Source organism: Vidua macroura, chromosome 7 (assembly GCF_024509145.1).
Source record: "Vidua macroura isolate BioBank_ID:100142 chromosome 7, ASM2450914v1, whole genome shotgun sequence".
Taxonomy (NCBI): domain Eukaryota; kingdom Metazoa; phylum Chordata; class Aves; order Passeriformes; family Viduidae; genus Vidua; species Vidua macroura.
Genome location: NC_071577.1, coordinates 32,316,094 through 32,460,272, shown reverse-complemented (window position 1 = coordinate 32,460,272; position 144,179 = coordinate 32,316,094). Strand labels below are relative to the sequence as shown.

The 144,179-nt window shown below is 40.0% G+C and overlaps 3 protein-coding genes across 3 annotated transcripts; 2 read left to right on the top strand and 1 right to left on the bottom strand.

The window, feature by feature from the left end:
- The first annotated feature begins 53,985 nt into the window (after positions 1–53,985).
- DDX18 (DEAD-box helicase 18) lies at positions 53,986–64,305 on the top strand. The gene is made up of 14 exons (XM_053982797.1): positions 53,986–54,146; positions 54,262–54,450; positions 55,432–55,566; positions 56,094–56,229; positions 56,536–56,636; positions 56,734–56,933; positions 57,019–57,133; positions 57,959–58,098; positions 58,297–58,458; positions 59,351–59,503; positions 60,153–60,266; positions 60,693–60,749; positions 61,732–61,909; positions 62,547–64,305. Exons 1-14 carry the CDS (start codon positions 54,029–54,031, stop codon positions 62,687–62,689), a joined length of 1,941 nt encoding a protein of 646 aa, XP_053838772.1. The 5' UTR covers positions 53,986–54,028; the 3' UTR covers positions 62,690–64,305.
- Positions 64,306–68,935: 4,630 nt separating this feature from the next.
- LOC128809914 (5-hydroxytryptamine receptor 5B-like) lies at positions 68,936–77,445 on the top strand. The gene is made up of 2 exons (XM_053982340.1): positions 68,936–69,814; positions 76,646–77,445. The coding sequence occupies exons 1-2, from the start codon at positions 69,041–69,043 to the stop codon at positions 76,976–76,978; spliced, it is 1,107 nt and encodes a 368-aa protein (XP_053838315.1). The 5' UTR covers positions 68,936–69,040; the 3' UTR covers positions 76,979–77,445.
- A 3,736-nt stretch (positions 77,446–81,181) lies between these two features.
- On the bottom strand, positions 81,182–116,360 carry CCDC93 (coiled-coil domain containing 93). The gene is made up of 23 exons (XM_053982573.1): positions 116,248–116,360; positions 115,076–115,189; positions 113,312–113,406; positions 110,701–110,812; positions 108,136–108,234; positions 107,022–107,078; positions 103,468–103,568; positions 102,320–102,359; positions 100,819–100,911; positions 100,308–100,358; positions 99,253–99,339; positions 96,095–96,211; positions 94,617–94,679; positions 94,361–94,434; positions 93,724–93,805; positions 92,554–92,625; positions 91,390–91,461; positions 91,010–91,118; positions 88,393–88,475; positions 85,281–85,318; positions 84,302–84,386; positions 83,534–83,647; positions 81,182–82,347 (listed from the first exon to the last, which is right to left on the bottom strand). The coding sequence occupies exons 1-23, from the start codon at positions 116,287–116,289 to the stop codon at positions 82,294–82,296; spliced, it is 1,854 nt and encodes a 617-aa protein (XP_053838548.1). The 5' UTR covers positions 116,290–116,360; the 3' UTR covers positions 81,182–82,293.
- Positions 116,361–144,179: the final 27,819 nt, after the last annotated feature.

Below are 144,179 nucleotides of genomic sequence, written 5' to 3'. Positions count from 1 at the left end.
CATCCGAGGTGACAGAACAAAGGTAAATTTCTTCCTGACCATTTAGACAGCTCATTATTTCCCCAGAACTCTCCTGTGCCATCACTAATCTCTGTGATGTATCATCATTCATTTAAAATATCAATTTTTCTGCAACCCATGCTTAACAGCACATTTTGTTTTCTAACTTTTTAATATTTTTGAGGACAACTTCCCAACTGAATTCTGTAAAGACCGACAAATGGCAACTCCCAAAACCCTGATGGCAAGACACCTTTATGAACTGGCTTCTCAGGCAACACAAGCTGTATTTTCTCCATTGCATGTGTTAGATCAGGACTTAGATTGGTTCTCACAGTAACGAAGGGACACAAGAGTCAACTTTATTTGGTACAAGCTTAACAAACTATCAGCTTCTTGTTAGAAAAGGTGAAAGGCATCTCCCTAATAAATGGTAATTCTTGCACTTACACTGTGTGCATCAAGTATGAGGTTCTGCAAACAAAGATGCAAATATCAACTTGCACTGCAATAGAAAAGCCAGAGAAGATAACAAAGCCTCAAAATAAACTACTTCTACAAGATTTCTTCCATTTTTTAATCTACAAGGTAATCAGTGTCAGGTGGGATCACCAGATTCCATCTAAGATAACGTCAAAAGTAAGTTTGAGAAGCAAAGGATGCAACAGGCAGCTGCTCCCAGTTGAGAAGCTGAATCATGAAACAGACATGGAAGAAAACTTCTCCATATCCACTGCTGGAAACAACTCAGCAGAATTACAATGATGTCTAAGTTTAACAAGTAGGGTAATTATAAATATTCAGAACTATGCATTATTTAACATTTTGCTTTATCACTTGAAGAGCTGTGATTGCTGGGGGAAGGAGGCAGCAGGATTGGCACAGTACCTGGGAGAGAGACTGCAGAGGTGCGTGAAGTTTGTGCATCCAGCTAAGGGCTGAACTCTTACAGTTCCAGAGCCCAGAGTGGGCTTTTCAAACACCATTTCACACCAAGTTTCAATAAGCTCCTACCATCTCTCCCTTTCCCAAGAGTCACTACTGTTCTTTGCAGTGCAAATTTGCTTGTCAGTTTGTCCAGCAACATAACTTTGGCTTTATCAGGTTCTCAGCTTAACTAGGAGCAGAAGTTTTTTTATGCTTCCTTTTTGGAACAAAGACAGTTGTTTAATTTTTTTTTTTTTTCTTATTGAGGAGGACAGCTGAGGGGCTGACTTGGATTTTCCCACAAATCTGCATAAATCAGTGGGAGCTAGGGCTAGTTCTGTGCCAGAGATAGCATCCCCTTCTGTTTAGAAGCATCTTTTCTCTCAAGATCTCCAACGAAAGAAATCTGTCTTTCATCTTCCTTTTGACAGAACAAAATAAAAGCTGCCAGCTCACAAACACCTAAACACACCTGCTTCAGCACAGAGCTGGTGCTAATCCATCAGTCTCTGGGCAGCAGAACAATTGTGCCTTCTGACTGCTTTCAAACTCGATTCATAACTTCCCTGCAAGAAACATTGCATGTTTCTCCATGCTGGATGTGGCAGGTGGAGAAGACATTTTTTTAAATTGACCTTTTTTTTTCTTTTTAATTGGAACACAGTATAATCAGCCTGTTCACACATCAGGGAGTACTCCTAGTATGCAGAGCTTTGCATGTTTTGAGACATCTTCAGAGAAGGAAAGTGTCTATCAAGAGCAGTGATAAGATATGTCCGCTTTAAGCCATGAGGTCCCTGAAAGGCACAGAGCACCTGTAAAATTGCCATAAAACTCCTGCTCCCAGCCCAGGCACAACAGAATCCTTTGTGTTGCACCCAGGCTGAGTGAAGCACAGAAGAGGAAAACGACAATTTTGATTTTCATGTTTTAAATATATTCCTAATCTTTTTGTAAAGACTTCAGCCTAGAAGATAGACAAGAGAAGAGACTGCTTGTGCTAGGTTATACAAAGAGGTGAATCCATTTCAGCACTCACATCATACTTGAAGAGCTGTTCAAGACATGAACAGTTTCACCAGCGCTACCAGGTTAACTTCAAGGGTGGCATTCAGCATGACTTAAGTTATGCTATAGGTTTGTTTGATTTCACTGACAGTGCAAAGAATTAATTAGTTAACAATACCTGAGCAACTTGAAGAACCATTAATTAAAAATGAGGATACCATAAAAACTCTGTTTTACCTACACTGCTCTGGTTTAACTGAAAATTCCTTCCTGACAGAAAACCTTCACTCTTAGACAATGTTGTTCTGTTTGAGCTGAGATTTTTGATCTGAGAAATTGATTTAGTGGTCTACAAGGTTTTCCTTGCCAGAGAGTACCTGTAGGTGCCATCATAAATACATGGACTCTCTTAGCCAATTCCAAATTAACAGGTGAAGCTCAGTTTTAAAAACTTATTCTACATATGAGAAATTTTTCCCATAGTACCTTGATTCCATTGATATCCCTTACTCAGAGCAGACTGCTCCAGAAGTGTTCCTGAAGTTACTTGTGCTTCAGATTTATTAAGTCTGAATAAACTGTCAAGTGTATTGACTTAACCTCTACACCTGAGGGCAAAAAAAGTCATACCAAATATTCCTATTTGAATTTATTCCATAACTGCTATTAACAAATGCAAATCTTGACTGTTTAGGAAATATCAAAATATCAAACTGATGTTAAAAGCTTTAAATGGGAAGATTTCTCACATTGATTATGAAGTGAAATATTTAATAATCAACAGCACACTGTAATACATCTTCCAGGCCAGAAACTGCTGATGGTCATTATCATAGCAAACTTGCTTTTAAGGAGAATGAATTAGAATAAAAGGAAATAAACTGAAAGAAATCACATCTGCTCTGCTTCCTTGCACTGAGGCTACAGAGAAAGGTAGGGTGCAAAAAAGGAGTTAGAGCTGACTTTCAATACAGAGTAAGTTTTAAGTTCAAAAAAGCCTGGAAGAAAGTGCTTAGCTTACTGAGCAACAGACACAATTTGCCAGCAGATATCAGCAGGCTCAGAGGAAGCAGCAGCAGCACAAGCTCGAGGGGTTTCTACAAGGAACAGCAGGAATCCCCACTAGCAGAGCTGGGGAACTGAGCACAGATAACTCAGTTTAGCCATATCCCCAGCACTTTGTCAGTGAGTAAAGACCATTTAGTTCACAAAATCCTCTGGTTTTTTTCCTTCCTGCTATATGTCCCCAAAGAATAAAAATATGAAGTGCAGTGATCGGAAGCTGAAATTCTGCCAAGAGTGCGGCTGAGCAAGAGGCAAGTCCTGGAGATCAATACCCCCCTGCAGGTCCTTTCCCCAGCTGTCCTGCCAGGGAGAGCAAGCATCAATCTGTGCCCAGCAAACCTGCCCACAGAGATTGTAATTAGACCCACGACAGCTCAAAGGGGAAGAAAAAAGAGAAAGCATGCAGCTCCAGAATGCAACTTCCAGTGCAGTTGTTCACAATCAGGTGCTCAGCTGGGACTGAGCAGACAGGTTTTAAATAAGCTCCGTGCAAAACTGAAAGACTTGAACTATATTTTGAGATACTAAATAGATGTTGGTTTTTTTTTTTTCTTTAAAAAGATACTCAAATCTGCAGGATTAAGCCTTTAAATCCAAAGTTGGCACCTAATGGAGAGCAGCTCCCCTGCCACGTCAGAGACCAGCCCAGCAGCACAGAGACCCCCCCAGGAGCCATCCCTCTGTGCCACAGCAAATGTCTACAGGCCACACAGCAGGGAGGACCAAAGGGAAAAACACAGCATGGGCATGCAATCCTGCAAATGGAGCCCCACAACTTAAAAATACATTTATGATACTTCAGTGCATCCAGAGGATAGCTGCAAAACAGACCCTCAGGCAAAACAGCAATGAGAGGAGCTGATAGAGGATCCCCTAAGAAAATATGACCTAAAGGCAGCCTTTAATCCACTAATAGAGACTGCATCTCGAGTACATTACTATATATGTCATATGCAAAGCCTTTAGCCAAGCACACTGAAACAGCAGCAGAAGAAATTAGAAAATAATACTTGAACCAAAAGGAGATAAAAATTCAGTAAAGACCAGAATGTGGTAACAGCATTCCTAGACAGAAGTATTAGTGAAGAAATAGTGTCCAAGTCAGTGCTGAAGTTTCCAGAAAGTCACAAAAATCCAAGTTACTTGTTATTTCTTCACTAGCACCTTAGCATTAGGTACAATACAGCTCCTGTGCTTACAGCTACCAGTAATAGCAGCTTTCAGCATTAGCAATTTCTATTGCAACAAATCTTGGAAGACCCAGTTATAGGAAAAGTCTTTAGCTAAAGCAAAGGTGAAATAACGGTTCAGAAAAAAAACAGCGGAAATCTGGCCTCAATTATTTTATATAGTCTGTACAAATAGAAGCAAGAGCTCCTGTGGGAGAAAAAAAGTCATAGGTAATTTAAAAGGTGTAATATCTTTTATTTTGTCCAAGAAAATAGTTTTATTAGTTTTGCTATTGAGGTGAAAGGAACAAATGAATCAATGCAATAATTCTGAAAGAAAAATCAAGTTTAATAACAAGCAGCTGTAATACATGAACTGCTACAAGAGAGGCCTTCAAGATGGTAGATCTGTGCCAGCTTTTAACAAGAAGTGGCTAGAAGATTATACAGTGCATTGTACACTGGTTTCTGCTAAATGGTTACAGTAAAATTGTGCTGTTCTCCATTGTCTCTGGCATGCCACTGCACAAAAATGTTTTTTTTATTAGTCTTAAAGTTACCAAATTGTGCTAAAAAAATACCATTGTACCTGCAGAAACATCAGCTCCTCCAGCACTTTTAATTATGAAAACAATAACCAAAAAAAATGCAAATTAAGGCAAAGCAAAACCAACAACTATTCACACAAGGAAGATACTGGGCTGGATACAATTAAACAGCTCAGTGCTATTGTTACACACAAGACAGCAGAAGAGTTTAAGTGGTATTTTATAGGCAATCTGATAAAAATCAGCCACCCTTACTCCACTGATTTCCTTGCTCTACCTTGGTCCCTTGATGTGTAAACCACCACTTGGACTGCTGGTCAAGGCAACAGGGCAGAGACAAGCAGATACCAGAAAAGAGAGGGGAACCCATGCAGAGAATCTGCCTCAGGACCATCAATTCAAAAGGCACAACAACTCACAAAGGAGTTGTTGAACACCCACTTGTTCAGATGAGGTCCAAAGATAACCTTCTTTATGGAACCCAGACCCCCACTGCACAGCCTGGAAGCCCCTGGGTCTCTTGGTTAAGTAGTTTCCTTCACAACTTACTGATGCATTATGCAGTACTCAAATGTTCTAGCACCCCTGCTAAATCCTTCAGTCTCAGGAAGTTAAGCTTTGTGTCTCATTTGTCCCTGCTTGAGGGTGTTTGGCTCTCCTTAGGCTCTGCATGCTCTTACAGCTCAATCACTAACACACAACCTACTTTATTCCACATCTGAGCTCCAGAAAAAGAAATAAACACCAAGACAGGCATTTTACAAACAGACAAGGTACCTCCACAGCAGCTTGTGACAGCAAACAGAAGGCACATCCCTTACCTTGCAGCAGGCAGCTCAACAAGCAGCATTCTTTACACTCCTTATTAACATGGATTATTAGAAAATCACCCACAGTTCTGAGAGAACACTGTAAGTCTACTCATACCTCAAACACTGCTGGTCTAAACCCAACCCTTTATCCTGCACCCCTCCCTCCAAGATACCAATTTTCCAAGGCAATTTGCCTTCAGGGGCTCCAGCTGTCCCGGGGCCTGGACACAGGAGACTCCTCACATGCATTTAATCTATAGGATTATTATCTCTGCCTCATGGTTGTGCACTCAGCAGCACCATGTCACAAGCAACGTAAATCCTCATACCAACCACACGTGAGGATACAAAGATTTGTCAGTGTGCTTAAAAGAAGTTTAAATTTGACTTTTACAGCAGGTGAAGAGCAGAAGTTCTTTGCTCTGTTCTCTGTGTGCTTGGAATTGATATCACTTAATTTCATGCATCTGGGGAAGAAAAGTATGCAATTAGTAGTCTGTACAGTTTGTATTTTGGGGTTTTAATATGCCTAGAGGAGAAGCTTTGGCTATTCCTGTTAGAACAAGCACTACTCACTCAGCTATCCTGAGCAATGTGCCAGGGTCGCTAGCCCAAAGAATTTAGCAATCCTGAGTTGGAAGCTTCAGAACCATGAGATTTCAATTAAAAATTGCAATTTTTTACTCTTTGCCTTCTGATTATTTTTTTTTCTTTTCCAAGGTTCAGTCAATACCTACTTGCAAGTTTCTTCACAAGCCCAAAAGCTTAACAGAAGCTGAAATTCTCATATTAATTGCCAAAAACTGGAAACTGATACCTTAAGCAAGACAGTAAATACTGTATCAAAGGCAGAAGTTGTGAAGCCTGAGAAATTTATATTTCCAAAACAGGCTTATGACTAAACTTGATTATTTAAATTCACCATTAACACAGGAGACTCAAAGCTACCCCCAGGGTTATCAGACTTGCTGCAGATTTTGAGATCCTTACTGAACGTAATTGGCAATTCATATTATGACTTCGGTGGAGCTGTGTTGGTGGACACCAGAAGGTGATCTAAAACTTCACCAAAAAGAGATGTTATTTTCAGTAAAACTTCTGTTCAGAGTTAAAAAGTATCTTGGAAGTGCCATTTTTGCCTATAAAGCAATCTAAATACAACTGCACCTTGACCATGCTTTTCTTGAAATATTTGAGCTTTCTTTGATAATATCAAGTTCCAGTATTTCAGAAATGCATTTATCAGTCCTCATTTTCTACTCTAGTGACCAGCTTTTTCCTTTGATATCCATGCAAGTGTTTTCTCCTGCATGCTCTTTGCTCCCACCTTTTCTGGTCTACTTCCAAGTACCAAACATTTTTAGTTCTCCCATTAGCTTTTAACTTTTGTGGATTTTGCTTTATTGGAACTGGCAACATGGTGCTGTTTAAACACAGCTCCATCTGTCAGAGTCAAGTCCTGCAGGTAGGGTGTCATGTTTGATTTCATGCTATCATTTGTTGTGTAGTCAGAGCTAAAGAAAAGAAATGTTTACTGTAAAACAGTTACCTTCACAAATTCCTTTGGGAATTGAATTAGGTTCATAAGGACCTACTTGTGTCCTTGTGAACACAGCCCCTTCTGCACTGTGGACAGAGAACAGAAGGGATGTGCTCAGCTTTACTTTGCTCCTTGTTTCCTTCCCACTTCTGCTTTCCATGTGTCCTAAGCATGTATGTGGATTGGAATGGCAGCATTGCAGCTGATGGAAAACACTGCAGGCTTAAAAGAAAGCTGACATTTTGGAGATTGAGTTTTCAGATTTGAAAAGGAATCTACTTTGATTGCCCAGCTTCAGAGCTGCTGCCTGGTATGAGGTTACATCTGACACTGAAAGAAGAGATATGGTTGATTTTTATCCCAGCAGGACAACAGTTGTATTTCACAGTCAGGGCTTTCCAGCCAGAAGGGGACTGGATAGGAAGCAAAAATTTAATTTCCTGGAGCCTTTCTGACACACATATCAAATAGGTCTGGTGAACACAATTATTTACTTTGCAGTCTGCTAGACTGCTTCCTCTGTTCCTTTTTCTTCTCAAAAAGACATAACCCCAAAACCAGCAAAACTATGATGTTGACCAGAGACACCACAGCATATCTAGGAACCTGTGAAACCCATTAGAGTGCTTGTCTTTTCTTTTCACAAACAATATGCACTTCTTGCCTTGCAGGTCTTAATGATCGCACATTAAACAAAAGCATCAACACTGGAGTTTTTTTAAGCCAGATAGAAGTGGCTATTCAGGTATAAGAGTTTTCCTGAATTTCTTCCTTTTCTCTTAAAACTTTCACAGTTGTTTTTTTTTTTTTTTTTTCCTTCCAAACAGCAGCATGAATGTTTCTAGCCTGACATTTTTTCAAGCAGACCTGCAATATACACCATGTACAGCCTCACCAAAGCAGTGGTGCCCCAAGGCAGAGAGCATGGCCAGCATCTCTGTGCTCTCCCACTTGGAGAGACACCATGATCAAGTGCTGACAGACAATCCATGTTTCAATAGTGAGAGAGAGATCCAGCACTTCCCAAAGGACTGACACATGTGTCCTCTTAATATTTAGGAGGAGCTTGAGTGCTGTGGGGCTGTTCCCTTACGGAGGATCTGGCGGTAACTGGCACTAAGAGGGGTGAAGAGGCAGAGCAGCTTTCCTGCCACGAGGACCCAGCAGACCTGAGCGGTCAGAGGGACTGGAAGTGTAAACATGGGATGCAGGTGGAGGGCTGGGTGCAGCTCTCACAGATGGCCCTGCTGGCACAGGAACCTGCCTCAGCCACAGGAGCCTGGCCTGACTCTGCACTTGGAAAAACAAACAGCTGGGGAAAGGCCGTGTCTTAAACAATCAAAGCTCCTCTGCTCAGTAAATGTGAGCCATAAATCTTAGGGTTTACACTGACATCAGCACAGCTGACCCAGTGCTAGACTGCTATCACAGGATCTGTGCTTTTAGTGCAAATAAAATACCATGTCAGGGGCAGGAATCAGCTAAGCCCTATGCTATTAGCTCTGCTGTCATTGTAAGCACTTTTCCAGGAAGTGCTGCTGGAAGCAGCTATGTCAATTCGCCCACAATTTGTTCCAAAGCAGATAGGACCAGATTCTCCAGACTGATGGAATGTAAACCATCACAGTGTGTCCAGAGCTGAGGATACACACACAGACTCTCATCAATGGTTGTAGTGAGCTGGGGATTTGAAGAGTGTTGGTGTGCAAACAGCACAAAAAAAAAAAATCATGTGCACCATGTAAAACTAGAAACAAAACTGCAAATGGATAGCTCCTATCTTCACATGTGACTTGTGCTCCAATTTAAACCAGAAAAGGGCAATCCAAGCCCTGAACTAATGCATTAGAGTTACATTAACATTGCCTTTGCTGAGGTAGGCTGCTGGGATTCTTGGGACACTGTTTCATGGTACAGTAAATTTATCCATGGCCATCTTCCCTCTTGGTTATTTAGTGGCTGTCCTGCACACATGGGAGGAACTGGGGACAGCTGAAAAGCCCTTACCCTGCAGCAAGCAGCTCCCAGAACCTCACTGCTCTCAGCCTGCAAGGCTGAGCCTGAGCCTGAGCCTGGCCTGCTTCTAAACAAAAGGAGACAAGAGCAAACTCTGGACCATGTACAGCTCATGCAATAGGCCCTGAAGCTGATAGTACAACACTGGAATTAAAGAGATCTTTCATTTTGTTTGCCTTGTATTTACAGCTGCAAACATCAAAGGCTGGCTCACTGCACAGACCAACAAGCACTTTAAGTACCAGGCTTTGCAGAACAGCTGCTGCCTAACCAGGAGAACCACCCTTCAGGGCCATTGTCATTAACAATTCTGTAATTTATACTGATGGCAGTGGAGGGAAAAAAAACAACTGTTGTTCAGGCACTAGAAATCCTCTGGACAGCCTGTCTCTCTCCAAGAGTTGTATACAGCCTGCTCTAGTTTAGGGAAGGATGGAAAAATGGAAGTTGCTGCTGGTCACAAACATGTTCCAAATACCTGTCCCATCCTTGGGGCCAGCAGAGCAAAGGTGATCACCAAGGCAGACCTGGTTGCACCAGCACCAACCAGGCTCTTTTTTAGCAGAATTAGAAGTTTGAGCTCACCTTCTGCTTGCTTTTAAATAACATGGGTGACAAGCTGATTCAGGGTTTGTGTGCAGTGATGTGTGAGCTTCTTGTCCCCACATCAAGCTGACATGACTGATGCCACTCAAGAAGGCTGTGACATATTTGGGATTTGACACCAAATAGCCTGAGTGCCTTCACCACCATGATTCTGACAGCTACAGACCATGGCATCCCACCAGGCACTAAATCCCTGCAGGGCTTGTACCAAAGCAAGCAGAAGATTTCCCTTTAAGGGTTTCTTTCTGCTTGTCATCTGTACCTTTCCTGCTTTTGTTTCTCTGTACGTCACCTTTTCCCATATTGGTATTTATAGTCTCTAATTCTCCAGACACTTCAGTTTCCAGGCAGTGATGAGCTCCTCCTCACAAGTCTATTTTGTCTCCTCTTTGTCTGCAGCTTTTAACACTGTGCTGCTTAACCAACATGGGATTAAAATAACCAGAAAAGCATTAGCATTTTTAATCACACAGACAACTCTGGGAGAGCTTCAAATACCCTGTGATTAATGTATAGATTCTGAACAATTTAAGGCTCCTTCCCAGGCTTTTGAGACAAAAGAATCTACAGCTCATCACTTCTTAGTTTGAGGAGGATAGAAGTGAGGTGCCCTGTCTATAGGTAACACAGATGTAAGTAGGTCTGTGGGAGTAAAACTGAGTCAATGGATATAATTCTCATTTTAGATAAAAGCAGCCAACACATGAGATACAACTCCTTTCTACTCCATAGACATTTTCCTTCCTGATCCCTCTCTATATCTAACCTATCTGAAAATCTCCCCTGTACCAAGGCAGAGGAGATTGCTTTGGTAATGATGTACATGCTTTTAATCCTATATTGTCTTCCTTTCTCTCACAGAAAGTTTTTCCCCTTTTTTTTTTTTTTCATACAAATGTGCCTAAATCCAACCATGTCAGACTACATAGCTGTTGAGCATAGTTACAGTAAATTTTCATTTCTGCTCAGGGCTTGTTGCTCACAAATTCTTTGATTTTCAGTTAAACTCCCTGCCTCAAATTTTAGCCATATTCCCCCAGACCCTCAAGATAGAGCACCTCCAAACAATTAGTCATTGAAAATAAAACCATGATTAGGGTAGAAAAGCAAATTAAAATGGAGGGATGAGTTGGCTGCTTCCATGTGGAACCAATTCAGCAAAGCCAATACCTGTGCATGTCTTACCCTGTTGTCTGTGCTTCACACACAGGAACACTGGGTCAGAGTTAGACATCAAGTCAGAAGTTGTCCTCAGAAAGGGAATGGGGAGGAAAAAGGAAAACATTCACTGAATGTGGGGAGCTGCTTCTTTTCCTCTTGAGATCTGTAAAGTTAGACCTCAGATCTCATAGTGCAGTAAAAATAAATCCTGTTCCCCTGAAATACGCACATTTTCAATGTTAGCAAAAATCAGGAGGATATCTCAGACCTGAGGCTGATTTCCAACTGGACAGTAGTGTGTTGTTCAACATTTTTCTCACCCTGAAAGAAAAACTTAAGGATGAGGCAGAAAATGTGGAAGCTTTTCACAAATTATAGCAAGTTACACACAAATGCAGTTGTGTGTTCTGTACAGGAAAAAGCACACAATGACATGACTGACATGATGTCCACAAAATAAATTAGCTGGGCATTAGATCCTTCAATCAGTTCCATGGGATCCCTCTCCCTCCCACTCCTCCTGTTACAGGAATGATTTTTTAGCTACTGATAAAAGGTGCAGTGGATGCAGGGAATTATTCCAACACATTTTATCAGGTAACCCACGGTGAAAGTGGGCAGTGCTCTGACAAGAGGCAGCTTGCAGTACATGAACAGGAAACGCTTCGGGAGGAAGAATGGGAAATTGAGCCTGAGTGATGATTTTTTTCTCTTTGAGTCTTTCTGGAGAACTATAAATGACAAAACTTCAGGTGCAGCAGGACTGTAGTGCAGCATGCAAAACTTACTCTCTCTGAAGCAAAGGAACAGCTCTGCTTTTATTTTTCTGTCTGCCTTGTGGGTCTATTCTCTACTGGTTAAATAATAGCAAGTGTGATGTGTCATTAATCTTGCATTGAAATCTTACCATTTTTTTAAGAGAGGAAGTCTACCTATTATAGAAATAATACCTATGATTATTATTATTTCTTTTTTGATGACTGCTCATTGGCCAATCAGCCAGAAGTATGGAGAGATTTTTGGTTTCCTTATAAATAAGTGTGTTGCAACTCTCAGGAGAAAGAGTCTTTCAGAATACACTAAAATTCTCAAAAAAAAAGAAAAAAAGGAAAAGGAGAGGACTAAGACAATATCTGATGAAGCAAAAACCACAAAAACCATTGCTTAAATAAAAAGCCTAGTTTCTTCCATTACTAGAAAAATGTTAGTAGTATTTTAAATGCTGTAGATTTCATAATTAGTCATGTTCATAAATGCACAATAATAATTTCCTACAAAAACCCGAACTGAGGCAATGATGAAATGCTGGAAACATTAAAATAATGAGAAAAATAAAGTTAAAACCACATGCATTTGGAGCTATGGCAAGACTCTCTGATGTGAAGCCTGAATGTGAGTGGAGAATTCCCATTACTGCAATCATTCACTCACGTGTTCACTTCATTAACTGTGTTGCACACCCAGAAATCATACTGCCACAGAAGTGCCTGGCTTAAATATTACACCCATCAATTTTACAAGTTAAAACCTAAACTTCTTCTCTTTCTGCATCAGGGTTTGTGCTTGGAGCAGCAATGGTTGGCTGGTACCAGAAAGGGAATGGGACCTGGGGACAGCAGGGCAGCAGGGTGGAAGGACCTGGCTGAGCAGAAGGAGGGACACTGAGATGGAAGTGCAGGTCAGGATCTGGCCCAGATGCACTGCTCAGGGTCTGTCTCAGTCCCACAACCACTGGGGAAGTCCAGAGGGACAAGGCAGGTCCAAGGTCAAGCCAGGAAGCCAAGTCAAGACTGAAAGCTCTCAGGCTGTGCTACCACATTTACACCACACACTGCTCAACACTAAACCACTTAAAAACGTTATCCATTTTTTTTAGGATTATATTACTTTATATTCTGTTTGTTATTTCAGAGGAGAATAAATTCTTAGCTAAATTTATACTTGTATTGCAAAAAAAATAAAAAAGAAAGGAGAAGTCACCACCATACTTTGAGAGCTGTGACTGTGCTTCCTGAGCGCACTAGACAAGAATCACAGAGCTCTTCAATATTCATATGCATTACAGATATACTAAAATAGAAAAGAGAAATCCCAGACTCCTTGGGAATCCAGTGTGAGGACAGTTGCCTGGGCTGTAAGAAGTCCAGGATTAACTCCCTGCTGAGCCATTCTCCCACTTCCCACAGGTAAATGCCTTAGCTCACAATGTCATGACTGCTCTAGGTGACATCAGCCAACTTCAGAAACCTTCTGCCCTGAGAATACATTCCCAAAACAAAACTACCCAAACTTTTAGTTTCAGGAAGAGCTTGCATTTCAAGATATTTTCACTTTGGGCAGTAGTTGACACTTTTTAAGAAATCAAACACCTCAAAAGAAAAAGATTCTGATGCAGCTCTAATTCTTACACAGCATACCTCTCAGCCTAAATGGGCAAGAAAGTAGAAAGAATAATTATAGTAGAAATAGTCTAGAAATAGTGGAAAGAATAATTATTCCTTGAGAGGAGGGAAACAGAGAGGCAAAGAATAAATCTTCTGGGTAACCATTTAGTTAGCACTTTACTCAAAAGGTTATTTCAGATATTTAAAATGCATTCCTCTCACTTTCTGTCCCATATAACAAACACCAGACAGATGCTTGTATTCTCATAAGTGTGAATTTTTAATTATTCTTCTATCATCTGTTTTAAATAATAGAGTCTGATCTTCCTGTGATAGAGTTGTAGAATCACCACATATAAATCTGTTTGTGATTTGTAAATGTCAGTACATAAGGTACTTGGGCATTTGATTACTGGCTGCCTCAAACATATAAACTAGCATATTAAAGCCTTGGTATTCTTGTCAGAATTAACTCGTCTTAATGCTTCTGAAAACAACTCTCACATGCAGAAGTAATTCCCTTCAAGGCTTTTCAAATATTCCTTCATTTAAGTTACTCTACTTGTCCTTGTAAATGGCAGAATTTGTTTCAAAAAGACCCAGTTGACAACAAACTCACAGTGTCACATGCACAAAGTATTTAACTCCTTTGATTTTGTTGGACAAATATGAAACAAGCAGAAGCCTAAAAATCTTCAAAGTAATCCCAATCAAAGTCATACACCAGCACTGTATGCAACTCCCACAGCTGTGACCAAAAATAGGTATTCAGGCCAAAGCTGTGAAGGAAAAACAAGTAAAAAAAGGTCCCTAATTCTACCTGACAAAATTTCAAATATTCACAAAAATATAACAAATACCATAATTTCTCTGCTGACAAAATAACTGATCTCTCCTCAGTTATCCATCTCTTGCTCCTCTTGTCATTTGATGGAGCCCCCTCACCTTTCTAATTCAGATTCTTCTCAGTGGAATTCACTTTTGCCTTCTTGTTGCTATCACTGAATGGCTTCTCTGGCAAATCACTTTTTGGTCCAGTACAGATGAAAATTAAACATCATCTTCAGCTCCACAAGCTTGTAAATTAGAGCAGCCTCCATGTACCTTATTTTACTTTCTCTGTACTCAAAGAATGTCACTTCAGGAGCCATGCATTCCACAAAGAGGTGCAGTGCAGCTCGAGTTTCAGTGCCAGAGGGACAGATAAAGCACCTTCCCTATAAAGCACCTGCTCTGCTCCATCTGTTCCAGTCTGTTCTGTCCTTACACTGCTCAAAGACACATTTATAAAGTTACACAGTGCAATATAATACACAGGTATGCAGTATAATGTTAAACAGAAGACTTGGTTTCTCTTGTCTAATCAAGACTACTTTTACATATTAGAGTTTAATCCTATTTTTCTCAGAGCTAATTCAGTAGTATGAAGATTAAGCACTAACTGATGAAGGTGAAAACATACTTAGAACCTAAATGATGTACTATGTCCATTAAGACAATCACTCGTGGATGTTTGCAAAAGTATTATTCAAAATTTTTTATTAAAAAGCTGGAGAAAAAAAATCCATACAACTTCCAGTAAGTTACTCATTGTTTTATTTGGTGGGTTGGGTTTTCTCTTGTTCCTGAGCTTTAATTTTGAGCCACAGCAATGCAAACCCATTTTCCATTTAATTTAGAAGTGGCAGCGTGACACACCTCCAGAATACTGCCTGCTGAAAATTCTTGGATTTTATGTCAAGGGTTCATTTTTTTTTCCAAGTGAAAGTGAGGGATAGTTAACAGTAAAACAAAATGTTAACCATTTGTCTAAAATTCTGCAATTTGTGGAAGCCTCACTGTGTCTCAGAAGACAATGGTAACAGTCCCTTCTATTCATTTTCAATTAAATGGAAAAGCCATTGGAATCCTACTGTTCTGCCATGGGATAGTGAAAGGTTTCCATGGTCAGTGCAGTATGCAATTAGTGAAAACCATTACTTTGGAGTACATTGCCAGCACCCTGCAGGGAGAATTAGATCTTCACAGTTGCCACTATGCCTAATTTTTCACAAGCTGCACAGAAAGTTTCCTGCACTGAGGATTGAGACTGAACAACAAATGAGAGTGACTTCACTTGTGCATTTTATTCTTTTTTTTTTGGTTCAATTAAAAGTAGGAATTGCACTGTGATGCAATAATATTGGACACATCCATGTAGACTGGCTTACAGAAGTGTGTTGTTTCTTTGAAAACAAACCACAGGAGCATTAAAGCAATGCCTAAGGATTCGAGAGGTACAGACATACCTGTCTATCCAGACATGTACTGGCTTTTCCACAGGAGGCTAAGGAATTAAATATCTATTGCAGATGGGTTTGATTCTAGCCACCTTGTATGCCTCAGGTCTGCTTCCATAAATTGTGACATCCTCAGTCTAGAAGGCCTCCTGAACATTGCAATATCTTCCTAGTTATTACAGGTTGATACGCATTAAGCACAAAAAAAAAGCTGTAGACACAGCAACTCAAGAAAGGACTAATAACATGAAAATCACTGCTTAGCCAACATTTAAAATCCCTTAAAATCTCAACAGCCTCAGGAGGCTGGATCTAGTGTGCTTGTAGTGTTATGGAAAACATGCAGTATTATCTGTTTCATGTTGCGTATTCTTTTCGTTAAGGGATAACATGCACTGTGCTTCCAACAATAAATCTGGGGAATTAATCCTTACTTCCTACGAGCTTGAATGATTGTAACTTCTCTTTAAACATTGCAGAGAGTAAAATCCCCAAGAGAGAAAATATTTCTTATTTCAATACTGAGGACTCAATTTCTAGAAATTCACAAATCTGTGATTCCTAATGTATGTGCTATCAATTTAGATTTTCTTACTACTCCCACACTGTATCAAAGTAAAGTTTTTGGAGACATGTATGCCATGAAGTTCCACTGGGCTATGGAAAGATAATTTGATTATATCAATCAGCCATTTTTATGGCCAACCAAAACTAGGCAACAAACACCAGCTGTGTTTCCTACACCGGACAGAGACTGGTCAATAGAGCACATGGCACATTGAAAAAACCCTGTAGGACTTTCAGAAAGGAACTCTAATCAAATAAAGCTCATTATGAGAGGCTAGATATTTTAGATGTCATCAGTGATGCTTCTGTGTTTACATAAGACTTTACTCACACCTTATTTGCACCAAGAGTCAGCAGCAGTGAGGTCCATTCACATGAAATGACCATTTTAATATAAATACTAGGAATATTCACAGAGATATTGATCTTTGATTTAGCCCTGCCCCCATGTGGTCTCTTATGTAGTTTTCTTTCAGTAAAACTACCACTGCCTAATACTTAGCAAACTCAATATATTTCTTGCCACCTTATATTCTTATTTTTAGCTTTCTCCTTCCACTTGTTCTACAACTTCCTCTTGATCTACCTACTGTCTTCACTCCTTCCCATTTTTCATTCTCTTTCAAGTCTCTCTAACTGACTGGCCATTTCTAATAGGTCCACACAAATCTTCCCAGATCCACACCCAGCTGTAGTGTACAACTGAGTCACTGCAACTCATATTGGTCGAGCAAAATTCAGAGGAAACTACAATTCACAGATATTATACTGGACAGGAACAAGAATTGGGACAAATTCTCAGGTGTGTTTCTGTGGATGAGCTCTGCTCTCAGGAATCTCTTTCCTTCCCCATAACAATATAAAGTAGTGCAACAATAATCCCATCAACCTGGGAAATTCTGAGTGATACAGTTTATTTGCATTTAAAACTCAAGGAAAGACTATGCAAAGGTTGCTCTTGCAGTGGAATGTATAGCCTCAAATTACAGGTGGGCATTTTCAGAAGACATGAAAGGAAATTGGGACAAGGAAGTATTATTAATAGTTAACAACATCTTCTTTTGCTCCCAAATTTTCCACCTTCCAGGAACAAGCTGGCACTGTGAACCTCATTTTATCAGAGAATGTTTTTTTCATCTTCACAGAACAGAGACAGGTTAGACTGAAGTTTAACAAAGAGGGATTCTGCTGATATACCCTAGTTGTGTTCTTTTCTTCACAAACTCATCTGGCAAATACTGTATGATCTTACTCAACTCCAGTTCAGTTCAGTGAAACTCCTGAACTTCAGTACAGGTTCCCTACATTCAAAGACTGCATTCAGACTTCTCTAACCCATTTTAAAGGGTTTTGATGTCATCATCTCTGGAGATACCATGCTTGCTATATCCCAGTCACATACCAGCTGTATCTCTAATGGTAAAACATGCTCATCCAAGCAACTTTTCTTTCTCAGAATATGCAGAGCCTTTTTCCAGACACCAGCCTGGAAACACATTCCTGCCTTCTGTTTTGTCCTCTTGACATCAGCTCTAAAAACACAAACCTGGAAATGAAAATGCTGCCTATGAAGTTTTTTGCCTTCCTGCCCTGATCACCAGAGGACAATCTTTCCTTTTTGCTAGCAGCACACCCCATTTCATCAGGAATATGAAAACTTTGTGTTGGCTTGAAACAAGCAAAGCAGAAAACCTGCCCATATGAAACAGAGTGTATTCAATTTCCCCAGGCAATGCAATACCCTGTGTAACCCCAGTACCAGTCAGAAATAGTTATAAATAAGTACTTATGACTACATAAGCTGACTTCTGGTGATAAACTACTTAATCATGAGCTAATGGCTCTCTTGCAGTGCCAGAGTCTGCTGGCTCAAGTTGCCCTATATGCCCTTGTGTTAATTACTTTGACTAACTACAGGAGTGACTTATTAAATTTACTGATTGCCCTGTCTATAAACCAATATTTTCCAATTCTTCTGCATCCATAACCAGAGTACTGCTCTGTTTAGCACTGATAATTTTTCATTGGCCTATATTGCTTTTTTAGAAATTCAGTGACATTTCCCTCTGTTTACAGGGCCAGATTCAGTGATTAAGTTGTGTTTTGTTATAGCCCTCTCCAAGGGGCAATTTTTCTTCAAACTCCGAGGTTTTAGCACTTAGCAATCAGTAAAATAGACAAATATCATATGCCTTTGATATTAAGATATATGGGACCTCATTCAATTTACATCTTCTTCTAATGCTGCTGAACCATTCTTGCAATTTGCAGGGATGCTGCAGCAGTTCATCATTATTCGCAGTGCCATTTTCAATTTCTTTCAAGAACAAGTTAATGTCGCTATCATCACTATGTATCAGTGCCCCACCTGAGATGACAATTATGAAAGGAAGAACACCACTGGAAAAAGTCAGAGATTTCCTCAGCATTACTAATTTTAATGCCAGAGTGCCTGTTAGTCTGCATATATGTATCAGGGAATAAATTATTTCAGCCTACTATTACATTTTCCATCCTCTCCCATCAGTAACTAGTTTCTGAAATTCCTGCTTATTTTGGTCTTCCAAGACCACACATTTAAATACCTTTGCTTAGTGTGTTTTGAAGCAGACTAAAAAGATCACCCTCCTGCTAGGTGCATTAAACTTGGGTCTCTCAGGTGCAGAGTTGGTGAGTACCTTGCTCCCCTCTCAATTAGTATAATTACTTATCTCTGTGCTTCACCAGTGGCAGAATCCAGAGCAGGCAGTGATACAGCATTGCTTCTGGTACTGCAGGGTAACAATGACAAGGTCTCACATTTATTTGAGACAACCTGAAGAGGAACAGAACTGTAATTTCTGTTGTCTCTAATGCATTACCTTCCATACACGTAATTCCCTTTAGCTTTTCAGACACTCTCCTGGATTTGGAGGTCGTGTGGCAGCACAGCAGAGCCTGCTCAGCACAGGAGAATTAAGGGCTCATTAAACACCTTGGGACCCCCTTCTGGAGGAAATGCAGCTTAATTAGGATAAGGACCCAGGGCTTTCTAAGGTACAGTAACTTCCCCAAACTGTTTTATGGCATTTCAGGATTGCCTAGAATTTCAGCAGAACAGGGGGGTTTTTTTTGCAATTCAATTCTCCCCATGCAGCACTCTGGATACTTTGCAAAGGAATTTTCAGAAGGCAGCACCTGATTATACCTAAGACAATAGAATATTTCTATGATCAAGTGACAGACTACTAGGAGTCACTTACCTTTATTTGGAGTAAGGAATGTAAAGAAGAGACAGACAATGAGGATTTCAGACCTTTCTATGTATAATAAAAATTGCGATACATTTTAAAAAGTACTAACGTTATTTATATGAAAGATATTTATACTGTATTCAAAACGTGGGAGCCATTGTAGAAGAATAAAACCAAAAAGCAATTTAATACATTTCAGTTTTGTCACCGAGCTGCTATTTTACCAAGCACTAGAATTTAATAATTACCCTGTATCATCATGAAGCACAAAGTTTTGTGAGTCCATGCTGTTCTGGAAATAAGCCAGGCAATGAAATAATGAGGGATTTGGATATGAGTCAGAGATAAATGACTCTGAATAGTAAAGAAGGAAAGAAAAAAAGAAAAAATAAGAAATATAATTGACCACAACAGAAAAAAATCTCAGTGTTTTAGAAATCATTGGTCATTCTTCTAATGCTGCAGCCAGGAAGATAATAAAGAACCTAAACCCAAATGGCTTTCTTTTCAGAGATTCTGAGCACTCTTTCATGCAGCTGGAATGGTTTCTGCTCAGTTTAAATGCTATTTCTTTCTAAAAGAAGTAATTTCCCACACTACTGTCTGTCACCTTTCATAGTGTTATGACTACAAGCAGTCAAAGCCTTATGATGACACAGACTTCTGTTGAAAAAGGACAATTAGTTCTAAAAAAATTTTGTTTCATGGTGAAGGCTCAGATTTGCAAATTTTATAAAGCTTTTCGACTGGAAACCTGGGTCGGACTTTTCAACTTTGGAGTACATTCAACTTGGAAATTTTTAAAATATTGCTTCCAAGGCACCAGAAGCATTATGGATCCCACTGTGAATCAAAGAATTTAGGGTCAAGGTAGTGCTTGGCATTTCACTGATCTAGTTTCTCTATCATAAAATTTTGATCTTAAAAATTACAAGCTTTCTGTTCCAAGATGATAATATTAAATAAAATTCAAAAATCTCAGGCCTATGAAAAACCATATTTGCAAGTGTGTAGTCATAAGATCCAATTATTCAGCAGACAGGTGCTTTTTGGAGAGTGATGTTTCACCTAAAATGAGATAAATTACATGGCTTTTTGTTCTAATCTCTTGGAGATCACAGAGAACACATTTCATTTCACAAAATGAAATCTGTCATGTGTCATTTATAAGCCTTTTTTCTCATCTTTCCTGGATTCCAACTCTGGACCAGACATAAAATATTTTTTAAAGTGTGGGAAGTTAAGACTCACAGCCAGCTTTAGACAGTGAGATCCCCAAGGACCACTTTATATTTCTATAGAGCTCCTTGGGACCTCTTACTAGAATGCATAAAAATATTCATTAATATTGCAGAGTTAAAGGGGTACCAAGACACATGTGTAAGCTGATTTGCAAAGAGCAGAAGATAAGGATTTGTGCCCTTTTATTTATTTTTTACCACAAAGACAAATCACCTTTTTATCAATCCACACTCCAAGCAGTAAATTATGTGTTATGGAATTTATTGATAAATATGCATTCATATTCCTTGAGTAAGCCTTCCACTCAATGACACTCCCAGAATCGGGAAAAAAAAACTTCTCTTGATACAAGGCACAAAGGATTGAGGGACTTTAGAGCCACCTATGAGGAAAAAAACCAGAAAAACTGATTCCTCTTCCCCAAATCTACCTTGCTCAAAAGAATGAAAGGCCCATATCCTAAGTTCCCTTCCAGACATTTTCTAAAGCTTGCTCTACTTTATCTCCTCAACTGTTCGATCAGACCTATTTGCTCCAAAAAAAAAAAAAAAAAAAAAGTTTATTGACTTCTAAACCTTCTCAGTACAGATAGATCAATAAAGCCTCCAATGGAAAAAGCAGCTCCTATCTCATTGTCCTTGCTGCATTTGCAGTTACATCCACTGAGAGTGATCAGAGACACAGGGGCCCTGCTGATCTCCTGAACTTCCCAGGATGTGTGCTAGAGGGAATGGTGTGTGTGTGGATGGATGCCTGTACATCAGACACTACCAAAAACACAACATAAAAATTTTAGCTAATACATAGCCTACATAGGAGAAAATAATGTCTTTTATGCAAATTTTGTTAAGAAGTCCTGAGGATTCTTTTCTGAAAGTGGTTTCATATCTTATCTGTAGATTTCTCTTTTCCTGCTTCTCAGTAATCAGCATTGATTGGCTGGGCTGTATAATGTGTTGTGCATGCAAACCAGGTACAGAATTGTTGTTAGCACTGGAAAATCACCTGCCTTCAAGCTGCACTCTGTGGATGCAAATTTAGCCTGCTTATAAATGGAAAGCTTGAGAGGGGTACAGAATGCCCCTTACAGCTACAGCTCAGAATATTAATTCGTTTGAAATATATTTAGACTGGATGAGCTGGGATTAATAACATCTCAGAGATAATAGATCTTTCTTCATTAGATAATCTATCCAGGTTTTACTTTATTACTGTTTTATAGCAGCATGATGGCCAGTGAAACAAATTGGAGGTCCTGAAGTTTTCTAGTGAACAGCTTTGCCCATATGTCAAGGTCTTTCATCTCAAGCAGTATCTGTGGTCCCAGATGAGAGCTGAAAGCTAAGTGAGCAAAAGTAGCCCAGGCTGGGATTTTCAAAGGCTGGATCAGGGCATTGTGTCAGACTCAGAAAGCTCCTCTCTTCCCCTACCCAGCTCAGGGTTAGAGAGTTCACCACTGTTGGAGAGGGCTGCTCTTCATCACCACATCAGCACTGCCAGATTCTCCACTGAGCACCAGCATGGCCCCAGCAGGGGAGGCTAAGAGGGAGGACACCTCTGAAATACAGTGGTTACGGTGTTCTCCTGGCAAGAGCAGAACACATTAAACATTCCTCTGCATGCAAAGGGAGATCTGCTGAGCCACATTTCCTGGTGGGTACAGTTGTGCATGAGGCCATAGGGCTCCTGCCCTCTCCTCTTCCTTGACTGGAAAGTCAGGTCACACAGTAAGAGGAGGTCCCAGGCACTGGGTGGTACAAAACACAGTGCAGCACTGTAGCTGTGCTGGCTCCCGTGAATAAATCTGAGCATTCCTGACTCAGTGTTGAAATCCAGCTCCACCGTCTCCTCCTGTGTTTTAGCTGTGTGCTTCTCACACACCCTGCTCTGACACTGGCCTTATCCCACAGAAAGCCAGTGCACCTCCCTAAGCATAAATGCTGTTCAGAAAACAAATTTTGAACTAAAACATTGGCTTAGCAGCCTATTGAAAGCCTTCCCCAAATCCTTTTTTAGGTCTGAATCCAAGACTGAAAGACACCCAAATTCTGTGTCTATCTAGGTCAGGCAGCACCTGAAGCAGCTTGCCTTATGGTCCCCCTTTTACTGTGTTTGACTCAGCATTCCTGAACCTCCTGCAGGCACTGGGACACGCACTAGGATATCCATATTAGCACAGGCTTTGCCATAGCTGCAACTCAGTACTCTACAGGTATTTACATGGATGCCTCCCATTGTTTTCAGATGAGTTGGGAGCTTAAATACCTCTCAAAAGGGGATCCTGCAAGCCCTCTTTTCCTAGCCTCAGCCCATCAGGCTTTTGTTCTCTATGCTAGGAACTATCATTTTTGGTTACAAAAGGCTTACACTCAGACCTTCCTGATGACCTAAATACAGGACTTCAGTTTCTGAGAAGTGATTTTGAAATACGAGATAAATATGTCACAGCTCTTATGCAGCATGGTTTCCAACTTATTTTACTGCTGACTATCAGCCTAAAATGAGATTTTATACAACCCAAGCTAAAAATGGAAATTTATCATAGAACTGCTGATGGACTCTCTGTAATATGATATATAGTAATGCTTTTAAAATTCCTTACCAACAATTTAATTTTAAGAAAAGGAGCAGAGAAGAATGAAACCTCACCACTAATACAGTCTTTTCACTGTGAAAAGATTCTCAGGATATTTCCATGCTTTACCCAAGGGTAATTCACCTTTCAGTTGCCAACCAAATATTGCTATCTCCATAAAAATAATTGCCTCAAGGAACTTGACAAAACTTGAACTATTCCATTAATGAGATTTTAATGAGCTACCCAGTAAAGATAAGGGAATTTCACAGGGACTTTTTTTTCTCTTGTTCCACAACTACAGTTATATCACAATAGACTAAACACATCTCCATGAAAACATTTGTCATTCTCCTAGTTTTACAGAAGGGCTAAATTAGACCTAATACTTCCTGTAGCAATTCGACAGTGCTAGTTACAAAAACACCTTTATGCTTTTCTCTCAGGAGCAGAAACCTTGCTATTCCAAACACTGAAAGTTGACATATTGGATGCATCTTCCAGGGTACGTTGTGCAAGTCTTGGCAAAATAACCTCAATGTGGAATTTCTTTCTTCTAGCATTGCATTTAGTTACAACACTTCAGCCTTTGTCCCTGAAAAAGGATCAACAGTCTTATCTCAGAAATTTCAGGTAATGCTCATGATCTAGATTTTTCTGATGTTACCTTCAGGTCATTATCAGTATGTTGGGTATTTCCTTATGTATGAACCCCTCTGGATGTTTATTCTGCGCCATGCAAATCCCCTTTCCATAGGATCCTCCTTTCCAGTTGTATTTCAGTTCCTGTCACCAGCATTCCTCTTCTCCAGCTTATTCTCTGTACCCAGGAAGGAAGATGGGATTGTGTGGGACTGGACAGCTGTGGGCATTTCCCAATACAATAACACAAAGATCTTACTTGTCAGCTATCATACCCCCCTTAAAAATCGAATGGGAATCTCCACAGACACCTCATTTGCAGTAGGAAAAGAGATAATATTTATAATATTTTAAAATCAATGGAAAAGGAGAAAGACATTTTTCTTGAATCCAAGCTATTTTTGACAGTTACAGCTTTTACATACTTTTAATTTCAGATCCTCTCATCTCCAGCTGTAACAAATTTTTTAAGCAAATAAATAAACATTACCACAGAAGCAGAAGAGTGCCACATACTAATTAGACTCATAATTTGTGAGGAAATTAAATTGTTGTGATCACTGACAGAGAAAACAATACACAATACAATATTTGTTCAGAACAAATATAAAAATAAAAGCCAAAACTAAGCAAGAGTAACATTTCTCTTTGAACTCCTAAATTGTTTGTTTCAATTAGAAACTGACAGGCAGACACAGCAGAAGCTGACCATCTCAGAGAGATCAAAAAGGACTTTTTCAGATCTCCTCAGAGGACATTTGCAATTGCAAATCAGACCATGGAACAAGCACGAAGCGGTAACAGAAACCTCTTCCAGTCTGAACCTAATCCAGCTCTGTGACACTAGTGAAGCTAATTTAGGCATCCTGGTTTAATAACCTCTTTTACAATAAAAACAACAATAAAGAAGGTTTAGCTACTAGTTTTTATGAGGCGTCTTAATATTTAGTTTTCAGGTAAGTTTAGAAATTGGGTTTATGTTATTTCCTTCATTTTACCAAAGGCCACAGCACAAGAGCAGCAGTGTTAGCCCAGGTGGGGAGGGTCAGCAGCAGAGCTGGAACAGCAGTGCTCAGCTCAGTGATATTCCATGGTCCCCTGGTCCAGAAGGCAATCAGAAAGCAGAGGCACCACTGCCCCCTGATCAGTTTGTCCAGAGGTGCTATTTGTACCTCTGGGGGCACTCCTGACCAGCTAATCTGGAGGGTGCACAGTGAGGAGCCAGAATCAAGTAGCATGTTTAAAATTCTTATCCTGAGCACTTAAGAAAACTATAAACCTCATCCAATGTATGTCCATTTTCCCTTTACATTAATCTACAGATGGGCCCTCTTCACCATTCTCCACCCCAGTCAGTGCATATGCATTACTCAAAAAGTCCCAATAAAATCCAAGTGCAGTTGTAATTTTTCATAAACTGTATAAAATCAGCTCCTTTTTGAGATGACACTTTGTTTCAGTGTTTGGTATCTCCACTCCCACACACATTTCAGATAGCCTACAATGGCACAAGGACTTTGTTGAGCATGATTTATTGCCTTGATTTATTGAACTGAGCAATGACAGAGCTCCCACTTGACAAGTTTTCGTTTCTTCATGGCAAGTAATTAGCCTTCATATTGCCAAAGGGCCCTTCAGCTGCCCTGTCAATGCTGCTCCAACCTAATGAAAATACATCATCTTATCATAGTAAGGCATTTACATTATTCACATGCTGCTTTCCAGTAGCCTCTCATTAGCTCCAGCCTGCTGCTTTATTTGTTGCAGCACAACAAAAAATATGATGCTCAAGGAGGATGGGAATCACCCAGCTGCAACTTTGCCTCTCTGCTAGGTTAAAATGACATCTTCTGACACCCCCATGCCAATGATTTTGAAGAGAGAATGTGAGGATATACACCCCAGCACACACTCCTCGCAATATATTTTCTTTCTGGCCTTCACAGAGCTGCATCCTGTCATTAGGCACAGTCACAAATAACAGGTACTGTTATAATCCACACTTCATCACAGTCATAATCCCTCTCCTACCTCTTCCTCATGACAGGTGCTTTACAGCTCTCTGATCCTGATACCGACCTCATCTCCTGCCAAGCTGCTGCTCTAGCAGCAAACAAAATCCATAACCACATCCCTGCCTCTTCCCTGACTGCCTGAGGGGAGGATAAATGTCAGTTCAACAACCCTGCTAACTCTTTCAGGCTGGGACCAAGCCCTGCAGGCAGGCAGTCCAGCTGGGGAGGAAGAGGAGCAGTGAGGGCATGTGCCCAAGCCACAGTGCTGCCAGGGTTGTACAGAGGAACATGGTCTGCTGAGAAATCCTGTACAATCACACAAACAGTGCTTCCCCTGGAGGTTTGCAAAGTACCTCAGCACCTCAGCACACATCACACACAGACCTACCCAAATGACTTTAATACAGCCAGCGCAGCTGCCAAGAGCAATTCTGTCCAGCAGCAAAATCTTCAAGGCTGTACCAGACCACCTTGGACCCCTGGTTAGGAAAAGAGACAGATTGTGCAAGAAAAATCACCCGGTGAGAGTGAACAGACAAGCTGCCACTCAATATAAATTCAGCCAGGCTCTCTTATAAACAAATCATTATAGATCTTTTGAGAGCTCTTAGCGTTCCAATCCACAGATTAAGATTTTAAGGTACTTTCTCCACCTTGCAATTATTTTTTTTCCTGTTTCTGGGATAGGGGAACTCTTCCACATCCAAATAGAACTGGTCTGTCTCTTGACTGGGAATCTGGACTGCCAGAGAGAGAAAATTGAAAGCAAGGCATCATTATGAAGAAAATCTAATTTTTTCATCTGGAATGGATTATGAAGAAAGATGAATTTCACCTTGTAGACTTCAAAGTTATCAGTGAATTGCTTAATCTATAGCAAGCCTTTTCAGTCTGCCACCAGCAAGTATTAAGAAGAGGGATGAATCCTACTAGGAGACAAGCACCTGGCAAAGATACTTCTACAGAAAGCTGCTTTCTTTGCAGAAGCTACCTAATGGCCAGTGGAGTATTTTGAGAGTTTACATTCAAGAAGAAGCCAACTTCCATCTGGACTGCCAGAGCCTTGCTTTGGTTGTGCCAGATAATAGTCTAACCCTAGGTGGCAAAAGGGTAAAATAGGGAATAAGGCCCCCACAGCTCCTCTAAACTGTGGCTTGTGGCTTTCCTCAGACCTTGCCTTCTCCAGGAGACATAAAAGAGGGGAAAGCAAATCTCACCAGCCTCTGCTTAATCCTTTCAGACAAGGATAGTGAGGAAAAGTGAAGCACATTCTCAGTCTCTGCACTCCCACTGGATTGCACACCTGAGAAATACAAGTGGAAATATTCATGAATTGGGCATATTGCTCCCAGCAGGTGAGAGATAACAGATAAAAACAATGTTCTCTAAATCCCACATTCTTCCCCACAGATCCTCTGGGGGATGAGAAAGACACATCTAACTCCAAGTTCTGGTTTTCTGCTTCTGCCTTTTACTGTCCATAGAAGGAATGCCTTATCATCAGTCTGCTACTTACTCTTTTGTTTTACTTCAGCTTTCAGGACAAAAAATTCCCTGATGTAAAACAACTGTCCAGTAGAGCAAAGCCCAAAATGGATGTATTCTTCTGTTTGCTTGTGTTTATTTTCGCTGATATTGCCTTTGATACTGACACTGTATCTTTCTTTCAATCTTCAAAGCACTTGGAACACTTTCTACTCTCCACTTAAGAAATATGAGATACTCATAAAACATTACTTGGGAATAACAGAAATTGAGCTGTCCTACAGCCATGTATTCTGACCAAAAAAAAAGAAAAAAAGTTTGATTAAATTCATGCTATACATTTAAGTGTTGCTATTCCAACTGTGAGCAACTAGAAATTTCATCTTGAGCTTGTTTTTCAAGGCAATGCCTTAGGAGGGTCTTTAGTCATAGTTCCCTCCTCATTTCAGAAGTTTCCCCATGCCAGTGCTATTATGCATAAGCATCCTTGGAAGCTGTGGCAGAAAGCAGATATTGGGCTTCTGCTATTAAGGCCAAAGGCTGCAGATAAATAAGGTTGTGGGGACCCAAGGCCATATGCTGTATTTCTTCTAATTGCTTTTTTTTCATTTTCAATCTGAATGTACAGTGACAAAAGCCTACTGAAATTTCAGGGTAGGGGAAGAAGGGTGAGAACAGAAAAGTAATCACTTTTTCAAGTTTCCTTGAGCCCTGAGGAAGATTCAGCATGAAGGCTTGAAAGTCAAAAAGTAGGTCCTGCTTTTCCATCTGAGTGATCAGAAAAAAAGAGAAATATGCTAAATTTGCCTGATAATTAAATCCTAAATGTAAAAATGAAAAAAGTAGAAGCTGATAGTTGAGAGAAAACTAAAGTACATTTGTAAGGATTTTAATGACAAAAGAAAATCCACCTTCTTTTCTTTCCTTTGACCCACTTATTATCAATTTCATTGAAATCTTGCTGTGGGTCATGTAAGCTCCAATGCCTCTCCTTTAAGCAGTAGGGAGCTTTCTTGTAGGCTGAAGGCTGTATGGCAGGCTCCCCAAGATGTGGGGGCTTTTCAATATCACTGATCCACTTTTGTCTCCCTATTCTGCATTTCCTTATAAGGCCTTGTTATATTTCTGCCAATTCTGGAATTCTTATCCCTCCACCTTGTTTGTTTGTTTTTTTCTGCACTGGCATTTTTCTTTCCTTTCTCTTTTCTTTTATGAGAAATCTCCCAGATATTTCATTACTTCTCCTTTGGTCACATCTTCCTTCCTCAATTCCCTGTGGTGAGGGGATGCTGTCATTCCCTGTTGCATGTAACCCACCCAGGCAAGGCTGGCATTTCATTCCATTGCACAGCTCAAAACCAGAGCTGTTTCCAACAGCCCTGGATCTGGTTTTCTCACAGAACTCCCAAGTCCTGCTGAACTGCAAAGAGCTGTCCTCAGAGATGACAGTTCACATGCAGACAGCTCATCTCTGAAAAGCTTTTTGTACTCACCTTGAAGAACTGCTGAAAGCAGGAGCAAAAGCTGTGCATCAGGGACTTCTTTCCTGGTTTAAATATTGTTCAGTGGCTCTGAAACTACAGGCCAGTTTGCAAAGGTGGGATGCAGCCAAGACAGGAAATGTAGATACAGATGGCAGCTGGAAGGCAGTGGCAGGACTGAAGATGATCTATTGTTAGACCTCGACAAGCTGGCACCAAGTGCTACAAGCTGCTGAGTTAATGAGTCATGAGAATGGGACTGGAACGAAGATGTCCCTCAGGATAAAACTGATGTCCTTCAGGGACTGACCAGAGGCCTTAGAGAGAGGCTGGGTCAAGAGCAATTGCAGTTAATCAGTGTCAGCTCTTCCTGCTGCAAAGCACCCACAAATTCCTTTCATTGTGAGTTACCCCTCTGTACCTCAGAGACCTTTACAATACACCTTTCTCAAGCATCCTCAAGCACAGCAGATTCCTCCACAGAACCCTTAACTACAATTTTCAGCTCACCGGCGTATTACAGTCCTTCGTGTAACTCATGTGAGTCAAAGCAATACAGAGATTTTGCTTGCAGCAACAAAGTAAACACTAAATCTCCTTTTTAATTCATGTAAGGCTTATGCAGAGCCAATGGGGTTTTATAGCATTGCCAAGTAATCAAATATTCTGATTTTCCCTGCTTCTCTTGGTCTTGCAGAGTTCCTCCTCTTTATGTGAATTGTGAAGACTAAACCAGACACAACTGAGGGTAAAAAAAGGGAAACAGTGTAGGGAAAGAAGAAAAAAATTCAGAAGAAAGAATACAGGCATATTAATCCATGCCCGGCCTGTAACAAACAGAAGGAACCCCATCAAAAAAGTTTCACTTCAGTGGGAAAAAGACCCCAAAACCAACCAACTTTAAAAAGGAAGAAGCAGAAAAGAAATGGCAATTTCACCTTCAGATAAAAGCTACTAAGAGAAAAAGGAAGTACACGATGTAAAAGAGTATTTTCTTTAAAAAAATATTTTACATATTTCAATTCTCGTGTTTCCCTTGGGGTTTGCATATTTCAGTCACACAGTTATCCAATTAAAATGAAAACTCTGCATTATCCTTTAGGCGAGGACAACTGCCAGCTGCTAAGTTTTATAAAGTCTTTAATCTTGTCCATAAATATTTAACAAGAATTGGTTGGTACACAAACCAAAGTAAAATAAGAAATCAAAGGCATGAGCTCTGCAATAACCTCTGTATTGTCTGAATGGAGATGAACTACTTGAACAAAATTATGACTTTTCCCTTTTTATGTTAAAATTATTATTAAAATGTATTCAGGCAACTTTTCTGATCATTTTCCCATTTTCTCCTCCTCGTGTAATGTAAAAAAGAGAAACTAAGAACTAAACATTTCAAAACTGAGATAAATATGTCTTTCCCAAAGAGTGCTCACAGCACAGCAAAGCACCAATCTCTGCCATTTTATCCCATGTGTTTAGGTATTAATCAGTTGTTTCTCAAGCACAGCTTTCAATAAAGGGTAACATCTCATGGTGCAGGTGCAATGAGTCTGCAGGTGTAGCCCACTCCAGGTCTTTGCATCATCAGCACCCTGGCACGTGGGATGCTGTGTAAAGCCTGCAGTGCTCACAGCCTTCTCATTTCCACTGGTATTTATCAGTCTGACTGCCAGGCTGGCAGCCTAAGTCACACCCAGGAGCAAGGAGAAGCCCTGTGATCTCTGTTTCCATGGATTATGTGCACAGGAATATACCTGGGAGGAAAAGAGCCTCCACAGGCACATGTTTGAGGAAAACAGTGATGCAGCAGCCCCGTGCCAAGCCAGGGAAAATTGGCAGCTCTTGCTTGGACATAGAATATTCCAGCAAGTGCTGAGCTGAGGTACTTGTACCATGTACATTCTTAAGGCTGCATGCCTTACATAGCCTCATTTTCCCAAGAAGCAGAGGAATGCTCCTGTTGGCTACAAGGAAATGGTGTCCAGTGCTCCCTGGCAGACCCAGGCCTCCAGCCCACTCTTCTGTCCACCAAACCCCATTGCCATGGCCTGGATTATCAGCTCCCCAGGATTCTACACTTATGGGACTAGGGAGAACAGAAAACATAAGGAACAGGGATGAAACAGCACCTCCCAAGTCCTCTCTACCAGGGATGGACCATCCATGCCCAAGATAGAGAATAACAGCTGCTGACTTACACGTGTAAATCTCTTTTTCCCAAATATTTGCAAACAGAGTAACATATTTTTGTGTTACTGTTTATGTTTTATGTGTCTAAGCGGATTTAGCCTGATTTCACCTTCACCTCAAGGAATTATTGTAGCTGAATTCTTGCTTGGATTAAATATATACTGCTAAGTATAATCAAACTGAGAAAAGGTCCTTTATCAGAGTCTTCAAAAATAACCATTACAGTGACCAATTTCTTGCCTATTCAATTATTTGGTCTGTAGAAACTCAGAATTGAGAAACAGCCCAGTGAGCAGTCTCAGTCTAATAGAAAATATACAACAGCAAGCACTGCTCCTAATCCTATTGGTTTGAGAGCAGCTCTTCAAATATCACACTATTTCAATGGGAAGAATATTGAAAACTGTAAGCACAAGCTCTCCAAGCACAGGCTACTGAAGAAAAGGATCACCCAGATGACCTTATGGCTCTATCTCTGTGCCAAAAGCAGGTGTCTGTCAGCTGTACCCTGCTCAGGTGAGTTAAGAGGTGCTCTTAAACTGATTGGTTTTTACTAAGGCAGTTGCAGCAGATATTAAAAAAAAATATTAATTTTAACTTCCATAAAGACTGTATCATTTATAAAAAAATAAAATAACCCTCTGTGTCAGAAAGTCACCCTTGATGTAAACAGTTAGATATTGGAACTTCACTCAGAAAACCACAGCTGCATATGCTATAAATTGGTTATAAGGCACTCCCTGGCACAATGGAGCAAAGCATGCACTAGAGCTTAATCCTCCTGCTTTCAGAATCAATAGAAATATTCTTCTCAATTTAGCAGGATGGGATGAAAACACGAGACTCAGCTTCACAGAACTGGCAGAGTGAATTGTGAGGAACACTGGAGATGAAAATAGATTAAAGGGGTCATTGCCAGGACCTTTGTGAGTGACAGGTGCTTTTCAGAACTTTGCATTTTCAGTTTTAATCTGAAACCTGGAAATAAGAAGCTTGACTTTTCAAAACAAGATCTTTGACCATATTATTTAGGTGGGAGGCTGGAAGGAAGACAGGCAAAGGAAAACGGTTCTTGTGAGATTTCTGGAAATTAAAGCCTTGATATATTCAAAATCACCAGTCATTAATGAAAAAATATGACTCATTCTCCCACCTCTGTCACGGATGAGTCAAGAAAGCTTGAAAATTATGGTTGGAAGTACAGGTGACTGCAAGTCTCTCTGAAGTTAATGAAAGCTGCAGAGACAAAGCACAGTTGGAAAAGTCAAGTTAATAATATCCCTGCACTAAAATTTCACATATTTAGAACTAATTCTGAGGCAGTATTGACTTATTTTCGAGTAATTAAAATCAAAACACAGCCGTGAAAAAAATGCTTTAATTCTTCTGAAGACAGACTTAAAGTACAAAGCCTATGGCATATCGCACCCAATCTGTGATTAAAATGCTATTTGAACTTTTGAGTCCTTCACAGGACTGTGAATTATTGAACAAAGGATTCACTGCTATGGTCAAGGTGAGCAGAACTTGATAAATTTTTTCATGGAAGAACTTATCCTCATAAGAAAATTTCATAGCAGAGATTCATCTCTGACATGTATTAATTATAGATGAGGGAGCTCAATGCAAAGATAAGCTAGGCTGGGTAGGTACCAGGAGAGACTCAGAAAATTTGCACTTAGCCTATCGAGCAAACCCACTTTGGTCAATGCAGAGCTCCTCAGGCTCACAAGCCATTAGGGCAGAGCTAATTATAAAGTTCAGACAGAGCAGCAAGAAGTGATGAGCTTGACAATTCCTCTGATGGAGAAAACAATCCAGGGGATACCCATGGAAGGCTGAACATAATCAACCTGAGGTGAAACGTATCAAAACTGAGGAAGGCTGTATGAAAATCACTGATACCTGGGTGAAAAGAGCTGGGGTAAGCAGGAGGCAGTCCCATACTTTGCAGTGAGGGGCAGACAAAAGCAGGAAGCCACTTCTTTTATTCTATTCAATGAAAACTTTTCTTCAGCAACAGGACAGTTTGTGTGCCGAAAGGCAGCGTGACTAACTGAGCCTGCACAGAGCAATAAATACTGTTGGGTGAAGCCATGGCTCTGACAGCAATGCTGTGAGTGCATGAAAACATGTGCAGTTCAGCTGTAGAGGCTGCCAGGGACACAGGATGCCTGTGAGCTGAAATGTGTCCCACAGCTGCTGTGGGACAGGGAGGAGAGAGGGAGCATTTTCCCTCCAAGGTGAGGAACTGTCCAGCAGAGCAATATTTGTCTGCCAGAAGAGAGGCACAGACATCCCTCTCCAATGCTGGATCTCCCTTGTAGACAATACAGATAAGACATTGTACAAGGCAGAAGCAACTTGAAGTGCAGGACATATTGGAATTCTATTTTTACCTGATGCTACATCAGAAAAGATTACAATTAAGCAAATAGGGACTTCCAAAGCAACTTTAACTGACTCCTTCAGCAAATAGCCAGCAACTGCCTTTATTTTCTAGCTTCCTTCCCCACAACAAGTTAACAATTTTCAGAAGGAAATCTGAACAAACTAATCTCCGATAAAGCACCTCTGCTCACAGCTGTGCAAGCTAACGTGTTTCTGAGAGAGAGACATATTAAGCCTTGAAATTCTTCCATTTACTATCCTCATGCCAATGAGAAAATGGAACATTTTAATTGACTTTTGAAAGAGTGTTTGCAAACTGCTGACCTAGAAGGAAAGCCCTGCAAATCATTTGCCATAGATTTCTCACACGACTAGCAAGAAATCTGTCAGGAAGCAAAACAGCCACAGCCACAGCGAGTGAGTAGTGCATAAAGATCAAGGTAAACACTGTTTTTCAAAAGCCTCAGCCAGAGCTAAATGTAGCTTTGATTCAGCAGCAACTGAAGCATTTTGCACCACAGTGTCATGCACACCATTTAAGTTTTTCTTGAAAAGGGAAAACACAGGAAAACCCAAGGAAATAGGAAAATATAAACAGTACAGATAATCTGGTTTATAGTGTTTGCCTCTCAGGTAGAAATTCAGATTGCTTAAGCAACTATCTGTTTGTTCTCTAATTTAGAGGGACTCTACACAAATTATCATAAAACTTAGGAATAGAGAGGATACTCTCATCTCATTCTGATGAGAATTGATTCAGCATAATTCAACTGCCTTGAACAGACCAGTGCAGCACACCACGATTAGGCAGCACACATAGATCTTCTGTAATAAATGATTTGGATTTCATTCTAAAACTACAGTTCTGATAATGAAATGTGCTACTAAGCTCAGAGATGTTTACAGCCGCAGAGAAACACACACCAGAGTCACCAGGAAGGAAAAGCATGGAATGATACAAGCCACACTTTTGCACTTCCAGAACAAGGGATTACATTTTGGGTTATCTTGACAGGCTGGACTGCAATACTTCATATTTTGGACAGAGCATACTTGTGACTTATAGTGATGGTTCCCTTCTACTCAGCCCTGATGAGACACATCTGGAGTCCTGTGTCCAGCTCTGGATTCTCCAGACAAAGCACATGTGATGCTCTGAATCTGTCAACAAGGACTAAAAAGGGCTTTTAGATACAAGTAGAAGCTGAGAGAGCTGAGGCTGTTCAGGCTGAAGAAAGGAATACTCAGGGTGGTCTCAGCAATGCATAATAATACCTGATGGGAGAGTAAGGAAAATGGACTCAGACTCTTCTCAGCAGTGCCCAGTGATCAGACATGAGGCAATGGCCACAAACTGAAATACAAATACATGTATAAATAAGAGAAAGCTTTTTCACTCAGAGGGTTCTCATACTCTGGAACGGCTTCCCAGAGAGGCTGTAAAGTGTCCATCCTTGGAGCTATTCCAAATCTGACTGGACAGGATCCTGAGCAATCTGCTTTTGCTGTCTCTGCTTTCAGAAGGGCAGCAGGATTGGATTTCCTAAAATGCCTTCCATCATCAACCATTCTGGGATTATGGAATTTACCATTTTGGTTAATTGTCTACATATCTTTCAGTGAGCTAGTTCAACAAAATTGTGAGAAGTCTATTATTTAATTTAAGAAATGTGTGTATGCCACTAGGCAGGACACATTTGATGCTGTGTTTGACAGCTGCAGTCAGGGAAATGGTTTTGAAGTATACTTTATATTGCAGTGCATTAGTGTGACTGCTCCTACTGTCTAAGGACTGTTATTAGACAGAAGTACCAGAAAAAATGGATGCCATTGCTCTTTCCAAAGTAATGTGCCTAGGAAAGAGTTCAGCCTCTTTGGTAATGCACAAAGAAACTGTAACTCATATTTTATATATTTTAAAGCTTCCATAATTCAAAGATACCAGCACTTACATGTTATTGATAATACTTACAGCTTCTAAGTTCTGCAACTTGTTTCTCAGAGCCAAGGATCACCTTTTTTTCCCTCTAAGACATCCATATTTTTCATTGAAGAGCTGCTTCACCCACAGGCAAACACTTCAGTTGCTGCTTAACAGCAACCACTGCCTCTTTGTTTTTCCTCTTAGCTTTAGTATGATCTCAACAGCAATTCTGTACTGATTGATCTTACTTAAATGTAGTGTATATATGTCTCAAATAGCACAAATATTGAATTACAAAATGCCACCTACCATTCTGGTATTTCTCTGCCTTGGTTTCCTTTATGAATCTGCTAGTCTCATCTATAAACTTCCTTGGATCAAGAAGCATTTCAACTAAAGCACACAGGTGGACAGAAATAGTAGGAAATATGAACAATAAATCTCTCTCACTGCATGCTGAAAGAAGGTCTTGACTTCTCTCTGCATGTGCACCTTCAGAAAACAGACTGAGATGATTGAACACAGAAAGACTTTGCCAGGATGGGGAGGGAATATAATCAAGGAGGACTTGAATAAATACATTAAAAAAACAAACAAAAAGGAAACAAAGTCCCATTTTCTGTAGAAAATTCAATATCATGACTAGCCTTCTCCATCAATCTCCTCCCTGTCAGAAGTATCAAATGCTGATATGGTGCCAACTTAGCTGGTCAATAGTGAGTGGCTGGGCTTGGGCTTGGTGTGGTCTCATCAGCATTCAGTAGAACTACAGCATTCTGCAGCAGGGATGAGACAGGAAGGGGGAGGGAGAGGAGACAGAAGGAAAAAAGGATTAGGACAAATATTATTTCTTAAATTACACAGTAGGTTTTTATGTAAATGGATATCCCCTTGCAGACTTTCATGCTAAGTAAAGAAATTGGCTTAGAAAATACCAAAGACACAAGCATGATTATTTTTGGTAGTTATGCTTTGGCAGGAATTTTGGCAGCCTTATTCCACACAGACATGCAAACATATCTTTCACTCTGTAAACAAGCCTCCATTAGAGCCAGAACAACTTCTACTATTGTTCTCCTCTCTCTGCTCAGACAACACCAGCTTTTCTTGAGCAAAGAACACAAACCAAAGTCTTCCCAGAGCCAGACCTTTCTTTTTGGTACTATCAGACTTTTTATATATAATTGTATTATGTTATTTTTGAGGATTATATGTATTTATTTTGACCCTTAAAGCTTTTTCAACTGGGCCAAAAATTTGGTAGCTTATGCCTTTAATGAAACACTAAACTTTTCGAGCAAAAATCCACCTAGACTGCCACCATGAACAATCCCATATAGAGCTGTCAACATATTTCCTTCTGCTCTTCTGGCAGTCCTATAATCTAGAGCTTTCCCAGTCCCACCCTAACCAGCTGTGCTGGCTGCTGGGTAGAATGCAGTCACAATCCTACTTTCACCTCCACAGAGTCACTCACAATTTGGTAGGTGGGATTAACAGTACAATTTCTTCTTAAGGATTTATGGGAAGTGCATTTGCTACAGAATAAAGCAGAGAGATGGAACTGTGACAAAGATATGGGTCTAAAGTTCCAACTTGTAGTTTCACTGGGTGTAACCATGAAAAGAAATATAATTTCCATGTAAGCCTCCTCTCTCACTAATATTGCTGGATATATCAAGAGATTTCACTTTCAGATTTTGTCACTTAGCAATTTATAGACACATCTAGAGCTGGTTCTGATTGATTACTTTTACCTGTTTCAAACACCCTACGTGAAATTTTATAAAATATAATGTCAGCAGTTTACTGCAGATCAATTAAAAGGGACCATAGATTTCTCATTCCCATTTGTATTGAAAATCAATAACTAGGCATAAGATAAGAGATTTGTTATTAAAATGGAAGGTCAGGAACCCACAAACCTAGGTTATATTTCTGGGTTGAGTCTAGGTGACTGTGGGTCCAAGTATATAATTTCATTTTTTTGTATCTAACTGCCTTTGTAAAATTAAGAATTTAATTTGCAGAAGGCTTGCAAAGGTTATCATTTATAAAGGTCCTGAAATCTTCAGGTGGAAGGGCAGTCTGGTGTCACCAGCCGAACAATAGGTGGTTGGTAAGTTGAATATAAAACAAGTGAAATGGGAAATATTAGGAGCAAAGTTGGGCACAAGGCAATTAGTCAAGGCCAGTTCAGTTGCTCTGGTTCCTTTCACTTTTTGAACACTGAATAAGGCAGATATCCTGTAGAGAAATAAAATAGGATGTTATAACTGAAGATACTGGACATATAGTTAATGTTGCATGGACAACCATAAATCTGGCAATTTTCAGACTCAAAATACTTAATTTTGCAGCCTAAGCAACTGTCTTAATTAATTCCATTGCTCCAAATAAAAGTAGATTGTTAATACAGACAAGCATCATTTTGAAATGGGAATTAATGTAAATAACAGAACTTATATTTAATTTTTGCCTGTCCCAAGCTCACATCCCCAAAGTAATTTGTTAGTCATTCTGTGGACACAGCAGCTAATCCCGTAGCCCCATGCCATGGGGTTCTGCCTGTGCTTGCTTCTGAATGTAGAAGGTATCACTGAGCCCTGAAAGACCCCCAACCCACGGGTCAAACAAGCATTTACCAAAGAGATAAAATGGGTATGACACCTCTTTACCTCCCCCACATTCTGCCTTTGTCTCATCCCTGACTTTGTTTCTCCCTGAGAAACACCAATCCTGGCATCCACATCCTATGCCACACCCCAGCCATTAGCTCCTGGAATTGTCCCAGAGACTGCATTTAATTCTTGTTTGAACTGAACCATGCCTTTCTGTGAAAGAACAGGCTTGCTAGGTAGAAAAGCAGAAAGATCTAAAGCTTACACTGCCTTGCTCTTTCTTGGACCACCCTCTCATGGAGGGGGAGGCTGTGGAGGTGGCAGGAGGTGCCCGGTTTCCCTGGTGTAACACCCTGGCTGTCAGTGTATTTGCACAGCTGTGACTTAGCAAATGGGTCTGATGCTAAAGAGAGACAAGGAGAAGAGTGTTTTTCTTTGTGGTATTGGCTGAGCAAACCTCACAGGCACTGTGCTAACAGTGAAAAATCATTCTGAGGTGTCTCTTGTCATGCTAGCCAGTGAGTATTATATATATACTCTCTGAGTGCAGCCTTGTCGAGAAGGAAGAGGCAATCGCTACATAGATACTTTTTGATCTACACTGTATTTTAGGGTAGAAGTATGTATTTGAAAGTGAGAACACAAAGACTAGTCAGAGAAGAAATGCTGCTTCATCTGGAATGAAACCAGCAATGGCAAAAAAGACAAGACTATCATGAAATATTTTCTTTTGCAGCATGAGCAACTAGCTTCAGCACACGTCCTTCTCAAAGCCTTGATGGGTGACCCAGACCCTACAGAAATGAACAGCAGATTTCCATACAGAATGTTGCTAGTTTCATCCTGCTGTGACTGCAGGATATATTTATACATTTCTCGCAACAGACACAGCATTTTGTACCTACTGACAATCAGCCACTGTCATTACCCAGCCTGTAGGAGGCTGACTGCCTTCCATTATATATGCAAAATATGTAGAACTAACTAGGCTGTGATCTGGCTGCTTTCACCTACTTGTTTATCCTTGAGGAAGTGTTGTATGATTGACAGCAGACAAAAAACAGAGTAGGATCCTTCCTAACTGTGCTTTTTGCCAGGTCCTCTCATTAAAATGGTGCAGCTGGACTACATATAGCCCACAAAAAAATGTATATATGAATAGCTCTCCAGAATGGGCTGTACCCAGCCTTGTCTCTTGGATTCACTCTTAGATGTTAAAACAAGCATTCCAGCTTATTCTGGAGAGCTGCAGCAATCAGACAGGTGTCCCTCCTGAAGCAGCAGGAGTGAGTGGCATAAAGCCTTTTTAACCTCTGTTGGCATTATATATATTCTCTCTGGAATAAAATGTAGAAACCAAATAAATGGCTGGAAAAGTACAGCTGCACTGAGCAGAAGGGATGGACCTTCATTGCCCACAGCTGTGCTCCCAGTCCAGCCCAGTCTCACATCCTCAGTGTCAAGAACAAACAGGGCACTGGAGTTTCTATCTGTAATGTGCAATTTTGCAGTGCACCAAAAGCAGATATACAGACAACACACACAATGAGATACTACCAGCTCCTAATTCAGTTCATAGCTGCATTAGTAGTTTGCAGAGATTTGCCTCCAAAAACCTGGCATATTTTTAAATTGTATCTAGAAATATAGAGGTATGACAGAATCATACAGAGGAAAGGTAATTTCAGCATTAAAAAAAAAAAAAAGTTTGGGATTTAAACAAGTAGAGTTAACACTAAAATGAACTGAAAATCTTTGCAACTTTTTACATGATTTTTGCAAAAATGTACTATTTAATCCTTTTTTTTTTTTTTTTTTTTTTTTTTTTGACAAGAAGCAATTGATATGTGCCAAAATTCCCATGCCAGTAGGGGGAGCATTTCATTTGTCATTTCAGTGCCTTCATTGTGGGGATTTTAGCTTGTGGCACTTCAATGAAACATACTCCTTTACAATGCAAATACTGCTGTCAGATGGACACTCATCAATCAAAGCACCAACTAGCTCCTTTCTGTGGAAAGCCTGAGTCACTCCTTTTTATATCAGTACTGAGCTACAGGAAACTGGCTGTGTCAGCTGCCCCACTCCAAGAAAATGTTTGATTTATTACAAAAAATACCTGAAATGATGAGAGCCCACTGTCCATGACAGGTAGATGAAGGATGAAGGCACAGCAAGGGGAGAGATGCACTCTGCTGTGCCCTGTGCTTTCTGGCTGTACAGGAAAAATCTGTAGGGGTGCTCAGGCTGCCTCTGCAAACTCTTTAGGATCTAAGTCAAAAATCACTTCTTAAGCTTGTTTCTGCAAATACAGACAAATCTAAGGGGGGATCAACAGACTATCTGCTTGAGAAATTGTCTTTTTTCCTATTTAAAAAGCAATGCATATTCAACATAAATATGGAGCCAGAGGGGGCTCTTTTTATTTATAACATTCTGGTTAACATTGGTTTCTATGGTAGCAGAAAGGAAGGGGTTGGTTTTTTTCCCAATACACACCCTCCCAGAGGAATTATTCAACTATTGAATTTAGGAAGAATTATTTAGCTTATTAAAAATATTTTTTATTCTTTGATAATATGCAAAAAGTGACAAAAGATCAGCTACTTGTTATCATATCTCACTTTTATAATTTGCTTCAATGTGTCTGCAACTGTACTTTCTTATTGCTGTTCTGTGTTTCAAAAGAGGTGTTTGGAAATACAGCAAGGGCATTTGATTATCCAGCACCAGCCTAGGTCAGAAAACCACACTGAATAATGATACTAAGCTGAGGAGAGTCACAAAATTAATTATAATTTACATCAGATCTTCAGAAGCAGATAGCTCTAGGTTGATGAGAATGACATTAGGGTTTGGATAAACAGCTATATAGCTGAAAATAATTTCTCCAATTTAAGTTATATGCATTTGCAATTTCTACTTTTGTGTCTGATGGCAAGAGCTATAATCAACAACTTATGTTGCAGATAAGGAAAGTTACATGTTCACATGTTCTAACATGTTCAGATTAAGTAAAAAGTTGCAGACAAAAGAAATAGAGTCCACTTTAATTTTCCACCTTATAGCCAAGCATTGGGCAAGTTCAAAGGCTCAAAGACTGTGATCTCTTTACATTGGAAGACCAATATATTCTCACATGGTACAATATGTAGATCCATGGTAAAAAAAAATACAGCCTGGCAATCAGCAGTGGTGAAATACTACAAGGGCTAGTTTAGGATAGCAGCTCAGGATTATTCACTGTTAGGCACTTGAGATTGATCTTATTTCCACTGAAGTGAACAATTATGTTTCTCTTCACGTCCATGGTAGAGATTTGACACTTTGACTAAATAGTTTCCCTGTTGTTTGACAGTCTTTTACAATAAAATGCATCAAGCTACACAGCTTCCCAGCACCAGAGGTGTGTCTATTTATAACCAACATCTGCTCAATCTTGTGCTTAGTCCAAACCACTACTGTGTCCACATTGTGTGGACACAATTTGGGTTTAAATCTGCATAATCCCTTGATGTGTACTGAAAGAAGACAGTGGGAAAAGCTGGATCCCTGGTGCCCCTTTGCACAAGTCCAACTGCATCAATATCCAGTGCTGACAGGACAGACATGCTACATTTAAGCTGTCTGCTGCCACATATCCCTCTTGCTCTTGGAGCAGTGGCTGAACTCAAGAAGACTTCTCATCTACAAGGTCTTTTCTGAGATCCTTTTGTGTGCACATGAACAAATATTGTAAGGACTCCTGCACGTGCAGGCTGTAGGCAACAATCTACACACACACCATATGTACAGCTCAATATTTACCTTTCTTTCATGGCAGAATCCCTAAAATTCACAGGAGAAGCAGCTTTGATGCCGTGAATATTATCTATGCATATTCATCCCATGGTTTGCAGGACCTCTTCCACCTTCTCAGCAGCACCAGACTAATATCTGGAACACAACAAGCAAATAAAGGCCTTGTTCAGGGTTTGTCACATGAAAATATTAGCATTAGCATGGTCTTGAGTCAGAGAACATTGTTATATGGATTTCACGCCTCATATTCATAATTCTTTGCAAACCTGGCCTTATAACCTTCAATTCTGATGCCACAAATATTTACACAGATAAGGAGTTTCTGGGATAATCGAGTTTTGCTCAAAATGCAAAATCCCACATTTGAAACACAGTTCAGCTATCTATACATCTGTGTGAAAAGTGCTGCTCAGTTTGGAGCACTGCGTTTATCTCACACCAATGCACTAAAAATGTAACATTTCCTTTTATTCCAGGATGCCATATTGTTGAGATGTGCTCTGAGAAACTCTACTGGACAAACATCCCGTGAAGCCTTTCACTTCTGCAACTGCTTTATTGCAAGGCTCTCCAGGCACAAAGAAGAGTGGTACCTCATCCCATTGACTGCACTGTGAATTACACTTCATTCCTTTACAAACCTCTCTCCTCCCCCTCTGAGATGGAAACTGTTCAATCTCTGCTGGAAAGAGAAGAAAAAACCTGGATTAAAAAGGCAGCAAAGTGTAAGGTGATTTGCCTTTTTCCCTGTCTACTGAGAACTGTCCCAGAAATGTTCTCCTAAAGTCAGATGAAACGGAATCATATATTTTAATAGCACTGAAGGCTAAGTTTGACCTTTAAATATTAATATTTAAATATTAATGAAATAGCAGGAGAAAGCAGACTGACAGGTGTAATACAAGGCAGACAAAATAGCGCTGTAAAATTATTTCATGCATTGAAATTCTCATTAGTGATAATGAGAAAAGGACCTATAATCCATGATCTGAAAATGTACTCCAGAAAATCCAAGTAGAATAAATGGTCAGAAAAATTTGCTTGAAGTAATTATTCTTATTTTATAAGTTAGGGGGAAATTCTGAAAGAGAGGAAAAGTCAGAAACCTGTACTTATCCAAGTAAGTGGACTTTCTCTTTAAATTGGACCCTACTGGATTTGTTTCCTGAAATATTTTACTCAAGGGTGTATTTCCATTCCAATAGCATAGGAAAATCTTAATCTTTCTACAGTTCTTCTTTCTACATTAGTTCACTAGACTGTTTTTACTGATGAAAGTGTATCTCTCAAACACACCATGAGTACTGCTTATATCACTAAAGCTGTCTGAGAACAGCAGAAAATTACATGCTGCAATTATAAACATTTTCCCATTAAGTGTACTATAACAAGAGGGAAGCAGAATTTTGAAGAGGATCAGTTCTTCATTCTGCACTTTCACTGTTACATAGAAAGGCAAAATCAGAGAAGTCAGATGAAAACACTGGGAGCTTTCAAATCACACTTAAAATCTTGTGTGTTAATCTACTAGATGATTTGAGTATAAAACTCACAGAATCTGTCTTAAAATCAGTGAAAAACCACAATAATTATGATGGAAAGATTAACAGATCCACACCTGCTGTCTCACAGGTCTGTGTCTCTCCTAAAGCTGTGCTGTTTAAATGAACGATAACATGATGTTGGAAATTATGTAATTAAAAATCGTTTACAATTAGTTTGTTTATTCTTCTTAAAGATAGTTAACTATCTAGAAGGTGTGAAGTTGCAGAAGGTGTAGATGTGTAGAAGTGCACAGTGGAGGTGAGGTTTAACTTCCCTGGAGGAAGTACATATTCACTCAGTCAGGCTGGCCAGGGAATTCAATTTGATATATCTCCCAGTGTCTCTCAGCATCACCTCCCATGCCAGACTTATTCAATGCCTTATCTTCTGTCAGGCCAATGAAGTAAGTAACACTATTTCTGTGGCACAAACACAAATGTCTTTAGTTTAGCAGATAAATTCCTATCCCAAATAATCAGACTCTGGAGAAAGCCTCATAGTGACCAACAAATAGCTGTACAACATCAGCCAGAGTCAGAGTACTGGAAAATCATGTACATAGAATACAACTGAAAATAGCGCTTTCAAAGGGGGTGTCTATTCTGAGGAGGCCAAGATCTGTGTGTGCCCTAAGTCTGAACTGCCAAAACATATCCCTGAGAGGCCAAGGGCTTCGCAGAAGGACACAGGAAAGCCCTGCAGACCGTGTCTCTAACAGTGTACAGGATTCCCTACATGTCCTGGACCCCAGTCAAGGATTGATCATTTCATGGATAAGCAAGCATAATGGTTACTGAACTCTATCCAAATGGTATGAGTGACACTCTAGGGCAGTACAGCACTTCAACTCAACTAGGTAAAACTCAGAACCTATAAACCCAGATGAACACCCAGCATGATTTCCCAAACTGCTCAGAGGGAACCCTCAGAGCCTGTTCACTCAGTACTCCCAACAGATGAAGAGAGACTGGCACCACTGTTGAGCTCATGTGACATTGGAACTGCTTGGAGTGAGGGCTTTAACACAGGCTCTCTGACACTGTCCATGGTTACACGGCAGGAATGAGACCATGAATGATTTATTCCAATCATGCACCATGTCTGTAGCAAAGGTAGAAGCTCCACATGTATTTTCTGAGTTCCAGTCCTACAGCCAGCACAGACATTTGGTTATATTATTAATGTTGTTTCTTTACACCTATCAATTTACATGAGAATGCTTTGAGCTGTCAGAGAATGGGGTAGTGTAGAATTTAGTCTGTATACCATGGCTTTCTTCTTTGATTCATACATATCCTCCAATAAGTCTCTGTAATTCTAATACCTGGTGTGCTCTTGCATACCCAGTAAATGACCTGTGTTTTACCACTATAAAAGTAGAGATGGAACATTTCTCTTTGAATGACTCAATGATTTAATAATTATTGAGACATTATGCTTTTAAACATTTCTGGCAAATGATTAAGCTAAATGTTTGACATGGCTTTTAAAGGCCTGTAGCATGATGCTGCCTAGCAACTGAAATGTCATACACTCTTTCTGATATTTTGTGATGCAATAAAATAACAAACTTTGGTAAATACACTCAGTGTCATTCATATGTCAACGAATTTTGCCATACCAAAGAGTTTTACACTTTCAGTGTATCCAAACTTTCAGAATTCCAAACCTCTACCCAGATACTCTTCAGCATGTACACAATTCTCACCTGCAAAATCCTAGCAAATCCAGACATTTGCATTCTAGATATGAACAGATCATCTTCCTGCACACCAAGTTAAAAATAGAGCTGTGCTGTGAGAACCAGTCATCTTCAGGATGTCTACAGGCATGGATGCTCAGGAAAACAGTGCCAAGACATTGAGTAACATGCACCAAAGTGAATAAGGTTAGCAGTAGGAGAAAGGTTTAGGACCTTTACACAAAAACATGACCTGGAGGTCTGTTATCACTAACTTGAAAAACCAAAACCTTTCCCTTACACTACTGACAAATATGATAAGTAAGAATACAGCTGGACATTTGGAGCAATGTATTGGTTTTGCTCTGTTTGGTTCTGCAACAAGTTCAGGTAGCAATTAGAATACTTAATAAACATTAGCTGAGTTCTCTATCTGCTCCCCTTATTTAACACTGTCTAAAAGAATGTATTCATTTTATTATTATAATATTTCTTCTAGTCAGCTATGTGTTGTTTACGAGAATTTGAGCTATTTTTAAAGGGCAAAGCAAGAATTTGCCCTAGTGAAAGACAAAGTGTTGGTCCAAACAATGTATTGTTTGAGCCTGATGTGGTTATGAATAATAACTGCTCTTGGTCTTTCCACACTTGCCATTCCCATGCATCTTACTGCAGTTTGAGGGAAGCAGTGGTAAAGCTGAGAGGCAGCTTTGGGAGTCCAAAGGCCATGATGACTGGGGAGATACAAGATTATTAGTTTGTTAGAATTAAATCTATCACAGGTTCTAATAAATAATTGAAGACAGATCATGGTTTTTCTAAGCTCTGTTTGAGTTGCACTGTGTCAATAAAGACAAAGATTTAATTTAAACCATGTTTGTGCTCTTCTGTGCCACTTTCTGGTGCTTACTCTGCAAAAAAATATATAGAAAGGTAAGAAGATTCTGTTCATGCTTGCAGCCAACAGCTCAAAATAACCTGGTATGTAATACTGCCATGAAGTAATTATTTCTCCAGTAACAACAAACAATCACACACCAGGAGAGCGTTATGCCACTGAGTTATAAACAGATGTGACACTGCCTTTTGTCACATTACATAACAGAGATCAAAAGCACCACAGCCACTTAAAACCATCTTGATCCCGTGAGGAGACACTGAGTTGTCCAAGAATGGTGACACATAAATTGAGGGACAAGTTGACAGCGAGACAGATTAGGTCATACAGCCTCTGGGTTACTATGCTTTTGCTGATTAAACATAGATGAATGGATGGAGTTTTGTTTCTAAGCTGGTTTTCTGCGACATGGCCTGCCTTCAGACCAAGGGCACGGTCTCAGAAAGGTTGGCTACTCACTGGCTTCTCCTCTGTGCTACCAGGGAACAGAGAACTGAAATTCAGGTATGTTGAAACAGCCAGATAGAAAACTACACTAAGGGCAATGTGAACCACCGTTCCCCCTGGATTTATATGCAGTTCAAGATCTGACAACTGAAAGAAAACTGAAAGAAAACTGAAAGAAATGCCTCGGGAAGATACCAGGGCATGCAATGGTTTCCTGTGCCAACAAGACAAGAAATGTGGCACTTCCTTCATCTCATTTTAGATTTTTTGCCTATCCTGGGGCACAAGAACAGAAGTTGTAGTCACCAACAGATTAAACCGTGATCCATTAAGAAAGACTGCCATCTCCTGGTTTCTTCCACAACAGCCTTCCTTGGGAAAAAAGAGTGGGTTTAGTTAAAGCTTATGGTCGATCATAAAGTCATGCTTGCTCTAAACCTTTAAGGGAAAATGTCACAGTTAATAAAGGACAGGCAAGTGAAAGCTGGAAAGGCTAATGCATTATGACTGCACGATATAGGTTAAGCCAATGTGTGCAATAATTATAACTATCATAGCTTGACACAGTTTATAAAGGCCTGAACCGTGAAGGCTCCGAGCCCAGTAATACAAGCTACTTAAACCTTCTCTTCTGGAGAGCTGACTCTCCAATCTTCTGCTGACTTTCAATCAGAAAAAAACAACATCATAATGGTTGATAAGAACCAATCATTCTCATTCTCAGGGATATTAAATCTCCTTTAAATGCCAATCTGAAAGGGTCTTGCGAATAAAAGTGACTTACACCGGGTTTAAGGACATGCAGAATTATGCAGAGCAGAAGACTACAGTAAAACTATAGATGTATGAGCATAATAATGATATTGGGCAAGGGAGGAGTGAGCCACTCTAAGGAAAATGTGAGAATGAACCCTTCTGAAATTTTCCTGAAGTTGTTCAAGAATGGAGTAAAATGACAGCCAGCTGGAGGTATCACAGATTATTTGACATGGTCTGTGTTCCCTATTTAGTCTTCTCCTCTCTCCAGGTTGATGAGAATTTGTTCCCACTAGATGAATACTTTGCAATAAAATAGTATTTTACTATCACTTGTATATTTAAACTTCGGTGGTTAAGAATAACACACTTTTGTTTAATCAATATTACAATAGTGCCCAGAGCTCCCTGATACACATGGGCCTTCTCTGTCCAATACAGACTCTGTCTCTTTAGGTCCCATGCAAATACCTGTTTTAAAATAGTTCTTTCTTCAAGGCCTTGCAATCTAAACACAAACAGGCAGTGGGAGTAAAATATGGCTATCCTCACCTTACTGATGAAGATATTCCACTGTGTGGATGACATAAATGAAATAAAAACAATCACTTAAGGTAACAGGAGCACCCACAACTCAACAAGACATTGAGGTCTCTCCTCACAAGTCCCACACTTGGAATGTCTTCAAGGACACAAACATTTAAAGCATAAATGTCACTTTGAACATAGGCCTGATGTCTGCATTACTGAATTCAGAGGCCTGAACTCAAAGAGTTAAATTAGAATTAGAAGAATGCTAATACCATTGTTTAATCAATGTTTCATTTAATTCAAGATTTTAAACCCCATCTTCCTCAAAGGAAGAATTTCGTATTGTTTAGAATAAAGGTAAAGGGAATTTCAAACTGTTACATACGGAAAATATTACTCTTCAGCACAAAATGGTTTACACATTTTAGGAAGAAATGTGACAATTCAGCTCATGACACTATCTGAAAGTTTTTCACAATAGTTACCATTCCATCCTTCTATAAGCTTTAAAACTTCCAGGTAAGTGTATGAAAATTAATGTTACTGAAGAAAACTCAGAAATATATGGCAGTTTATTCTCCATCATCTTTTTCACTAACAGTATAAGAAACATAGGGTTACTACTCAAGGAAGTAAAACCTGATTCCAAATTTCAGAACCTACTTTTAAAAAGCAATTTAAAAAATTATAAATGGCATGAGAGGATTTTCCTGTAAATACTCAGCAAGGTGGAGAAAATTTTGCAGTGAAACAGTGCTCCAGGATAGGCAAATGAAGGAACATACGTGATAGACAGCTGTTAAAAAAAAAAAGTAACCTCAGTCCTTCCTTGTCTTTCCTCTTCAACTAAGGGCTTTTGTGTGCTGGAGCTCTCTCACGTCGAGGGTGACATCTTGTGTTCATTCCAACCACAAACTGCCACTAATCAGCCTCCACCCAGCTGCTATGCACCCAGAATATCCCTCCCCTTCAAATTTTTTCTTCAAAAGAGCTTGAAAGAATTTTAGCTGACCCTATATATTTCCCTTACTGTATCAAATTTCATACTCTCTTTGAGTTTAATCATGACTTTATATCATTTGAACAGAGCTATTTTAAATGAAGATCTGTAAATGATGAAGCAATATAAAAGATACACTCCTTCTGAATAGGAGACAGTAATATATTTACTAGGATTCTTTAAATTAATGAGGGTACTGTAAAAGGAATGCCTTTTATGCCTGAGAAAATTATTATTTTAAGGGTTATGAACCTGTCAGTCTGTAAGTTATAAACTTGTTGCTATACCTGCAGTTTGATTAATCTGATAATAAATCACTTGATCCTACTTGTAGCCTTTAGTTAAAAAATGGATCTTTGTAGGTAAAAAAAGAATATTGTGAATTTACATGCTGTCTTAATAAAAGTGGCTGTAGCTTACTGTCATGTGCAAAACAGGCTATTTATCAACACCTGCTAGGGTCTGTGGAACAGGAGAAGAAAACCTGTAAACAGCCTCCTAAAATAGAACAGAAAATATTTGAATATTATTTCATCTGATTCAGAAAAGCAGCTTCTGAGGACCCCAAAAATATTTTGTAAGTTTAAATTGCAAATACCAGAAACAAACTTTAAATAAAAATAAAATAAAATAAAATTAAATTAAATTAAATTAATAAAATAAAATAAAATAAAATAAAATAAAATAAAATAAAATAAAATAAAATAAATTCTAACCTCTTCAGCTGTGTGCCATAATTTTGCACTTCAGTTATCCTCAAGGTACCCTCCTGCCTGCCAATGGTACATTACATAGTGTGCACTGCTCTTGCATTATGCATTTTTTGTTCTCTCATTGCCTCTGTGAGGATAAAAATGTGTATAGCACCTTGTTTTCCTGAAGATTTTTTGTTTGCAGTGTGTAGGTGATAAACATAAAATAATCTCTTACTGCAAGGAAGAACTCCAACATTTCCTACAAGGTGGCATTTCCTGATTTTGACAGTTCCTGGACTTTGGTCCTCTGTGTGTCAAAGAGGAGATCATGCATTAGAACACTTGCAATGGTTTCAGTTCCAGCTGTAAAATATGGGCTGAATGAGAAATAAAAAATTCACTGATGTACTTTGAATCCAGCTCTACTGCCATGACCACAAAGTGCTGCTCCTGTCAGTTATAACTGAGACCAGACTGCCACATGGCACAAGGGACACATTAGCTGAAAGCAGCATTAAACCAACCCCCTAAAAAGATGTGATTATGGTAGCCTGCCTTGCTTTTTCCAAACATGGATACCTTACTTTCCTTGTAAGCCATACTTTGAATTCCCTCACAGGTTCAGTGATATTCAGCGATACCCTATAAATACATGATTTGTACCAGCAATTTCTAACTCACATTAACATTGACATGCTCTATAAATCAAGTCATCTATTCTCTGTGTGATGTATCTGAATATATCTGTATCTATGCCATTTTTATCAGTTCAGATTTGGGTAACTTTTCTCTGTCAAAGTCCACATTTCAGAATTATATATCTCCATTAAATTAGAAAATTGATTATTTCTACAGACACCTTTGTATCCATCATTTGCATATGTACACAGACTGGTAAGGTAGACACATTTGAAAAAAAATTTTTGATTTTAAACCAAGTCCCTTTGTATTACTGTCTGACAGATAAATTTGCTGTAGCATGGAAAATAATAATCTGCTAAAAATTAAAAGACAGCTCTGAACAGTGTTCCAGTTTGTGGCTGCAAGCAATAAAGGCTTTAGTTTTCTGGTTCAGAACTTTTAGCGGAAATGGTACAGATGTTCATATAAGACATCAGTGTTGATTTTCTTCATGTTCAACCTCAGACATCAAAAAAGCATTTCCTCAGAAATTCTGATTTCTGAAAATAAAACTTGTTTTCTTTAATTCAGCTCTGTACCCAAATCCTGTATTAAAAAATGACTACACACTTTTGTTTCACGGCCTTTTCTAGATGGGATTTTGGCACCTTTTTTATAAATTGCACCTTCTACTTCAAATGATACAACTGAAATCAATGACTACTTCTGTGTTACATTTTAATCAACACGAGTTAGTTTATGGTAAGTAGGCACAAATATTCTGAATTTGGCTATAAGGATGAATTAACTTGGGGAGATAAAATAGTGACATTAAAAATATTCACCTTTATCTCATATGGACTTATTCAGCTCTATAAAGGTTAGTCACACAAAACATGTTTCCTTACAAACCTTCCTGCAAGATCATGTGCAGAAAATTTGGGACATTTTGACAACAATTCAATAACCATTTGAGAACATCCTATTGTTAGTAATGATTGTCTGATAACTCAAGCAATTAGGAATGAATGTATTGGACAAAAATGACATTTGTACTAGAGGGGATTCATATGCTATCTAAGAAATGCCAAAATTCAGAAAAAAACTATTAACATGAGTTAGTGGTTTAAATTACTGTCTAGACCTGTCACAATAATATTATCATTATTATCTTCTGAGTCTTCTTTTTTTTTTTTTTTCAACTTTCCACAATAAGAGCTTGAAGAAAAACAAATAGATGCTAAAAGAAGGAAGCTCAAAAACACATTTTAAAATTTCCAGAGAATCACATTTGTTTGTTAACTCCAAGTATCATGTTTTACAAGATATTGAGAGAAAGCAATTTTGGAGCTCATGATAATTTGCCACCTAAAAAAAAAAAATCTGTAATTTCTGAATTCTTATACAGCATGCCCTGACATCTGTGTACACAGATGCAAGACCATCTTTTGTCTATAAAGTTTCCCTTGTGTTCCATGCTGATTGTAGCCAACAGACAGCAGGTCAGTGGGGTCAGACATAACCCCGCAGCTTATCAATGTGGGCCTTGTGCCACACTAATGTGATTTCACAAAGACTTGCCAAGTCAGCCAGAACCCAGCATGGACACTGAGGTGAGTTCTTTATATAAGGCTTTCACCTGACCAGAATCCTTTACCAGGATTACCTTTACCAGGTCCTAATTCTTGGAAGAGCTGGGGGTGTGATGATGTGGGTGAAAGCAAAAATATCAATGATCCTGGCACTACTGGTTAAAATGGGAACATGAAGACCCATGCCATACCCAAAGGACATAACTTTGTCCTCCCTCAGTGCTCCGTGCTGTCCAGATATTTATACATTTTATCTGCACAATGACCATATTCCAGAAAAAAGCACTGCCCAGGTTAAATCTGGATCCAAACAGTAAACCTAGTCACATCCATATAAATCACTACAGACTAGGAAGAGCAAACCCATGTCTACTTAAAAATATATTCTGCAAATGCAATATAAGGTAGCCAAGGAGAAAATAGGCACAGAACCTAAATTACACTGAGCTGCAGTATGGAACTTTCACCTACTTAAAATTAAGCAGGTAAAACTGAGTTCCTTTGGAGTCCGTACCAAAAGCCTTTCTTGCTGAGGATGGATCAGTTTAGTTTCAAATGCAGCTGATGAAAATAGCAATAATCCATTCAACTTGTTAAAGAAGTGGCAGACATATCAGCCACTCTGTGAAAGTCTGGACAGGATGGCATGGTTCACAGTCTGAAGCTCTGGTAAGACAAATTCTCATCCTGGTGATCCAAACAACCTACAGAAGACAATAATTTCAGATGGTGAAAATTTACTTTCATTTCTTAATATAGAATTAGCTATGCAGTTTATTCTGTTTTACAGCAAGGTATTGTTATACGTGCATATTATATCATTGGCTTTTCGCAAATATTAAAATGAATACTATATGTGTTATGTTAGAAAGTTATGCTGTATTAATCTCTTTTAAGTAGAGTGATAAATATCGTTTTTAAGCTATAGCATAATATTAAAACAGAAACTATGTGATGTAAGATACTTTTTGTAACTAGCTCAAGGAATGGATAAGATAACCAAGAAATTCTTTGCATACAGATAACAGCAACAAGACACCAAAATCCAGCCTCCTTATCGGGACTGTTCAGACTTCTTCCAGAGTTCTAGGAGATAAGAAATTGATTTACAAGATGAAGGGGGGGGGGGGGGGGGGGAGGGAGGCAGAATCTAAGTAGAAGACATCCTTTGTTTGAAAACGGATTTTTTAATAATGTATGAGATCTATGAATATGCAACAGGCTATTGCGTTTAAGGGGTAATCCTTTGTCAGCAAAGTAGGCTTTTGTGGCTTAGTGCCCAAGAGCATCCGGACGTCTGTAATTCTTTGCTTTTATTGTCCTTTATTGTCGTAACTGTAATTGTCCAAATTCTTATTGCTCTAATTTTTATTACTATTTTTATAACTAATTTATTACTATTAAACTTTTTAAAATTTAGAACAAGTGATTGGTGTTTTTCACAGTATCAAGGGCTGAAACAGTCTGTAGTCTCGGCTCTCTCAGAAGGCGCTGCTTTCTGGTTTCAGGCGGCAAAGGCGCGGCACATCCCTGTGCTGTCTGTGCCCTCTGCTGTCAGGAAGCAGCGGTGGGCGCCGCGGGTCAGCCTCCGGGAATCCTCCTCGGAGCAGCAGGGAAGTGACTCTGCCTCTGCGTTTGGCACTGGTGCTGCCACACCACGAGTGCTGTGCCCAGTTCTGGGCCCTCAGTTCCAGGGCACCGAGGGGCTGCAGTGAGTGCAGAGTACGGCAGAGAGGCTGGGGAAGGGGCTGGAGCACGAGTCTGATGGGCAGCGCTGGGGGAGCTGGGGGTGTTTAGCCTGGAAAAAAAGGAGGTTCGGGGGGCCCTTCTGCCCTCCACAGCTCCCTGACAGGAGGGGACAGCCGGGGGGGCCGGGCTCTGCTCCCATGCTACAGTGACAGGACAAGAGCACACGGCTTCAAGCTGCACCAGGGGAGGTTTAGATTGGATATTAGAAGGAATTTCTTCACAAATTGTGATTAAACATTGGAATGAACTGCCCGGGAGGTGGTGGAGTCCCCATCCCTGGAGCTGTTTAAGGAAAGTCTGGATGGTGCTCAGTGCCATGGGGCAGTCTACATAGTGATTTTGGTCGAAGGTTGGACTCGATGATCTCAGAGTTCTTTTCCAACCTGATTCTTTAATTCTGTCTCTTTCTCCCGTTGAACACATGTAACCATGGGTGAAGGCAGCACCACTGGGCAGACGGGTGTTGTGAAGCTGGGGGGGTCTGTGTGGGACACGGCGAGCCCCCTCCTCAGGGAAACCCGGGGCGTGTTCCGCCTCGGCGGCTGAGAGCGCGACCGGGAGCGGAAAGGTGATCGGGACCGGGAGCGTTGCCAGGAGCGGGGCGGGGATCGGGGCCGGGAGTGGGGCAGGAATCGAGGTCGGGATTGGGGCGGGAATCGCGGCTGGGCGCAGGGCAGGGAACGAGGCCGGGCCCCGCGCGGCGCTGCCTCCGCCGGGCCCCCAGAGGGCGCTGCCCGGTGCCCGTGAGGCCCCGCGGGCGGCGGTTCCGGCGGCTCCGGCCGCGGCCTTCCCACGTGTGTGTGCCGGGAGCGCGGCGTTCCCGCTGCCGCGATGTCGGTACCGGCTGCTGCCAGCAACCTGCCCATGCGGCTGCTCCGCAGGAAGATCCACAAGCGCAACCTGAAGCTGCGACAGCGCAACCTGAAGCTGCGGGCGGCCCAGGGGGCAGGTACGGGCAGGCGGCGCCGCGGAGCCTCTCCCCGGCTGAGCGCCGGCGGAGCCGTGACTAACTTTGTGTTCTCTCCCTTCTCTCTCCTCCTTCTGGCTCTGTCTCCGCCGTGCAGTGCCCTCGCCGAACGAGGCGGCTTCTCAGGGACCCCCGGAGGAGGAGGAGGTGGAAGATGCGGCGGTGCCAGAGGTGGGTGCAGCGGCCGAGGAGGGCGCGGAGCCTGCGGACGCAGCCGGACCCCGCAGCGGCGAAAAGAAGAAAAAGAAGAAGAAAAAGAGAAAAGCGGTGGCCAATGGAGAAGATGGTGCGTGTTCTTAGCAAAGACAGCGTGTTTCCCAGGGCTGAGTTAGTCTGGGAGACCCCACAAGCGCCTCCTTAGGGTTCCCGCAGCGTCGGGGAAAAGTTTGAAATGCCATGTGCCGGTCAGGTGTGCGTTTTAAAGTCCCTGAGGTCTAAAGATTTACCCGTTTCATTCCAGCTGCAATACTTGAATTCTTAATTCATACTAGTAGCCAGTTTATTTGTTTCATAGGGTTGTGCTTTGTAACGTTGACTGGATGTTTTGCTTGTTTATTATTCAAATACATGCCGTGTGTTTCAGGGCTCTGGTAGACGGGTGCCCTCTGTACTTGGCCGTGCAGCTAATACAGCTTTGTAGAAGTATGTCCAGGCTTTGGCAACATTTATATATTAAGAAACTGAAGTATACTTGAAAACTACCAAAAAAACCCAAAAAGCACCACACAAATATTGCTAGGTTTGCATATGTTTTTACATGTATGGATTTATAGATACATATCTAGACATACATGAGGAATAGAAGCTTTCAAAATTTTGAAATTATTTGATTTTTGGGACATGTATCATGTTATGCCAGTGAAGATGTGCTTTCATATCTGAAGATTCAGGTTCCTAAAATGCAACTTCTCACATAACCTGAGCACAAATGGTGTGGGAAATTTGGTGTCTGCATTGCAGATGGGAAAGAATTTTTTAACCAATTTAAGGACAATTTATCTTGCTTCCACACAAGATGTCATATGATATACCTCAAGCTAATTTTTTCAATATGCAAAATGGGCTGTGTGGAAGGAACTTGGGGACTTTTTACTCTGTGCCTCAGAAAATTCCATAAAACCTTGTCTCTCCTCCAGCCCATGGAAAATCGTAATCTTTGTACATGGTTTACAGACTAAAGGAAATTCAGTCTGTGGAACAGCTTTTCATTATAACCATGACCTTTGTATTTCTAACTGACTTGTCTTCTGTAAAAATAACACTCCAGATACAGAAACGAAAAAAGTAAAAACTGAAGAAGATGAATCTGCAGAGGCAGAAGATGGAGATAAGCAGGACTCTGGAGAGAAAGAAGTGGAAGAGGAAGAAGATGAAGTGCCCAGTTTGCCACTAGGTGTAACAGGTATCTTGTGTTCTCTTCTTCATGCACGGGCAAAATCTCAAGGCCTAACACTTTCCTTCCAGAGCAAGTTGCAGTTTTCAAGTGAGCTTTGTGAGTCAGGTGTTTGAATATGTGATGTGACTCTGGCAGCTGTACAGCACTCACCCATCTGCTGTTCTTGGAAATTTACATTATATACACATCTGTTGGTCCTACAATTACTCGTGAAAGTGTTTTTTAAACCTATGTACACATATGCTTATCTGTAAAGGAAGAAGTCCATGAAGAGCAAGCTGGAGGTGTAGAACTAGTAAATCTGACAGAAGAAGCAGTGCATTCTTCATTTTTATTAACTCTGTGTAGTTTTCTTATGAACTCATTAATACAGAGTATTTTGCCCATGTCTTTGGATTTTGTGGTAGAATGCAATAAGAAGTCCTTTGATTTTTTTTTTTTTCCATATAGGTAATTTTGAACTGGTTAATCTCAGATGGCAGAGAAAATAGAAGAAATAAGTTTAAATATTTTTTATTTTCCCCTCATTTCAGGTGCTTTTGAAGACAATTCCTTTGCTTCCCTGGCTGGTTGTGTCAGTGAGAATACATTGAAAGGCATAAATGACATGGGGTTTACACACATGACCGAAATTCAGCATAAAAGTATTAAGCCTCTTCTGGAAGGCAGGTAAGAAATAGGGCATTTTAGTCACTCTAATGACCCCAGATGTTTTATAAATTTTGCTGACAAACTACATACATGAATCATAAAATCAAATCATGGTATTAAGGTTGGAAAAGACCTCCACATCATCAAGGGGCCTTCCACTCACTAATTGCTGTGACCTGCCTCTGCCAGCAAGCTCCTTGTACCAACTCCACTGGTCTTCTTTAAGCCATGATAGTTTTCTACATTGTCAGCATGGATCAGAGTGAGATTGCTCTTCTCTTGGTATGGTCAACTAAATACTTCTTTTTCTATTGCTGCTTGCAGGGATATTTTAGCAGCTGCAAAAACAGGCAGTGGAAAAACTCTTGCGTTCCTCATTCCTGCAGTCGAGCTCATCTACAAGCTGAAATTCATGCCTAGGAATGGTAAGGCTCTTCATTTCACAGCTGAATCTTACTGCAAAGCAGCCCTTTAGGGGGTTGGAGGAGGTTTAACTGACTCTCTGATTGATGTATTTTTTAGGAACGGGTGTTATTATTCTTTCTCCTACTCGAGAGCTGGCTATGCAAACCTACGGAGTTCTTAAAGAACTTATGAATCATCACGTTCATACCTATGGTCTGATAATGGGGGGCAGTAACAGATCAGCAGAAGCACAGAAGCTTGGAAATGGAATCAATATCATTGTAGCGACACCAGGAAGACTGCTGGATCATATGCAGGTAGATACAATATTGATGTCTAATCTGTTTGTTAAAACAATAAAACTCCTTTCCCTGTCTGACTGTGAGTTTGTTAATCTTCTAGAACACTCCAGGTTTCATGTACAAGAACTTGCAGTGTTTAGTAATTGATGAGGCAGATCGAATCTTGGAGGTTGGATTTGAAGAAGAAATGAAACAGATCATAAAACTTTTACCAAGTAAGAAAAAAAAAATCTCTCTTTCCTGGAAACCACTTGACTAACATTATGTCTTCTTTCTGACTCTTATTATTATAGGAGAAGTTATTAATTTTTATAGTTCTGTAAATGAACTTCATAGTGGTTTTCTTATTCTGTCCTTTTTTCAGCTAGCTAGTATATATTACTTATTCAACATCATTTATCTAAAGAACAGAGTTTTCAAATGCTCTTCAGAGATATAATTCTGTTCATATAAAATCCTTTTAGTTTAATGTTTTCCATTTTCTCATTCCTCTGTGTGTTTATTTCCTGCAATTCATTATTTCCAAATAAGGTTTAAATTCAAGGAAAAAGGGCTTCTGACTTGCAGTTCAATCTTTTTTGATAGCTCCAAGACCAGTATCTTGGAGAAGTTAAAGTATTTACCTTAAATTTTTCTTTTCCTAATTTTTCATGTAACTATTCCTTGTAATTGATGTATTAAACACAATTTGAATTGGTTTTTTAAACAAAAGTATTGTAGAATTCATGGAAATTGATTTAGAATTAGAAGATTGATCTTGGTTCTGTTTTGTGTCTGAATTGGATTGCAAATGATTATTAACATTTTTACAGAGAAAGAGCATTGTGTTTTGATAGTGATTAGGATTTTGGGGGTGGGGATAGCTGAAATAAACATGGTGTATACCCCATAATATAACTACACGTCTTTGTTTGTCAGTAGCAGTATGTTTGAATTAGAATTTAATTGGAAGATTTACCCAGGGAAGTTTGCAGTTAAGATTTTACAGAATCACTGAATTCTTCTTTAAAAAGTGAGTCTGTCTTTCAAATATTTTGCAGAGCGCAGACAGACGATGCTTTTCTCTGCCACACAAACCAGAAAGGTGGAAGATCTGGCAAAGATCTCTCTGAAGAAAGAGCCACTGTATGTTGGGGTTGATGACAACAAGGAGACAGCAACAGTAGATGGTCTGGAACAGGTAAGAGAAACATTAGTGGGAGGGTTGAGATCTCTGAACACACCAAGCCCTGTGGTTTTTTTACTTGGGATGCTTCAGATGTATAACTGTTTGGTTAGGATTTTTTCACAAAGTAGCCCTTCCCTGATGTAATTGTGTTCCTAAAATACAAGTTTGCTCCTTACTACTTTTATTTAACAATGTTTAAAATTTTTGCAGGGTTATGTGGTCTGTCCATCTGAAAAAAGATTCCTTTTGCTCTTCACATTCCTCAAGAAGAACCGGAAGAAGAAACTGATGGTATTTTTTTCTTCATGTATGTCAGTGAAGTACCACTATGAATTACTCAACTACATTGATCTACCTGTTTTGGCCATTCATGTAAGTATCTTATTCATTGATTTATTTTGAACTATTCTGGTAACACCTGTAAGCTGTTACTGGCTTTACCTTTGTCTGGTTTGTTTCAGTCCAGTTTCTAATAAACAGCCTGCTCACAAAACAGATGATGGTCTTGATTAGTCTGTAGAGGAAGGAGATAATGCAAAGATTATATAACACTTCAGTAATCAGACTTGCTGCTTTTTGAACCAGCACTGAACACTGATACTAATTTATGCTCTCTGTGTAGCAACATTTCTGTTTTCTTCCAAGAAGTTACCTTTCACAAGCACTAAAATTCAATATGTGGAGCAAATTTTTTGCCAGAGAAATCCAGAGTGATGCCTGAAGTGTTTGATGCTTTTCCTAAGGCCGGGGTGATGTTTGGATTTACTATGCCAATTCTTACCATTTGGATGACTATTGTAAATTTTTTGTCAAAACCACAAAATGTACAGTTTAGAACAAAGAATTGACTGAAAGTCTATGAAACAGTTGCAACTAATCATAAATGTCCTTTTTTATTTTGTTTGGGGGAGAAATGTCTTGCTATTCTTTGATTGAACTGTGACAAGTATCGGTTTTGTTTGGTTGTTTGCTTTTATAACCTGTTATGTGTCTAATATATTGCTAGACTTGCAAATGTCCTTTTTTTGAACTTGAAACATGCATGTTGTGCTCATGAGAAGAATGTTTATGTAATTTTTAATGTTTTGAGAGATACATTGTAACCTCTGAGGGATGCCACTTCTTGTAACCCTGTGTGGTTTATTTTTTCTTTGTTTCTTCACTTCAAAATGGTCCTGCTTGGTCTGTACAAAACCATCTTTGGAAAGATGTCTCAAACTATTTTTTTAGTTGATATATCCCCAATGTGTTTGTTTCCTTTCAGGGTAAGCAGAAACAGACCAAACGTACTACAACGTTTTTCCAGTTCTGTAATGCAGAGTCTGGAATACTGCTGTGCACTGATGTGGCTGCCAGAGGATTGGACATTCCTGAGGTGGACTGGATTGTCCAGTATGACCCTCCAGATGATCCAAAGGTAAGCTAAGGAAATAGACAAGTGTCACAGCAAGAAAGCAAATCCTGACTACAAACCTAGTTGCAGAGAAGAGCTGAAACTGCTGCTTGACAGAGGGCAGGATACAGCCATGGTCATGTCCTGCTGCTGGTTTCTTTCACTGCCCTTCACCAGCTCCTAGGAAATGCTGCTCCTAGCCAAGTCCTTGGTTGCCTTCTTAAGAATTGCATTTTAAAATATTGTTTGTGCTGTGAAATTAAAATCTAATCAGCTAAACAGCCAAATGCTTGTCAAGAGGAGGGTGAGTTTACATATGCATCCCTGAGCGCTTTTTTTTTTTTTATTTAAAGATAATATTCTTACTTGAATAAAAGTCTACTGTAGACAAGGAAAATTCAAAAATCTATAAAATCAAGGTTTAATTTTGAGTTTCTGCAGACTGAGATTTTTTTTCTTCAGTAAAAGATAAAATGTTTTAGTTAGGGTCTCTGTCTAAGCCTGATGTTGCTTTGTACCTTCAGCATTTATTTTCCCTTATCCATGTGTCAGTGCCAAGAAAAAGTTTTACCAAATAGTGAATGATGCCTTAGATTATATTGAGGTTAACTTTGGTGTATTTTTTGTTGATGATTAAGTCTGCCTGACCTTGTCGTCTTATTCTTTCCAAAAGGAATATATCCATCGTGTTGGTAGGACTGCCAGAGGAATAAACGGAAGAGGACATGCTCTGCTCATCTTACGACCAGAAGAACTGGGCTTCCTTCGTTATCTTAAACAAGCCAGGGTAAACTTCTGTACAGTTTTTAAAGGCAAAACCTGTTGGTTTGGTTTTTCAAAGATCAGTTTCATTTTATTTAATTGGAAAAGAAGCACAGTCTTCTTTTAATGGTAATCATTTTAACAGAACTGTGTGGAGCTGCTTGGTTGCTGTCCTTATGGACTTGTTTTGTGACTTTTAACTAAAGTGATTTAACTTCTAAAACAAAAGTGGTAAAAAATGGTGTCATACTGAGTGTCTCTATTACTCTGGCTTAAAGGAAGTGATAATACTGTCGTATTGATGTAAAGGCACTTTACAGATACAGCTGTGGTGTTAAAAAAATCTGTTATCTAGCAGATTGTTTTCTATTTGTCCTTGGTCTTAAACACATTCACTATTTTTACACAGTGTAAATCATGTTGATACTTAATTTCTTCTTTTGTTTGTAAGGTACCGCTTAGTGAATTTGAATTTTCTTGGTCAAAAATCTCAGACATCCAGTCTCAGGTATGACATGTTTTTACACTTCAACTACTTTGAATATCTTTGTTATAATTTGCATGGAGAATGTTGCAGTCTGTGATGACTGCAACTCAAAAATATGTTTGCTTCTTCAGGAATATTACTATATAAGCCCATGTGTATTTTTAATTAGCTGGTGTTAATAAAGCCCAACATCAGCTAAACTTCTTTTGTGCTCCTGTACTACAAAAATAGCCAAGGAACAGAGAGTTGAGTGGAATAGCATAGCTAATTCTGAAGATACGAATTTCTATTGTTGATTACTTCTGTGAATCATTATTTTGATAAGAGCTCTGTAAAGCTTCTTTGCAGTAACTTGAATTTAAAATAGCAAGTATAGGAAGCAGTGAAGACAGTCCTTACAGAGAGAGGTTCCTAATTAAGCATAATCAGGAAGAAGTGGTGCCTAATGTAGCTTATTTTTAGAATGCTGAATTAACGTAACATCAAATGAAACACTGGGATCTAATGAGTATGGGGAACTTAGCCCACATCAAATAAAATGTCTTAGTCTGGTGTATCTCCATTTTTGATTTAGAATTAATACTGCTGATGTCACAATACACTGGCACCATAATAGATCAGGCTGTGCACGGAATTGCATGGAGTCACACAGTTCAGGTGTCAAGCTGGCTGTTCTCATACACAGGGTTTCATGGTCTGGCTGCAGGCGTATTGTCCTTGATTAAATTGTTTGGGACAACCCAGTGTAGTATTTCTGTAAATTTTCATATTGCTGAGGCTTTGTTTGTATTGTAAGTCAGCTTCAGGATTTTTTTGTCCTTCTACTTGTTTATAAAAGCATTTTTACACCTGAATGTGCACTTTGATGTCACAGGGCAGTTTTGCTGTAGTGAGGAGTGAATGTCATTGCCACTCATACAGTAAAAAATGTCTGAATATAATGTATAGACTTTTAACAGCTATAATTGTTTATGTCTCTTATGGTTTTATTTCCCCTCACCAGCTGGAAAAACTGATAGAGAAGAACTACTTCCTTCACAAGTCAGCCCAGGAGGCTTACAAAGCTTATATCAGAGCTTACGACTCCCATTCTCTGAAGCAGATCTATGATGTCAATAATTTGGATCTTCCAAAAGTCTGCCTTTCGTTTGGTTTTAAAGTGCCTCCATTTGTTGACCTCAGTATCCTTTTACTGCAGTGTTTCAAAGCTGAATTTCTGCATTATAAATGTTCAGTGCAACTTGCTGAATTCCTATGGTACCTCAAGTTCTGTTGTTTTGTTTTTGGGGTTGCAGTTCTTCTGCTAATAATCATGAAAAAGGAACCATGCTCCAACAGTATTTCATCAAAGAAAATGTAAATATTGCAAATAATATAACTGCAGAAATGGCTAAAAACATCTCTTTTAGCACATGTCCACGGTGTACAGGCTTCAGTTGCTGTTGGGCAGATTCTGGAATGCATCCATGTTCCAAAGTATTGTTCTCCTCCACAGAAGATTATTTTCATTGAAATATACTTGCTTAAGTTTCATAGTCATAGAATAGTGGCATAAAGAGGCAAGAGCAGGAACTAGGAGACTGTATCTAAATTGCTGTCAAACCTGACAGTGGATGGAATTTGAAGCAGTAGTGCATTGGATAGTTAATTGGACAGCTGGAGGAATATTTAGAACCACAAGCACAAATTCTGGGTTCCTCTGTAATTAGGCAGCTCAGCTTTTTCTCTATTTTTTCTCACATCAATAACCCTTAGTAAACCCAAAATGCAATATTTCAATTTACTCCTTTTTAAGTTCCTTAACCAATGAAATTTCAGATGTGAACAGCAACCATGGTAGAAGACTACAGAAAAGAGGTGGAGGTGGGGGATTTGGCTACCAGAAACCAAAGAACGTCCACAAAGCAAAAATCTTCAAGCACATCAGCAAGAAATCTGACAATCGGCAGTTTTCTCGTTAATTCTGGTCGTTAAAATGCCTTGGGGCCATGGAGTAGCTTGCCTTGATCAAAACCATCTGGCAGTTACTTCCAATTTAAACAGCTCCTTTCCCATTTTTAGGTCTCTTTAAGGATTTTTTCTCTTCTGGGAACATCTTTTGTTTTTCACCTCAGGAAGACTCTTCAGAACTGAGGCTAAAGGAGAATATGGCCAGGGAATTTTGCCATACTGGTTGTAAGGAAGAAGATAATTTAAATTACCTGAAGTCAATACTACAGAGATTTTTATTAAGGAAAGGGAGAATACCTTTAGGTTTTATAGAAGAATTTGCTTTACATTTACCCTTCTTTCTATGCATACCTCTGAAAATTGTTAGAGCGGACAACAGAAGGACATCGTGAGATAAAAAGGTTTTGCTCACAGGAATCATTGCAAAGGGTTTTAATGCTACAGAACTCTGCTTTGGCCATCAAATATGCTGAAGAATATAGGGAGATTCCTTTAGAACTGAACCATGGATGAATAATTAAGGCTGTATGAGCTTGTGAATAATTTCAGACATGGTATCTGTATAACAAGTACAGTGTCCAAAATAAAACAAATATCTTACATCGTTCTGGTAAATACTGGTTAAATGTGATACAATGGTAACACTATACTGAAATATTTCGTTTTCCTTCATGTCCAGTTTAAATCTGAATTTATTAATCTGGGGACATTTAGTGTACTCTGCAAAGAATTAAGGAAAGCAGATTACATAAATGAAAGCACTCAACCCAGGTATTTTTTAAAGATGCTTCATAACCTTGATGCAGTGAGAAGTTCTGCAGTTGTAAATTACAAAAGTGAATTGCTTTCAAGTCTTGTTATATCAGATCAGCAATGAGCAAAGTCAAAGATAGTGCCACAGGATTGGGGAGGTGGAGAGACTTAATAAGTGAAAAATTGAAATGGCTTATAAATATACTAGAAGGGAAGGAAGAATATAAAAACTGAAATGGAAGAGGGTGGAATACACATTGCAGACAGGAAAAAATGTGGAGGCTTCAGTACAAGAAGAGTACATAAGTTGGGTAAAAGAGTAATTGTATTACACATTATTTCCATCTCTCTGCCATTGTAGAAATAGGTAACCGCTCTTTAGAGACTACAGTGGTGGTGAGAAGTGTTCAAAAAGTGTTCCTGTGTCAAGGAAAGACTAAAATGTCACAAAATCCAGAAATGTGGGCCATCTGTGATCACTGTAAAACAGCTTTTAATTTACATTTAAAATGTAACCCAGGAGCAGTTACAAATACAAAAGCATAAGTAGCTATTCCAAGATAAATTGGACTGTTATTTCTTAGGTCTTCTGAGGTAGCATGTCAGATATGAAACTGATACATTGAAATACTTTTTTAAAAATCAGTGGACTTCCTTTTCATCCTTGAGGAAAGCAGATGGGGAGAAATTAATAGGACCATTCTGTTTCTAGTGCTTCCACCATTCAGATTGGAGCACTGTCTGGTTTTGCCTCTTATGAAATGGCTGACTTTAGACCCTAATGGGCTTTTAAGATTTTTAATGTCAAAATAATTTTGTTACTAGAATTTGAATGTTTTGTGCTTCTAAGCTTGCAATGAAATAGCAAAATCTTCTCTGAAGTGTAAGTAGTGCTAAATATGATGCCTGTCTCATTGAGTTCTAATCTTTGATTCTGGGTTTTCTTAAAAATTTATAAATAATAGATATCAAACTAATTTCCATGTCATTCATTTAATTTTAATTTTATTAATAGCACATCTTAGGAGCTCTCTCTGAGATCTACATCATCATACAGTTTAAGGCTTATGTTTATACCTGCCAGCTGTGGAGTTACTGTATGGGAATTATCTTTCATTAAAGCAAAAGAAACGCTGAGGGACTCATTAGATGAACTGCAAAATTAATTACTGGGAAAGAGATGTAAGCAAAGCTGCAGTAGAGCACTGCGAAGATCAGTCTGGTTATGTGGGTGCAAGCAGTGGCTGCAGTAGTGTGGAGTATTGGTTTGGAACAGGAAAAAATTGGGATATGGAGTTAGTGTGACCATCTATCTGTCTGACCATGTGCTCATGACCAGAACTCGTTGGGCTTAAAAGTGCATGAAAATTCTGCCACTTTTAAAGTCTGATACATAGAAAACTGACAAAGAGCCTGCACAACTCCTCCGTGATACTTGGGTTGTATTTAGCTAATTTTCTAATACAAAGAAATCTTTGAAACAAACTTCTGTAGGAGATGGAAGGACTGGATGGCATTGCTCTAAAGTCATAGTAGCTTACACTGAAGAAAAGTTAATGCTGTTACTTAAACAAAGATGTGTAATGGCTCCACCCTGCCTGTAGTAGCTACAAAGTCAGCTCTAATTTCCTGATTAAGCAGAAGAGAAATTCATTAGCTGGGACTAAGTGGGAATCAAAATCTTCCTGTCTTGTGCAGATGCAATTACCTTTTGCTTTGTTTATGAAATCGTAAATAACAAAGTTTCTCATGAAATATCTATGTTTTGGGCAGCATCTATTCCACATGGTATTGCAAAAAGTGCAAAAGATTGTCAAACTGGAAATCTGAGGTTTCCTTTGCAGCTTCCTGTTATCAATCTTGTGAGCAGTTAATAGACTTCAGCCATTAGGCTCTCAAGGCTTGTCTCATAACAGTGACCAATCGCTTGGGGACTAATCATGTGCCTTGAGAAATTGCTTTCTTCCTCTGAGAACCTTGACAAAGAAATTGGACTCTTTAAACCACTCAAGGGGACGATCAGAACTGTCCTACTTGAACTGGAAGATGTTTTTGACAGTTCCTGGAACAGGGCCATAAAGGAGCACTCTGCCACCGAGTTACTGCTATAATTGTGAAAAATCTTGTCATGATCCCAGTTTCCTGTGCCATAAAGCTGTTGAGTTACAGACAAGCATAACACTGGTCAGAAAGTGTTGCCATCAAATTTTTCAGGGTGAATGTCACAGGTAGAAGGCACCTTTATTGACACTGTAGAGGAAGAGTAGTTGAGAACTGAGTAAGGTATTATCTACTGAGGTCTGCTGTAAATAAGATGTATGTTTATATTTTAGCAGTAATCAGCCTTTCTGTTTGATGTATGACTTGATGACTCAGTTTAAGTAAGCTACCAAAGCTCTGATGATTTGCTTTCAAGCCAGTGACTTGAGGCTCAGGGAAAGCAACTCACAGGAAGGGTGAAAAGGGCTATGTGATTTTTAAAAATAACATTTTAGTAGAGGACCCACTGTGAAGGAAGACATGGTGCTGACAGGATACTGCACAGGTCTGTGACTTTTGGTTTTAGTTCTACCACTGCCCTGCTTAGGAGATCATTGTCCAGTCACTTCAAGTGCCCAAAACTTAAAAGGGATTTTACAGAAAAAATGAAAACAGCCAGAAAAGATCCAGTTATTAGCCCTTGAAAGGTGGGTCGGTTGTTGGGTTTGGTTTTTTTTTTTTCCAAATTAATGCTGAAAGAAGCCTGTAATCAAGCATACAGAATGAAATCTATCACTGATCCTGGCTTTTGCTCTATTAGCTTGATTTTCTCAGGATTTTAGCTGACAGAAGAATTCATGCAACGCTTACTGAGGCTTTTGTTTGTCTGATGCTTTTAGATTTATAGAAGATGTTGAGCCCTGACAATAAGAATCCAGCCTCTTGAGCTGGAATGCTCTTAGCTGCTAAAAAATCTGCTGGCTTGCATCAAAGTCATAAATACCATGATGTTGCTTCTGTCAAATCTCTTTATTGCACAGCCATGTGGGGAAGACATTACTTTTGGTTTTTCCTCTTAGCCACCACGATAAACTTTTGATATGGAGTTGTGAGGAGAGGTAGAGGAAAAATGCCATTAGAAGAAGGGAAGACAAATGGAAAGTCAGGATCCTGTCTAGAAACACATTGACTTTGCTATATGGGTGTCATCCAGCTTAAGAACTACATTCACTTTTCAAAAAAAAACCCAAAACCGTAGCATATTCTTCAATAGCAGTCCATCTTCCCAGACACGTTTGTAAGCTGCAACACTGAAAAACATAACCATCTACTGTTTTCTCCCAGTTGGTCAGAAATTAAAGAGAAAAAAAAAGGAAAATTGTAGGCTCTGCAAAATCTTGTATAACAGTTACAAAACCTCCAAACTCTCCTCTCTATTCTGACTATCATTTAAAGATGTTGAGACACCCAGGGCTTTCTGGGCTCCTCTATGAGTGGTTGCAATCACCTGTGAATGTTTTTATTATTAATAAAATCACTACTACCTGGCATCTATATGGTACCTAGATTCTCCATCACATTTTCAGTCGTAAAAGTATGGAACCAGCTGACAAAGGACTTTGGAAGGTTTGTTTTTTGTCTTGAGCTGAAATTTTCTATGTATTTCTTAAATTAATTGCAGGATTTATATAACTGACTTTTCTTAAAAATACTTTAGATAGGAGGCTGATTTTCTACTAAAGAGGATGGAATAAAACCATCTGCTAGAACCTTTTTTAGCACTTTTGAATCTATAACAAAAAAATGGAAAATATGTAGAGTCAAGTTCAGTGTAGTCCTTTTATAATGGTCTAAAAATAATCTGCCTCTAATGGATAAAAACAAACTTCTGGAAAATGTAACATTAAATTTTATATATTTGCTATAAAAATACGGCATCACTTCACAAAATGAGCTGGAATTCTGTTATATCTGGATGAATCATCACCCTCCAGAGCTGTTACTAAGCTGTGTGCTGTCCTTGTCAGTGCTTGGAAATGGTGCTGTCACAAAGCTGGCCTGGGCAGCTGCTCCCTGGGGAGGACAGACACCTCCTCAGCACAGCTGAGCAAAGGGGAGCTTGGATACGAATTACAAGGATGCAGGGAGGGTTAAGCCAAGTTAAGAACTTTCAGACTGACAGAAAGAAATAGTATGATAAGTCTGAATCTGAGAAGATGCAGTTAAAGAGAGTCCTGAAGTGATGTTTGGTAAAGTGATGAGGACTAGGAAATATGTTTTGCAATTCTTCACCTTTGTCACAAGTCCTTTTCTCATTAATTCTGAGGTCAACAGGAAAAAGTGAGAACAGATGCAAAGGAAGATGTAAAGTATTTAGACTTACAAGAGATTGCTATTTTCCACCCCTTTGTGTTTTGCATCCCTCAGACTTCTCAAAAGTGCCACAAAGTACCAGACATCCAGATGGAAATATGACATTCTCTTGTATTCACTGTTGATTTTATTGTCCATCTCCAAGCACTTGGTCACATTGGATTGCTTATTTTAAGAGCAATGAAATGGTTGGTGGGAGCACTGGGGAAACATGGCAGGAAAGGGCTGTGAAGAGAAGAGGGTGTCCCGTAGCCTCATGGGGTCCACAGGGAGAAGGGGGTGTCTCGTCACCACCTGGGTGTGTGGGGACAGAGACTATTGCTGTCTGCTCGGTCCTGGTGAGGCCACATCTGAGCACTGTGTCCAAATCGGGGCTCCTCCGTACAAGAAAGGCAAGGAGCTACTGGAGAGGGTCCAGCAGAGGCCACAAAGGTCACGAGGAGTCTGAAGCATCTCTCTCACAAGGAGAGAATGTGAGAGATGGGCCTGTTTAGTCTGGAGAAGACAAGACAGAGAGGGGATCTCATTAATGCACATTAAGATGTCAAAGACAGGTGCCAACAGGATCGTGCCAGACTCTTCTCAGTGATGCCTAGCGACAGGACAAGAAGTAATGGCCATAAACTAAAACACAAGAAGTTTAACCTCAACATGAGGAAGAACTTCTTTACACTGACGGTGGCAGCGCACTAAAAGCTGCCCAGGGAGGGAGGGCGTGCAGTCTCCCTCTTCGGAGACATTCCAAATCCACCTGGACGTGCTCCTGTGACACCTGCCTGGGCAGGGCGCTGGGAGGGGACGATCTCCAGAGGTCCCTTCCAGCCCCGGCACCCAGAGATCCGCAAGCAGCGGGCGTCTCGCCCCTCACGGGGCCGCGGGCAGCAGCCGGGGAGGCGGCGCCTCCCGCCGCCCCACACGGCCCGGCCGCGCCGCCGCCCCCGAGGCGGCCGCTGGGGCGGGGCGGCAGCGGCGGTGCCGCCCGCCCTCGCTGCCCATGCCGGAGCCTCGCCGCGGTCCCGCCGTGTCTCCCTCCCTTTTCCAGCCTGCCTCCCTTCTCCAGCCGCCCGGGATGGGCGTGCGGAGCAGCGGGCGCGGGCGGGAGCCGCGGGCAGCGCTGGGGCGGCGGCACACGGCGGGCGGCCGCTGAGCGGAGGCGCGTCCCGGTGTGCGGCTCCCGCTCGCCGGCAGCGGGGCTGGGGACGGTGCCGGCGGCCTGGGAAGGGGCAGCGGTGAGGAGTCGAGCCCTGGTACTGGGCATGGCGGAGACTCTGAGCTCCTGCTCCCCACGGGGCCAGTGCCAGCCCAGCATGGTCGCCAATACCTCGTCTTCCAACGTGGATGCCAACGCCTCCTCCTCGGTGGTGGGCGGCAGCTCGTGGAGGGGCCGGGAGCCCTTCTCCATCTTCACCGTCCTCATCCTGACCCTGCTGGTGCTCCTGACCGTGGCCACCTTCCTCTGGAACCTGCTGGTGCTGGCGACCATCCTGCGAGTGAAGGCCTTCCACCGGGTGCCCCACAACCTGGTGGCCTCCACGGCGGTGTCGGACGTGCTGGTGGCGGCCCTGGTGATGCCGCTGAGCCTGGTGAAGGAGCTGTCGGCCGGGCGGCGGTGGCGGCTGGGCCGGGAGCTGTGCCTCGTGTGGGTGTGCTTCGACATGCTGTGCTGCACGGCCAGCATCTGGAACGTGACGGCCATCGCCCTGGACCGCTACTGGTCCATCACCCGGCAGCTGCAGTACACGCTGCTCGCCCGCCGCCGCGTCTCCAACGTGATGATCGCTCTCACCTGGCTGCTGTCCGCCACCATCTCCCTCGCCCCGCTCCTGGGCTGGGGGGAGACCTACAGCCCCGAGCAGGAGCGCTGCCAGCTCAGCCAGGACCCCTCCTACACCATCGTCTCCACGGGCGGGGCGTTCTACCTGCCCCTCTGCGTGGTGCTCTTCGTCTACTGGAAGATCTACAAGGCGTCCAAGTTGCACATGGGGGCCCGCAGGAGGAACGCCGTGGTGCCCCTGCCCGAGGCTGCCCAGGTAAGGCTGGGCAAGGGGAGGGAGCCACCGCTGCTCCCCCAGGCACTGCCATCGTGTTTCTCCTCAGCTCCGGCCCTCACCCCTGCGATGGTGGGCTCGGCACAGCGAGAAGGCTGCAAAGGGCCCTGGGGCTCCCGTGTGCGTTTGACTTTGTCACAGACCAGACGTGAGCAGCAATTAGCCAGTCAAAAAGTGCAGCTCCTGGAGAAGAGCTTTATTCTCACTTTTTCCATGTGTGTTATAAGAGTAAGGGACAGGTGCATTCACTGCCAGTCCGGAGAGACATTTGAATATTGTCTCTTTGTTCTGAATTTGCCATTCCTTGGTGGTGTTTTTTTTTTTTTCCCCGCTATATTTCTTCTCGTGTTGATGGGGTAAAAAAAGACATAAACAGATCCCCAGGTCCTGTACCGAGATAAATTTGCATTTATCTGCCAGCACAGACTTAGTGTGTCTGAATACATTCTGGTAAGCAAATTAGGCACTATTCACAATATAGATTTATATATATTGATGTGCTTGGGCTATTTTTCCTTGAATGCTGCTCACTGCATAGTGTTGAAGCAATGAGCAATCATTTCTGGTTTAAAATTACCTGCTGGCTTCAAAACCACGTTCTCCTTATCCCAAAGATTGTCTGCAATCCTGCAGTGCCCTAGCCATTTGGGAGGTTTCGTTCATTTTGGGGACACACTTTGCTGACAGGAAAGTTGTGTCCCTTCAGAAGGGTTGGGGTTGGCTCCTTGTGCTCCCTAAGTCAGGCTCTCTGCATGATGCTGCTGTCACCCATTCCATGTCTCCACCGTGCTTGGCTGTGCTCTCTGTAAACTTTCCCTGCTTTCTGTCACATACTCTCACTCCTGCCAATCTTTATATTTTTGTGAGTGCATGTTGCACTTCCTAAGCCCAGTCCCTCCCCAGTAGGCAAAGATGAGCTGTGTGGATGTTAGAGAGCATTTCTGTTCCATTGGGGTTAATCCTGCAGAGCCTCATTCCCCTGCAAAATCCTATCTTTGATTTGGAGGCAAGGAAGCTCATTATTATGGTCACAAATAAGAGTCTGTAGGTTGTGTCCCCAGATGCTTGCAAGAGATGCACTGGTATAATTGCATTATTGCACTGGCATAATTGCATAATTGCACTGGCAATTATGTGTGATTAGACTCGCAGATTTGGATCATAATGGCCTGAAGCTACTTCTAATATATATTGATTTATGAAGGTTATCTTCTATGAAAAAGCAAAAAAATCTGTTAGAACAGTAGAGAATGTCTCCTCTAGTGGCATTTTTTTCCCTACGATCTTCAGCCCCTAGTTTGCACCAAATTTCTTCCAAATTGTTTTAAGTTTGATGAAAGTATTGCTTGGAGTTAATATATAATCTCTTCAAGCACAAAAGCCAGCTGATTATTTGTATTTTGCATGCTCTATCTTTTACATACACACATACCCATACAGGACTAGTTTGGAATCTAAAATTCCAGGAAGTGAAATGAGCTGAGGCATTGCTGCTCAAGCCAGTGGAGAGACACATCACATGACAGTTTTAGCAAGACAGAGTCTGGCTGCAAATTGTCACAGTTCTGTCTGCAGGAGGCCCTGCCTGGGCCCAGCATGGCTGCCAGGTGAGTGCTTTTTGTCATGCAACATCTGGGGGCTGGTTTATCCTGTACTGACAAAAGGGCTCTGTCACAGTGAGCTACACACCCATTTTGGAGCGGTTACTGCAATACCAGCAGATGCTCAAGCCAGTAGGTCTTCTTTCTCATTGTTGTGATTGACATATTAACTGTGATTGACTTCTCCTAACAGGGATTCTTGAGTCTGCAATTGGTGTGTAGTGGCAATTTCCTCTATTGTCCCAGCAGCTGACTTCTGTGATTCAGATGCAAACTTTGCTCCTCACCTGAAGGAAGAGCTGATGCTGCACACATGTACATTATATGAACTCGTGGATCAAGCATGCTGGCAGTCAGGATGCATTTCTTGTTTTCTTTCAAAATTAAGATACTGAGATTTACTCACCAAGTGTTACCCTGATCCTTTTTAAGTTTGTGGTAGTAGGATCCATCACTTTCACAAGAAGAGTAGCAGTTCCCCAGTGAATTCTGGAGGGGAATCTTCACACATATCACTACTGTTCTCTGGCAAGAACCCTGTTTTTTTTTTAACATGCAAACACAAAGGTAACATTGCCAAGCTTTGCTTCTTTGCATGCAGGGGTGATCAGGCTGTCAGCATCAGCTCTGTCCTCTCTGATGGGGTGAATTCTGTTCTGCTTCTCATGGTTTACCCATCAGCTCATTCTGATTTTCCCTTTCTTTCTCCCTTGATGTCTCTCCTCCCTCTATTTTCTTCCATCTCTGTTTTCAGAGAATGCTCACCTGTCATGCTCACCCTGGCAACATTTTCCTTCTGTCACTGTGACTCTGGATGTGAATTCCCCTCTGTATCTATGTCAGTCCTCACTCCAGGTGCCCTGCACCAGTTGATCTGAGAAATATTAGCAGGGTTTTTTTGGCACATGATGCCACAGGCTGGCAGTGCTTCCCAGTCTGGAGGTGAGCAATAATAGCAGTGATCCCTGCTGGGAGAGACATTTGTGTTGCACTCAGGAATGAGCTGTCACGTAGTGCTGGACTGGAACTGCACAGCAGGGCTGCACTTGGTGGCCTGAGGTACAACCAGCTGGTTAATTCTGGCAAGTCTAAGGACAGAAAAGGTCTGAGTTCATAGCACTCAAATGCCAATAGGGATGTCTTGGAAAAACCAGTGCACCAAGTTGAGCAGTGAGGGTGATACCTTGATGTTTGTCAGCCAACAGAGTCAGGCACCAAAGTGCTTTGCAGGTTGCATATAAATATATATATATATATATATATATATATATAAATATAATGGTTTGGTTGTTTTCACAGAGAAAGGGTATTCCTTTCAAACTGGGAGTTGGCATACATACCTTATGTTCCTACACTCTTACAGAGCTGCAGAATAGGATAGGTAGAAAATAACTATTCTGAGTAATTCTTTGGTTAAAATTTTACTTGTGTTTTTGAAAAATACTTTTCAAAACCTTTGAAAAAATTCAGGTGAGGGAGATGGATGTGAAACATCTGAGATGCTTCTGGTTTTAATGAAAGCTTGGTTTTTGCTTTCCTTTGAAATAAAATAATTGCCACATTGGGGTCCTAAATTAAGCTGGTGCTTTTATAATTTTTTGTTTGCCAATTATGAAACTCCCTGAAAAGTGAATTCTGCAGGCAACACTGACGTGGGTGACCCTCATTAAAAACCTAGTGACATATCATCACTGACAGAGAGCTATGCTCTGTCACACCTGGTTGACAGCAGGCAATAATTCTCTTTCTAAACAGTCCAATTGAAATAAATGAGACTGCTTGAAAACCAGCAGATGTTTCTGGATAGTGCCCTCTTAAATCAATGAAATCACTTGTAGCATAGGGATAGCCCAGCAAAACCAAGGATGATGGGATCTGAATGTCTGCATTACTTACATGTAGCAATTGCAAAATCAGGTTTAAATGTTCATGTGAGGAGTTAAAAATCAAGTTCTGTTGATGATTGGTGGAGGTTTTGTTGGGGATTTTTTTTTTAATTTCTCCCCTCTCAAATTACTTATATAGTGTATAAAAGCATAAGGCATGATCCTGAGCTTAGTTTTGTGAGAGTCCTTCCCACTTTGGATAAAATCAGGCCCCAGAGCTCCAGAGGTGCTGTGCTGTTCTGCGCCTTGGCCCATTCAGCTTGTCCAATTCACTTAACCAAGTCAGGACAATGTGGGAGAAAAAAAAAACAGATTCTCCTTTTCTGAAGGGGTCATGGGCCTTTTGTTTCCCAGCCCATCTCTTCTACTTGTACAGAGGTACAAATAAGAAATAAAGTTCAGCTGTCCAGAAGAGGTACAAAAAATGTCCAGAAAAGAGTGAGGCAGGAAGCAAAGTGGAGTGGGTAGTGACTTCCTGGGAGAAATACAATTAGTCCTGCTTACAGCAGAAGAAATTCCTGGGAGAGAAAGCAGGTGCTCTTCTCCCTGTCAAATGAACTGTTTGTCATGTTGGTGGAGCATCCCAGACAGTGTAGACATTTCTCTGTTTTGATCCTCTGTTGTGCATTTAGCTTCTTGTGCTCTTGTTCAAAGAGCAAGAAGTGGACCAGGGCCGCCCTGAGGCAGTAATGACCTTTGCTGAACCACACTGTGATAGGCAAAGCTCTAAATTTGTGGTGCTAAGCCAGATTTGATTGATGTTTATCATTACTGTTGTTTTGTTATTGCAGGCCCTGCAGGTGCAGGACAGGCACACACAGAGCACCTGTCAGGAAGGAACAGTAATAACAATCATTAAGCCTGTAAGGAACATTGTAAATCAAGGGATTTTGTCAGAAGCTCCTTGGTGGCATGTTTTCTATGACATTCTAGGAACACAGGAACTGGGAACATACAGCTCTAGGAACATGTATCCATTTAGGAGTAGTAGTTTACTGGGGACAGACAAACAAGAGAAGAGGCATTGAACTGTAATTTCTTATCAGTGTACAGAAGAATAAATTCTGGAACTAAAACCAAGCTCCTTTGTGACTCTAGAAGGATTTGTACTTGAGCTCATTTCCTTCATTTACTTTTTATTAGTCTCACAGAACAGCAATCATCTCTGCAGTTCTCACAGCCCATTGTCCTGGAAATAGCTGATTTCATGAGTTCAGAACCAAATTCTGGCCTCAGAGGAGCAGTCTTTTCATGCCAGCTATTTCCCCAGTGCTCCTGACTCACAGCTCCTGGAGCAGTGCCTGGGCAGATGGAAGAAAATAAGTGCCTGAGGCAGAGTGTGCTGCTAGACGCTGAGGGAGAGCAGTGTGCAGCACTGCAGAGATGGCTCCAGCATAACCCAAGGCATCTCCATGGACTGCTCTAATTTACAGTCTGTGACCACCTCTTCTGTCACAGCCTGCTTGCCAGTGCTCATCAGTAAGCCCAAAATGGGGACAAAGGTTCTATACTTGTCCTTTGTTCTGTGTGGCATGGGGATAAAGGTCAGCTGTTGTGACTTACATTGGAAACTGGAGTCATGAAAAGCCTCTGGGGCTGGCACTGGGAACTGCAGATTTGATACGGTTAGAGCTGCGTTTAGTTCTAGCAAGTAATTTACAAAACATACCATGATCTAGTTTCACTTGCTGTTTTGTTTTCAGAAGCCTGACCCAACAACCAGGGAAGTTTGTAAAAACTCCTTTTACTTCAGTAGGAGCTTGACCAGGTTGTAAATGCAGGCTTCATTGTGGAAAACACCTGAGGACTGAGGTATCTTCTAGCAAAGGAAATGAAATAACCTTTTCTCACAATATGTAATTAAGTGATAAAAGGGTCACTGCTAGTAAATTTGCAGTCAGAAGTAGTGAGAAGGCTCTGATTTGATTTTGTGATTTGATGATGGCACACAGCAAGCTCTATCTTCTGAGCAAGAGTTGAAGGTTAAATAGAGTACCAAACTGTGCCTGATGCTCGTGAGGAAGTCCTTTGTACGCCTGTTCCCAAGAGACACTTACATAACTGTTCCTCAGGGCCAAGACATAATCGTCCAGGGTTGCTTGTCACAGATTTGTCCTCGTGTCATACATTCATCCCTTTTGGTAGAGTGTGATTAAGGACGTGCAGAGCAAGTCCTTCTGCAGACAAATGGTGTGATCCTTGCTACATGAGGGGTGTCCCATTTTAATTGTCAGAACAGATGTGATTTTCATTTTCCTCTGTTATTTGCCTGTGCCCATAATCTGCTGCTCTTACATTCTGCAGCCCCATCTCGTGTCTGAAGGTGCAGACAGGGATATCCATCCTGAAGAGTGATTGTTCAGCTACTGCCAGTGCTTCACTGTCTGAATTGCTGTGCTCATACTGAATAGAGGCCCTCCTTCTATTACAAGGTAGCACATGAATGTGCAATATGTAGCTAATTTAACAATGGCCCATATTTGGAGTGCCTGTGAATTGTCACTCAGGCAAATTTTGCAGCCTTAAACTCTTGCTTTTATTGCACTCTCGTCATAACTGTAGTGCCTAGAAGAACGTTAATATCACAGACACTTCAATCTTCAGATTAAAATCTCTAGGGAGTGTCTTCATCTGGTCAGACTCAAAGCACACAGATAACTTCTGCCCAGAAGCTGTTTGTCTCAGAGCACTGTGCTGTACTCACTGCAGAGGTGAATGTCTTGCCCTTAGTGAGAGGAGACAAACAGCACTGTTGACAGCCTGGAGTAGCTGAAATTTTTTCTTCTCTCGTATAACCTCTACTGAAGCCAGAATTTGAACTGAAGGTCAATTGAAGTGGTGTTTTTCTGGCAATGGTGTACTTTTTGAGAAAGTACAGAATCACAGAATGGTTGGACTTGGAAGGGACCTCTGGCGATCATCTAGTCAAAGCCCTGCTGAAGCAGTTCAGCTAGAGCGGGTCTAAAGGCCATGTCGCAGCACGAGTCTGGTGCAGGGATAGGCAGCACACACAGGCCTTTGTTAGCCTGCCTTAACAACCTCATTTCCCCCTAGGTATGAAGGCATCCAGTACAATAAACTGAAAAAGAGACCCACAACACACATGGCACCAGGTACTCTTTATTTAGCTCTGTTTGTCAGTTACACTTGGCAGCTTTTCCAGTGTAATGAGTTTGGCACTCTGGGGCATTTTCTTTCTTTTAGCATGGAAGGAATGAAGTTCAGGTCTTTTGTGGTAGGTGCACAGATGTTGTGCTGTCATTTAAAAGTAATACTTCACTCAAACGAACTGTCTTGGTAAGAAACTGTGTTTGCTTTTGTTTGAGGTGAAGGAAGCTTCCCAGGAACCACAGATGGTGTTTACAGCTCGTCGTGCAGCTATCACTTTCCAGACAGATGGAGAAACATGGAGAGAACAGAAAGAGAAAAGGGCAGCTCTGATGGTTGGCATCTTAATTGGAGTTTTTGTACTGTGCTGGATCCCTTTCTTCATCACAGAATTAATAAGTCCCCTCTGTTCCTGCAACATCCCGCCCATCTGGAAAAGCATCTTTCTTTGGCTTGGCTACTCAAATTCTTTCTTTAATCCTCTAATTTATACAGCATTTAACAAAAATTACAACAATGCCTTCAAGAACCTTTTTGTAAAACAAAGATAAAAGGGGACACAGAGGAGAAAATTATTATTGCATAATAGGAAACGTGCCTGTGCTGTGTTACAGTTTCCATGCACAAGAGCTACTTGAGAGGATTTAGGAGCAGTGAAAAAGAAGATGGAAGATGTCTGGATATAAACCTACTGAGAGTTTACACTTCCCCTTCAGAAATACATACGTGCTACGCCAGTGTTTGGCAAAGAAGGTGGAAGCAGGGAACGCCTCCCGTCTGCTCTTCAATCATCGCAGGCTGAGGTCTGCCAGCGAAGCGCTGTGTGTGTCCGGTGCCGCGGCTGTCACACCCAGCACGGCTGATCCCGCCCAGCCAGCCCCGGGGCCGTGCTGGAGCTCTCCTCATCAGCAAAGGCACCAGTGGGAGCTGCTAATTGAGCAATACAGACATGTTTGTGATATGGGCAGGATGGTGGCTTCGGGTTTGAGATTTATTTGGAAGGGAATAAACATGCTGTAGTCAGTCAGTCCTTGAGTTGATATGAAATTAAAGTGGATGACCAAGCAGCTCAGAAACACACCCTGCCAGGACTGAGGGGCTGTGTGTTCTGCAAGCAGCAGGGCTTGATGGGCAGGCTTGGTCAAACAACTGTGTCCCCTGGGGTTAAGTGAAACTTAAGAGGCAAGTATAGAATTATTCAGAGCCCCTGAGAATGTGTTCTCACTGCTTGCACAGGAGGATCTAGTGAGGATTTTTCACTTGTGTTGTCCTCTCTCACTCTGCCAGGCTCAGACTCACCCTGTTTTATGAAACCTAGGTGAGCTCAAGATAGACACCAACACCTCCAAGTGAAGGGGGACTTGTGCATGGTTATTTCATGCTACCATAAAACTGAGCAGGCATCTGTGTTACAAACACCAAACAGGATGTTCAGTCACACCAGGTGTGCTGGCAGCAACATGTGGCTGCTTGGCAGTGGTAGGTGAGTGCCTGTACTGTGTCTGGGGCCCTTGCACTATAAATGTGCTCATCACCCAGTCTGGGTAAAGTCCACAATATGTCAGCATCAACTTCCTCCTACTGTAACAAAGGTGTTGATGCATCAGGTCTAAGTGACTCCCCAAAACCCAAAGAGACTCAAACCCAAGCCTTAAATAATTTTCCCAAGATCTTACAAACATCCTTGACCCAACAATATATACATAAATAATCTGTTTCCTTTCCTTGCATACTGCCAAGTCCATCTTGCTCCATATTTGTTTCTCTGGTGGGTTTTACTTCCTCCTCTGCTCTGAGTGGCAGAGCTGACAGCATCTCTGAGTATTTCTAGCATGGCAGCTTTTTACTGACACAGAGTCCTGGGAAGCTTAAGGGAGCTTGGCTGCATCTCAGGAGCACAGTGTATGGTGAGGTCAGGCAGTGCTGTACCTCACACCTGCAGTGCTGTGACAGTCCAGTGTGACCTGCTGTGCCCACAGCCACCTGTGTGTCTTGCATTCCTGCAGAGGATGCTTCCTTCAATTTCAATGGGAATTCAGAAGTTTTAATAACCTAGAATTTCAAAGAGTTGTTAGACAGTGACTCAGACTTAAATGCTGATTTAAATAACTTTCCCTTGTGACTCTCAACTTGCCTGCACATGGAATAGCTACCATTCAAACCAGGCTTTGGAGGCTTAATTAAACCAGAAGGAAGGCACATATGTAAGAGACTGAATGTTACTAAAACCTGCAGCCTCATTCAGAACCACTGACAAATTTTTCAAGTCAATTGATTTTTTTTCATGTAAGAGAGTCACTGCTGTAAAACCTTTAAAATCCAAACAGATGACATGGAAGGAGGAAATGCAGAGGTCATCTTAAGCTGGTGTTGAAAAGCATACAAATCTTCTGCATGTGGCACCCTGAAGTTTCTAATAATCATGTTTTGGACAGATTTTAGTGCCTGTACTCCCTCAGCCTGCTAAGCCAAGCCATTACTCTCACACAAATCCAGTGCCAACGCTGGTGCCCTGGCCCATCCCGGTCTGGCTGCAGGAGCTGCAGTGATCTCCAGCTGCACATTCCAACTGACTGGAGCAGCACCTGGCTCCAGTTCCAGGAGCAACACAGGCTGTGCAGGCACCTTCTACTACAGCTTGGCCTCTGGAACTTGGGAGAACACCACAGAGCTGCAAGGCCCCTGTGCAGTTCCTGCAGCTGCACATGTGCAGGGCATCGCTGCAGACACTGACCTGCAGCAGAGTGCCTTCAGCAAGCAGGAGAGCAGCAGCAGGGCCCTGACACAGCTCTCCTCCTCCTCAAGGATGAATTTAGCTCCCTTAGGAGGCGAGGCTGGGCCTCCGGAATTTTGTTGTGAGGAGTTCTGAAAATAAGCAGCCAGTGCTCTGCCCACACAAGCATCTGTGCCAGCAGTGAGTGTTACAGTGACGGGCTCACACAGCGGCCTCCGTACGCGCCCAGAGGCAACGAGAGGCAAGCAGAGCTTTCATTTCATTGCAGTGGCTTTAGAAAGCTCTCAACAAAATCAGCTTCCCACACTAGCTCTAAATGCAGACTGCATTTAGAAAAGCAGCAGCACATATTTGGGATTTAAAATTCTGATTTTAAGTTCTGTTTTTTAACAGCTTACTGTGGGGCAAAGAAAATATATTGTTGGTGGTTGTTGCCTAAGCTGCTGGATGCTCCTATATGAACTAGGATTAATGACACAGTATCTTGACTATCCAAACAGAAAAAAAAAAATATTCTAAAGGGACATCATTTGGCACAGCTTAGATGATATGTATTTATTTCCCCAACAGAAGCTGCCAATTTGGAGTACACCAATCATCTCTGCTTGTAAGCAGTGGACTACTGACACTGAATTTGGTCCTAGAAAAATTTACTGAAGCCTATTGCTCAGCAGAAGGGCATTGTTGCATCCTGTAGCAAGGCTCTGCACTTCCTGCATCAGCTGCACTGTGGGAGCCCAGAATGTGCAGAAGTGAAAGGGCTTTGGAAGAAGAGTGTGAGCAGACAATGCTAATAACCCCAATAAAGAAATGACATTTTACCGCAAGTCCCGTAAATGTTACTTTACAAACCTTACAAGGTAACACCAAATGAGTTCAGGGCAAGACCTTTCTCTTTCAACAAGGAAATCCAGCAATACTGAAGAAAAAATCTGAGAAAGTCTCAGTTCCTCACTTGCAACCACCTGAGATGCAGAATTAAGGCAGATTTTCCTTGCTGTTGGTTCCTCCCCAGGTATGAGGAGAAATGGCACCCAAGAGCCTGTGCCAGAAAGCAAGGAACAGCTGATGGAACTGTTTTCACACCCTCACCAGCCTCCTTTCTTCTTTTCACATGGGCCTCACACTAAAGGTAGTGGCCATCTGCCCTGGGTTCCATCTACAGCAGACAGTCAGTTATCATCTGGACTCTGATATATAATTTGTGAGCAACAACTTTATTCTGCAAACCTCAGATTTATATCTATCTTAGTCAAAATCACAAGCTCCTAGTCAGAGCAATGGGTCTCACATTTTTATATTCCTCATGGAAGTTTCCAGGTTACTGTGTTTGTAGCAGCTAAACATACATTTTAACATTATACTGAACAAATAATCACATCACTTATTCTTACATGCAAGTTCATTATTTATCCTACCTAGGAAATTTTGCTTGATGCTAAAAATGATAAATCCCAAAATGATTAAAATGATAAATCCCAAACTGAAATGCCCATTCAAGTTATTCTTTTAGAGTTGCATGGTACACAAACACAGCACAAGCAGGTCTCCTTGGTGCCAAAGTTTAGTTATTCAATTTACAGTTTTTATAGAGGGCAAAGTTTGTGGACAGAAATAATGCCTCCTAATATCAAAGCTGACTACAGAAAGTCTGCAAGCAGCACTCGATGCAGGTTTCCTTCTTTGAAGGAATGCTGAATCTAAATTTTTCCTTCTTTGAAGGGACTTGGAATCTGATTTTGCCTTCATTATTTTGCTAGCCCTGGGCAGATTGACTTTTTGAACAGAAGCAAGAGGGGCAGCCCAGATCTATTCCCTCACTAACCAGTGTGGGGGAGCAGGGTTCCAGCTGGCTCAGTGGGAAGGATTTCTTTCTGCTTGTGCTGAAGGAACAGGACATCACAAACACAGTGACTCATTTGACTATGGACACAATTCATCTTTTAAGCACTTGTAATGCAGGAGCCTGGGAAAGCTTCTGAGGCAAGTTCCACCTTAAAAAACACAATATCAGAATGTCACTGGATTCCAAACATTCTTTATTTTATATCTGCTGCCACAGACAGTAATCGAACAGCGCTGTCATCAGTGTCAGTGGGAAAAAGGAACACAGGTCTTCTCCTGAAGATGTCATGTACATTAAGAAGTCAGTCCAAAATCCTGGTGTTAAGTACAAAAAGCAACTGTTTGAATTATAAAATACTGTATATACAGATATAAAAATGTCTCAGAAAGTGTCCCACAAAGTTTCTGAACTTTCAAGACCAAATCTTCAGCAGGGTAAGTAGGTTGTTGTCTTCAAAGGTGAGCATCAGTTCATTAGAGCAGAATATCTCAATCTTTATCTTCCTATATTACAGGTCACAGACTCTGATTTTCATCACAGCCAGGGATAACGTGGTGATCCTAGTATTAAGGTGTTTTTTTCCTGGAGCTATTAATTTAACAAGCACACTCTCTATATATAAAAATGAAATTTCCAAGAAATTTATACAACAGCTAGACTTTATAAAAATATAGATCTATAATTTTACACCAGGAATTATCCAAGGTAAGTTTTCATTTTCTTAGCCATTAGAAATTAATTGTTATCCTTTGTAATCCTATATACGGCTAGAGTATAAAATAATGTGAAGTTATTAGCTGGAAAAGTGAGTTTGAAGAATCTTATTCTGTGGGGTTTTTTTGGGCCAAAATTAACAAACTACTGCATTCTGCAGTGCTCATCCTGTGGGGTGGTGGACATACTACACAGTACATGTAAACTTATTACAGAATTTTCACCTAATTCAGTGCTAAAACCCAAATAAAAAATATTCCCACTGTCCTTATGGTAGGAAAAAAAACCCAACAAACCAACCAAACCCGAATAAATAAAATTAGTATTTCTATTTTGCTGTACTGTGTTAACTCTTTACTGTGTAGTGGAGGCAATAATGAATAATACAGCCATGTGATAAGGGAATGTAAACTGAACACATACTGGAAAAAACAGACTTTTACAGCTGTGTGTATATATATTTTTTATATATATCTATATATATACATCTACATTGCAGTTATAACTGTCACCTCACAAGAGAGATTCAATGGACTGAACAATCTTCTATAAATTTCCCCAGCTGGAGCTCTTCAGGAAGAACTGGCTTTCAGCTTGGACAGCAGCATTTCATTCTTACGGCATTCCTGTTAACAGAGAGCAAACATGTAAGCAGGAATTGCTCTTAACTCTGCTACCTGCATCTCCACATCAACAGAACCAAACCCTTTCTTTCATTTTGAAACATCTCCAAAATCCAAAGCAGCCTAGAGTGAGTGATGAGTTGAAGATAATTCTGATTCATCCATAATGTTATTCCAATGGCAATATTAATTAAACATTATGACATGCAAGCCAGAAGGAACACTGCTTGACCACCCATCTGAAGCTTTTACATGTAGTTAAAGCAAATTCAGCTTTTTACTTATAAGTAGAATAAATCTGAAATGGAGATTACTTGTAGGTGATCTGGAACTTCACAGGACGGCTTGCAAAAGAGTCAGTGCTCAGGGAACAACTCTCAGTCAGGAAATATAGGTACACCTGTGTTCAGTACCACAACCATGACTTTTTTATTTTTAAGGGTAGCAGAGTTGAGCAGAAGTTCCCTCATATGGCAAGGGAAGAAAAATAGGTAAAAAAACCTAACAATAAATCTACCTAAATTCTGCAAGTAGGATGTAAAATTCTGCCTGTCAGACAAGTGGCTGAACAGCCCCTGTCATTCTGCCAGAGTACGCTGTCTGAAACAGGAAGGAACTGTCTCAGAACAAAGCGGGAATAATTACACAAAGATGTTTTTCCTCGAACATATGAAGCCAAATGACAATTTTGCCTGCAGCATTCCTTCTCATTCATTCATTCTCATGGAGACAGCAAGTAACAGAAGCCCATGATGATTAAAAGCTTGGGAAAGGCTAAATCAATGAAGTGTTATACAGAGCTTTCACAGTCGTTAGGCAACAAGGCTGGTTCCTGAAGATTAATGACCAAGACCCTGCATTTCCTCCTTATTCACACACATTTCCACACCCGTCTTTGCTCCAATAACTAACTGCTCACAGACCTTCAAGAGATTCCACTTGAAAGCCTAAATACACCACTTGCTTGATAACCTCTCCCTGTAACATGGAGAGGTGCCAATCTAGCAGTGAAAGAACTCCCAGAATCAAATTCAGAGTCCAAGATTCACATGGAGAAAACAACCAAGGTACATCATGAACATGGTGTGATAAGCATCATATCAGGAAACCTTGTGCATATATTAATGCACAAGTCACATCAAAACGGGTCACTGGACAGGACAGTTGAACATAGCAAAAGCATTCTTACCTCTTTAAATTCTTTCACTGTTTTGAAGTAAAGCCTCTGTTTCTCTAGAAGCTCTAGGTATTCATCATTCAACTGGTCTCTTCTCATTTTGTTTTCTTGCTTCTTCTTTTCCATCTGTTGGTATACAGGAAGGGTAAGAGATCATATGAATGGGATACACATGGACATACTGCATAAGGAACAGCTCTCTATAACACACAAGGGGAGACAGATACTCCATAAATGATACCCCTGGCTCGTGCTTGAAATGCAATGAACATTTAGGTCAGCTCTTAAAAGCCTAATGCTGAAGTCTCAGTAGCAGTGGCACTATAGGTGCAACTGAGACAAGGGCACATGATGGTTGACACTCTGAGGTGCTGCTGACCCTCTTCAGCAGCAGAAAGCAGCTTCAGTCAGCTCCCACAGTCTGAGAAACTGTGCCTGATTGCAGGTCTGATTGCACCCACACAGTCCAAATGGAAGAGTTCTCACTGATTTCAGTGGCATTCAGCTGTCTCAGGCATTTAAATCACTACACTGCCAGTAATGAAGTAGAGGGGTATAAGATTCCTGTCAGGACAGAGGTGTTATAACACCTCTCTCTTACTCTACTCATTGACATTTAGTGGTGAGAAGTTTCTGACGAATGTGAAAAGAAATAATACTTTTTAGTTGCTTGCCTAATTTGCACCTCATGTAATGGACAATAATTGTGCATAGAAAGATCCAAGAGGCTTTACTGAGATAATTCCCAGGTTCTAGCAAAGAAAGCGAGAGGAGTCAGACCTTCATTCGATTCTGTTTGATGCCTTCTACAATCTGCTCCATCTGCCGCAAAAACTGCTCCCGAGATCCGGACGATGCCATGGCTCTGGAAAGAAGAAAATGGAACACCTGACAGGGATGTGGGACACTGTGTCCCAGCTGCTGCTGTCTTGCACATCTACCCATGTCCAAAGTTCTAATTGCTTAGTGTTTTGTGTAAAAATTCATCCTTTTAATCACTGGTACCACTGACAGTGCAGCTCTTCAGCTGTGTAAGCTACCAAAGAGATGGGCAGAGAGAGCTCAGAGCCCATCACAGGTGTGCTCCTATCAGCTCAAGTCTGTTCCTTGCTCTCATGTGCTGTACAGAAATCAACTGCTAATAACTAAATAAAAACATATTTTTTTAAGAAAAGCCTCTGTTGTGAATAGTAAGAAGGTGACTAGAGGTCTAGGAGAACAGCAAATGTACAATTTCACACTATAACAGGGAAAGCCTAGAAGTCATTTTAGACCTCAAAATCATTAGAGAAAAACAAACACTGGCTGATTCACAGACTGATCTTTGACCATGAACTTCCAAGGCAACCACAATTTTACATAGACTCCACAATATATCAAAATCTCCAAATACAGAGGTAGTTTATAATAAACATGTCTAAAATATGTCCCAGTCTTATGTTTAGTACATAATGTAATAACCACAACTCCACAAAAAGGAGGAAAATATTTAAATTAACTCCAGGAAAATTAAGACTGAATTTCCACATCTAAAGAGTCAGATACTAAAAACATATGTTGGCTATAAAAGTTATGTAATTCCAAGTCCATGAGTCTCCAAACTGGCTTAAACAGAGTTAGTAACTATTCTATAAGTCAGTTTATGACTATAAAATCTTCTAAGAAATTTTTTAGTCTCTATAACTGGTGCCCACTCCCATTTGTCCAACCAACTCTACCACTCTTTGCAACTATTATGAGATAAAGAACCATAACTTACTGGTGGAAGTTGTCATGGATAGAATTCAGTAAATTAACCTGTGAGTTGGAAAAAAAAAAATGATGAAAATACATATTTGTCTTTTCTGGTATGAGTTTTCACAGACAATAAGATTAATTTTATTTTAAAAAAATGTTACTATATAGATAATGCCCTCAAAAGTAGACAGATGTACAAAAATCACCATGAGTTTTCTTTCAGAAGGTAAACCACAATCCTTTTGATTTAGTAAAATCTATCCTACTGGTTGAATGACAGAAGCAGAAGTGTTGGACCACAACTGATATTTTTAATTTTACTGACACTCAATTATACCACTGAGAGTTTTCCAGCATGATGCCTTCCCAAACTAAAGCAATAATTTAAAATGGCCTGTACATGTGTTCAACATGTGTTGGAATTTGACATAAAAGCATGCTGGTCCAGTGTTCCAGAAACTGTTGACATGTGCACAAGCACATCACAAATAAACAGGAAAAAACCACTTTTGCCTTTGAGATGGGAACCACTCAACAGATTCTATTTCCACACAAGGGCTCTGGAGACTCCAAGCAGTGCAGGAGCAGCAGGTGAATTCCTGCACTGCTTTATTGTGCAGATGAGGTTTACAGATTCCCTACCAGCCATGCATCATTACTTTGCTTATGTGTATCTTACTGGGTGCTAAAAGGTGAACTCATGGAAAGTACAGAATGGCATTTCAGAACTGTGGCTTCTCTTACAAGACCATAACATTGCACTGAATGAAGACAAAAATAGACATTTAAAACAGCATCCCAGGAATATTTTGCTGCTTGTATAAATTCCCCCAACTAATAAAAAACTATATGGAATACATCCTATGTAACTGCCTTTGATTTTTTTCCTGTTTTTTACATATTGCTGAGAGCATTAAAATTCAACAACTGGAAATTAATGTGATCCTTTCTCTCAGCTTTGAATACATCTTGTAAGTCTCCTGTGGTTAAGCCTTCCAAGCAGTTTCTCCTTTTGATGAGTACTTGAAGAGTTCTGCACTAAGCAAACCCAAGGACTGCAAACAGAATCACCTGCCCCACTGCCACAGAAAGCTGAACTCATCTCTCCTAAATCTAAAATCCTCCACCTGAATAAGATAGCAATAAGCAGGCATGGCAGAATCTGTAGGTGTTCCTGACTTTCCCTTGGAAAATTCAAACAAATTCTGAACGGACTCCCAAGCAGCCAAGGTGCTTAAGAATTCCTGTAATTTACAGCAGTGAAATTATTGCATTACTCATCAATATTTGCCATGTTCACATCCCTGCCTCAAGATACTTTCACTAAGCCTGTGCTTGAGAACATAATTACAGTTTATACATATTTATATACATTCATGCCAGGAAAAGTAACCCTGCCCAGCAGAGCTGCACAACCATGGCATAGGAAGAGTGTGGATGTGTTACACTACAGTGAAATCAGCATACACACCCCAAAATTGAAAGATATTATGAAAAAAAATTCTTTTTAAAGCCTTTAAGAAAAACACATCTTTCTCAAAATAGGGTTAAATATGAGCCATGATCACAGAGACCTTTCATGTCAGAAGTAAAGCCTTCATAGCCTTCAATGTACAAACAATGTACAAACCTTCAATGTACAACAATTGTTACTATTGTTGTTTTAAAGCAATGATGCTCAGTGTGCTTTACAAAAGGACTGGTTTGGGGAGGTAAAAGGGGGGAAAAAAATCTCCCCAAAACCCAGGAACAAGACAAAGTGCAAGTATATTCCAGAAATCTTTGTGAAGCACAGAGGCCAAAGACATGTTTTATACACTATTAGACAATATTTACTTGCTGAAACCTTGATTCTAATTTTAAATGCATCTCAAGGAGAACACAAAAATATTATACATTTAACCAAGTTAAGATGGCATCAGAAGATATTCAGAATTCCCTCTGTGAGCCCCCCAAAGGCACTGAATTATTTTGGCCAGAGTACTCCCAGTTTATACAACAGTGAAGTAAATCTGTTCTAAATTCTGTTTCTATATTCTCTATAATCTGCTTTTTATGCCCCATTTCAAAATCAGTCTATCTATAATTTTTAAAATTTCAAGTTTGCCCTCAAAAAAAACCAAGCCAAAATTAAAACAAATCCCCCAACAAATAAATCTGTATTAAATGCTAATGTAGGGGAGAAGTTATAGTAATGTTAAGTAGTATAGCTTGTACTTCATGCAGTTTTTTAAATATGGTATATGACTTTTCTGAATGGAAAGAATGAAAACTACCTAACATGCATTAGAATCAGCTGCTTAAGGGAAGGAAATGGTTGCTCACTATCTCCAAAACAGGATGTGAAAGGGCACTGAAAAAGTGTCTTTACATAGTCAGAAATTTGACCACTGCTTGTCTCACAAACTAAAGAAATATATCTAAATAATGCAAAACTCACTAGTCTGTTCTTATTTTATTAGAATAAACAGAAATCTGAGGTATCAAAACATTTTGTATTTTAGAAGTAAAGTTGTAATTTTTATTTCCTCTTGTTTCCTCCTATTTTTCCATCTTTACTGAAATCAGACACTTGTGACTGCAAAAAAAGAAGACTGAAATCACTCAGTTTTGCCCAAGAAAGAAGTGAACTCTACATAGATGGGAAAGAGGAGGGGGAAAAAACATTCTTTCATGAAAACTACTCTTCTGACCAAGTAAAATCACCAGCAAATTAAGTATAGGAAGCTCAGACCCTGAGAACTAAATCTGATGTTGTTGACAGCAGCTTAAATTTGCTCTCCAAAGTTACTGACTGTGGTCTGGGTTGATAATAAAAGGTATTGACTAAAAAGAGAGAAAAGGGTAATTTGGTACTATGATTACAGATATTTGCTGATCAAATGTTACTTAAGTTTTGAGAGCACAGTGAGTGTTTAAACATGCTGTACTAAGAGCAATTCTTTTACAACACAGACCATTGCCCTTCCAAGATTACAAATATTCTCATGAATCAGTTGAGTTGTTCCATCTTTGTTGACAAAGACCAGTAAGTCTGCTCTGACAGGACTGAATATGGTGAAAGCCAAGCAAAAACTTTTCATTTCCTTCCCCACAGACTGAATACTTAGAAAATAGTAATAACATTTTCTTACCTCCTTTTCCAAATATACTTTCTTATCATCCAGTGTATTATAAAGAGTAAAAAACTGCTTTGTTTCTTTGTGAGTTGCTGAGACTGCAAACAAAAAAAAAAGGGGGTAGAATAATAAAAGAAGATGAGGTAAAATGGAATCTGTAAAAATACTCTGTAGGCTTTATATAACATATTTTCCACTATCAATAATGGAACACACTTGCTAACACACAGGCAGAGGGAACATCCTTTCAGAGTTTCTCTCAGCAGGATTTCCAGCTATCATCTCTTGTAAAAACAACAGAGCTCAGTGTCTAAATTAAGCCCCAGCTGCTGACAGCTCTTTCTGCCAACCCATGTTGGCACCGTCAGCTGCCTGTCTGTGCTTCCTTCCCAAGCTTTACTCTGACACCACCCAGGCAGCTGTGCTGCTCACAGTGGCCTTGCCTGTGGTGTTGGAGGGGCACAGGCTCAGCAGGAACAGGGAAGAACAGATAATTTTGGTAATACTGTGTGGAAAAAAAGTGCATTAGACTATAAATGTCAAGCTACACATGTTCAAGATCCACAACAAAGCTTTTCCTGTTTTAAAGTATTTTTATCTTCTTATAATCTATGTGTGGTGATAGAATTAAATAATACTTTCTGGTTTAGGTGGTTACAGCAGATGTTGGTCAGAGCTCAGCTGGGAAGGCAAGGCTCAGACATGCCTTCCCTTGGGGCCTACAAGATGATACTCAAAGCTGCTGAGTCTTACTCTAGTCTTTAGTTCTTCCATGCCTAAGGAAATCCAATATATTTGTGACTCCCGAAGAAAGAGTTCAACAGGCAACAAAAGTAATTCTGGCTAGAAACCACAAGCTGGAAAAAAATGTATGGGTTAAAAATGATAAACCTCGGTGAAAGTTTACTCATTAGTCTGGGATTTGCAGAACTGCTGCCAAATGAAAGAGGCCTTTCCCAAACCATTTCCTTCATGCAACTCCTTCTGCTCTTCCAGCAGTTCTGGTCACATGTCTTTCATGAGTGGATTCCACAAAACAACTCAGAAAACCTTTCAAGATTTCACCTGTGTTGGAAAGTTGTGCCAACTTATGGAGCCTTATGGGCACACACCAGAACCCATGGAGGGTAAAAGAAAGGGAGAAGAGGAAGAGGGAACCAATTGGTTCATTGATTCTCTTAAACATTTTCAATGGAAGAGGCTCAGTTAGGTCAAAACCAAAACACTGAATATTGTAACTGAAAAGGATTCTGGTACAAAAACCACAAAATCACTGAGGTTTGAAATTAGTGCTGAAGATTGTCCTGTCTAACCCCTTGAAGCAAAGTTCAAAAAAAACATGTTTTGGCAACTGAAGATCATCTGAATCCAGCTAAATGAAAAGCCTCTAAGTACCTCTAAAAACACAACAATTCACAGAAAAACTGGGTAGAGATTTCCAGCTCATTTCTCTAGAAGCTTAGCGTGTGCAATGCAGGTTCCCAACCATGACTGAACAGTGTGTTATCCTGAGATACTACTCACACTTTGTACTTTAGAAAACAAAGTCCCATAAAATTCAAAGCATCTTAAATCTGCACCCAAATCTGCACAACTCTCTTTGATGCTAGTCTCTGTTCTTCAGATATAAAGGAAGCTCCATCTTTTGAGCAGGTAGCTCTGACCAGACATGACAATTAGACATGACAGAGAATGTGCAGAAAATTTAAGGAAAAACAACAAAGCTCTTTATAGCTGGACTTGATTAAATAAACTGCATGGCACAGCAAAGAGGGGGGAAGAAGTACTGGACTTGTACTCACATCTATTCCATGTATTTAGACAATACACGTGGAGGACAGCACAGAACTGTGCCACTGGAGATGTCTCACCAGGGCAGGGGATTTGGATCCCACTCAGATAACCAGTTTGGAACTGCTCACCCTTCCAGAGCTTGCTTCACACATATATTTAATAAATGCAGAATACCTCTGAATCATTAGCTAGGTTTTCTTATGCTAACACACAAGTTAGTTAAATATACACCAGCAAGCATACTGGTCTGTTATCAGTTTAGTGGAACAACTTTGAAATTTTATTCCATTTGCACCTTTTCCTATTTTATAATTTCTGACCATAACAGCTAATGACAATTTGTATTCTGCTCCTACCAAGATATTGCAGGACTGTGTTAATATAAGATGAAAGAAACCAATCCCCTCAAGAGACTTTTTTTACTTTGTAGTTCTCGACGTAGTTTGGTTCACAACCAGTTATGTCATGTCAGTGGAAACAATAAAAGCAGTCTAATGGTAAGGCAAATTAATTAAACACGATTCAAACTTACAGCAATCTCATTTGTAAATGGTGAATTAAGGACTTCAGAACATACTGGCCATTAACCTAAATGACAGAACCTGCTGCAGACAAAATTTTTTCCAGAGATCTTGTGCATTGAGTTTCACCCTCAGGAGTATTCTTAAAGCCCAGCTTACAAAACCTTGAAAATGTGATGTATAACATGAATACCAAAAACCTTTAAAATACCACCAAATTAGTAGGTGCTGTTGTTACATGCCATATGCTTAAAATGCAATTGCCCTCCTTTCAGGGCTTTAGCCTTCAGCAGGATGGTCCTGCTTGATATACATACCCTGACTGTAAAGTTCAATAAATCTCTTCTGATACTGTGTGAGCTCAGCTCGGCTGGGTACTTCATCAATCTTGCGTTGTAAAATGGCTATTTCTCTGTTTCTTCGTGCCTGAATAGAAAGTTAGGAGGGGAGAAAACAAAGCCTCTTCTTGTTCTCTTCTTAAAATGGATGAAGCCCCCCCCCAGCGATACTTTGTTATTAAATAACTGATTTTAAAAACAAAAAGCTTTGGCTGAGGATCAATTTTTTTTTTTTTTTGCAATTGATTTGTGACAGGAAGACTTGTTAAAATTAGAACAACAAAACAAAGTATTAGAAGTTACAAGATAAGACAAACATCAACAATTTTGTACAAGTAAGGACACAAAGAGTAACTCACCAGTAGCAGGCGGATCTTCTGAAGTTTCTCTTTCTCAGCTTTGTACTGCTCTTCTATAATCTTATTTGGCTCCTGGAAGATGAGAACCCAAACCAATTGTGTATTACAGTAGCATACGAGAGCTGCAGTGCAAAAATGGGCACATTGGGTTTGTTTTCTGGTTTTGCCTATCTTTGACTCCCACAATAACACCACCATTCATTCTTTGGGTTTTTTTAAAATAATAATTCTTTATGTGTATTAAAAGCCTGACATAATTTACTCTAAACAAGGATGTTTAGATGGCTTTTAACTTTTGATATTTTACTTTTTAAGAGTTATCAATAGCTTTTGCACTGTTTTACAACAGTCACACTTTAAATGAAGATACAAATTCAAAGATTGTCAGTACCCCTTGTCTGAGTGCTTATACTTTGATTCAGTGGAGGAGTTAAGAATAAACAAGGCACCTGAACAGAACATAAACCCTATGACATGTGTTCTAAACTTCTTGCAGTGTGGGCTTCAAGGTAACTTTTTTCTTGCTAAAAAATTTAAGATTTCGGTCTGCACTTTAATGTTTTTCATGCTGTGTTGAGGAGGACAGCAGCATCATGGAAGTTGTAATCTGCCGTGTTCCAGAGGCGTGAATGCATCAAATGTTTATCCACTGAAAATAAAGTAATTGAAGCATTTCCTTTTCTGTTCATTCATTATTCATTGCCATCAGTCTGGATGCACTTGTGTTAAAGTCTAACTTCTGACAGCTGCTCACTGCATGCAGTGCACTGAGCCACTGAAAGCTCGTGCTTTTATCCTTCAGATAACCCCACTTCTAAGAAAAAAACAACCAAACCAGACATTCTTTCTGAGGAAGACGTGTTTCTGTCAGAGATATGCTTTTAGCACAACACTCAGAGATTCTTCTCTGGTACTACAAAGAAAAAAGTAAAAGGCACAAAAGCATCTACGAGCAGAGCCCCATGGAAAAGAACAGATAATGCTGTTACTGTTTGCAGACTCTTCTATTTCTAGGATTATTAGCCTGAACTGTGGCTTTACAGAGCTTTTTAAATATTCCAGCAGATACTTTAAGGCTTAGAATAATGTCCCAGAAGTCAGAAAGACTTAAACATACATTCCAAAATGCAATTTGAAAATAAGAAATTACACTTTTGCTATTACCTGTTCCTCCCCATTTTCCGCTGCTTCGGCTTTCAAAGTCTCAATATTTTGTTGTAGTCTCTCCATTTCTTCCTTTAAAAGAAACAAAAGCTGATTTTTTTTAACTAAGACCTCTTCTCTTAAGAGAGTAGGGAAGGATCTTGACAACACAACTTCTAACAAAATTTCAGAGCTGACCACACACATAATATTTAAATTTGGAAGATTAAATAGCATTCCCTGCTTAAGGGTAAGGTATCCATTAATATTCATTACATTAAACTGTCTGCTTTTATCAAACATGGGAACAGATTCATTCCTTACTTGCAAATATACCAGATCCAGCTAAGACAACTAATGAGTGACATGGAGAATGAAACAGAAGAAGCAAAGCAACATTACAACAGTGTGACATGGAAAAGTGATGTATGGCATTTGGAGAAATGAATGAACAAAAAGTTCCTTGCAAGGAAGTGTCCAGTACAATCCTTGAGAGCTTTCCCAAGAAGTACATATGGGAAAACAAGGTTCTATACTCAGTGTAGGCCTTAGAACACTATTTACTTCTTTTCATTCTATTAAATTCCATCCACTACTGTTTGAACAGAAGGAGATGAAAACACTTCTCTCTGATCCAATCTCTGGGCAATCCATAAACACAGCAGTAGCAGGACACCAAACACAGCACTTAAGCAGTGAAACTCAAACGTGCTCTGAAAACTGCAATAGCTCCATCCTGTTCTTGTCTCTTCTGGGGGCTTGCTCCAAAGGTGGGGCCTTGCTGACCCCTCCTCTTTGGCCCCCTCAGGTCACTGCTGGCTGCATGAGCCAGGCAGAGATGACCCATGCCAGGCTGTGACAGCACAGCTGGGTGTCCAGCCCAGCCCCACATGTTGGTTTTAGCAGAATGGGAATGGGAGGGAGAGGAGCCACAAGAGCCACAGCTCTGACCAGGTTAAGGCAGGTGTGGTGTCTAGGACCTGCCCTGTACTAAGGAAGGCCACACCAGCTCAGCTCCTTCCTCACTCCTCCCTGCTCCAGGGGTGCTAATACTCACTATAAACCTGGAGTCAGCAGTACCTGGGGGTGTGGGACAGATGACAGACAAGGACACACAGCACAACAACAGACCATGAAAGTCCTTATTTACCAAGTTTTAGACGACTCCTTCTAGGAGACACTGGAACTTACCCTACAATGTGCTTTGAACTCCTGCTCCTGGCTTTTTAGGTTTTCATTCATGGCCACCAGTGCTCGCAGACTCTGTAATATACTAAATTTGAAGATCCAGTAAATTATGTTATATTTTTAGTTTTTAATTTAAACAGATCGAGAATTAATATATATTAAAACAAACTTAGTTCTAAATAAATTTATAATAAAAACCTGGGTAAATTAAAACCCCAAATATCAGCACTGATATACCAAGGTCAAAATAAAGATGGAGTGTTACACTGAATATTCTGATGGCTTTGTTATGTTTTAACCTCATTACTGTGAAAATTTTTAGAGACTTCTGTTTAATTTATGTGAGATGAAGGCTTCAAATATGAACAAAATAAATCAAGAAGGCCTCATCTACTTGTCAGTTGTGTCTAGGGTTCTCCTGCTTTAAAAACCTACAATTATTTTGAACTATAGACTGACACTTTTCATTCTGACTGAATCCTATTGCAATATTTCCCAGTCTCTGGAAAGCAAGCTGGAGAATAATTTAATTTTTAAATTTTAGTTAGTTGTTAAGGTTGACAAACCAAGAAACGTTGAATGATTCATTTAAAAACCATTATTTTTCAGAATTTCAAAGGTAACAAAGGAAGAAACTTACCTAGAATCTGCTTGGGATTCTATTGTTTCTAAGGCTGCCAATTCCTTGTCCAGCTTTTCACTGTAACTCTTAACCTAAGGGTTACAATTAATAACAAATTGATACTAAATAGATTAATAATAAATTGACTGTCCCACACCATGAGATCAGTGACTTAAGCTGGCAAACATCTTCACTGTTTAATACATTCCTTCACAAACAGAATTTCTCAAAAAAAGTTTCAGCTACAAACAGCACAGAAAAAAACAAAGATTACCTCTGTTAATGTCTTTTTTGCTTTGGTACATTTTGTCTGCAGATCAGCACATTTAGCTTGCAACTGTTACAAAAGAATAAAAAAAGAGTTGGATTCTATATTCACACTAATTACACCTGTAATGGAGAACAGAGAATATTTGAGCTGTTCATAATGGTTGTCTGTCAAACAGCAGGCCAAGCATAACAAACACTGTCTTTTCCTGTCAGCTACTCCTGCATCTGAGTGCAAGAATTCTGACTGAATATTTAATTACTAATAGCAATCATTTACCACCTGATCCTTTAGGTGTATAAAGTCCCAGAATAAACAACAGCTTTTACAAAATAGAGGCCAACAGAAGGGTGACTTATTGGACAGAATCTCTTCTAAACTGCTCAAACTTTTCTAGTCTGGTTGTACTGGCCTAGTTTCACACCAGGCTTAGAATGAGTCCCATTTTATACTTCTCCAAATAAGTCAGGGCATTTCAAGACTTGCACAGAAGCACCATGGCACCAAACCACAGACACTTCCACACCAAATAACCAAGCTGCTTTATTGTTTTCTTCTGTGTAACTATGAAAAGTCTAATAAGTGAGCAAAATATTATAAACAAATATCAGATCTTTCATTTGTCAATTAATTTACAGAGGCTAATTTTAGAAGAACATCCTTCTTTAAATTCCCTATGATTTAAGGTAACATTGCAAATAGTAACAACAAAAATAGGACCTGGTTTACAAAAGTGGAGCAAAAGTGAGCAAACAAAAAATGCACATGTAGCTCAGTTCCACTTCCTTTCATGCTGCTTTAGTTTGCTGTTCACAACACAGAGCTGTGACTTAATGCTCCACTCTTCCCTTTCCACAGACAGATTTATAAAAATAAAGCTTTTTCATTGTTTTTCATAATTTTTCACTAATAAATTTTATTCTAACTAACTAAAAAAAATTATGTCTGCAGTCCACATCTCAGGAAAACTGACATGAATTGTTAGTTTTGAGAAATCTTGCCAAAACGTACTGCAGTATTGAAGCCAGAACTCCATAAATATTTTTTAAAAGACAGAGCTCTTGACTGTCACTGATTTCAAAGCTGCTTTTGGCAAGTGGTAAATAAAATTCAGCCAGGAAATTCTTACTTTAGTAAAGTGATAAAAGAATTATATTTGGCTTACAGCTGTCAGTACATTTTTTCCCCATATAAAAACACACTGAGATTGTTATGTACTGAAAACAAGCTGCACAGAATTAAAGGGCCCTCAATTGTTAAAATGGCAAAGGCATGGTCCTCACTAAAATTAAGGCTGAGCTAACTGCCCCCAGGAACACAATCTGTTCTCACAATCCAAGGGCAATGCAAGCAGAGAAATCATTGTTCAGCATGACAAATTGCTGGTGCAGAAGATAGTTTGCAGGTATTTTCTGGATGGCAAAAACTTTATGATCAACCACTTTTATCAATGTTTTCTTCTTTACTACACACACAATACTTACCTCTTCGAGGAGTTTGGTTTTTTGCAGAATCTGCTTGTTGAGGGATGCCACCTTCCTTCTGTGTTGCTGGGCAGCTCCAAGCCTTTCTGGTCGCTCCTCAGCAGAAAGCTCAGATTGCTGAAAAAACCATAACAACAGCCTTTGGACCTCACAGCATTGTTTTCTGCTTCTTCAGAAGCTCAGGAAATACCAAAGTGGGACAAACTTATGATATTCCGTATTAAGAACTGTGTCCCACTGTCCAAAAGAATGACTTACTGACTTACCTCACAGCAAAATATGGAAGCAGCTGAACAACTGAATTATACTCCAAAATTTACAAATAAAGGAAGCTAAAAGAATCAGGTGCCCTGGGACAGGTGGAAAATACTACAGTACACTAGAAGACTGACAATTTTTTTTTTTTTTTGCATCAGCATTATGGTTAAACCTGGTAGAGTTCTTCAATGGAAAAAATACAAGCATACTAAAACACCTTAAGCCGTGGTATTCACTGAACTTGTTGAATCAGAGATGTTCCACACCCCAACAAGTAGCTCCAGAATTTTCAGAAGCCTTGAACAATAGTGTATTCTGAAATAGAGGCTTGGATGCATCTCCATGCTGAATGACAATGATATACTCAGTGGTAGATGCATGTACCACTCTGGAAGGTTTTTGTGTGTGCACGTGTACTGCTGACACCAGCCTTTGAGAACTACTCCACCCAGCATGCACTGCCAAGAGTGTCTCATAAATGCATAACAGAGACAGCAATCTAGATCCAGTCTCCTCTTCTCTCTGAATTGTGAAAGCAAAGCTGACAGAAACATTCTTTATCAAACATAACATTTAGAACAGAAATTGTATATTTGCAGTAGACAAAAGAATCATTAAAAAGCAGTGAGATCTTGATCTGTAAGGGATTATTTGCCTAAAAATTATTTGTACCTTTTGGAAGTCTTTACTTTGATACTTATATCCATCTGTTTTTGTAATTTGCTTCATGCATTCAGACTTCTTTTTTTCACTTAATCCATTTTCCAATATTTCACTAGAAAACCAGTTAATTTTCAAGTACCTCAAGTGCTAATTTATAGTCTGTCAAAGACTTCAATACTAAGTGCTTTTTGAATAATTACCAAATGTTGACAACTGCTACAATGCATAATCAGCTAAAATGCTACAAGAAGTGTGATATACTCTTCACTCATATTTGCTCCTGGTTCCACTCCAGGCAGATGGGTAAGCAGCTTAATTTTAAATGAAAATAAGAGGCAAAGCCTGTCTTCCTCCTCTACATTTTCTATGTAATTTATTGAAGAGCAGCTTAATGATCTGTTATGTTTTTACATCCACAGCAAGAAAAGACCAATTCTGATGGCTTAACCCAACAATTCAGAGGCTTTCTTTGCTTTTGTTGTTAGGAAAGGAAGAAATGCCTCTAAGCAACACCTGTGACCCTGAACTACTCAACAAATACACACTCAGTCTTATTTATTCCTCTAATTATTTAGTCAAATTACATTCCTTCATCTTGTTATGCATTCCAAAACCTTATCCTTCTCACCACCACATTTAGCCTCTCACATGCATAAGATACAAATGGAGAAAAATGGAAAAGTGAGAGAAAGAAACATGAGCTAAACCAGTCTGAGACTAATGTTTGCAGAAATAGTAAAAATTCATGTAGTACAGCTTTGGCACAAAAAGGTGGATCATATTTCAAGAAGTGAACTTTATGTCTTGCTTTTTGAAAATGGGAAAGAATCATCACTCATGTCTCTGACTGTTTAAAGACGATCAATTTGCTACTCATTAATAATTTTCTGTCAGTATTTTCAGAAGGTGAGGAATGACACTACAATCCTTCTTCCAGTTCACTCAGCAGGTTAACACGGCAGCAGAATGGAGGGGTAAATGCAGAAAATTCTAAGCATTGATCTTCTGCAAAAATGCCTCTTACAAGAAAGGCCCTGGCCCATGGCAACATCAGACCTAGAATTTGCCTTGTCAGGTATCTTTACTGGGCTTGTGGATTCTATTAAGACTCTGGTAAACAAATAGGCACTATTGTGTTTCTCAGGCTATGTTCAGTTACTAGGGGCTAAGACTATTAGAATTATATCCAAACATTGCTGATGCTTGGATAAACTCTTTGATAACATCCTTAATTCTTTTCCTGGTGCATGCATACGTGCACAGAAATTCTATTTTTTTTTATCACATCCCATAGATTTGAAAAGTGATCTATTTTTGGTTTGACTTGAATCAGTTCTTACTTTGCAGAGTATTAATCACTGCTCTACTATAATAGTCAAGGTCCTGCTCTCTCCTCTCAGAACAGAAGAAATGTAACATTGAAATATGACCCTTGGGCTTCTGTTCCTCCAATCTTTTATAATAAAGAAAGGCCAAGAATTTGCTGTTGAGCTATAGGGTTTATCTCCAAAATGGGAAAGCTCCATACCTCAAATGTGTCAACAAAGAGGAAGAAATATGAGAAGACTATTGGACAAGTAAGAGCGACCTATAACTCATATCTGGCAGTGATGTATTGGATGCATTAATTGCTTGAGGAGCCAGATTTTCTTTTCACATTACTGCAAAAAAACAATCACAGCTGAACACAGTAACTGGAGCAAACACACACATTTAATTGCTTTGACTTCTCAAAGCAACAAAGGTTTGGGTTTGATGAGATGAGATTCAAAAGTTGAGATGCAGGGCATGACTGAGAACTGGAGTCCAGTGCAAACATCTGGAAATCTGAGTGAAGGAGGCCTAGACTTTTCTCTGAGCAGGTCCACAGAACTGTATTTCTGTGCTTTTTAGCACAGAACATGTTTTTCTGAACATTTAAAAGCATATCAAGAGTTTAGGCCTCTAGTTTGAATAGACAGAACTTAGGCCCCTCTTCCTCCATGAAAGCATTCAGGCAGGTGCTTAAACGCAAATTAGTCCAAATGCAATTTAGGGATATGTACTATCACACCAAAAGCCTCGGTATGATTAAGCCTCTTTAAAGTACTTTCCTGAACTCTGGCTGTGCTGCTGCCCACAGCATGTATTAAAGTGTGTTTCAAGAGAATCATGGCAATGAAGTTGGCAGGTTAAAGCCTAAATTAAAAAGCTATCAAACACGCCCACGGTTAAACCCACTTAGGTAACACACTTACCTTCTCAGCATATTCAGACACAATTTGCTTGATCTCATCTGACTGGAGCCCAACAATCTGGCCAACTGTGCTGGCTGTCAGTTTGCCCTGCAATTGTATCAAGAAAATGCTTGGAGCTTTGGAATTGCCTGTACTTTTACATGACAATATCCAATAAGTTCTAATTTTGAACACAAATTTGCACAATGAGTAAAAATCTCTAATCATAAGAAAAGTCCAGGAAACCTTCTACCTCCAAACATAATTTTGCTGATAGAAATTTCTCACTTAAATCTTTTCAGCAAATTTTTATTCATATTTCAGAAACTTTTTATTCTTTATACTGAATTTTGCATTTGCTTAATAAACCGCTAAGCATGCAGGCATGTGCAAGAATTCACCTTTAAATTGAATGCATGTATAAAACCAGTTTTCAAACAGACCTGAATTCCACAATGGATTTCAGCAGAAAGCATGTCAGTCAACTCTGAGACAAGACTAATTATTACCTTTTCTTTCACAACTCCAGCATAAACAGAAACTATGTTTAACAACTGAAATGATATCCAGTCCTTTCACCCAGAAATCAAAGAACAGACTACAAGTTCCACTATATCATTAAATACAATTAATTAAGAAAAGAAAATACATACCCAGTATTTTCTTTGTCTTAGACTAATGTTGTTGTATTTATAAGTGCTTTGAAAAGAACCTTGAAAGGCACAGTTTTCCAGCAATCTCCTCAGTAATTCTCTGAATAATTTCACAAGCTGAATAAAGATAGTGCATCTTGGGTAGCTGCAGAGTGATATCTTTCCCCTGAAATTCTTGTGAAAACCACTTGGAAGAGGCATTTGTTTATACTGTCATTATAATTTCAAGGCAAATGATGAACTAATTAGCCTTGTAAAATTTACTGTCTTCCTAATTCAACCATTTTTATGCACTCTCCTTATGAAAATTTAAACACAGTCATTCCATGACTTCAGACCCAAATCAGCAGTCTGATTTTAAGAATAATTGCCACAATCAACCATAATTTAAACAAAGCTGTATCAGTTTTAAATGCTACTGACCTCTTCTGTTGCCATTGCAGCCATTCCAGTCATCAGAGTTTTAATGCGAAGCTACAGCAAAATATGAAGAATTATACACAATTTAACTGCTATAATTTAGCTATGTTTCTGCCAGGGACACATACATATAATTAGTATCATATAATGGGTATTTTAAAACATGTAATAGGGCACTAAATCTGTGAAAAGAAGAGGCAGCTAAAGCTACCAAATTTGAAGTTACCAATTTAAAGTAAACTTTCACTCAGACTATTCAGCTCCCACTGCCAACCAAAACTCAATCTTTTAAACAAATGCTCAGATTCAAGGGAAAAAAAAAAAGAGGTTTTGAGTGTTAAACAAGCATTAATTTTGTGCATCAGTTTCAGGCTCTGTATTCTCCTGTGGGAAGCAACTCTCACTTCAACTAACCAAGGAAATTTTCCTTCTTTTGGAGAACGACTGGGCAGTGAAAATTGCTGGTCTCTCCCCCAGGTTATTAACTCCCATGCCTACTGTGTCTGGGGCTCACCTCTTCAGCAGCCTGAAGGTCATCTTCATCACAAGGCTCAGCTTTCCCTGCTGTGGCAAGCCCAGGAGGTAGCACTGCTTTTTTATCTTCAGCCTTTTAAAGAAAAATTAAGACATTATTATACCTAGTTCCAATATTCTAAGGTGTTAAGAAAGACGTCAAGGAGAAAACTGGAATGTAGCTGTTCTGTTTATAAGAATACATTTCAGCTACTGGAACATCCTCACCCTCCAAATCATGCCAATTGAAATGTAAGCCTTTCTGATTTCTCACAAGTATTCCGACTTTGTCTCTGGCTTCCTATGGACTTATCTGGTCTGAAGATTCCTTATTCCACAGCCTTCTGAGAGCTGCCAGCCTCAGGAGACAACCCAGATTATGATGCCTACTACACAGGACAAGACTGATTTTTTTTTTTTTTTTTAATAAATCATTTTTGTAACTTAATATTGGTGTAACAAACATAAACATAAAAATTGCAAACATGCCTGGTTCAGTTAGAAGAATTTGTACCACTGACAAAGAGAGCTGGGGACAGCCAGACTCGATTTCCAGGTTACCCTACCACACCACTAACATATTTCACTGTCCACTTCTGCCTTACTGAAGCTCAGCTGCCACAGCAGTCACGATGAACATCTAATATACAATAACCCAAAGGCAACAGAATTTTTGAAGAAACAAAATGAACTCTATAAGCATGACTAGTGGTTACTCTGAGGCGAAAACAGGCATGCCTAGATTGCAAAATATCTCTATTTATAAAAACTTAAATGTGACATTTGTATGTGGAATATTGAGATAATGAAGAAGAGCAACTTTAATCTACTCAATGTATTGCTGGGTCCATGATGTGTTTAATGCATTATCTTCATTATCTCTGTCTGTAATAAAAGCTTGTAGCCAAATTAATATCTGCACTGAAATCACAAAACTGCAGGCACCCTGCATTTTATGGACATTTTAAGATCCCATAATCATCAAAAGCATAGAAAGGATACTAATTTTCAAGAAGGATGTTTTATTTATAATTTTATTTATTTATAGGTTTCTCTATCACATTAAACAAAGTGTTTTGTAATAAATGTCTACAATATTTCTTACCAAGTTTAATGGTTTTTTGAAAAGAAAGACCCTTTAATGATCACATTATGGAACATTCAGTTAAAAGATACTGAACAGACAAAATATGTCACTACCTAACAGTAAAAGTCAAACCAAAACAAACACAATGCCCAAATCCTCTTTCTTCTAAACAAAAAATAAGTTTGTAAAATATGATCTGTGAGCAGAGATGAAGGAAATCCTTTAAAAAGTATAATCAATTCCACCTTTCATGGCATGCAGATTTTTAGTTCCAGTTAGCCATTTTTAAAATCTGTTAATAGTGGATGTTATAGCTGTTTATTCTGCTGTATTCTTTTAAGATTTAACAGTAACCAACACTTCAACAATGCAGTTCTTCCCACAATTTGAATATTTTAAATTAGTATATTTTTACCTGTTCTGTTTTGCCTGCTTGTCTGCTAAATCCGTATCTCCTAAAAGAACAATAGTAATATAAAGGAAAAATACTGTTGTTTATGACTTCCACAAATACATTAAGTTTTTATCAATTTTCAACATAAGATATGCAACAAGGGCCAGGATCAATTTAGTTTTGAAATGTTTCAAGTAAACGAAATAAGCAAGTACTGGAGCATATTTATAGAATGGTTTCAGATCCATCATCCGAATATTCCATATTCCTTCCATCAACATTTGCAAATCTTGACTTTCCATAAAATACTGTCATGGAAAGTTCATGAGAGGAAAAAGCAATGCCCTCTTCCCATTTGAAAATTAATCCTGAGCTATTACACTACAGTCCATGTTACTGTTAAAAGGAAAGTACTCAAAACAGTAAGACAAAAAAAATCAAAAAATCTATGGCTTTGGGGGAAAAGAAGCCCCAGAAGATACAAAATGGAATTCAGATGTAATCTGAACTTGTTAAGTATTAAGAGCTCAGACAGCAGACAAGATGTCCTTACCACTAAACTGTGAAAAGAAAACTGGAAATAGAAACTAGAAATAGAAGCTCTGTAACTTCATTTTTTATGTGTTTGGAAAGCTCAGTAAACCAGAGGGACTTTCAGAGATAATGGAAAAGTGAATACCTTGGTAACTTTGTCTCCAAATGAAAGTTTGCAGGAAAGTGAGAAGACAAAACATTCAACCATGATGCAGCCTCCTCATGCAGCAACCACATGAGAATGAGAAAAAGAAGCAACAGCAACTGCAGGTCCTTTTTCACCAAATTTTCAGTGGATTGCTTGCAAAAACCTAATATTGCTTGACACACACTACCTGGAAGGATGATGTATTTAAGCCATTTTTATAAAAAACTGGTATGTTAAAAAAACACACCCTAGAAGGAGCATAAAACCAGGTCTCCCATTGTACAAAATATGGTTCACAAATATGAGGACTGTCCAGTCCCCAGAGAATTTACAGGGTAAGGAAACAAAATCTGAAACCAAACAGGAGTAAATCTGAAATAGTTCAATTCTGAAGTAGTAGGAAAAACTCTACCACAATCCAAATTTTATCTGTACTGCTTGTAATACACACTATAAAACCCAGAGAGAGCTAAATGAAGCTTTTCACCTGCCATATTCCAGAAGTGTAGCATGAACCTTTGATTCCTCATCCAGCAGCTCCTCAGCTCCTGTCTGACGTTTGTATTTTCTCTGGGGTTTGTAAACCTCCTGCAAGACAGTGAATGAGTTCAGAGTTTGCAAAAGGGTTTTCTAAAATAAATGAGGAATTGTCATCTAAAGGGCTTGTTTTCCAAGTCAATATACTTACCCATAAACATCCTTCAGTTTCTCTTTTTGGAATTACATTATACAACCCTACTGAATTAATTTCTAAGCAATTTCCTCTAGAAATTGTCTAAGTTTAAATAAAAATTATAAATTACTATTTAACATGAAACAATGTCTCAACCATCTCCTCTGTCATGTTTGAGAGAAGAGTAAAAAGTAACACACTCAACATCTATTAAAATGATTTGGCTAATGCCACTGTCTAGAAATGTTACCTTCTTTGTGAGTTAATTCTACTTTTAAACTCATATAAGATAATTAAATGCAATTATTATGATTACATTGATAATCAATGATCACAGGTTACAATGGAAGTAAAGCAGATTTTATTACCATTTAAGGGAAAAAATGTCTCAAGAAGTTTGGTAGTAAAATGACTTTAATCTCCTGCTATCCAAGTGTAATCCAATAGCTCAACAACAGCCCATCAAATAAAACAAAAATTCACAATTACTATTTTGTACCAATAGAGCTGTTCCAATTTAAAAACGAAAGGGAGAACATTTATTTTTTTATCTAGCTTTCCATACCACACAAACTATTATTTTCAACAAACAAGAACATTTATTTTTTTATCTAGCTTTCCATACCACACAAACTATTATTTTCAACAAACAATTCCTGCACCATAACACTGCTGAAATGACTTTCCATCTTTTTCAAAGATGTAATCCCAAAGTGGAGATTTCAAACAAGTACAAATTGATGATATTCCTTGGCAAGCGTCTCCTGAATTTGTCAGTTGCCCTTTACAATTTTTAGTTCATTTATAATGTATCTTTGCTTGCAGCTATTCAATCTTGCTACACTTTTGACTGTCACAAGAAAAAGCTTTTTATGACCAAGGATTTCCCACTAAATGTACACATCTAAAAAATGCAATGTAAGTCATAAAAATAATTACAGCTTTATGATGACATTCTATTTTATACCTGTGCTACATGAAGTGTAGGCATCACACCATAAACATTAGTCTTGGCAGCAGGTAATTGAGTGGTTGAAGAAAACCACTGCAAGACAACCTCAATTCACCAGCAAGTCACCTTTCAGCAGCAGTAGTCCTTATTCCAATGACCATCACTGATATTTAACATGCCCTTTTCCTACCTTTAGATCACGACCTTGAATCTTAGTGTAGAATCTTTCCCCCTTGAGGAAAAAGGGTCAGTCCTTAGCTCAGTTACAATAATGAATTCACACAACTGACTAATCTTTCACACCTGCTGATCCTCCTTTAGGAGAGTGGATTTCTCTTCCAATTCCAGTGCACAATGATTCAAAGGTGACCTGCAAAAGAACTTTCATCTAATGGCCACCTTCTCCTCCTTCCAGTTCCTATGGATAGATAGGAAAGCTTGTGCACATTCTGCCTTGAAAAATTCATCCTGTGTGTTCTAGACTGCACTCATGCCTAAATGCCTTAGGAGATCTCGTGATCTAATCTTTCATTAAGAAGATCAGGTGCCAGCTCTAGAAGACATGATCCTGAGAGAGCTCATCTACTTAAGGAAAAGGTGTTTGGCTAATAACACTCCAAGTAATGATGAACAAAAGTAAAAAATTTGTGTATCATGAAGTTGCACCTGCAAACTAGAGGTCTGTGAGACAGCGTAGAAGACAGAATACAAATTAATAGAATATAAACACTAAACCCTGCAAACACTTCTGGTTCTCAGTAACCAAAGGCAACTCTTCATCACTGTTAATTAAATATCCTCTTTATTTTTATAAACTACGCTGAAAATTTTAGGTACTGGTGTCCCGTAACAGTATTGTGATTATTTTGTTTCTGCCTCTTCAGTGACAAGGTCAAGATCAGCCACTTGGATACAGACTCTTTACTGCTACTTAAAGACAATGCAGGTAAAAGGCAGACTTGAAAAATCAGGACAATTATTCTGAAAACTGAAAATAAGCAGATGAGTTTCAGGTACTACTTGATAGAACATACATTTGGAATTTGCTTTCTCACACAGGTTTGCATTGTCTCTCACTTTGCAGGGCTATACAGGTGCATAAATGATGCAATGATACCTGTGTAGAGGGTGAGTTAATATGTAAAACAGAATACATGTCTCACTGGAAAGGCAAGTGTTTCTAGTTAAAGACTCATTGTAAGTCTGCTAATAATTAAAAAACCCAATCAAGTAATGGGGAACAACACTTTAGAAACTGTAATTGAAATTTCCAAAGCAAGGACAATTATTCAAATAGATTAACAAAGGCATTACATTGGTCATCACCTGGAGACTTTCATTGCAATGTTATTCTACAAACACATGCTGTAATTCAACCACATACAGCAGGCTCAGCAGCACTCAGGACATTTGTACAGAACAACAACTACCTCCCTCCAAAACCTGACGAAAGAGTAAGGTGACTCGTCTGGTCCATTACACAACCTCTCATGTGGCTCCTTATACCAGCACTGAGCACCTCCATCTATGCATGAAGGGCTCAGGGTGCCTGGCTAGAGCTGTCTGAAAAAACTGATTTTCTCAGGAGAGCAGGGTTTCACTTTCTATTGAAGAGCCTTGAAAACGTCCCATTCAAAGCAAACCCAGATTTCTCCTCTCTTGTCAAATGCGGGCCTGGAATTTATCAAGATGGTCCAAAAACCCCCAAAGCAGCAGCAAACTACTGTGAGTCAGAAATTATTAATTGATGGTCCCAAGCAAAGAGGGAAATTAGAAAGCAAGGACAGAAACTCCAGTTGCCAGCCAGACAGCTGAATTCAGGTGTGAGAGAGCCTAGGTATTTTACTGTTGTACCTCTCTGTAGATTCATGAACAAGCTTTCAAAAAATAAATACAAACAGTTTATCCAAGAGTTAGAAGATTTGCATGTGAACAGGGAGAACACAGGTGAGACCACTTTCCCAATCAACATCTGCTACTTGAAGAAACATTTCTGAAATAGGGTGTGTACTTTCACTGCTAATTACAAGAAGTGAAAAAGTCAAGTTCTGAAATGCAGATAATTGAGATCATCACCATATTAATTGATTTCAAGACAAACAGCACAATTGCTGATAGCTTCAAACACACATTTAAGTCTGCTGAAGGTTTAATAGTCTGCAAGCTACACTGTGACTTTTGTTTCATAGTGTAGGGTTCCACGTAGCCCATGCAGGCAGTGGATATGGTTTATCTCCTCATACACTGCACACCTCAATCTGATATACTGGCATTTGAGACCTGTCTCAAGAATGAAGATCAACATGTAACTTAATTGGGATCTCATGAGAAAACCCAATTAACCCAGAATTAACCACCTCCATTTCATTACTAAAACAACTCACTGGCCATAAAAAAAGAAATCTAACATACTTACAAAGATATCAGTAACCGTTTTGAGTGCCTTCTCTTTTCTTTGCATGAATTCATCATCCTGAAAGACATTAGTGGTGATAATTAAAAATACCAGGAATGGAGACTAAATGTCAAACATTCTCACGATCCTGTGAAACAAAGCTGTCAAACAATTTGTGAGTTGCCCAATGATTTGGTGAAATGTTAGTGATTTGCTGTAACAAGAAAAGTACTTGCTTCTGCCTTCAGATGGGAGATAGATCATCAAAACTGTGTCCAGATCAGCAGCCTGGCTGTTCTCTGCTCAGGCAGTACCTGACACAAAAGCAGTCCCAGCCCACTACTGGGATCTCCAATCTTTAATACACTATTAAGAAATGAAGCTGAGATAGACTTGATATGGAAAAGAGAAGTTTCCTCTACTGTTTAGTTTCTAAGCATTAAAGATAATAATTAAAAAAAAATTAAAATCAAAACTACCCCAAGTTAATAAAATCGATGCATCCCAATACTACGGACATCTGCCTTTAATTGTGTTACTAAGGGACAAAACTTGGGTTCTAGATGTTAAAAATGGAATTGCCTTTTTATATGTATGAACAGAACTGATGGCTTTGCACTACAGGCACATATCCAAGCTCATTTAATCTCTCCTCCTCTACCAAAGAAACTTCATATCATTGCTGAAGAACAGTTATTCAATGAAGTTTTTTACAAATCTAGTTTTCAAGAACAAATTTTGGAGTTTGGATATAGGAAGACAAGAGCTCTCTTTCAGCACTTTGAAAGAAACCCCAAATTATAGAATATTAACAGCAAATTAGTTCTCCATTAACTACATTAGCCTCTCCACAGCATGTTGGGTGTTTCTGAACAGCTAGAATGACACAAAAATACCAAATACTGCAGAAAAGTAAGGCAATCATTAGGCAAAAGTTAGCCAGAATCTACAAAATTTCTGTCACAATAATGCCTCATTTTTTTTCCCAGATAAATTTGCAGGGGATTCCTCTAGGACTAATTCATAAAACAATGGCAAGAGCAACTGTGGTGAAGTGTGCAGATTTCAGAGCTGTGAGGCTGGTACTGCAACTGAACATCTGACATAACAGAAAGAAGAACTGCCTTGATCTTACCTCTGGCAGTCTGTGAGTTTTTTGAAACTGTGATATAGAGTAAGAACGGACATAATCTCCCATTTCTTCCCTTGTTTCTATTGCACGTTTCACCAGCCACTGAAAAAAAAAAACCTGTATTAGCTGAAAACAAAAGAGTAATAGCAGCAAGCACCAAACTACTGCCTAATTTTTTAATAAATGATAAAAGCTAAAAGCACATTTCTAAGCACAGAAATGAGAGTATGTGATTTATTTGTAAACATGGCAACTCTTTGGCCTAATCCTAACAAAATGTGTCAGTATTTGCTACTATATAAACATTTCTTTTTCTCCTGCGCATATGTTTCTCCTATGAAATTCTCCTACTATAGATCACTCACTGGTTTAAAATTAGACTACAACTCCACCAGGAACAGACATATCTTCAAGCCTATGAAGTGTTCATGAAGAACCCATGCCTGTGCAAGAAAAAAGGCTTCTTCTGACATTTATAAGACCACACAAAAAGCCACAAAATACTGAAGTACATTTTAAACAATGTTGGAGAAGATAAATCTTGCAGGCTGTTGACAGCCTGTACAGGAGGTCACAGAAGAGATGAGATCAATTGTGGGATCCAAGTTTGAACCAACAACTGTTTCCTGTGCTATAACCATGAACCCCTGGAAAGTGAGGGGAACATGATGACAACAAGAGATGAAAATGAAGACTATTAATTACCAAGCACATCTCAACACAAGACTGTATACATACAATTTTGCCTGTGATCATATGCAGAATTTATTAGGAAGAACAACAATATTTCTGCCCAATGGAATATTTGTTAAATTTTTTAAAACCTTTTTTTTAAAGTTCTGCTGCAGTCTATGGCAGTGAGCCAACTCAGCCTAATTTCTTCCTGTAGGGAAGGATCCATCTAAATTTTTGCATGGTGCAAGAGCTAATGGGACACAATGCCAGACTTAAGAGCAAGCATTTGTAGTATTTGAAAACTGATTTGAGATTTACAGATAGCAAGTGGAATCTTGATTTTAACAGGGCATTGAATAAAGTGCCACTATCAAATACATAATTCCTACATGGTGTAGTCAGCATTTTTATATTTTGCATGGTCTTTTTCAGAACACAGTATTCTGGTGACACCAACAAGTTTTCTTGAAAGTCTTGTTTGGGATGAAATGAGGAGCCTGCAGTATGTGGAGCATGCAGAACTTCACAGGGACCTGACAGAAAGCCACAATTTTTAAACCAAGATCCTCTCCATACCAAAAACTAAGCACATCAAAAAAGACTTGTATGGGTCATCTCTACCACCTACTGGACAGCTACAAATACTGCTCTTGGAGAAACCCAGAAGTAGATTTCCTCCCTGTTTGGAATTAGTATTTCTCCTTTCCAGAAGCAATATCCCAAACCAGGATTTGGGATAAAGCAGGTGAGAGAAAAGAACACCAAGTGCTATTGTTTTTACAGGAGGAGGAACATATTTCCTAGGAAAGAAGCCTAGTGTTTGATACATGTAACCATTCATTGCCATCCAGTGACCAACCAGGGCAAGAAACTCACCTAGGTTGATTTTTTTTTTTTTCTGTGTAGAAAATAAGGGTTCAGAAGAAAAAACTCACATTAGCAAGATACAAACTTTCCACTTTAAGCAACATCATCAGAGCCTGAAAGCTGTGTAAGAGTAGCACACACCACAGAATGTTTTGTGGGGAGTGCAGTTAAGTTTAGGAGCCTCCAACTAGAAGATAACAGGAAAGAGCACCAGGAAGTTTTCCCCACTTCTTACAGACTGAAATTTAGATTCTTCTTACTTGCTAAATTCCTTTACAAGCATGAGGTAAGGAGATATTTAATGGAAAAGAAACTTGCTTAACAATCTTAATTTTCCCTATCTGTCAAAGATACCTTTCTGTGTGTAGATGAAAGGAAAATCAAAAAATGGCAACAACATGCCAAAGATTCTCAAAATACCACATGTAACTGGAATACATCAAGTGTTAGCTACAATCTTAATAAACTTGAGAACGAGGCACATGGTCAGTTAGTGGTGCTCAACAAATACACAGTAAGAGGATCACTTGACAGAGCACAGTTTTTAAGTTACAGGAAATAAGGAAGAATTATGCTTAAAGAAATGACCCCAGTGGCTTTTGCCTTACTCATATCCTTCTGATTCAAGGTCTACCTGCATAACTTACTCCATAAGCTTAAACACAGACTGTAAGGTATTTGCTCTATTTCCTAGTCTGCCAAAGCAGACTATCAGATTCCACAACAAGATTAAACTTAGGTTTCTTTAAGCAGGCATTCCACAATAGGCACAATCTGACTCCATTGCAAAGAATTCAGAGAGTTTGTTTTGTTTACTTTCTAAACATGGGTCAAACAATACTTAAAAATTCTATCATCCATAATGGTACTTCATTCTTTAAAAACATTAATTCAAACTACTTCTCTGTGCTTATTTATTCTGAAGTTAAATAAAGAGTCAAACAATAATTCAAAGCTTTGTTCTATTTTTTATGCATGTTTTATGGCCTTTTTCAGCAAAGTATCAATACACCATGAAATTATTACCTGTACAACAGGAAATATATGAATGAAATCCAGTCCCTGGATCTGATGTGGTTCCAAACGATGTGGACACTTCATTTTTGGTAATACTGACACGATTTTTTCAGTTAAGGCACTATTATAAAAACAACAAAAAGACAGATGTATATTTGCTACAATTTTCTTTTGTAAATTACAGATTATTTTTGCAAACATAGTAGTTCAAAGGTTCCCTCTAGTAACTTCCACTATATATAATGAAAAGCAATCAAACTCCTTTACAAAACAGCTTTTACAGGCACTATTTATATCATCAGTCTGTGAAGAGGTGATTAAGCCCTACTTACAGGCTCCTACCTTGGAAATTCATTTAACTACTACAGAAAATTTCAAGATCTGTATGTCTGGACAGATAAAATATCCATATAAAATACACCTAAAAACATCTTTGCATGTTATAGGGTACACCCAACATGAAGAGACAGTAGCTTTAAGAACAGTTACACTAAGTAAGAGATGTGCACTCCAAGGGAGTCCAGAAGCAAATGTAAGGACTTAAAACTTTATTTAGCAGAACTCTCAAAATAAATATTGATGTTACTCCTGAAACTTTTTGAATTTAAATACATACTGCACTTAAAAGCTAAATACACACTTCACATACTTTTCAAGTGACTAAAACTGAATTTGCTGGCAGCAATCTCATTCTAGAGCTCAATAAGAGCTGGTTAAGTGAAAGGATTACCCTGCCACAAGGGATCCATCTGCAAGAAATTCATCCTGTTTCCACTGAATACCTAATTTTAAGGCAAGAATTTTTTTTGCTGTCAGTGTTGGCAAGTACAATTTTAAAGCAGGTGTAACTACTGAGAAAGAAAACTTTACTTGGAAAACCAAAGCTATTTCCCCATGAAGGAAAAAAATGAACTGGTCCAGTACTGACCTCACTGATATTCAGTACTGTCCAAACGGACAACTAAGATCCTGGAAGAACAAAAGGGGATCAAGAGATATGAGACAGTGACCAAAATCTGGGAATAGAGCCTGAAATGTTTTACTTCCTAAAGGGAAGTGAAGCACAATCAAAGCAAATGCAATTAAAACAAAAACTATTTATCCAATAGATGCAAGATCCTCTCCTAATGTATGCTTCCATGCTTATTTCAGCCCAGCAATTAAATAACAGGACACCATCACAATGGTGTAACACCATCACTTTGTAATAATACTAAGAAAACACAGTTTAACTTTTTTTTAGCTTGAAATCACAGCAGAAGCCCTGAGCCTCAACCAACACAAACATTACATGGACATCAAAACAGCCTATTCTCCTATGATTCTGAAGACTTTAGATTTACAAATAAATCACTGTTGCTGTTTTGGGAGAGAAGCCTGCTTTTTTTGTGCCAGCTTTGCATTCAGTCAGCTGGAAAAATAACAGAAGATTTTGAGAACAACTTAACTATTTCCTACCCTGTTGTTTTTAAGGATAACAGTGATAAAAAACTACCACTACCATTTTCATTCCTAGTCTCCACTTAGTTCTTTGCACTCAGCAATGCTTTATGTAATTAGTTATCTATGGTGATTTGAGTGTCTCCAAATGCAATTGCAATACCCACAAATATTTACTTTGAAAAGCCTTGCCAATGTTCTATGACTTTCAAGAAAACACAGAAAGATGTTCTTTTTAACTACACTGAGTAAGTAAATCTCTTCATGCCACTGTAACTTATCAGGCTAAACTTATTTCCTGCAAATTCTAATTATGGCTCTTTTATCACAGATACACATACAGAAATAATGGACTTTAGAATGTGTTCCCATTCCCAGCATAAACAATGTCTATAACCACCCCGGTACAGGAATTAGCTAGCTTATGAGCAAATTCCATGCATAAGAAATGAATCAAAACAAAATGTTCTCATTGGGTCACCCTGAGGAAGGAAATCCTCCTCCTCAGTATGGGGCAGGTAACTATTTTGGCAACAGTGACATGCTTTAAATTCTGTTTGCTGATGCCTACAATTCCAACCCAGAACCACAAAAGGGAGTCAGAGGTTATTTACACAGTAGAACTGCAGACACAGGGAACTCAGGGCAGGTCTTGTAATGTTGCACTCCAGCTTCCAGCAGCGTGGTCTCCCTCTGCCCTTTGCTTTGGCCTCTGCATCATCCCCTTGTGCCAGCACAAGCATCTGCACAACTGCACAGAGAACTGGATCCAGGAATTCATTCATGTTAAAACTATTTTCTTTTTTTTTTTTCTTTTGGGTTTTGGTTTTTTGGGTTTTTTTTGGTAGGTTTTAATTTGGATCAGTTCCCAATTCAGTTCAGTGTGGAGCCACATAAATGCTTTCAGTGCTTAGTAGGGATATAAGAACATGGCAGCCCAAAGGGAATAGCCCTGCCTTTTTTGAAATAAGCTTCTTTCTAGATTTAGAATTTGTGGAATTACAGTCTGAGAAATGCAGAAACGTGTGCACTGTTTTGTAAACAGGCAGTCCTCAAAAGCAGGAAATTTGAACTAAAACTCATTCTTAGAAACACAGCAGGTAATTTCTGCCTCCCCACCCACTTTTTATTTTCTAAGAAAAAGAAGAGAAATCCCCCACTTGCCATTTAATCAACTTACATTTTTTGACCAATAGTAGAGTTTTCCTGAAATAATAAATCCACGTCAATATCAAAGCTGCAGGTAGTGATACACCACGTCATGCCTCCCACCACCTGGCAAAGGAGCAACAAAATGGTCAGGGCCATTTTAAACTGAAGAGGTAAACCCAAATACATCTTTGAGGCTTTATTTATTTTAGAAACTACATCTCAGTAATCTCACCATCCTCAGTATCCTCTCTGCTCTAAGACAGACTCAGATAACATAACCATACCAACTTCATACAATACTATACACAATACACGTGTACAAGAAGACAGAAACTAATCCAGCAGTTATTGACAATCTAAAGTCCTCTCTTAGCTTTATATATTAGTTTTGAAACAGCTCTAAGATTGAAAAAAGAAAACCAAAGAAACAAAAGGATAAAACAGAACAGTATGTTAAATGTCATGACCTCTAAAAAGTGACCCTATCAAAGTTTTATCAAGGATCATAATTACTGCAGTCTTATATTTACCTTTTTATACACACCTTTGTTACTATTATATCTTGCTTCCTGACACATGCAACACAACGTGCTAGACACAGTATCAGCACAGCAAAAGAAATCCCCAGCTTTGCAGAAATCTCTACTTCAGGCCCTATTCTGACATGGGCATATTTAAACTCCTGAGCCATTTCATCAATTTTACATAAATATTTAAAGACAACCTTGTATAAACATGTGCAAGATAACCTAAACGTATGCAAAGGCAAAGAAAAGAAAAAGGGATTAAAATGTGGAATAACATGCCATAATCACACAACAAATTAGGAACCTTGGTTTTTAACAAGGTTTCTGACATATTCCCCCTCTCACTCTCCCCTCTATGATAACCTACATATCCCTTTTGCATTAGTAGTGTGATCATTTTCAGTAGCAAGGCTCATTTCGGTGAGGTTGGGCACTGTCAGGAAACGGTAACTTTGCAATTTTATTTAAGTAACTAAAAGTGTTTTCTGCACATAAATGCAACAAGGTTACATCCTAAGGCAGTCTCCTTGAAACTTCTCTGTCTGTGAGCAGAGACTCCTGAGCAGCGACTGTTAGCAATACCAAGGAGTTTGAATAAAATAAAATAAAATAGAATTGCAAAGTGAGGCTGTGCTATGATCAAAGAGAGAGCAGAAAACAGAAGAATCCATTTCAAGGTTGCTGTAGTTCTGTGTTTTCAAAACTTGGTTCAGGAATTTCTCACAGAGTCAGCATTAAAGCAATTCAGAAATTTCTCTTCAACCTGAACTTTGCTCACTGTTAGCATCACACACTTCCTGTCTAGGACAATGAAAGGTTAACAAATATGACATTTTAAAGATATGTAAAAACAGTCCCAAAATAATCTCACCAGGCTGTTCCATTCTTACACAGACACTTCCTCATTTCTCATCAATGCTGTTTTTAAAATTACCATGCTATCTCCAAGTATCCAAAGACTCCAAGTATCCAAAGACTAGCTATTCTAACTGCTGTTGGGAGAGAGAGGAAAATTCCCTGCACACAACTCTAGCATAGGCCATGGCACCCAAAAAAAGCAGACAGCAGTTAGTTCGCATCCAACTGTCTCCTCTAAAACAGGCCTTGCTGCACAAAATTATCTTTCAAGACTGAGGAGGTCCTGTCTGTCTGAAATTAGGTCATTTGCAGAATTATTCACACAGGGAAGCCTCATAGGTTGCAACTGTCTTTTATAAAGTCTCTTATACCTAAAAGAGGGGTTTGAAATATTGTAATGGCCTCACCTTGTCAAATGGCGATAACCCCTTGATTCTTGCTCGAAAATACCCAGCAGCCACCAACAGTTCCAAGATTTCAGTCAACTTAATGTTTTGTTCCTCATCTTCTCTTGTTTCAACCTGACAAACAAACAACAAAACAGTAATTCAGTTTTTCTGAACTCATTTTGAATTCTAATTTAAATTCATTTTGAAGAATGAGCATTTTCCGAGCCTTGGCACAGACTACATATCAGGGGAAACCTGCCTTCCATTAGCACCTTGGTTGTTCATTTGAAAGACTTTCAAGAAGCAGGTAACACATTTCTACATGGACTTAACATCACATATTTTCACCCAGTTAAATACTTTAATCTGCTTTTGCTATTCAAACTCCTGGTCCACTGCTTGCCTCTAGCTACTAAGATTGTCCTACTGCCATAAGCCAGTTAATTTATTCTCCATTTCACAGATTTCTTTCAATTTCAGGGTTCATAAACTCACACACCTCAATTTAACCTCTATCCCAGCTGAAACCAGGACACGCTTCTCTAATCCTTCTACAAAAACAGGAGGAGACGCTCACACAGAATTCCACTTTTTGGGCAATGCGATTTCAAAGCACGGCAGTAACAAAAGTAAAGTGTGACGGGCAGCCCGGACCGCCACAGTGCTCCGAAGCCTCACCAGCACAGCCAGCCCGTCCCAGGGCTTTTGTCCCCACCTTACAGGACGAAACCCCACAGCTCCGGGGACACGCGTGATTTCCTAGAGGCACAGAGCTCCCAAGCACCTCGGCCCTAGGCCGGAGAGCGGTAACAGGGCTCCAGGTCTGCCCCGAGGGGCTGCAGGGATCCACCTGCACACCCTCCCCACCTCCAACCCTCTGGGCACCCTCCTTCTCTCCGCTCCCTCCCACGGGAACCCGGCGAGCCGGGCTTGCAGCGGGGACACGGGAAGGCGATGGTGCACCGAAGGTGACCGTCATAGCGCTGCCGGCAGCCCCACAGGCCTCCCCGCGTCCCCCGCGCCCAGCCGGCTGCGCGGCACCGACCCCCGCGCTCCCGGCGAGGGCCGGGACCAGGGGAAGGAGCAGGCGGGGATCCCGGGGACACCGGTGCGGCGGGGCCGGAGCATCAGCGGCCGCGCCTCGGCAGCGCCCGGGGGACGGGGAGCTGGGAGAAACGCGGCTCCGGTACCTCCTGCGGGGCCTGGCGCTCCTGTCCCCGCGGGACCCCCATCGCCCTCCGCCGCCGGCCGCGCCGCTGTCACGTCCTCTCCCCGCCGCCGCAGCGCCCCGGCGAAGGGGTGTTCCCGGCCGGCGGCTGCCGGGTTCCCCCGCCCCCGCTCAATGGTTCGCCCGCACCCTCCTTGCGTACAAGCGCATCCGGGCCGTGCCATTCGCGGCCGAGGGGTGCCGGGGAAGGAGGGCGGCGGCTCATGTGACTGACTGGCTGCGCGGAGCGCAACGGCCGCGGCCCCGCCCGCGGGCTGCGCCCTTGGGGGCACCCCCGGGTGCCCCCGTGCCCGTGGCCCCTCAGAGCGCGGCTCCTCCCCGCGGGCCCCGGGCACTTCCCCTGCGCGGCGCTGCCCTTCGCCCGCCGCTCTTTTCTCCCTTTTTTCCTTTTGCAAGGGGTCCTGAGGCCTCCCGCCAGCATGGAGGACAAGTTACTGAGCGCTCTGACTGCGAGGCGCCTCACGGCCGCTCATGCCCCGCTGGGCGCTGACACTTCTCATTGCCAGCCGTGTTTCCTTTGGTGACCTAACAGCTGAAGTGGGGTTTAATTCTGGTTTTTCTCCCCTGCACACAGGTCACAGAATCACTGAATCCATTAGGTTGGAAAAGACCTCTGAGATCAGCAGGTCCAACATCAAACACCACCATGTCAACAGGACCTTGGCATCAAGGGCCATTTCCAGGCTTTCCTTAAACACTTCCAGGGACGGTGTCTCCACCACTTCCCTAAGCAATTAATTCCAATATCTAATCATGCTTTCTGTGAATAAATTTTTGCTAATACCCAACTAAACCACCCCGGCACAGCTTAAGATTACATCCTCCCATCCTGTCGCTTGTTGCCTGGGAGAAGAGCCCGGCCCCCACCTGGCTGCACCCTCCTGTCAGGGAGCTGCAGGGAGACAAGGTCACCCTGGCCAAACACCCCCCACTCCCTCGGCTTCTGCTCATCAGATTGTGCTCCAGTCCCACAGCAAGAAACCCCCACAATCTGTGCTGGCTGTGGCTCATGGCACGTCATGGGGGCATGTCTGAGCATCCCCTGGTGGGAAGGTGGATGTGCTGGAGCCTGGCCTCCCACCCTGGCTTTGGCAGCACCAAAACACCATTCTCCTGCTACAGATCAGGCAGACCCTGCAGCAGGATGGGTGTGCTGGGGCCTGGATGCTGTGCCCAGGCTGGTTGCCAACACACGTTGTATTCGTGAATAAAATCACACCAATGCACAGGGATTTGATGGGCTGAACGGCTGGAGAGCAAACCATGGCAGCATTTCATGGGCAGCATTCTTGTTGGCGATGGCTTAGGAAATACCCGACAGGGGTGTCTTTTCAAGTCTATCACAGGTGTTCTCTTTCCAGACTCTTTGCCACACACAGAATATTAAAAAAAAAAAAACCTTGCACTCAGCTGTGGCTGGAAGCATCTCAATAGGGTGAAGGAACAGGAGTGCAGCATTCCCATCCTTTGGAAGGCAGTAGATCAAAATAATACTAATACTAGTACTACTACTACTACTAATAATAATAATAATAGAAGAAATAGGCCAGACCAGCTCAGGCCATGTACTGGTGTAACCACAGGCCACATCTTAATTAGAGGTGCAAAACACTGTTCCACAGCCCCAGAGGTTAATGTGGTCACCACAGCAATATGGGCTTCCTGTGTTTTGTCTGCCTTCTCTTCACAGAGAACTGTATGGCTCTAATTTGAATGCCATGCAGAGGAAGACTGAAGCCGTCAAAAAGCAGGGACAAAGAGAAGGCTTGAAACAGGAGAGTGTTAGGAAGGGATGTAGATGATCTTCAGATGAAGCAGCAAGTGCAGGTTGTAAGGTAACTGCTGAGAAGAAGCATCAACTTTAAAAAAGTTTTTTCTGAACCATGATGCAGTCATAAAATTCATTTTCAAAGAAACACAATAAATAAAAATGATAAATAAAAAGCCAAAGGTAGTATGAATTAGGGGCTTAAGTAGTAACTGAGTATCAGACAAGGGAGGGAACTAAACTACCCTGGAAAATGGATCTGTTTCTCTGGTTTTTTAAAGCACAGTAAGGCAAAGGAGGGAGACAGGGGCAGTTAACTCCTATGAACTTTAAAACTCATGCAGCTGGCCCCCGAAATCACAAAGCTGACTTGAAATGATGCAGTTACAGAAATGTAATAGGTTCTTCTAACTTGCTCTATGTCTTTGAGACCACAAGGACTGGAAACATTTTTTTCCTTTTTATAGGCTGGAATTTTCCTTCATCTGCATCTTTCCTTCATGTAGTTAGGAAAGAAAAGATTAAGGCATGAAAATACAAAAATCTGTGGTCATTACAACTCATCTTGGATCACTTGAACTTCAATAAAATACTTTGCAAAAGCATTGCTTCCCATCACCTAATTGTGATGCAAATTCACTCAGTTACCCAGACAGAGTTGTTGTCCCCTATGACATTTGGATAATCAATCTTCTAAATACCAATTAGTTTTAAAAAGAGTCCCAAGAGAGGTACCATCAAAAAAAGAAAAACCTCCATTCCTTCAGATTTTTCGATTTTGTGCTTGCAAATCTCTAGCAGATTCAGCTTAGGCTTACTTTTCCCTTTCCCTACTTTATTTTGATCTGTGAAGGTAAGTGAGCTCTGGTTCTTGGTGCAGCTGCTTTCAGCAATCCTGTCTTGATTTTTCTATTTCATTAATCTTGATCCCACAAAGCTGAGCTAAAAAGCTTCTTCATTTTTTATATAGCCATGTGATTAATTTTGCTGCTCAGCCTGGACTTGTGACAACATTAAACTCAGTCACCACTGAAAATGTAGCAGTAGATCTCACTGTATCTTTTAGCACATATTTCTTTCTTCTTGTAATAAGAATAAAAGCATCAGATGGAGTTGTAACAGCAGCAGCAAGGGCCCCACTGTTTGTGCAGCAGACACAGTTAGATAAAGTAACTTCAGTGACTTTCCAATGTTCTCTATTCTGAGAAAGCCTAAAAGATTTACTTCCATTCTGCATGTTAGATAAAATAAAGCATGTATAACTTCCTGTGCAATGGTCCTTTGTACAGCATCTTCTCGTGAGGGTGCAGTGTTCTTTTAAGGGTACCATAAAACAAAGTGTCACTGACAAATCTCGGAGTAAATGGAAAGGATCTCAGTGGTTGTATCAGGCCATGGACCTCGATACTGCCATGACTGCATCTTCCCAGTTAGATTCCTACTTACAGGAGAAGCTGAAGCCACTTGTAGGGAACTAAGCCCAAGCCTTCCAAACTCAGTATCAGATTTTGCATTGTTTTCTGTGGCTCATATCCTGAGTGGGCTCTTTGTCTTCTCATTTTGTTGCCTGGCAGTCCCAGCACAGAGATCACTTCCATCCTGATCCCTAATGAAATGATTCCTGTGATGAAGGTTTTCATCCAGGTTTCTGGAATTAGCAGTACTGTTGGCTAGAGCACAAGTATGTTCCTCTGCATGCATTTTCTCTTTTAATTTGTTGTCTTGGTTGTATCCCATCTCCTTACAGTTACTCAGTTCCCCTTCATCTCTTTCCTGAGATGTCGTAGGCATAGAGAAACATTCAGTGGGCAATTGCAAATTCCCAGTTATTGTCAGTGAAAGTGAGACTGTGCACTGTGAAATGAAAAAGTCACAGGCCTGTTACAGAGGCCACTGTGTTAGGGGCTGCAGCAGACCATTGCATCCCATCAGACCAGCTGATATTCTTTGCAAGGTATTGTGTCCTTTCAGCACTCACATATAACAGGAAATAGTGGTGTTTTAAACATGCACACTGTTGTACCCATGGGTGACATTTAGATGGTCCAGTCCAGTCAAGGTCCTGCTTAGTCCCTCCTCTGAAAAATTCCTATTTTCAGCACTTAATAGTTTAAAACATACAGGCAGACAGGAAGACTTTTTTTTTCTTGAAAATTATGTTTGTGTCATTTTTAATATTGTTTTGTAAGATTGGCAATATGAACACAAACATTTTTAGCTCATTTACTTGGAAGAGGAAAGACTTTGTGGCATGTGGAATTTGTAGAGGAAAAGGTAATCCGATAATGGAAATATTGAGATTCTAGTAAGAAAACAAAATCACAGCTCCCTCATAGTCTACATGACAGAACTTGACAGAACTGGTGGCTGGTCCTCTCTACAATTTCATCTGTGCCAGATATAGAAGTCTGCCTGGAGAGTAATGAGAATTTTATAATTAAATATGTGATGAATATAAAGTTTTTACCAGACTTCTCTTTCTGTATTGTCATGATTTTGATCATATAACTCAAAGACTGTAGTCACAATATGCAAGTAGCCAATAATTTTGGGTATTTCAACTTTCGAGAGGCTGGATTTTCAGAGAGTGCTACTGTGCTCTCTTTGAAAATCAGGCTGCTGAGGAATTTCTCAGTTTCTACGTGGGGGCACACTGCAAAGTCCAGGCACAGCACACCTTGACACAGAGTAGTCACCCACAGAGATGTTTGTTTGGGACAGTGCCTTTGCACATCTTTCCTGAAAGTCTCAGGTCACCTGTAGCTGTTGTGCTCAAAATAAATTAATCTCCAGGAGAATGAAGTGGATCTTTCTAACTCGCATATTATATTATCCATGTGACAACTAGCTAAATGTGACTCACTGAGCCTCGACCTGAGAAGGAAGAAACAAAATAAGAACCTTTGCACTGTAAGTGCATCAGAGACTCATTGATTTGGGCCAGGATATTAAATTTCAGATCACAGCTCTGTGAAGAAATGCTTTCCTTCATTTTTTAATTGAGACTGAGCAAATCTGATATGGAATTGTTGGAAAACAAAATGCCCAGGAACTTATAATATATTTGTGAAAGGTAAAACTTCTCCAAACAGAATCTCTAGTAAGATTTACTTGAAGTTCAAAGAGTAAGAGACTACAGGTCACTGGATTACTGAATTACAAATCCTTACAAAGGGGCAGAGAGGTGTATATTTTCACTGTGGCATTCTTAGGCAAAATATATGGATTTAGACTTTACCTTCTACATGCCATAATACTATGACACATCCTTCACTTAAAATAGTTGTAAGAATGAAATTTAATTTCCCAATGGAGTGAGAGAGTCTGAAACAGTAACAGACTTCTCACAGGTACACCTCACTCCCAAGAGAATGATGATCTAAGACAGAGGAGTCTTTTTAGCTTTTCTTCTTCCATGTTGATTTTTTGAAAGAGAATTGAAAAGGCAGATGAGTGGTAAGAGAAGCAAGATAAAAAAGACTGAACTGTAGAGATGCGAGGTGAGCACTGGAAGGAAGTGTAACCTTGGGCAGAGCTAAGCAAAAAGAAAAATAGCCTGCAGAAAAAAAATAAAAAATGGCTGTGTACCATCTGGATAGACATCCAGCCTTTAAGTTTAACATCAGTAATTTATACATGTGTGCATTTTGAAATTAAACAGTCCCACCAAGATATGTTTTTTAGGAATTTTAGCCTGACTGCAACTTAACCCTAAATGAAAAAGCAAACTTTGCTGCTATTCACTACCACTCCCTCAGTCTTCAGACTGCTTCTAAGCAGGGGATTCTGGCGTAATCCAGAACTGCCAGTAGAGCCACGTGTCTTTTAAAGAATCAAATCTTGCTTACACGCAGGCAGACACTTGACAAATGGTGGCAGAGCACCCTCTGGTGACAGCAGGGACACCGCTGTGTTCTGCTGCCAGCAGGAAATGCTTCCCCCAGTACGGGCGGTGCTCTGCATGTGGTTTATTTAGTAAGTTTTAATTCATTATTCGGTTATACATAAGGAGTACAAGAGTGAGCGTCCTGGAAACAAATCAGGGATGACAGTGACCTTACTTCTGTCTCTTAAATCACCGAGTTCTTGTAATTTGAATCAAGTATTTTCTGAATTGTTCTGAGACATTTTTAGGAGGCTTTGGAGCAGGTTTTATGGGCACCATGAAATGCAGCCCCAAGTTTTATTGCAGTGGACAGTTCAAGGCTTTTCAGTGTGATCCAAGTGTTTTCTTACAGTGTTCAAGAAACTTGGCTGAGCTGTCTTTTCAAAGATTTTCTTTTTCCACAGAAGCAATTATTAAGAAAAATGAATTACCTTTTGCTGTTCTAGCTATTCAGAAGTAAGGAAAAAGGATGGATCTTAACCTAACTATTATTTGCAAATCATGCCTCATTTCAGCACAAATACAACCCAAATACACTAACAAATAAAATAAACATTTTTTCTGAAAGGATTCTTCATCTCATTGCTGATGGCACCCATTTCATTAAAATTCAAGGGCAGGCTAATGTGAGCTTCATCAGGAGTTAATAAAAGCAGTTAGTGTTTATAATAACTTTAGGAACCACTTTCTAGAATTTTAGTCTGCAAAGAACTGGTTTTCTAAGGCTGGGGTTTGTGCGGACTGATTCTCTCACACTTCAAAAGTTGTGCAAAGCCCCTAAACATCAGGGAACCTTGCCAAAAAACTAGGTAAAGGTAAAAAATGTTGAAACCATGGAAGTTCTTAATTGTAATTAAGTATGTAGTTCGTGACAAAATGGTCATGTAATTACCAAATTATTTTTTAATTTACCATATGAATCTGGTTCACATAATATTGATTTCATCTTTTATTTAGTAAGATAATACAGCATTACATCTCCAAAGTGTAAAGATAGTCCTCAGAATGTCACCTAGCATAAAACTGAATAGCATGTCTGAATAAGTCAGCACAGAGCATCTCATGATCACCATGAAAGAAAAGTGATATGTTGTGCTTCCTCCCAGCATCTCACAACAGTGGGTGGAAAAATTGAAGAAAACCTTTGTTTCTTAATTAAAACAGAGACTTTCACCTAATCCCTTGATTCTGGGAGCTAGGCTATAAACAAACATCAAATATTGCAAGGCTCATAATAACAATAAGAATTGTCAATGCCTTATTATGCAACTTCACATCCTTTATACAGGGCCACTCAGGAGAAAGATCTACCTCTAAGATTGTCAGCATTTTTCTTATCAGTCACCTCAAAAGCAGCAGCATGGCTGACTCCAGTGACTGTGTTGGATTTTTTTTGTAGTTCAAGGCTAATGAAGTCTTTTGTTGTAGAATTCTCCTAGCAAATCCTCCACTGTCTCCAGTAGTTCATATCCTCATGATTTTGAAAGTCTGGAAGTAATACATTTGGAGTTACACTGCTTATCTCCAAGGCATGCCCTCTTATCTGGAACTGTGCCTTCTAGAAACAAGGTGGAAAAGGATGCCTTGCAATTTCCATGACTTTTGAAATTAGGAGGAAAGTTCCTACAGGTACACACACACCTGGGGTATGCCATGTGCTGCCCAGCACAGTTTGTTTGGAATGGCTGTTAAAGCCACAGCTCAGTCACAAGGCAAATTTTACAGACTCGATGCAAGCTCTGCTGCCCACTGCTGCTGCCTTCTTTCTTGGGATCCATGTTAGTTTTACTCACTATAAGAAATAGACATGCAGCTATATCCTGGTTCCTAAATCTGTCTCTGTGAGGGAAAATAACCTCTTCCAGCTTCCCATCTCTCGGCCTTGCTCTAACAACTTCCCATACTCCAGGCAGTGATGTCTGCAGCTGTAGAGATGTGTTTCTTCTCTTACTCAGACTTTTTGTAAACTAAAAAGCCATGCCAAACTCTTCATTTCCTACAGATGGACTCAACAGAAATTACTTCCTTCCACTTTGGGAAGCCTGGGGCTGGTGGGAAGCTGAGCAGTGAGCATGGAGCAGTGCCATAACTGGAGCCATGGGGAGCAGAAATGACTGAATCCAAGAACTGCTTCTAGGGAGGAGATGAAGTTGCTCCCATTAATTCAGGAACTATCGCTTCCACCAAAGGAATAATTAACCTTTTACCTTGCCTACTGTTATACTGAGCTTAAAGCCATTTCTCTGTCTTCATCTCTTCTGCTGAAACTATCTCCCAGTTCCCTTTTTACTGCAGATTTAAGGACAAATCTGACAGTGCATTTTCCTTTTTGTCAGTCTTTTCTTCCTTAACTGGCTGTCATCTAGTCAATCCATTGACTGTACTCTTCCCTTTGTAGAGCAAAAAAGAATCCTGCAATTTTTTTGATTTAGAAAGTAGGATGAATTGTGTGCATATGCTCTATCAGAACATCACATCAGGATTCGCCTGCCTTTATTTCTGGAAGTGTGTATGAAGTGAAGCAGCATGTTTCACAGTGGCTCAGAGAAAACAGGTCTGTGCTGGTCTGTGAGAGACAGAACAGTCAAGCCTGCTTTCAGGAAGACAAAGTGAACTGGGAGTTCCAAAGTGAGAAGGACAGCAGTAGCTCTTGTGCCATGCAGTAAGTTAGAACTACCAAATACCAGTAATTTTCCATGAACTTGCCAACACACAGAATTTCAATTGTTGAACCAGTTTTGAAGAGATTTTAGCTCATGAAGTCTTCCTCCACATATGCTGGGTGATTGTGCATAAGAGTAGATGTTCTCAGGAGAGCATCCATTTGTTTCATAGGAGAAACTGAGGAAACAAAGAAATGCATGGGAAAGGGTTAGATTCAGAACAAGTATTTAAAATATTTTATGGAGAAATAAAGCATAAAGGAAAAAAAATCAATATCTCTCGCCTTAGACAATGGTCAACTCTAGCCCAACTCTTTTGCAAAGTGTTTTATATAACTCTTTCATTTTCAGAGTCTTTTGTTCCACATCTCATATTGAGATTTTTCAGGAGATCTGGACATGAGTTTGACTGTCACTACGTTCTGCCCACCAGACCACACTCCTGTGCTACCCAAATGCTGGACAAGACTTTTTCACATACATCTTGTTGCCCTGAGGGAGGTTGTGCTACTAAGGAACCACCTCACTGATGTTCCATTCTGATGCTTCTTCACTGACCTCCATATCAAATTCACCCCATTTATAAAGCAGAATGAAATTTTCTAACTGCCTGGTCTGCACTTAACTCAGTGTCTGAAAATTGAGCTACAGTTTTCCAGCTGTATAGTTCATAACTTAGCTTTGATAGCAGCAGATATTCTGAGGTCAGAATATCAACAATTTTATTGTTTGGACTTAAGAAGACATAGACTATATCTTGCTTTTTCTACATCTGTACTGATCATCAGCCCTTTTAGGACTTAAAAAAAAAAAATCAGAAAAGCAAGGAGATTGAAAGCATTGCCATGAGGAAAGATTTAATACCAGAGTAGTAAACTGCCACTGACAAGAACCTATTCTTGACATGGTAGAGTAAAAACATACTATTTGTAATAAATGTACATAACTGTAATATCATTTACCTTTCAAGGCCATTAGATTATCTAAATACAACATTTATGTTAATCTTCAAGTATCACTTTATCTTCCACTGTAATTTTGCTAGTGCTCTCAAGCCAAAGCCTGCTGTAGTCAAAGGAAAGTTTTGTTGTTTTGTATTAAATCAGGCCAAAGAATTAAGTCATTGAGTCAAAGCTGGAAACATAGGAAGCAATAGAAAATGTCTTGCTTTTACAGACTTCCTGTCTCTAACTGCACTCATCAGTAGCAGAATATATTCCACTTTTGACATCTTTTTCCATAAGCAAACTATTTTTTCAATTCATACCCTAAATATACATATGTATTTCTGGGGTTTTTTTGAGTGGGTGCAGTTCAGTTAGTTGAGTGTCTTTTTTTTTTTTTTTTCCAGGATGCAACCCATTATCCACACTGAGTCTTACTTTTTAGATGCAGTGAAAATGCTAGGATCAAGTAAATAGAGTTGAAGGAACTTCCTGATATATGGAATGAAAGGAGATGACGATCCATCTGCTCCAGCACTCTCTGCCTGATAAAGTGATGGTGCTTCCCCTGCACAAAATAAGAGATGGCATAAATACTGATTACTTTTCAAGCCCTTGTTCTATGTACTTTTATGCTGGGTGGAAAAGATGTGATTTTCCAGGATCTGTTTGAAGGAACATAGGGCAATAGTCAGAAAGAACATGAGCAAAAGTGGGAGGAAGATGAAGAAGGAAAATGTGCCCAAAGAATGGTGGCATTATTTAGCTTGGTGTTGCTGGAGTATTCACAAGGTGTGACAGGAATAGAACGCTCTCTTGGATGAAGTAAGGAGGCACAGGACACAAACCTTATGAACACCAATTTCCTTTCTGTCCTTTACAACACAGTAAAATTGTGTTAGAGTTGGAAGGGCTTTGGCAAGCCGTACCTGGGCACATCAGAGCTATTTCCCAGGCCTGCAGGCCAGGTTCTCTTACTTAACAGCAGATGGCAGTGAAGTTAAACAAATGAGTGGAAATAAGTCGAGAAAATATGTTTTGTCTGGTAGCTGGTGCTGCTGCAGATAGCTCAGAGAGCTCTGAGCATTTTCAGACAGTGCAAGGTTGATTTCCTATGCAGAGATCTCCTGTAGCATATTCAGGAGGCAGAAAATATTAATTTATCCATAGCTGTTTGTAGTCCAAGTCATGTTTATTTTGTTTATGATGTCTTTGGTGACAGTAGAACAGAGAGAATCTGTTATAATTTCTTTCTTACATCCTTCCTTCCTACATTTAAAATTTATGCATAGCTGAACATATGAGGATGAAGCTCAATTTCAAGTGAGTAAATTTTTACTCTTTATTATGTCTTGTGCTTCGAGACAATGAAGATACAGCATATGGGTTGCTTTAAAACTTTTACATTCCAATTATTTTTTGCTACCAAAAATTTGTGTAACAAAAAACAGAGATTGAGAGTAAACTTTTACAGTCTTGCCTTACACTTTAAATTAGCCTCACTTCTGGTGGCAGGATGGGAGAAAGGCCTGTTTGTTTTGCAATTTCCATCAGGCAAATGATGGAACTGTCAGTACAGATATTTGATTGCAGCTTCTAAGTTCCTTGCCTAAAGTGAAAAAGGGATGAAAAGACATTAGGGATATCTACATAATGTCATTAATAGCTTAGTTCCATGGCAGTGTCATGAAAAAAAGGTGCTTGTGTGGTCTGGGATTTCCAGTCAGATGCTAGACCATCAAATAGAGGATCTACTTCCCTTATTTATTGCTTGCGCTCGATCCACCCGAGGAAACCCAGGAGAACTCTCCCTCCCTCACATACCAAGGTAATCACTCAATCCTGTAGGATCATGCAAAGCACTGAGGAGTGCCTTGAATATGTACCTCAAAGGCCCAGAACTTCATTTCAAAACCCCTTCAAGACAAAGCAAGCTCTGGGTGAAGCCTTGGCTGTTCTCAGTGCTGACCTGAGTGTCACTACTAGGACAGCAGGAGGAGAGGAACCAGAGGAACATTTCTTGCCCTGCTCTTTTGGATCACTAATGCTCTGCAACACAGACTGGAACTCCGCAGTCCTGTTCTTAAGAGAGGTGCCAGGCCAGTGGGACTGCTCTGAGAAGGGAGGGCTGCTCCCAGGAGTTTGATGGTTTGATGCCTTATTGTGACATCTATAACACATATTCTTTTTTCAAGCTCATATTCACGCATGCTATAGTCTTAATATGCTTTTAATCTTCCTGTTGTATTAAAACTTTTAGTTAAAAAATTCACATGACACCCCAGCAGACATATTTATAACAAGCAAGGGCACAGGCCTCAATCACTTGTGAAGAAGCAGCCCTTCATAATCTGTCAGTCAATCCATGCACAAAATGCACAGAGCATCAATTTCTTTTTAGGTTATTCACTGTGACTTCTGTATCTGCCAATAAATCTCAAATACAGGTCAAAGAATATGTAGCTCAAGTAAATCTATAAATGTAGCAGAAAAGCTTCACTAACTACCTCAGATTGCCAAAGCTGAGGTCATTTCCTTGTTGTGAAAAATACCGAGTCCATAAATTATTTTTATCACCTCTGGGGCAATGAAAACAGCTTCCCACAGATGCTGAAAGTATGATATGTTTTTTATTTTATATCAGAACACCACTTTTACACAGCTCTTAAAATACAAGGTCCAAGATTCTGCTTGTGCTTTAAGGCCCCAATTCAGCAACATATTAAAATCAGATGCTTCAGGTCCTGACATTAAACACGTGCCAAAGTGCTTTGTTGCATAGTCACAAATTGCTGAATGGGAGCCTAAAGACTAAGTCTTTTTCCCATAAAATTCTGAATTTACCTTCTGTTTTTCTTCAAGGAAAATAAGGCATTCATTCAAACATAATATATATAAACTTCCAAAAACATTCAAAAATCTTTGTCTTTCAGAGGTCACGGGGTGAGCCACAGCTCTGGAAGTAAACCTTGGACAGAAATTGATGCAGCATTTTTTGCAACAGTTTAACTGGTGTTTACTTAAGATCTAGTTAATGTTTATTTCCACAAAGAAAATAAAAATCCTTCGAACATGTGAAAACATAAGCATGAATGGTGAATGTCCTACAGAGAACTTTGGAGAAAACACTGAATTAACTTACAGTACATTTGTTAAACATGAGCAGCTCTAATAATGACATTTCATTTAACAATGCCCTTTGTCTTTTCAGTTCATCAGTTACCTATTTCAGTAATGAACTGCAGTCATACCATTCTGATTTTCTCCTAATGTAAAGGCTGAGATCACTTCACTTGCAGTGAAGCGTGATGCTATTATTCTGTTTGTGGCTTAGGAAAAAAAGCTATAGAATATATCACAATTGCAATTGGCTAACAAATATTAAAGTCTGTGATCAGTAAAGATATCAATAACTTTGTTTAGCTATTAATGGAAATAAGTAAAATAAAAAAAATAGACAGAAATGGTTGAAAATGCTCAGAATATCTATTTCATGAGCAGAGGAGCAAGTATTCATCTGGGAAAAAAATGAACCGCGCATTAAACGTTATTTTAATTTTTTATCAAGAATCCATGCATAGAACTTAACATCAACATTTTCAGATAGGATGGATATTCTCAGTTGCAAAAATAAAATGGAGTTGCCTGCCTATGTAAGGATTTTCTAAAGAACTAGAAGAAGTCAGATTAAATGGATAATATCCCACTTTGCACTATGTAAACACAAGAGAGATAAAAAATATCATAGGTCTACTCGATATGATCCATAAGTCTTACAAGGGGTAATGGAGCTTCTTTTTACTCATTTGCCTCTCTCTTTTTTTCTTAGATTTCAAAAGCTTTTTCATTGCCTTTCTATCTGCAAGAGAGATATTTTACCCAGGCTGCCGTTTTCACTTTTCTATTCATCGTGATCCATTCAAAATATTTTCAGAGCTCACCAAAAACATTTAATTAGCAGCCAGTGGTGTCCAGCATTTCATAATCTTTTCCCAACTGAACCAAATCTGCACAATTTACAATAGATCTTTGGAAAACTGCTTTTTACTGTGTACTGCATCTATAGATCTCTCTCAATTACCCACAGTAAATTTAGGCATTGTACAAGAGCAAATTTTACAGTCCATGAAGAGATGAAGTGAAATCTAGATGAAATTCATTGTGACAGATTCTCAGTTAGTGCCCTGATGTGTCTGTATTACAGAAGATAGACATTCTATTAGCATGGAAGCTCCCATAATGGACTGTGAATCATTTCAGGTAATAGAGATGCCAACTGGAATGACTGAAAAGCACTATTGAATTCCATTAGAGCTCTTTGTTTTTAAATCAGTCATTTCTTTGTGAATATCCAACTATATACTTCTTGACCTTAGCTGAGAGTAATAATTGTGAACTAATATTACAAAACATTAATCTGAGTTACTGTTCAATTAATGTTTCTGTTTGAGGGTTATTTTTATGCTGCAAATGTGAGGGAGACTGTGGCTTGTATAACAAATATGTATTTGGACTTGAGCTAGTACAGAATGAAATTTTCACTTATATTTCTCTCTCCACTGTATTCAGTCTCATCTCATTAGCTGTAAAAAGACTCAGGTATTGGCTTTTCTTTTTCCATGTCATCCTACCAGAATAAAATAACTATAATCAACAAATCTATAAAGATAAACATTTTTATAAGAGATGCCACAAATAGTCTTCTTTCATTTCGGTGCTTGGTTAATTATCAGCAAAATAACTAACACCATATCCTCTTACCCAAACAGCTCCACCTTATCTATCAATCATGTATGATTTATCAGACTTGATAATTGCTTGGATAATTAACACAGAATTTAAGTTTATTCAGTCTGCTGAATCCTCAGAAATGCCAGCATAATTGCCATTTGTGTAGTAGATGAAGTTATGAATAATTCTTTTTCACATAAATATGAAGGCTGGATTGCAGGCAGCACAATTTCCTCACCCACAGCTATTAATGCAGATATTATGTCACACAAGGCTTATGGTATTGTCACATATTAACTATATGTACATAGTTCAAGTAATTAAAATGAAAATAAAGGGAAAATCTTTGCCTTTGTTTGTAGGCACTGCATGCTTCTCTTGTGAAGAAGTACAGAAGGAGAATGCATGAAAATTAGTCTGCTCAGTACAGAAGCAACCAGATTTGAGTCCCTGTAATATTCACACATAAATCCTTTGGGAAGCCTTTAAAGAGAGTAGGTTCTGTATCTTCTGTCTACGATCATCTATTTTCACATCAGAATGAGCAACATTATCCTTATATACCAGAGTTTCTGTGTCTACAGCTTGAAAATGAGCCTCTCCTTACTGCTGTAATGACAGGTGTAAGATTAACTTTGTTAGGTGTCTAGCCACTCATGCAAACTAAATTAAATTAATGGAACAAATTTCTCTCATAATTAAGATAAAAATTCATGTCAGCTGTAACCTTGCTGTACACTAATTATATACAAATGATTTATCATCTGCTTCGCCCAGAATATTAATCCTCAACTCATTGATAACTGCAGCCAGTGTTAAGAGATGAGAGTTGATTAACTATGACAGATTGGGCAACCACAGTATCAAGTGCCTGAACAACCAGTGAAACCAATAATATTCAAATAGCATTTCATATTTAAAAATGCATTCCCATGGAAACAGATGCATGTTTAATGAGGGATATGGAGATTATTTCAATAATGACTGATATTGGAAGAGTGGGCAGAACTAATCAATAATAATTAAGTCCTTAGCCTGGATAAGGTATGGTTTTATAAAGCAGGTTATGTACACATTAGTGAGGTACTAGTTCAGGCCATGTCCTGAATGTCTGCCTATAATGTCTTCATGTATTGCTGTTGGTTATTTATTTTCCTATTGCAGCAGATATTAAAGAGTTTACAGAAGTTAAAAAGTCTACAGTCTAGTCTTGGGTCCCACCAGCTCAAATAAAAAGAAGAAACTGATGCCACCAACTGTCAACTTTGAAAGTCAACTCCTGCAGTAATTCTGCTTTGGGAAGTTCCTTTATAAAAATGTCATTCTACCAAAAACCCCAAACAACACTTGAAGCATCACCTGTTCAGAAGGGCACTCATTAATCTCTTGGAATATGATGTTGTATTTTTACTTAAAATCAAAATTATTAAAATTAACTTGTAAACCTTAAAAAAGTTGTTATTATTTTTAACAGGTGATATGTATTTGGGCAAGATTGTTAGTTAATAATGTATCCTTTGATAAATAAAAAGAAGAACAAAATTGCAGACATCTCAAAGATTTTCAAGTTAGGTCTTGGGCCTTTTTAGTACTAATTCTGTCTCCCCAGGACAGCGTTTTTAAACTAATTGCTCATTGAGGCTCCAAGAATCCCTGTCAGAATGAAGAAAAAACCCAGTCTTGTTCCTAAGCACTAATAAGGCACAACTAGCCAGCTGGATGAACTAAGTAATATTGTAAATTAATTACTTTCATGAAAAGCTGGTGTCTCTGAAGACAAGTTATGTATGAGAAGGAAACATAAATACTAATATAAAACTGAAGACAATTGCTAAATCAATACAGAGCATGAACCTGTTATTCCCAGTGGCCAGGTGGGACAAGCCCTGTGAAACAAGCCCAGGGATGGAGGACCTGGTCTGCAGGGAGTGTAGTGATGGCACAGAGTGGGGACAGGTCCCCAGAGCTGCCCCCCACCCAGGCACTGCAGCCACAGCTCAGGCTTTCCTGCTCACCAGACTGCTTCCATTCTGACACAGAGGAAAAATCCAAGAAATTGGCCCCTGTCCTGTGGCTGCTCAGGGCCTGGGTTCCTGAGAGCCAAGCTTTCTCTGTCTGCTCATCCTTAGTATGGGGACACCAATTGCATTGGAACTGGAGCGGCCTATTTCACATAGACTACACCAGGATTATGTCTTAAATGAGAGTTTGAGCCCTTTCTTCTGCTCCCACGTTCCTTAACACCCACTCAGCCTCTGACTGGATACAGGTATTCCTGCACAGGTATCTCCCAAGCTTGGCTTGGATAACAATTTGAGCTCCTGCTGGGGGCTGTGGAGCCAGCTGAATGCCAGCCATGGCAAGGACGGGCTGGACACAGAAGATGGTGTGGTGCTGCAGGTTTGGCTGTGCTTTGTGGTGACCTTGTAGGCTGGTACTGAGCACACAAAGCTCTAGAAACACCCAGCATTGCTCCCAGCCCAGCTTCAGCTGCCAGGAGAACCACAACACCAGAGCCCAGCCACCCCAGCACCAGAACTCTCAACATGTGGATATAGACTCAGCCTCTCAAAGACTATTTGAATCACCAGCCTAGGAAGCAAATATTCTATTTCATGATAATGGTCCTTTTCAGCCTTCTGTCCCATGAGGGACGTTCTTTTTTTTTTTTTTTTTTTTTTTTTTTTTACACTTGTCTTAAGTGCTTCAAAAGAAATTAAAGTTCCACTTAAATGAAAAAGAAAATGTGAACTTTATGTGAAATAAAAATTCAAACATTTCTTTCTCTACATTTCTAGCTATTTCAGGGCTAATTACCTTTGAATTTGTAAATGCAGATAATGAGAAGAATACTATGTATATGGAATTGAAGAGAATATATGCAGAGCAAGTCAAGTACTTGATATCCAATTTAACTTGGAGTTGGATATCAACTTTAAATAAGCAAAAAGGCCTTAAGTTTTTTCCATCATCTTATCCCTAGGGGATACATATCTGCTATGAACCTAATCAGCTACAGAACACCACAGATCCCCTAATGAACATTCCTGTGGTGGAATAGAGATGGATCATCAGCACTGCAGGTCCAATGGGGCGACCAGACACTGCCCCACACACATCTACAAAGATTCAGTTGATGCAAAAGTTTATGACTAAACTTCTTTTCAGATCTTGGGGATCACCACACAGAAACAAACCACCAGTAGAAATACTTTACAATGAAAGCATAGAAGAAATTCCTCATGTAAAATTACTTTTCTGAGCAATTGTAGTGACACGCAAACCGTCACCTGCCAATGCTAAGAGTATCTAGTGAAATGCTGAGCTAGACTTTGTCCACACCAAAGCCGTGGCAGAAAGGGCTGTGCTGCAGCTCCCAGAATCGCCCTTTGCAGCAAAGCAAGCAGCAGTTCCCATCAATGCAATGGCCCCATCCTTCACTGTGGTCCTACTGCAAGTCCTACTGTGATGCTGTTGAGCTAGGGATGGGCAAAATTATTTGTATGATTTCAGAAAGCGAATGAATGTTTATTCAAAAGCACCTCTCTCTTTTATAGAGAACATTATGAACACTAATTCCATTGGTCTTAATGTAAAAACATTTCACCTGATTGGTACACTGGACTTAGGTCAGTGTGGTAGAACATATCTATAAACAATATGAACGGAAAGCAATAATAGATTGTTTACATTCCTCTCTGACTTTTCCCCCAGGCTTAGCCTGGCAGAAATATTTCTCTTTTTATTTCTGACTGAACTGAGAATATCCACACTACTGCTCTGGTGGTTGGAGTAAACAGCGACCTGTCTTTCCAGAGCATAGAAGAGTTAATGGATCAGCTTCAGGGGAAATGCTGTGTGGAGTCAGCGGCACTCTTTGCTTAGGAAAGGAAGTAAACTAGAAAGAAAGCACTAATCAGAGAGAAGGCATGTGGTCATTTAGCACATCTTTTCTAGCAGAGGCAACAGACACTTGCCAGTGAGAGTGTCTAAATGCAGTCTTCTAGGAATGGCTAAAATGGTTCTATATTGATTAGTGCTACTTTGGCTAATTGCTGGAGGTAGGAACTAGAAACCCCTGGAAGTCCTCATTGCCAGTCAGAGCTATAGCTGATAGACCCAAACTCTGCTCATGCTAATTCAAACAATAGCAAACCACCCTCAGTGGGGCTCCTCCAGCTTAACAGGCACAAGGAGAAACTGATGCAAAAAATGGAGTGTCCCCATCCTCAATCTCTTTTGCACACTGAATTATCTTGAGCACCTTCTGCCCTCTCCACTCAGAGTAAGAAGTGGGATTATGCTGCCTTGCCTTGCAGTATCACTTCATTCTACTGATCAGGCTCTGCAAACAATGCAATTATCTCAGAAGGGAATGCAGCAAGTCCTGGTTTTGCTACTTCCACTTATTACTGAGGAGCATCAAACTACCCAGCCATTTTCCTGCAGCCATCTTTAAAAAAGGCAATGATCTCAATGTGCTGCTAACCTAATGAGGGCTGTGTGTGACAGAGCCATAGATACATTTTCTCACTAGCCTAATGAGCAAAGTGACAGACAGTGAAACAGTTCACACTTGAGTAATTTTCTAGTCATCAGCAACTGCAGTGTTCATGAGAGCAGGAGCCAGAGAGGGGACGGAGAGCTGTACAATAAATACACACTGACTCCATTGGCCAGAATAAGTTATCACTAGGATAGAGGTCTTGGGGCAAACTCCCTTAGGAAATTCAAACAAAAAGAGTCAATTTAAGGCATCTCTAACAGTGCATTCAATTAGAATTAAATTTAAAACGCAGGATCAGCTGTTGGGCTGTTAGGCCACCTGCCCAAAGGAAGAAAAAAATTAGAGATGTAACGAACCTTTACTCCTGATGTCTGCAAGCTGCTCGTGAATCACTGAATAGTGATTCTCACAAGCATCCATTCAGCACAAAGTCCAGCTCTCCTTTGTCTCCCACCTCTAGAAGGAAACCAGCAGCACATAGCTCATTATCCATATTGACAGCAAGTGTTTGTGTGAAAAATGCTGTTCTTCTTACATTTTTAATGTACTGGCAACTTCTACCAGTGAAACCATTATTTCTCAAAGGAATGTTACTATGAGCCAGGCCTTGGAACATCCACTGCCACAGGCTCCAGGATAGATTCCACAAGGAAACAGCAAAAGCCATTCAGAGCTATGCAGTTCTCCAGGCACTGTTAGTGCACCCAGCACCTCTCACTCCCCTGATGATCAAATATAGAATTGGAGAAGAGACAAAGCCCAGGTGGAAGGGAAGGAGCCATTCCCAGAGATGGGAAAGCCAACTGGTCCAAGGAGAAGCATTTCACCTGCCAGTGGTATGATCCAGGTCTTGAAGAGATGCCACACCTTCTTATCTCTCCTTGAGCCCTCTCCTTGGGTATTGTCATTTTTATCACTGATAAAATATGCCTACCTCTCTTCCATCTTTCAGATGAAGAGAGGAGACATTTGATGCTCTGTTGGGACAAATAAAGCAGCAGCTGCAGAGTCCACCTGTCTAACCCCAAAGCTGTCTTCCTGCAAAGTGACCTCTCTAAGCAGAAGGGATGTCAGGAAATAAAGATCTTGTGGTTCCTCTGGGTCCTGCTGCTGTGACCATTCCTGCTGCATATGGGACCCAACATGTGGGCAGAGGAACAAGTCCTGTTAACATTCCAACTGTGCTGGAACTCCTTCATGGGGAGCTATGGACATGCTTTGGAGGTGCAGCAATCAGGTGTGGCAGAGCTCATGCTGCTCTTCAGACCTGGTGCTGCTCCACAGGCAGCAGTGATCACTGCAACTCTTTTTTGAGCTGCCCTCAAATTAGGAATTGGGAATTGGTTGATGCTCAAAATGCCTCAACTGCACCTGTCTCAGTCAGCTTCAGCTCATGGGGCTGCCTGGGCAAGTACAGGGGCTAAAGGGTGCAACAAAATACCTCCCAATGACTCAGCAGCAACAGATGAGCCCTCGTGCAATTCAAGCCTACCCTGCAAGAGGCTGGAGACAGCACATGTCTCAGGGTCTCCCACTGAGGGCAGAGCTCTTGCACAGTGTTAGTTAGCTAATTCTCCACTCAGTAAGTTGTTTCTGCCCAGATTTTCAGCTGAAGGATTTGCCAGGAGCCACCAGAGGCACAGCTGCAGTTAGCCAGGAAGCAAACGCTAAAGTTTTGGGTTCTGCTCCTCAGCATGGGCTGCTTGGCCAAAACCTATTTATCCAAACCCACTATGAGCTTGGCTGAACTGTTATTTTGTCTGACATTTCTCCTTGCACATGTGAAAGAATGCCATTGGCTTTGGAGAAGGTTCAGGAGGTGAATGGGCTCTGAGTCAAGTGCCTCTGTTCTACTGTGTCTGCTTCTGCTTCCCTGGGTCACCCAAGGCAGGGCATTTAAACTCATTGCACCACACTTGTCATGTTAGAAGAAGCCAAAATTTATCCTAAAGTAATGTTGTCTCAGCTGGGGTAAGCCAATAAGCACTGGGATCTTTTAATAATAGGGAATTCTGTGCTTATCTCTCCCTGACTTTCACTGGGGATCAGAATTCAATTCCTTTAGGATATTTTAAAGATCCTTGTCTAGAAAAATAAACTGGCATTTATGTACACAGCACAAGTATTAAACTACTTTGAATAACTCTCCATGTGGAACTGCTCATGTGCAATAAAAATGGCAGTGTTGTCCAGTATAAATAAGCACTCATTTCTTGAAATCATAAATCATTCACCTTTTGAATTATTTGGGTGTCAAGGGATAAACTGTTAAATCTATATTTAGTATCTAACTCGAAGTCCTGCCTGGTCATCAGAAGTACTGCACACTCTTCAGCTGGGAGCTTTTGTACATCACATCCTTTGGATAAAAGTGCTTAAATTTGAACTTCTATGCTTACATTTAAAAACTACACCCAACATTTAAGAGTACTGAAAATTAGTTAAAAGCTGTTTCAAGCATTTTGAAAAATTACACAGTGGAAGGCGTTCCAGGTGAAAATGCTCATCACAGATATCCTGAAACACAAAATCCTGTCTCTGGCCACAGCGTCTATGTTCTGGATCACTCAACAGAGGCAGACGGTGAAAAAGCCAGGCTTGGGTTGAAACCAGCCAGCTGTTCCAGGGAAATGGGACATCAGGATGGGGCAGAGCCTGTGACACAGTGCTGCAAAGGAGAACTGCACCCCACTTGTGGTGGGAGATACCAGTCCACAGTGTAACCCTCACCATCACCATGCTGGATTTGACAGGTCTGTGCACCAGTAAACAAACTGCAGCCCAAGTGATTTCAATACCCTGAGCCATTTGAGTGTCTGCATAAAAGTCTGTCCCAGACTAGATGTGGTGCAAAATTTTTAGAGGGACCTATATGAAACTGTTCCAGTCCCTGAGTAGAGATGGACACAGAATCTGCCAAAAAAATATTCATCCAACCAGAAAGTGTCAAGAGGATTTTATGCAGGAAAAAAGATTTGAAGAAACTCAGTGGTTAATGAAATGTTCATTTTACTTTGTAATTCACCTTAACTGATCTTGTATGTGAACCAAAACCCCCGAGACAAGAAATGTGTGCAAAAGATATAAACCTGTGAAATGGTGGGAATGGTGGGACAAATAGTTTCTCCTCCTCTAGTAAAATGAAACACCAGCTACTTGGGAAAAGAATGCATGTGCCAAATCTGTAAATATGCTCTACCTCTTTTTATGCTGCTGCTATAATTAATGTAAGAACCTTTAAAATTCCTATCTGATACTTACACTTGTTATAGCAACATATTTAATTCCAGAGCTACATCCTTTAGCAGATTCTTTTACTTCATTCAAATTACTAATCTTTTAGATTCTCTCTCTAAGTCTTTCCTCCCTGACTCCCCACGCATGCTTAACCTAATTAACTATAAATGAGAAAAAATGCTATTCACATAAAAAGAAAATGTTAACCTATAAATTATCCAGTGCTGCCTCCCGAGGCTGGCAATGCCTCTCACAGAAAAGCTAAAATGTTGGTGCAGTATTCTTGGCTTCCTATCCAGTTTCTGCCACCCAAAATCATTTTATACAAGACATTACTCTGCCATTTTGTACATCTGGCAACATTTACTGATACTAAGTCCTCTCCCGTGTTTTCAAGATTACACGAAGGAGGATTTCTAGGATGATTAATTGGAGAGAGAAAATCATCCCTTTATATTTCAAGGAACATTTGCAGAAGACTAATGGTCACTTATGGAAATATGGCCTCTTTATACCCATTAATGTCTTCCAGTGCTCCCTGTGGGTCACACAATTAACCACCCCTTTGTGTTTCTTTGCTGCTTTCATCCAAAATCCTCTTAGTTGTCATCTGTTGAAAATCTTCTGCTTTGCCATGGCCAGATCAAAAACATACTCAGGTTTGTGGGACTGAGTCATCTAAGAGACTTACTTTATACATTTCTTCTCAAAATATATTTTTTTCCAGATGTTCTCAACTGCATCTTGCCAAATTGAACCCTGACAACCATTTCTAAATGTATTTGTAAATCCAAATAAAAAGTAGAGAGAGACAGTCCTTCATTTTCTAATTATATTCCCATGCTTTTGTGATTTTATTCATCCCACTCTCCAGTGGTGATGGAAAAGGCTTTGCTGTGCCTAGCACAATATAATTCTGATCCAGAGCTAGAGCTCCAAAGTACTGTTGTACCCTCTTAGTGTTACCATTATTTGGAATTGTAACAGTCCCAATGAAACCTGACCCCTGCCTGGTGAACCTGGTACCCGGTCACATCATGGGCACCACCAGGGATGCTGGGCCCAAATGAAGACTGGTATTAGGCACTTATGAGGGAAATGACCTTTCCACCACATTTTCTGTAGCTCCCTGCTCCCTGTCCCTCCTTCCCTGTCACTGCAGGGCTTTGGGTCAGTGTCCCGAGGGCATTAATAGGCCCTGATGGCCCAGGGATGTCATCACACAGTTTGTTGCCCAGTTTGTTTTCCCTTTGCCAATGAGAGCAGACTGACCTAGCAACAGCCTCTTGCCAGGACATTTGTGTGCCCCTGTTTTGGAGCTGCCATCTCACCAGCTCGTGGTTTAATTTCCCACCAACTCCACTGCACTCCTCAGTGTTCACCTGAGCACTGCCTGAGCTCCAGCAGTGACAGTGAATCTGTGCAAGCACTGACACTGTCACCTCTGCAGCCACATGCCCTGGTGTCACCGTGAGTGACACCACGAGGAGGCTGATGCTGTTTCAGACTATGCCCGAGTCATTCAGAGGACACCAGTCCCAGGCACACGTGGTGTTGTCTCCTCCCAGTGGAGATGGCTGATGCCAACAGCCCCTCCAGAGAGGCAGAGGATTTACAGCTGTCAGCCAACACCAGGGATGGACATCTGCTGACAGCTGGCCTTTGTTACAGCTTCCTTTGCTACCCCTGTCACCTGCTCCAGGTATTTTATGAAGTGAGAAGTATCAACACTGGGGTTTTTCACCCTTGATATCAAAAAACACAAACCCAAGCATGGAAGAAAATGAGAGAGAAAAAGGAGAAATGAGGGCAACATTGATAAAACCAGGGAGAAATGCTAGATCAAAATACTGTAAGTTAAAAAAGAGACAAATGGTTTATCTGTTCATTCCCAATTCCTTGAAATTGTCTCTATTTTGATGGTGCTTGATCACAAGCTGAGAAGAGATGGGCTTTCCAGCTGTGAGGAGACAGCCTCATACCAGAACAGAAAAGAGAAGCATAACCTACTTGCCATTCCCAAATACAGTGAAAGACAATTTCAGGAACAAACTGCTTTAGCTTCCTGCCTAGCAAAATCAAGACAGATTTAATGAGTGTGTGTGCATTATATGGAGCAGGAAGCACTGTCACCATTACATAAATTAGTTGAAATTTTTATACAAACACAATTCTACTAAAATATTCTTATTAAAGGTACATGTAAAATTCAGGAGAATATAAAGCCATCCAATCTCTTCTTACTTTATCATTGCTCCAGGATGATTTACAGCACTTTAGCAGAGAATTACAAAAAAACATCCATGTACATTCACTCATATTTTTACCCTGACTTTCCTGCAGGAAGCCACATGCTTTTTTCTGTGGTCACCCCAAAGACTGAATCAGCACCACAGCACCTTGCAGACAGACCCCCATCACACCTATCCCCCCTGCTCTCTCCCCACAGTCTCACTCACCTGTAACACCTGAATTTTGTGTTCCATGAGTTCCTCTGGTGCCACACCCATTCCCTGTCTCCTGTTTCCCATCAGAGGCTGAGCCCATTCCTCCAATCCTCTCCAGGGAACAGCAGCCACTCCTGCCTTTTCCACAAACCCTTCATTCCAGTGCCTGCACAAATCCCAATTGCTTCCTTTCCTGTTCACTGCCAGGAATCTCCTTCATCAATGAGTCTGCAATACTACAATTGTTAAGAATTTTAGTTAATTGGTACTAATTATAGTTAAGAGTAACTAGAGGCTCATTCACAGGGGGGAGGGAGGGCTGAAGGGGGAGAAATATAATTCAGCATGCTTTCAACTCTACACACACTTAGCTGAGCAGGGTTAATAAGAGCATCAGCCTGGTTCCCGAGCACACAAGAGGTAAATAGAAGCCATTTTTCATGTTTTATTCTGCGGGCACAGTTTCACCATGGCCTGTTTTACAAGCGAGGTAAATGAGTCATAGAAAAAGCAAGTAGCTTGACCAAGGCCTTGCAGTAAGACATCGGCAACACAGAGAGAGCACTGCAGGAACTACTTTCCAGCCCACTTGGTCCTCATGGGAACAAAATCTTGTTTTATTTTTGTTGTCACTATTCCTGTGGAGTACCTACCCTCATCTGCAGGATCAGAAATTTTAGACTAAGCTGTGGCACAGCTGCACAGCTGAATTAGAATTAATCAATCTTTAATCTCTGATTAGGTAAACACAGCAAGAAGAAAATATCTGAAGGAAAGAAAAATTCTATCAGAAATGAAATTATTAGTTGAGAGGCTAACATCCTGCATCAGTTTAGAGCTGATAAGATTCAGCATGCAGTTGTGGAAAAATATTAGAAAATCTGTTAGGAGACACTTAGGTGAATATTGTGTTCCAACCTTTAAAATCCAAGCTGTGCCTTAAGATTGTAACTATCTTTTTGCTCCAGAACAAAAAAAAAAAAAAAAAAAAGAAAAAAAAAGAAAAAAAAGAAAAAAAAAAAAAAAGAAAGGCACAACTATTAAGCAAGGATAAAGGTTGAGTCATAAGCAAATGTCATGTTACAGATTTACCTACCAAGAGGAAGGCAGCGGGGTTCAGGTCAGAGGTTAATGAAAGACATCCAAAGGACATTTGGTGATTATGTGAGAGCATGAGTTTAATAGGGCACGGGGACGACAGACACTGACAGAAGATTTATACCAGAGGTGATGACACCGCTCCGAATAGTGCTGATAAAAAGAGCCCCAATATGGGCCTGAACAGAATGATGAATGGTGCACAGGGCTGCTCACACTTCTCATTATAAGCTCCTTCACTCATGGTGGCACTTAGCAGCATTTATTTACTGGGGTTTGATGGTACTGAGCAGAAGCACAGTATATCTAATACTTTAAATGTAGACTTGCCATATAAAAATGAAACAAGAGATAAGATTAGACGATTGAATAATTGCCCAGCTTTCCTGCAGAGATTATATTCACCAGTGCTAACATTATTTTTTTCCTAATGTTCTAGTGTACGAACAGCTCAAGTGAATTAATTTTCTAAGGCAGAAGGTCAAAGGAAAGTAACTGATAAGCGTTGTGCCTGCTATAGAATATCACGTTACAATATTCTCACCTCCTCATTTATCAGATAGAGAGGAAGAGATAATATAATAAAGGTATATAAACATATTTTTTGTCACAATGAATTTAGTCTTAGTTGTCCCAAGTGTTATTTTTCCTTGTGGCTCTTAGTAGGAAGAGGATCAGAGAAGTCAGCCAAAAATGTCAAAATAAAACAAACAAAAAAAACCCCACAAAAAATCAACAACAAACCTTAGGGCCAAACCCAAGGAAAACTGAGACCTGATAAATAACAAGCACTGCACCAAGAAACTCCTTTTCAGACTGTTATATATTTATCAAACCACTGGAGTGTGAATTTATGAATAAGTCTTATCATCTTTCAGGCAGCAGGCACAATAAAAATTAGAACTACAGAAAATTGTGGGTATTACAAAAGGTTATTTCTATCAGCTCATGTGTATCTGCAGATGGGAATGTCACAGGAGGAACTTCTGTACGTCTTTGCACTCACACCTTCACCCAGAGACAGAGCAGCTCTGCATGACGTCATAGTTAACATTTAACTGCACATGCAGCAACATAAATAAATTCAAAATAAATAAATAACTCAACCAAGACGTCTTGTGAAGAGTGTATGTAATTTTAAGAGGTGGAGAGCTGTAACATTCTGAGCATCCAGTATCAGCCCTCTCCAAGATAGTTCATTTAATTACCTCACCCGCGCTGCCATCATTGCTGCTTCCCAATGCACCTCTATTTTACACCATATCCATCTCATAGTGCCTGAATATGTGATAAACAGGAAAAAAAAAAACTCTACCTGCATTTCAGAAAGAAAGAAATATCTCCTGGTTATCTTGAAAATCACACAGTGATTTTAGTGGGTATCTAATACCTGAAGGGCATCTGAAGGTCCAGTAGATCCCTCAGGATAAGGGGCTCCAGGAAACCAGATGTATGTCAGGCAAAAGTTGCTGAAGTGTCACATCTAGTTAATGGAGAGAGGAATTACAGTCACTTACAACTCTGCTTGACTAGGAAGAGTGAAAAAAGAAAAACAAATGTAAATAACACCTTATTCCTGTGCAGCACATGAGACCTGGGCACTCCGTGAGCCAAAAGGGAACACAAGAGGTGCTGGCTTTGTACCAGGCTCTGAAACATGGCAAACTCCAACCTGAGAGTCTTTTGTTACCAATCCAGGTATTCCAGCAACTCACATCCCTGATACAAGTCACAGACTGGAATTTCTCAGTCATCTCTTTCATCTATGCCCAGAGCAGATGGACATATATATATATATATATATTATTTTTTTTTTCCTTTTAAAGGACCTCCCTCTGTTTTCCAAGTACTGCAGAATAATTTAGCAAAAATACATGCAACCAACATTTCTCAATAGCAGGTTGTTTATTAATCTTCAACAACTGGGTACCTATTTTCACTAATTTTTTAATCACTAAAAATTAACAGAAATGTATCCACAAGGCCATTGAAATACAGTGTATATGTGCAGGGTACATTCAGATACATGAAAAGGCAGGAGGCAGAATGGTCTTCCTTTAAAGCTCTCTAGTCATCAGTGACACTTTGTCATTCAGCATGTTTTATTGTCTACCTGAATCAAATGAATAGAACAATCTAAGGGAAGCCACAGTGTTTCTGGGTAGACACTGTATTTGTTAGTGAGGCAGACAATAAAATGTTAGTAAAGCATCTGAAGTGGCTCTACACCAAATGAGGATGAGATTTCTTATTTATGAATAAGGAAAAAAACCCTTGAATGACACTTCTTATTTATTATTCAGAAAAAGAGAAAGCCAGGATGACTGAAATTCTGCCTATAGAGCAAACAGAAAGCGTATCAGTTTTCCAGCACAGCCACAAGAGACCAAGTTTCATTTGAAGATATAAGATGTAACATCACTGCTGGTTCTGAAGTTAAGATCACTTTTTCTGAAGCAGCAGAAATGGCAAAACATTACTCATTTTGGCCCATGTTCTGGTTACAAGCATGTAAAACTACTTTTAAAGCCTCTAATAATATATAGCTAAAATCTCATAACTGGAATAAAACATGATCTTTATTCTGCTGCACCACAAATGCTGGAAAATGAT

Excerpts from the sequence above, each read along its gene's own strand:
- DDX18 (XM_053982797.1), top strand. The coding sequence starts at position 54,029 with ATGTCGGTACCGGCTGCTGCCAGCAACCTGCCCATGCGGCTGCTCCGC. Across the intron at positions 56,637-56,733 it reads GAAATTCATGCCTAGGAATG|GAACGGGTGTTATTATTCTT; the intron begins GTAAGGCTCTTC and ends TGTATTTTTTAG. Across the intron at positions 57,134-57,958 it reads GATCATAAAACTTTTACCAA|AGCGCAGACAGACGATGCTT; the intron begins GTAAGAAAAAAA and ends AATATTTTGCAG.
- LOC128809914 (XM_053982340.1), top strand. The coding sequence starts at position 69,041 with ATGGCGGAGACTCTGAGCTCCTGCTCCCCACGGGGCCAGTGCCAGCCC. Across the intron at positions 69,815-76,645 it reads CCCTGCCCGAGGCTGCCCAG|GTGAAGGAAGCTTCCCAGGA; the intron begins GTAAGGCTGGGC and ends CTTTTGTTTGAG.
- CCDC93 (XM_053982573.1), bottom strand. The coding sequence starts at position 116,289 with ATGGGGGTCCCGCGGGGACAGGAGCGCCAGGCCCCGCAGGAG. Across the intron at positions 107,079-108,135 it reads AAACTCACAGACTGCCAGAG|GATGATGAATTCATGCAAAG; the intron begins GTAAGATCAAGG and ends AATGTCTTTCAG. Across the intron at positions 85,319-88,392 it reads AAGTATATTTGGAAAAGGAG|GTTAATTTACTGAATTCTAT; the intron begins GTAAGAAAATGT and ends TCCAACTCACAG.